The sequence below is a fragment of the Leiobunum rupestre genome, chromosome 7 (assembly GCF_980474605.1).
Source record: "Leiobunum rupestre chromosome 7, qqLeiRupe1.1.hap1, whole genome shotgun sequence".
Taxonomy (NCBI): domain Eukaryota; kingdom Metazoa; phylum Arthropoda; class Arachnida; order Opiliones; family Sclerosomatidae; genus Leiobunum; species Leiobunum rupestre.
Genome location: NC_143390.1, coordinates 59,098,165 through 59,242,343, shown reverse-complemented (window position 1 = coordinate 59,242,343; position 144,179 = coordinate 59,098,165). Strand labels below are relative to the sequence as shown.

General features: G+C 36.7%; 4 protein-coding genes and 2 non-coding genes across 7 annotated transcripts; 1 reads left to right on the top strand and 5 right to left on the bottom strand.

The window, feature by feature from the left end:
- Positions 1–22,998: 22,998 nt before the first annotated feature.
- Positions 22,999–26,194, bottom strand: LOC149937589 (uncharacterized). Its single transcript, XM_090153922.1, has 3 exons — positions 26,132–26,194; positions 24,003–24,499; positions 22,999–23,620 (listed from the first exon to the last, which is right to left on the bottom strand). The coding sequence occupies exon 2, from the start codon at positions 24,481–24,483 to the stop codon at positions 24,103–24,105; it is 381 nt and encodes a 126-aa protein (XP_090010048.1). The 5' UTR covers positions 24,484–24,499; positions 26,132–26,194; the 3' UTR covers positions 22,999–23,620; positions 24,003–24,102.
- A 4,336-nt stretch (positions 26,195–30,530) lies between these two features.
- Positions 30,531–101,806, bottom strand: ath (ATP-dependent RNA helicase DHX33). Its single transcript, XM_090152766.1, has 23 exons — positions 101,777–101,806; positions 100,768–101,238; positions 100,512–100,562; positions 100,317–100,388; positions 98,735–98,788; positions 97,351–97,406; positions 96,631–96,745; positions 93,739–93,837; positions 83,325–83,410; positions 81,695–81,780; positions 79,544–79,626; positions 76,313–76,410; positions 74,476–74,574; positions 73,824–73,898; positions 71,023–71,113; positions 57,439–57,504; positions 53,104–53,198; positions 50,923–50,989; positions 50,359–50,463; positions 50,087–50,220; positions 49,948–50,014; positions 48,807–48,916; positions 30,531–31,223 (listed from the first exon to the last, which is right to left on the bottom strand). Exons 2-23 carry the CDS (start codon positions 101,206–101,208, stop codon positions 31,139–31,141), a joined length of 2,235 nt encoding a protein of 744 aa, XP_090008892.1. The 5' UTR covers positions 101,209–101,238; positions 101,777–101,806; the 3' UTR covers positions 30,531–31,138.
- On the bottom strand, positions 54,822–56,816 carry LOC149937588 (uncharacterized). Of its 2 annotated transcripts, XM_090152768.1 has the most exons (4): positions 56,794–56,816; positions 55,327–55,564; positions 55,104–55,260; positions 54,822–55,046 (listed from the first exon to the last, which is right to left on the bottom strand). In XM_090152768.1, the coding sequence occupies exons 2-4, from the start codon at positions 55,524–55,526 to the stop codon at positions 55,005–55,007; spliced, it is 399 nt and encodes a 132-aa protein (XP_090008894.1). In that variant the 5' UTR covers positions 55,527–55,564; positions 56,794–56,816; the 3' UTR covers positions 54,822–55,004. The 2 variants fall into 2 exon arrangements, with proteins under 2 accessions (XP_090008894.1, XP_090008893.1); XM_090152767.1 differs by having other exon boundaries at positions 54,822–55,260.
- On the bottom strand, positions 85,117–85,189 carry TRNAT-GGU (transfer RNA threonine (anticodon GGU)). Its single transcript has one exon. It is a non-coding gene; the product is annotated as a tRNA-Thr (tRNA).
- Positions 85,458–85,530, bottom strand: TRNAT-GGU (transfer RNA threonine (anticodon GGU)). Its single transcript has one exon. It is a non-coding gene; the product is annotated as a tRNA-Thr (tRNA).
- A 1,474-nt stretch (positions 101,807–103,280) lies between the features above and the next one.
- l(3)72Dn (UTP4 small subunit processome component l(3)72Dn) lies at positions 103,281–137,833 on the top strand. Its single transcript, XM_090181449.1, has 17 exons — positions 103,281–103,437; positions 107,925–107,979; positions 108,985–109,104; positions 111,336–111,404; positions 111,767–112,020; positions 114,291–114,366; positions 114,435–114,482; positions 117,879–118,059; positions 118,128–118,198; positions 118,669–118,768; positions 118,832–118,992; positions 120,633–120,834; positions 120,904–121,007; positions 122,168–122,263; positions 123,247–123,432; positions 136,302–136,397; positions 137,673–137,833. The coding sequence occupies exons 1-17, from the start codon at positions 103,334–103,336 to the stop codon at positions 137,787–137,789; spliced, it is 2,040 nt and encodes a 679-aa protein (XP_090037575.1). The 5' UTR covers positions 103,281–103,333; the 3' UTR covers positions 137,790–137,833.
- The last annotated feature ends 6,346 nt before the right edge of the window (positions 137,834–144,179 follow it).

Below are 144,179 nucleotides of genomic sequence, written 5' to 3'. Positions count from 1 at the left end.
CTTTCATTATCTCAATCCCCCAGGGGTAATCGCAAGATTTTCTCTCTGCTTCCCTCAGAGTTATCACAATCCCCCAGCGGTAACAACAAGATTTTCTCTCTCTGCTTTCCCCCTTTCATTATCTCAATCCCCCAGGGGTAATCGCAAGATTTTCTCTCTGCTTCCCTCAGAGTTATCACAATCCCCCAGCGGTAACAACAAGATTTTCTCTCTCTGCTTTCCCCCTTTCATTATCTCAATCCCCCAGGGGTAATCGCAAGATTTTCTCTCTGCTTCCCTCAGAGTTATCACAATCCCCCAGCGGTAACAACAAGATTTTCTCTCTCTGCTTTCCCCCTTTCATTATCTCAATCCCCCAGGGGTAATCGCAAGATTTTCTCTCTGCTTCCCTCAGAGTTATCACAATCCCCCAGCGGTAACAACAAGATTTTCTCTCTCTGCTTTCCCCCTTTCATTATCTCAATCCCCCAGGGGTAATCGCAAGATTTTCTCTCTGCTTCCCTCAGAGTTATCACAATCCCCCAGCGGTAACAACAAGATTTTCTCTCTCTGCTTTCCCCCTTTCATTATCTCAATCCCCCAGGGGTAATCGCAAGATTTTCTCTCTGCTTCCCTCAGAGTTATCACAATCCCCCAGCGGTAACAACAAGATTTTCTCTCTCTGCTTTCCCCCTTTCATTATCTCAATCCCCCAGGGGTAATCGCAAGATTTTCTCTCTGCTTCCCTCAGAGTTATCACAATCCCCCAGCGGTAACAACAAGATTTTCTCTCTCTGCTTTCCCCCTTTCATTATCTCAATCCCCCAGGGGTAATCGCAAGATTTTCTCTCTGCTTCCCTCAGAGTTATCACAATCCCCCAGCGGTAACAACAAGATTTTCTCTCTCTGCTTTCCCCCTTTCATTATCTCAATCCCCCAGGGGTAATCGCAAGATTTTCTCTCTGCTTCCCTCAGAGTTATCACAATCCCCCAGCGGTAACAACAAGATTTTCTCTCTCTGCTTTCCCCCTTTCATTATCTCAATCCCCCAGGGGTAATCGCAAGATTTTCTCTCTGCTTCCCTCAGAGTTATCACAATCCCCCAGCGGTAACAACAAGATTTTCTCTCTCTGCTTTCCCCCTTTCATTATCTCAATCCCCCAGGGGTAATCGCAAGATTTTCTCTCTGCTTCCCTCAGAGTTATCACAATCCCCCAGCGGTAACAACAAGATTTTCTCTCTCTGCTTTCCCCCTTTCATTATCTCAATCCCCCAGGGGTAATCGCAAGATTTTCTCTCTGCTTCCCTCAGAGTTATCACAATCCCCCAGCGGTAACAACAAGATTTTCTCTCTCTGCTTTCCCCCTTTCATTATCTCAATCCCCCAGGGGTAATCGCAAGATTTTCTCTCTGCTTCCCTCAGAGTTATCACAATCCCCCAGCGGTAACAACAAGATTTTCTCTCTCTGCTTTCCCCCTTTCATTATCTCAATCCCCCAGGGGTAATCGCAAGATTTTCTCTCTGCTTCCCTCAGAGTTATCACAATCCCCCAGCGGTAACAACAAGATTTTCTCTCTCTGCTTTCCCCCTTTCATTATCTCAATCCCCCAGGGGTAATCGCAAGATTTTCTCTCTGCTTCCCTCAGAGTTATCACAATCCCCCAGCGGTAACAACAAGATTTTCTCTCTCTGCTTTCCCCCTTTCATTATCTCAATCCCCCAGGGGTAATCGCAAGATTTTCTCTCTGCTTCCCTCAGAGTTATCACAATCCCCCAGCGGTAACAACAAGATTTTCTCTCTCTGCTTTCCCCCTTTCATTATCTCAATCCCCCAGGGGTAATCGCAAGATTTTCTCTCTGCTTCCCTCAGAGTTATCACAATCCCCCAGCGGTAACAACAAGATTTTCTCTCTCTGCTTTCCCCCTTTCATTATCTCAATCCCCCAGGGGTAATCGCAAGATTTTCTCTCTGCTTCCCTCAGAGTTATCACAATCCCCCAGCGGTAACAACAAGATTTTCTCTCTCTGCTTTCCCCCTTTCATTATCTCAATCCCCCAGGGGTAATCGCAAGATTTTCTCTCTGCTTCCCTCAGAGTTATCACAATCCCCCAGCGGTAACAACAAGATTTTCTCTCTCTGCTTTCCCCCTTTCATTATCTCAATCCCCCAGGGGTAATCGCAAGATTTTCTCTCTGCTTCCCTCAGAGTTATCACAATCCCCCAGCGGTAACAACAAGATTTTCTCTCTCTGCTTTCCCCCTTTCATTATCTCAATCCCCCAGGGGTAATCGCAAGATTTTCTCTCTGCTTCCCTCAGAGTTATCACAATCCCCCAGCGGTAACAACAAGATTTTCTCTCTCTGCTTTCCCCCTTTCATTATCTCAATCCCCCAGGGGTAATCGCAAGATTTTCTCTCTGCTTCCCTCAGAGTTATCACAATCCCCCAGCGGTAACAACAAGATTTTCTCTCTCTGCTTTCCCCCTTTCATTATCTCAATCCCCCAGGGGTAATCGCAAGATTTTCTCTCTGCTTCCCTCAGAGTTATCACAATCCCCCAGCGGTAACAACAAGATTTTCTCTCTCTGCTTTCCCCCTTTCATTATCTCAATCCCCCAGGGGTAATCGCAAGATTTTCTCTCTGCTTCCCTCAGAGTTATCACAATCCCCCAGCGGTAACAACAAGATTTTCTCTCTCTGCTTTCCCCCTTTCATTATCTCAATCCCCCAGGGGTAATCGCAAGATTTTCTCTCTGCTTCCCTCAGAGTTATCACAATCCCCCAGCGGTAACAACAAGATTTTCTCTCTCTGCTTTCCCCCTTTCATTATCTCAATCCCCCAGGGGTAATCGCAAGATTTTCTCTCTGCTTCCCTCAGAGTTATCACAATCCCCCAGCGGTAACAACAAGATTTTCTCTCTCTGCTTTCCCCCTTTCATTATCTCAATCCCCCAGGGGTAATCGCAAGATTTTCTCTCTGCTTCCCTCAGAGTTATCACAATCCCCCAGCGGTAACAACAAGATTTTCTCTCTCTGCTTTCCCCCTTTCATTATCTCAATCCCCCAGGGGTAATCGCAAGATTTTCTCTCTGCTTCCCTCAGAGTTATCACAATCCCCCAGCGGTAACAACAAGATTTTCTCTCTCTGCTTTCCCCCTTTCATTATCTCAATCCCCCAGGGGTAATCGCAAGATTTTCTCTCTGCTTCCCTCAGAGTTATCACAATCCCCCAGCGGTAACAACAAGATTTTCTCTCTCTGCTTTCCCCCTTTCATTATCTCAATCCCCCAGGGGTAATCGCAAGATTTTCTCTCTGCTTCCCTCAGAGTTATCACAATCCCCCAGCGGTAACAACAAGATTTTCTCTCTCTGCTTTCCCCCTTTCATTATCTCAATCCCCCAGGGGTAATCGCAAGATTTTCTCTCTGCTTCCCTCAGAGTTATCACAATCCCCCAGCGGTAACAACAAGATTTTCTCTCTCTGCTTTCCCCCTTTCATTATCTCAATCCCCCAGGGGTAATCGCAAGATTTTCTCTCTGCTTCCCTCAGAGTTATCACAATCCCCCAGCGGTAACAACAAGATTTTCTCTCTCTGCTTTCCCCCTTTCATTATCTCAATCCCCCAGGGGTAATCGCAAGATTTTCTCTCTGCTTCCCTCAGAGTTATCACAATCCCCCAGCGGTAACAACAAGATTTTCTCTCTCTGCTTTCCCCCTTTCATTATCTCAATCCCCCAGGGGTAATCGCAAGATTTTCTCTCTGCTTCCCTCAGAGTTATCACAATCCCCCAGCGGTAACAACAAGATTTTCTCTCTCTGCTTTCCCCCTTTCATTATCTCAATCCCCCAGGGGTAATCGCAAGATTTTCTCTCTGCTTCCCTCAGAGTTATCACAATCCCCCAGCGGTAACAACAAGATTTTCTCTCTCTGCTTTCCCCCTTTCATTATCTCAATCCCCCAGGGGTAATCGCAAGATTTTCTCTCTGCTTCCCTCAGAGTTATCACAATCCCCCAGCGGTAACAACAAGATTTTCTCTCTCTGCTTTCCCCCTTTCATTATCTCAATCCCCCAGGGGTAATCGCAAGATTTTCTCTCTGCTTCCCTCAGAGTTATCACAATCCCCCAGCGGTAACAACAAGATTTTCTCTCTCTGCTTTCCCCCTTTCATTATCTCAATCCCCCAGGGGTAATCGCAAGATTTTCTCTCTGCTTCCCTCAGAGTTATCACAATCCCCCAGCGGTAACAACAAGATTTTCTCTCTCTGCTTTCCCCCTTTCATTATCTCAATCCCCCAGGGGTAATCGCAAGATTTTCTCTCTGCTTCCCTCAGAGTTATCACAATCCCCCAGCGGTAACAACAAGATTTTCTCTCTCTGCTTTCCCCCTTTCATTATCTCAATCCCCCAGGGGTAATCGCAAGATTTTCTCTCTGCTTCCCTCAGAGTTATCACAATCCCCCAGCGGTAACAACAAGATTTTCTCTCTCTGCTTTCCCCCTTTCATTATCTCAATCCCCCAGGGGTAATCGCAAGATTTTCTCTCTGCTTCCCTCAGAGTTATCACAATCCCCCAGCGGTAACAACAAGATTTTCTCTCTCTGCTTTCCCCCTTTCATTATCTCAATCCCCCAGGGGTAATCGCAAGATTTTCTCTCTGCTTCCCTCAGAGTTATCACAATCCCCCAGCGGTAACAACAAGATTTTCTCTCTCTGCTTTCCCCCTTTCATTATCTCAATCCCCCAGGGGTAATCGCAAGATTTTCTCTCTGCTTCCCTCAGAGTTATCACAATCCCCCAGCGGTAACAACAAGATTTTCTCTCTCTGCTTTCCCCCTTTCATTATCTCAATCCCCCAGGGGTAATCGCAAGATTTTCTCTCTGCTTCCCTCAGAGTTATCACAATCCCCCAGCGGTAACAACAAGATTTTCTCTCTCTGCTTTCCCCCTTTCATTATCTCAATCCCCCAGGGGTAATCGCAAGATTTTCTCTCTGCTTCCCTCAGAGTTATCACAATCCCCCAGCGGTAACAACAAGATTTTCTCTCTCTGCTTTCCCCCTTTCATTATCTCAATCCCCCAGGGGTAATCGCAAGATTTTCTCTCTGCTTCCCTCAGAGTTATCACAATCCCCCAGCGGTAACAACAAGATTTTCTCTCTCTGCTTTCCCCCTTTCATTATCTCAATCCCCCAGGGGTAATCGCAAGATTTTCTCTCTGCTTCCCTCAGAGTTATCACAATCCCCCAGCGGTAACAACAAGATTTTCTCTCTCTGCTTTCCCCCTTTCATTATCTCAATCCCCCAGGGGTAATCGCAAGATTTTCTCTCTGCTTCCCTCAGAGTTATCACAATCCCCCAGCGGTAACAACAAGATTTTCTCTCTCTGCTTTCCCCCTTTCATTATCTCAATCCCCCAGGGGTAATCGCAAGATTTTCTCTCTGCTTCCCTCAGAGTTATCACAATCCCCCAGCGGTAACAACAAGATTTTCTCTCTCTGCTTTCCCCCTTTCATTATCTCAATCCCCCAGGGGTAATCGCAAGATTTTCTCTCTGCTTCCCTCAGAGTTATCACAATCCCCCAGCGGTAACAACAAGATTTTCTCTCTCTGCTTTCCCCCTTTCATTATCTCAATCCCCCAGGGGTAATCGCAAGATTTTCTCTCTGCTTCCCTCAGAGTTATCACAATCCCCCAGCGGTAACAACAAGATTTTCTCTCTCTGCTTTCCCCCTTTCATTATCTCAATCCCCCAGGGGTAATCGCAAGATTTTCTCTCTGCTTCCCTCAGAGTTATCACAATCCCCCAGCGGTAACAACAAGATTTTCTCTCTCTGCTTTCCCCCTTTCATTATCTCAATCCCCCAGGGGTAATCGCAAGATTTTCTCTCTGCTTCCCTCAGAGTTATCACAATCCCCCAGCGGTAACAACAAGATTTTCTCTCTCTGCTTTCCCCCTTTCATTATCTCAATCCCCCAGGGGTAATCGCAAGATTTTCTCTCTGCTTCCCTCAGAGTTATCACAATCCCCCAGCGGTAACAACAAGATTTTCTCTCTCTGCTTTCCCCCTTTCATTATCTCAATCCCCCAGGGGTAATCGCAAGATTTTCTCTCTGCTTCCCTCAGAGTTATCACAATCCCCCAGCGGTAACAACAAGATTTTCTCTCTCTGCTTTCCCCCTTTCATTATCTCAATCCCCCAGGGGTAATCGCAAGATTTTCTCTCTGCTTCCCTCAGAGTTATCACAATCCCCCAGCGGTAACAACAAGATTTTCTCTCTCTGCTTTCCCCCTTTCATTATCTCAATCCCCCAGGGGTAATCGCAAGATTTTCTCTCTGCTTCCCTCAGAGTTATCACAATCCCCCAGCGGTAACAACAAGATTTTCTCTCTCTGCTTTCCCCCTTTCATTATCTCAATCCCCCAGGGGTAATCGCAAGATTTTCTCTCTGCTTCCCTCAGAGTTATCACAATCCCCCAGCGGTAACAACAAGATTTTCTCTCTCTGCTTTCCCCCTTTCATTATCTCAATCCCCCAGGGGTAATCGCAAGATTTTCTCTCTGCTTCCCTCAGAGTTATCACAATCCCCCAGCGGTAACAACAAGATTTTCTCTCTCTGCTTTCCCCCTTTCATTATCTCAATCCCCCAGGGGTAATCGCAAGATTTTCTCTCTGCTTCCCTCAGAGTTATCACAATCCCCCAGCGGTAACAACAAGATTTTCTCTCTCTGCTTTCCCCCTTTCATTATCTCAATCCCCCAGGGGTAATCGCAAGATTTTCTCTCTGCTTCCCTCAGAGTTATCACAATCCCCCAGCGGTAACAACAAGATTTTCTCTCTCTGCTTTCCCCCTTTCATTATCTCAATCCCCCAGGGGTAATCGCAAGATTTTCTCTCTGCTTCCCTCAGAGTTATCACAATCCCCCAGCGGTAACAACAAGATTTTCTCTCTCTGCTTTCCCCCTTTCATTATCTCAATCCCCCAGGGGTAATCGCAAGATTTTCTCTCTGCTTCCCTCAGAGTTATCACAATCCCCCAGCGGTAACAACAAGATTTTCTCTCTCTGCTTTCCCCCTTTCATTATCTCAATCCCCCAGGGGTAATCGCAAGATTTTCTCTCTGCTTCCCTCAGAGTTATCACAATCCCCCAGCGGTAACAACAAGATTTTCTCTCTCTGCTTTCCCCCTTTCATTATCTCAATCCCCCAGGGGTAATCGCAAGATTTTCTCTCTGCTTCCCTCAGAGTTATCACAATCCCCCAGCGGTAACAACAAGATTTTCTCTCTCTGCTTTCCCCCTTTCATTATCTCAATCCCCCAGGGGTAATCGCAAGATTTTCTCTCTGCTTCCCTCAGAGTTATCACAATCCCCCAGCGGTAACAACAAGATTTTCTCTCTCTGCTTTCCCCCTTTCATTATCTCAATCCCCCAGGGGTAATCGCAAGATTTTCTCTCTGCTTCCCTCAGAGTTATCACAATCCCCCAGCGGTAACAACAAGATTTTCTCTCTCTGCTTTCCCCCTTTCATTATCTCAATCCCCCAGGGGTAATCGCAAGATTTTCTCTCTGCTTCCCTCAGAGTTATCACAATCCCCCAGCGGTAACAACAAGATTTTCTCTCTCTGCTTTCCCCCTTTCATTATCTCAATCCCCCAGGGGTAATCGCAAGATTTTCTCTCTGCTTCCCTCAGAGTTATCACAATCCCCCAGCGGTAACAACAAGATTTTCTCTCTCTGCTTTCCCCCTTTCATTATCTCAATCCCCCAGGGGTAATCGCAAGATTTTCTCTCTGCTTCCCTCAGAGTTATCACAATCCCCCAGCGGTAACAACAAGATTTTCTCTCTCTGCTTTCCCCCTTTCATTATCTCAATCCCCCAGGGGTAATCGCAAGATTTTCTCTCTGCTTCCCTCAGAGTTATCACAATCCCCCAGCGGTAACAACAAGATTTTCTCTCTCTGCTTTCCCCCTTTCATTATCTCAATCCCCCAGGGGTAATCGCAAGATTTTCTCTCTGCTTCCCTCAGAGTTATCACAATCCCCCAGCGGTAACAACAAGATTTTCTCTCTCTGCTTTCCCCCTTTCATTATCTCAATCCCCCAGGGGTAATCGCAAGATTTTCTCTCTGCTTCCCTCAGAGTTATCACAATCCCCCAGCGGTAACAACAAGATTTTCTCTCTCTGCTTTCCCCCTTTCATTATCTCAATCCCCCAGGGGTAATCGCAAGATTTTCTCTCTGCTTCCCTCAGAGTTATCACAATCCCCCAGCGGTAACAACAAGATTTTCTCTCTCTGCTTTCCCCCTTTCATTATCTCAATCCCCCAGGGGTAATCGCAAGATTTTCTCTCTGCTTCCCTCAGAGTTATCACAATCCCCCAGCGGTAACAACAAGATTTTCTCTCTCTGCTTTCCCCCTTTCATTATCTCAATCCCCCAGGGGTAATCGCAAGATTTTCTCTCTGCTTCCCTCAGAGTTATCACAATCCCCCAGCGGTAACAACAAGATTTTCTCTCTCTGCTTTCCCCCTTTCATTATCTCAATCCCCCAGGGGTAATCGCAAGATTTTCTCTCTGCTTCCCTCAGAGTTATCACAATCCCCCAGCGGTAACAACAAGATTTTCTCTCTCTGCTTTCCCCCTTTCATTATTAGTCTTGGCTATTTACACTTTACGGGTTTTTAGGTCTAGCTTTAATTTTTTACGTATTGGAAAATGTATTACAGCGTATTATTATAAGTAAAAGTTTAGTCTTAACAAAGTCCACCAGTTAGGAAATGATTTATGGATATGAAAATATTTATAAATACTAAAGACAGAGGCAGAAACTAGGAGATCAGAGGAAAAAGAACCAACGCGATCGAAAATAATAAAGCCTTTAAATACGTTTTGCGTTCTTTATTGCATACTATTACCATATTTTAGTTTGGGGTTACTGTATTTAGTACCATGGCGCCATCTAAACTTTGAAATAATCCTGAATTAAATATATTGATAAAAGGGCTCAAGTGATGACACTTCCCCGTTCTTTTAGTTCCTGGACCCCTCGAGAAGAGACACGTAGCACGATTCTTTTATTTTCTATCCAACAATAATCATTTCAGTATATATCTGCAATTGCTAAAATAGTGTATTCTGCCGAGTTAATAAGATTTCCTCTAGTGGGAGCCCCGAAACAGGATTAATTTTTATCAAAGTTGTATCAGAAGTAAATTAGGGCGAAGTAAGCGCAATGTATTTTCAGCTATTCTAATTTGCCTAATTTAACACGTGACGAATTTTTTATCGCCAACCAATGAGAAGTAACCTCTATTTTTGGTTATGTTTTACAATCTCCCGTGACGTCAATTAGTTTCAGCCAATGAGAAATCAGGATTTACTTGTAGTTTCGAGTGTTGTTTGATCTCTAGATATACGACTCAGCGTTCTTTTAGTTCCTGGACCCCCTCGAGAAGAGAGACGTAGATTTTCGAGCTCCGTACGCCGCCCTCTCGACTCTATTTACAGGCATAGGCTTAAGGATTTCCGTAAAAGTAAGTGACTTTATTATTATTTTACTGTAGAGGAAAATTAGGCCTTGTTTAAATTGAAAATGTAGCGTATTTGAAGTAAATAGACTTAGATTCTAGCGAAATAGTCTTAGAGTCTAACCAGAAAATTACGCTTAGCATGTAGGCTTAGTGAGAAATTTAGGCTACGATATAGCGTTAGTGCAAAAATTATACTTAGCAAGTTTCATTTTAAACTATATAAAATATTTTATCTACAGCCACTATGGACATCGAAGCGTTTCGACTTGAAACTTTTCGTTACTGGAGAAACCCTAATGTTACCAAAGAACAGCTCGCAGCCGCTGGATTCTACTATATTCAACAAGACGACGCAGTCAGATGCTACAAATGCCATGGAATCTTAGAACACTGGAAATCAGGAGACGTACCAGAATTGGAACATGCTAGATTCTTTCCAAACTGTCCGTCGAGGGATAATTCACCATCGGAAAAAAAGTATCTCTCGCAAGAATGGGACATTCCCCCGACGCCAAAAGCAACTACTGTCATCGATAAAAGCTTCTCACCTGTACCTGAAGAAGAAGACGACGTTTGTGCTGATAAACACTACAAATACGTGAGTTAGAACTTTTAATTAAATTAAGTTGCAGGAGATCGTTTCACCCCTTTAAATGAAATTGTTTATATCCGTTTCGAATTAATTAATTACGATTTAAACGGATTTTATATAATATCGGATTAGTCATAGAACCAATTTTACGTAATCATGTAATTAAAAGTAAAATAAAATTGGAAATGTATATTTCTGGTTTTTATCGCCTATAGATTAGAAATTAAGGGGTTCGGAAGCGATAGTGGAAATTATAGTTAACTCGGTGGGGTTAAGAGTAGAGAGGGGTAAATTCCATCCTCCAGAAATCTGAACGAGGAAAAATCTTGGCGATTATATTTCGGCGAATGGGGAGAGGAAGCAGAGAGAGAAAATCTTGCTGTTACCTTTGGGGGATTGGGGGATGATGGAAAGGGGGAAAGCAGAGAGATTCTAGGGATTGCTTTTTTGGAGGACGAGATTATATTCTGGAGAATGGGGAGGGAAGCAGAGACTAATATCAGTCGAAAATTGATTTATCAGTATTTAATTGACAGTAATTTAATTAAGACATCAAGTACTTTGATAACAGAAAGACCCAGTGAGTATTTGTTTCATAACATAGATTTCATATAAATTAGGGACACAAATGTTGGATTGAAGTCCTGAAATTAAATTAACTCTCTCTCCGTGAAATAATTAATTTCTACCTTAACAATCATCATTTTTTATTTGTGGATTTAAATCAACCTTTAAATGAGATTAAATCGGGTAAATTAAATCTAAATCTATATTTATATACTAATAAAATTAATATTTCTATTAATCTTTAGATATAACTTCTTTACAAGCGCAGGAGCAGCCCATAAGTACTCATTTTGTTACTCCAAGAAAACAAATGCTCAAGCGAAAGCTTAGAGTTAAATGTGTTCAATTATCAAGGTCTTTCAAAGTTATATCAACTTTGAGACGGAAGAGGTGTTATTCTCGAAAAGAGAAAATAGGTGAACTAGTTTCTTTGGCAAGAGACTTTCTAACAGAGAACCAATTGATTTTTTTTTTGATAATCAGTTAAGATTTTCAAAGAACAGCCATTATGCAAGACGGTGGACTGACTAGGAAAAACAAATGGCACTAACAATATATTATAGAAGTCCAAGCTCAGACAAACTCTTATGTAGATTATTTGCATTCCCAACTCCACGGCTTCTAAGGCAGTGGTTATCAGACGCTAAAATTACATCTGGATTTAGTGGTGTTTTTTTGATGCATTAGCCCAGAAAGTGAAAAATATGAAAATGCAAGATAGGAATTGTACTTTATTACTTGATGGAATGAGCATACGCTCTTCATTATCTTATAATGCGTCCAAAGACAAAGTTAATGGTTTTGTTGAAACTGGTGCCTCATCAGAGAAAATACTTGCGGATCAAGCTGAAGTATTTATGGTGCAAGTAATATATCAGCCCTGGCAGCAAGTTCTAGGCTTCTCTTTTGCTAGGGGTACTACAAGCGCGCAATTGCTTCACAAATTGGTAATTGAAGGAAAATTAAAGCAGAGTCATATTCACCCAACAACCTTCTCGAAAGTGAAAGATGCCGCCCAACTGATGTCTTTTTCAGTTTCAGTTGGAATGTCAGCATATATTTCATTTAGTAGGCAATATCTAGTGACTTATTACTTTCCATATTACAATAGAATTTCCATTTAGGTACTCTGGATTCAGAAGCTATTTATATTACAGAATTCATACATCAATTAGTTGGCCAGCTTTTTGATGCAGTAAATTGTAACAAATATAAGTCAACCAAGCCTTTAAGATCGAAGCTAACACAGTCTTCCAGTCATATAAAAACTCTTAACGAAGCGATTGAAATGCTAGGAAGTGTAAAATTTGAACTTCCCCATAAATAAATTAAAATCCATTGCGTTAATGGTCGGCTTATCTCAATAAGCACCATTAAAAGACTGTGGCAAGACTTAAATTGTGAAGGAGCATCTTTTCTATATACAAGAAGATTATGCCAGGACCCCTTGGGAAATTTCTTTAGCAAGGTGCGCCAAAAAGGCGGAAACAGAGTGAATCCAAATGCCGAACAGTTTCGGGATACATTCAAGTTTATGCTATCAACATCTTTACTCTGCCCAAGCAAGGGTCAAAACTGTGAAGAGGATGTGAATTAAACCCTTTTGAGTTTAAAAAATTTGAAGTCATCTGGAAGTTATGAAAATGAAACATCCAAAGTTTTAAGAAAACATAGAATCACCTGCAAAAAACCACGAGTAAGTGGATTAATCGAAATAAACTCAAAGAAAATGGCTAATGAATTTGGCACTTGTGCGGATTTAAATGCGCTTCCCTATGCAGTGGGAAGTGTTATGAGAAAAGTGAGAAATAATCATAAATATGACCAAGAATTGTGCATATTTATAACTGAAGCCGAAATGCTGGAAGACCATAACCAATTATGTGTGCATTTTAAAGCATATTCAAATAAGAAGGGGGATTTTGGTGGGTTAATTTGTCCAACTAAATCAGTTTTATCATTCATGATAAAAATAGATAAAAACTTTTTCGAAGAATTTTATCCAAACATGCATAAAACCAATATTTTAAACAGGCTCTTAGAAAAAACTAAAAACATTCGAAATTATCAAATGTGTGAAGGCTTTCAGGAAAAACTTGTTAAAACATATTTACGTATTCGAATATACTATGCTATCAAGTTCATGAATGAACAATTAGTTGAAGAGAAAGCGAAGAAAAAGGAAAATCCGTGGGCAAAAAAACCATAAAAGACACAGCTTACTTAAAGTTAATTAAACTTCAAAATGGAAGTTGTTAATTTAGTTATTCCTGAAAGTCATCACAGTTATTTCAAATGGTTTTAGTTATTTTTTAAAATATTTATTCATATGTTTCATAATAAAATTTTAAATTATTTCAGTTTTAAGAAAAACTTAATCATGAGCTCTGTTACATGGCCATAAGTGTGTTCATTATCCTGTTCATTTCCCTCATGTAAAAATTAGATATTGTATCACTTTTATCATTACTCAGTAATTGTAATTTGCCTATGCAAATTTGAATAAATAAATAAAAAAATTAAAATATTGAACCAAAATATAGTTTTGATACAACATTATATTAAAAATTTAATAATAATATAACTTACTAAAATAATATCAAAGATAAACTAAAAATTATAAAAAAATATTAGTTTAAATAAATATAATAAAATAGTAGATGCAAACTGGCAGACTAAGTAAAAGTTTTTAAATTGCTAGCCCGACATATGACGTTTTAAGATTGTTGGTACCCTATCGCGTACGAAAATTGTTAACAATTTTCACTGATAGCTTTCCAGTCTATGTATTGGGTTAGTCTATGGCCTAAGTGCTCCCAGAAATTCGAATCTGGAGAATCAAAGCTGGTGGTGACGTCAGCAAAGGCGAGTTGCGCACTAGGTCCCTACTGAGATCCCCGCGTTTTTTTATCGAGTCAAGCGTTTTCCTCTCCATCTTTAAGTCCTCCCAGCTCCGACGCGAACCCTAAAACAGCTATTGTCATTTTCAATACCAAATTAGTCTTCTTAACGAAGACTATATGACGATCTTAGCTTTAAAGGCGGGGGTTTTATCTTTCATCGTGTTCTCCATGTATATATCTCCTCACCCATCGGAGGTCTTGGATGAACACCTGAACACTATTTCAGACCAAATTAGTAAATTTGCGGGGCGTAAAATAAAATTTGGTCTGGATTTCAATTATCATCATACTCTCTGGCGCTCGAGGGGCAATTGTCCTAGAGGTGCTGCTTGTGTTGACTTTGTGGATTCTTTGTATCTGGTCGTGTTGAATTATCCGACAACAGAAAATGTTTTAAATAATTATAATAATCAGCTAGGCCAATACCCAAAGCACCACCTTACGCCTAGGTCATCAAGCGACTTTTAAAGCCATTAATTGGGATAAGTTATGTTAATCGTTTCGCCATCTACCCAGGGGCGTAGAAACTAGTAATGGGAAGCCGCAAACTATAAAGTATAAATAACTCATATTCCCCCAGTATGGAAAACTACCAGGGGCGTAGCAACGTTTGTATTTCATGGGACTGAACCCGATAAAAACTGCGGTCTGTTCCACCCCATGTACTCTGTAAACGAGGCTTTTTTGAAGACAAGAAGGTCATAGATAAATTCTTAATTCGCTGATAATCTTCATACATTTATTACGAATACCAAAGGTAACGATGTACTCCACAACGTAATTGTTTCTAATTATACAGTAAGTAACGCCTCTATTAACGAAGAGATAACCCACTTGATCTCTCTTGGTCAAGCGACAATCTTAAAATGTTGGGAATTAACCTAACACCTAGTCTCGATTGCCAATCAATGATTTTATTGAAATTTTACAAACTAATCTTTTAGCTAATATAAAACGCATTTCATCGGGCCCTTCTGGGTAATAACAAGTAAACTAAAGTCTGGTACGTCCTACCCAGTATTTATTTACCTGACAATGCAATCCATCGTATCGTATTGTTTCAATCTGCGCGCAATTTTTCTGGAATGATAGTAAACCAAGTAAGGAGGGAGGTATTGGTATCTGTGACCTCTTCGTTCTTATGCGTAAATTTCATCTCTATATGGTTAAGCGCATGTTAAACCGAACTGTTACCAAAATGGGAAACACTTCTTCCTCTATAACGTTAAACAATCAAACCCCTGGAACAATGAACTAGAAACTATAATTTACAAAATCCCCACTAATAAACTGGGAATCCAGATATTGCGTATCTCTATTTACTACATGGACAAACAAAGGCCTCAAAATCCTTCCATCTAGCACTTTTTTGAAGTTTTAAATGAACCTATCCATGAAAACCTATTCTTCCCGGTAAAATTATCATACTCATACTACTGGCAAAAAGAAAATACGTTTTAAAAAGCTTGACGAGATTTTTAAAAATACTGCTCCTAGAATCTACAACAAATTCTTCAATATCACACATATATAAACTACTGCCCTCCTTTAAATAAAAAATTTGTACAAGAGCTATTGAAGCTAAAAACTTTACTGACAGACTATGATCTGAATCAACCAACTCCACTTTGAATCAAAATAGTCTTACTAAAATTGGCTCAAATAAAATTGACCACAGATACGAAATTACAGAAATACTACAACGCTACATTTAACTGGACCAATGGTTGGTCCAACTCCTACAGTACCCAAAAAACCAATTTATTATATCGCTTTATCTTTGACAAAATTCTTTCACCGACGCCGCTATATTCATTGTATTCCTAATTTGTTTCACCATTTTCCTTTTTTGTCTAAACACTAATTGTAATTTGCAACATGTATTTTATGTACAACCGTTTTAGACCTCGTTATTAAATTAAAACATAAAACGATTTAGCCTAGCTGATTATATTTATTTTATTTATTACTAGATTTAATACCCGGGCCGTAATAATAGATAAGGGAAGAAAAGAGGCGAAAGTCCAAAGTTTTGAAAAATAATATTGAATTAGACTAATAACTATGTCAGGTATTTGGAATTAGGCGCGTTTAGTTGAAAAGCAGGCCTTGAACATTGAGTTAAAATGTCAAAGCTCTAGAGCTAACCGTTCTCGAGTTTTTAGGAACATGACATACAAATAAATAAAAGGACAAACTTTAAGACGTATAGTTATAGATTACCACGGCTCAAGCTAAATGAATTCATTGAAGTAGCTTTATTTTTAACTTCTGGTTTAGTTTGAATCCCTTATGAAAAAACAGCTGATTTTACCATACGTTTCCAATGGGTCCAGTGTTAATGGTTGCAACGTCGCATATGTGTTTTGGGACATGTTTCAAGTGGGGTCTTACGGATAAGCCCAGATAGGCATCACTGATTACTAGTGGTGTACTACGGATAAAGCCGGATGGGCATCTAATGGGTATACCTCTGGGTAAAACCAGGGGGTTCTCACTAGGGATGCAACGGATAACCGGAACCGAGAAGAACCGAGTAAATTATAGGAACCGGAACCGAAACCGGAACCGATATTTGTAAAAAAGTGATAACCGAAACCGTAACCGGAACCGATTTTTTCATTGTTTTAAACGGTTTTTAAACGGTTCTATAACTTTATTTACCAACATTTAGCGCATGTTGAAATTTAGTAATTAAACTTCCTAATTTACTATTAGTTTTTCATATAAGCTCATCTTTATCCTATCTCAGATAACTCTATGTGGGTTTCTACGCAACTGTCAACTGACACACCCTTTCGTATTCTCAATTGTAAATGGGCTCGTCTTCCAAATGTTTGCTTTAAAAACGGGCATAATCCGGAAATCCGCGATAGTTTTAGTTTTATTTTTTTCAGTCGGAAAACTCGACCCAATTTCACAAATGTAGCGAAGGCCACAATATCTACTGCTACTAGTGTGCCTTCCGAGCAATTATTTAGTGGGGCAATGGGCAAGCATAATTGTTGATCAACTTCGCAACCGACTTAGAGGAGAAACAGCAGAAAAGCCAGTGGCGTAAATAACGCCCCGGCAGACTCCGCAATGCGGGGGGGGGGCTTCCATCGAGGGGCCCCCAAATTGCCTATGGGACTGTGTACAGTCCAACCACACGAGGCCTCGTCTATTTTTTTCTCTTGTCAGCTCAAATATTTCTTTGTTTCAACAGGCGCGCCCAAAACTTTATAAATACAATAACAATAACCATCGCATAAATATCCAAACAACGTACATAATGAAAGTAACTTACGGAAGTTTGAAAAGTATCGAGACACGTGTTTTATAGCAGATCGTTAAACCTCGTAAATTAATCACTAAGTTGTGTTTCTGAATTTAAAGTTTTAAAAGTAAGGCTAATTCGTTTGCATAATATAATCGCTGGCCTGGGTAGTTTTTGTCTAGAAAATCTTAAATTTCAACTTATGCATTTGCTTACATTTCACAAATGACAATGCTTATTGAACGAAATAATATGGACTCCATTTAGAACGATATACTCAACTGAAATCAAAATGAGTCATAGATATCCCGTCTTTACATTTTTCAATGAAATGAGGCAGGGGCGTAGGAACCAGGGGAGGGGCAATGCCTCTCCGTAGAATTTTGCTTTAAGGGGCAACTAATGTTATTGCCCCTTCATCTTTTTGGTCAGTTGAAATCTTCAACAGCTCAAATTCTCAATTTAAAATCATATAAAGCTTATAGAAGCTCAACTGTGTCTTTTCCCGCCAATTTACATATTAGTCAAACAGTAACACAAACAGAAGATTTCATTTTTACCCTACTTTAATGAATAAACAAATAACGCGCTTACATTAGTTCCCAACGAGAGAATAGTAGCAATACTTTTTTTAAATAATTTTACATTAAGTCATCTAGATCGTGATTCTGGTCGGACTTGGTAGTCTGAACTCCAGACTTCCAAGTTCTACCAGAACCTTTGTTTTTAATGATCCAGACACTAATTGTAGAAGGCGATACATGTTAGCCCTAACTCTAGAAGGCGATAATCGCGACTCGGCCTTAATGATTATAAGGGACCCCAAAAACAGTTTCGCGGGAGGACCCCGAACCCATAGCCACGTCACTGAGAAAGCTACTATTTTTAAAATATAATTGATCAAAAACAAATTTTATATTATAAATAAATAAATATGGTGGATTTTATTTATCTTTAACTTCATTTGAATTGCTTGTGTATTTAATTTTAATTAATACTAAACACACTGGAACCGTTTAGGAACCGGAACCGAGTGGTTCCAAATTTTGAGAACCGGAACCGAAACCGGAACCGATAAATTAAAATTTTAAGAACCGGAACCGTAACCGGAACCGATAAAGCAAAAATTTAGGAACCGGAACCGGATCCGGAACCGAGATAGTCCAAAAAAGTGGAACCGTTGCATCCCTAGTTCCCACAGGTTGTCTAATGGTAAGCTACCAGATGGTTAGTTAAGCCCTACTGGTTTTCTAACGGCTGTGGAAGCTGTTTCCCTTATTGGTTACAAAAGCTTACCATATAGTTTTCGTTGTAAATAGCAAAAAATTTACTAAAAACACCCTTGGCAAAAATATCGGTCTCAACAACTTTACACAAACCCTGGTAACGATCTCAAAGGACATCGCACTTCTTCTATGAGATTTGGCTTTCGACCGATTTTTTTTTAAATTTAAACATGTTGTTGGGCTTGATCAAAGGAGCAAAATTGTCCATTGCCATTTTTTCCTAGCTCCTATAGTTTGACCAGTAGCAGCGGTCAAAAGTGGACGAAACGTAGTGTAGTCTATTCGTTGAAAGAAGTTTCGGCCCATCGCTTAGCGCTCTATGTTTCCGCGTCGCTAGTCCGGGCTCACTATTGATAGAGTTTTCTTGCCGAAATTCCGGGTGCTTCCCAAAACCGAGCGTAGTATTTGTTTTCGTTCTGTTCGTACTACGTTCTGATCGCACGATGAACGAACTCAGTAGATAAATAGTGAAGTATTGAGTCTTAACTGTCGTGTGACCGTGACTTTAACCTTAGACCAAGAAACACAGGGACGTCTCGCTCATAGCATACCCAACGCTTTATTTTTCGGCGGGGCTTTGTTGCGGCTGCGGTAGGGAAAGGGGGGTTAGATGATACAGATAGTCAATAGGCGCCATCCATGAGAGATAAAAATAACGTTTTTTAAAGAACTTGAAAAAAATAGTCAGCTAAGAGTTACATATTTTTTAAATTATTTAATATTTTTTTAATATTTTAGGGACACAAATATTAAAAAACATACCAGAAATTTCGTTAATTGGAGCCACGCTGTTGCAGGCTACGTGCTGATAGATTGTAGGGCTGTGCACGTGACTCAAATAGCCAATAAAAATTGACTCACCTTCGCTACTAGCGACACCGCGCGAGATAAATAGGAAATAGGCAGCCGCAACGAAGCTTCGGGCGCGAAATATCTACCGTGTGACGTCCCTGTGTTTCTTGGTCTAAGCTTTAACCGACTATGTGCTGTATCGATAAATAAGTGTTTGATCTGTTGTTGAGTGACTGTTTCTTACCTATGAGCGAGTGTTGAATGTGGGATTCAACGAAACGGTTAATCATATATATTCTGATTTCTTTAGTATTTCTATTATTTTATTATTGCTCATAAAATATTGAATAATTCCACGTACGAAAATTCATCGAATAATAAGTTGCGAGAAAAGAAATAATGAAGTAGAGGTGTAAAAATCTTGGCAAGAAAACTCTATTGATAGTGAGCCCGGACTAGCGACGCGCGAGCGTAGAGCGTTAACCGATGGGCCATAACTCCTTTTAACAAATAGACTATACTAAGTTTTGTTCACTTTTGACCGCTGCTACTGGCCAAACTATAGGAGCTAGGAAAAAATGGCACTAAAGTCGGCCGATCATCGGTTTTAAGGTCTTATCAAATATTGGGAAAGCGCATTTTGTGGGAAATCAGGCCCTGAACATTGAGTAAAATTTCAAAGCTCTAGAGTTAACCGTTCTCGAGTTTCAAGGAACAAGACATCTAAATAAATTAATAAAAGGACCAACTTTAAGGCTAATAGTTATAGATTATTACTTTTATCCAAATCTTCCATTCATTATTTTCATATTAAAAAAAATTAAATAACTCAAAAGGTTAATATCAATATATACATTTGTGACAAAATATATCTCTAACCTCAAACATAAGAAACTGGTGATATTTCTCGAAATGTAAATACAATGTTTAAATTGATCCTGAATTTGTTCCTACTATTTCAAACTGTAATTGTACCACTTCAACCTAGAAATAAACGACTTCTAACTGTTATTTAGTTATTTTTTATGCGATTGTAACGTGTGGGACCATTCAGTCCACACGTCCATCTGATTAATCAGGGCGAGATATATGTAACGGTCACGCCAACGGGGAGATACGTGGGGACAGGGGTGGGGACACATGTGGCGACACCCGTTACGAAAATATTCCGACCATCTGTTGGGGATTGGTGGTCGTCCTCACATGGCCATCCACATACTCTGCCTCTCAGACGCTTGGGATTACAGGATTACGCCAATACTCCCGGCATACTTCAAATTACGAACAATGTAAATGTGAAACGTTGCTTTTAATATCTAATAAGCGTCGGCCTTACTTAGGTAAGTGGTGCCTCTATTGAGCACTTCAGACATTTAAGCGCGCCAATTTCAAACTGATTACCCACTCAACTTGCGTGGAGTCAAGATAACCTCTAGTGTTAGATCTCATCAAGTGCAGTTTAAAACGGACGGGTTCTTAAATATTCCGCCGTCCGTTGTAAGTCCCTTATTAAAATATAGATGGCGCTTCAAATGGAAGCCCAAAAAGATAAGAGAAAAATACAAAAGTATAAAAGAGGCATGACGATGGGAGAGAACGTTTTGGGTAGTGAGTTGGATTTTGATTAGTGAAGCCGAAGCTAACGATTGTAAGATCAATAAGATTTAATAATTGTTTTAAAAGAAATTGTTCTTTAAGTGATCCCTCACTCACAACAGGGGAAGGCATAGGGGTCACAAAAAAATGGTTTTGAAGCACACTGCAAGTCTGGATTTTATGTTACCCCTCTGCCTCCCCCTGTTGTGAGTGATGGATCCCTTTAAATTACCTCAATAAGAATAAGTGAGAACCAATGGATCTTTTGGTAAGATTGTAACCAATTATTGTATTTATTTTTATTTTTATAATATTAAAAGTTTAATAACGAGAAACGGCTCCTCCATTCAACCCTTAAACAAAGGCTTACTAAATAAAGAATATATATTTATTAACCGAAGGTTATTAAAGTTGTAACGGTGCTGCTCTCAGACTTTATATTACGTAGTGATATTGGGAACGGGAGTATTAACCGTTAAAGGTTTAGCCTAAATGTTTGGTGTTGTATTGTTTGTGATCATTTAGGTGGTCTTTTTTTTCTGCCTAAGTTAAAAGGTCAAACTTACTTACAATTTTGTCAAGATAATTTACCCGAGCTACTCGAAGACGTGCGCCGTTGGAAACGAGAAGGCGCTTGTGGTTTCTGCACGATGGAGCTCCACGGCATTTAAACCGCGACGTAAGAACTCATCTTCCCGTGACTCTTCCTTTAAGGTGGATCGGTCGTGGTGTACCAGGTGTTTCTCCAGCATTATCTCCCGATTTAAACCCATGCGACTTTTTTTCAGAGATTACACATTGAAGTTCGGGACGTTGAAGACCTGCCACCACGCATAATTGACGGCTGTGAAACTATTAACAACGCAGTTGGAATCTTCGAAAGAGTTCGAGAATCGTTTCTACGCCGAGTTCTTACCTGTATTAGAGCAACAGGTGGCCATTCTGAACAATGTTTGAAATAAAACAGCAATTTGTCTAAGTAAGTTTTTTCAAAGGATCGACATAAATGTTATCGACGTGTTATTAAATACAATGCAGGACTAATGACACTTAATTCTGAAGTCTATGGTCTGTATCGTTTTACCTTTAAAAAACAAATGATTACTAAATTTAAGCAATTGTAAGCATTCGAAAGTACCATTACGCGTCTTCAACACTAACAAGTACCATTCCGTGCCTTCAACAGCAAAATTACCATTTCGTACCATTAAATATTTGAGAAATGTATCATAAATATTGGAAATATATCATAAATATGGGAAATATTTAAGAAATTTATGATAAATATTTGCAAAATGTATTTTAGAAATCTATGTGCAATTTTTTGGAAATATTTGCGAAATGAATGAGCAATTTTTTTATAAATATTTGAGAAATGTATAATAAATATTGGGAATATTGTAAATATTGGGAATATTGTAAATATTTAAAATATGTGACATCGGAAATAAGTGGGATATAGTGGAAATATCAGAAATATTTAAAATATTTGACATCGGAAATGTGGGAAATAGTGGAAATATCGGAAATATTTAAAATATTTGACATCGGAAATATGTGGGAAATATTGGAAATATTGGAAATAAACTATCTCAGGAAAACCAAAAATAGAGAAATTTTTGAGAAATGTATTATAAATATTGGAAATATTTTAGAAATTTATGAGAAATATTTGCGAAATGTATTTTAAATAATGGAAGTATTTTAGAAATGTATGAGCAATTTTTGGAAATATTTGCGAAATGTATGAGCAATTTTTTGGAAATATTTGAGAAATCTATGAGCAATTTTTTGGAAATATTTGAGAAATGTATAATAAATATTGGGAATATTTAAATATTTAAAATATGTGACATCGGAAATATGTGGGAAATAGTGGAAATATCAGAAATATTTGACATCGGAAATATGTGGGAAATATTGGAAATATTTGATAGTGGAAATATCGGAAATATTTCACATCGGAAATATGTGGGATATAGTGGAAATATTTGACACCGGAAATATGTGGGATATAGTGGAAATACTTAAAATATTTGACATCGGAAATATGTGGGATATAGTGGAAATATTTAAAATATTTGACATCGGAAATATGTGGGATATAGTGGAGATATTTAAAATATTTGACATCGGAAATATGTGGGAAATAGTGGAAATATCAGAAATATTTGACATCGGAAATATGTGGTAAATAGTAGAAATAAACTATCTTAGGAAAACCAAAAATAGAGAAATGTGATGGAAATATTTGAATATCTTTGATCGCAACTCCATCTAGTGTGTGAACTAGATATCAACATGCATGTCTAAAATAAACATTTATTTCAATTACAAAACTACAATAAATAACGTGTTTTATTTTTAAGCATTTAAGTCTATTTTACATTTTTTTAAACCTCAACAGTAGTTGAAACATCATTTCATGACTTCAAAAAGAGGACGGGCTTTTTTGTACGCGCTTAAAATCTAATCTAAAATAAATATTAACCCGCTCTTGAAAATCGCGAAGAGAAATGTTGCAGCGGAATTGACATAAATTATTTCACTGGAAAGTTTTTCTCAAATGTCTCGAATTGAAAATATTTGGTCACTGAGGAGCAATGAGCGTAGCAATAGAGACTGGCACGACAAGTAATACGTATTAACGGGAACTTACAGACTATAACACTAGGACTATCCGAAGCTCTACGTTCTAAAGGACCATAATTACCTTAAAGCGTTCCTAGTGAGTTATTCTGTAAATTCTCGATATTTTCTAGCAATTCCCATTATGGGAACTACAGTCTGGCAAAACAGGAAAGGCGACAGTGGAAATCACACATCTCTAAACACGGCACATTTGCAAGCGGCAAATGTTACATTCTTATTGAAATAAGCGGTAAATCAATTAAGGCACAATAAACATGGACAGACAACAATTACTAAGAATATTGAACGGACAATGTAACGTGGAGAACGAGCGAAGGAACCATAATTGCACTGCAGCGTTCAGTTCGTTAAAGCTTTTGCGTTGCGAGAAAGCGGAAAAGTGTAGCATTTCGGCGTCCCAAATTGCGCAACAGAACCATATTGAACCATGTTGCTTTAGACGAGCTTTACTTGTACGATTCTGGAAAGGAAAAATTAGTCATTAATTCTGACTAAAGAAACGTTATAACAATTATTAAAATCTGAGTAATTAATTTTAAAATTTAGATTAAAATGATTACATTTATATTTGATTTCATATATTCCCATAAGTTATTTAATTCTGATGGAAGTGATTAAATTCTTATTAAATCAAATATTGATTAAAGCGATTAAATCCCGATTTAAATGATTAAATCATTAATTGATGATTTTTGCCCACAATCTAGAATATAATAGTTCTAAGCAGCACTGCGTATCTCGACAAAGTAGATGGAAAATGCATTTTACACGCACGTAAGACTGTTAATACTAAACTTCTAAAATTTTAGCCTGTCGCAAAAATCGTGTTATTGAACACTTACAAGCATATAAGATTGAGATTAGTTTCCCCACGCGTCGCCTTCCAATTCAGCCAGAGAAACGAGTCAAGGTGAAAGTGGCGGGGTTTCGAACGACGCTGGTTTAGTACTTCTTCTCGACCGCGTCGAGTGCCTTCATGACCTTCTCAAGGACATCGGCGACGCCATCGACGAAGGCCGGGCTGATGCTGGGCAATCCGCGCTTCTGTCCTTCCCTGAAGAAGAAGGCGCTGCCGATCAAGGGCAGGATGACGGCGCCCAAGCCCATCATTAGCACGAACGGAAGGGCCGCCGAGATGACGCCAGGGATGGAGCTTCCGAAGCCACCCAGTCCTAGGAGGCTGGACAGGCCGCCTGTCTGTCTGGTGACTGTCGTGGCGGCGGCGGGGGCGTATGGCACGGCATTTGCGTTAGGTACAACGGCCATGGTCGCGCAGACGAACGCTAGCGTTAAAATGGTGACGAGTTCGATTTGGTTTGTCATCTTAGAGTTTCTTCGCCTAAAATGAAAATAGACAACAAACGGTTCTTTAAATCATCTCGATTACAAGAGCTTAGTTACCGGCATTGGCGTAGCAAGGGGGGGGGGGCACATGCCCCCCCCCAAAACGTATGGTCGTACGTATAAATATTTTTATTTTTTTACTTTTTTTTTCAATGGCGTGCCCCCCCCCCGAAACAAAATCCTGGCTACGCCACTGGTTACCGGTAGGGGGTGATGGTAGGTAATCAAATTATCTTTTATCTTAATGCTTAGAGCAGGCGCCCGCAGCTCGCATAGGAGTACAACGAACCTTATTATTATCAATATATTGCTTCACTCTAAATTCACAGTGTAAGGTGGAAGGTCAAGATAACTTGGCAGTGCTATGCAAAACTTCCGATGGTCTCATTAAGCAATAAACGGGGCTTTGTTTAATTTCCTTATTAACAGCGAACTATTTTTCGCAATTGGAAAACTCTCTTCGGATATTTAATGAATGTTCCGTAATTTAAATTTAAAATTCAATAAGGTTAATTTTCGAAATTATTAAAATTTCAACCATTTTCTCGATGCGTGACGAAATAACGTTATTGATGTGACCCGGAAGTGCCACCGGGTCTATATGACCCCACGGAAGCGCTACCAGATCTATGAGCACACGAAAGCGCCACCAGGTCTTTGAGCACACGGATTTTCTAGGGCTTTGTTTTTGACAAACCATTTGAACTTAATTAACTTTTCTTAACTCGATAGACCTCCATATGCCAAATATTAAAATTTCGAATTTTTTTTAAAAATAGCCCAAGACAGTAAATGTTTTACGATTTAAAAGCTTTTGAATTATTTTTTTAAATAAGTAGATTTAAATTAAAATAGCGAAAATATTCCACTAGGGGTTTCTATCGATTCAAAAACTTCTTTTCGAATAGCCGGATATACGTTTTCATAATTACAAGCAATATCAAAGTTTTAATTTTCCGGATGAAACAATGTATCATTTCATTTTTCTTATAGATATATTATTATTGATTCACACTTATGCTAATAACTTATACATAGCGAAAAGCAGCTTTTACGGAATATTAACCCTGGAATTATAAATCAGTTTATCCCAGTTATTGACCTTTCGCTAAAATAAATGCTAGACAGTCTGTCTGTGAAGTAAAGGTAATTCATTATTACAAACAGTCGTATCTCAGATATTTGCTAATTTTAAAAAGATTGTTTTGCGTAAAATAATTGCTTAAAAGAATTTTAAAATATGTTAAAATTAAGGTATTTAAAATTTCGCCTTCGGAGTATTAGAAAGATTTGACTGAAAAAAATTAAAACTAATATAATATGAAGATATATTTAAAATTTTTGCGTTTAAATTATTGAATATTTTTGATTTTCCAAATGCAAAATATAAAAATAATAATAGCTTAAAATTAGGATATTTAAAGATTTGCCTCCAGATTATTGGAAAGTTTTGACTAAAATATTTCAGATAAATATAATTTACAAATTCGCTTTCGACATTTTATACCCGACCCAAAGCAATTTTATCTAACTTAACTACCTAACTAAAATCTAATTTAATTTCGCCTCAAGAGAATTAGCCATTTTTAACCAAACGCAAGACTATGAAGAAGAAAAAGAAACGTACCTGACGATATGAAACAAAAAGTTGATGAAAACAATTCCAAAATTGAGAATAGACGAGCGGAGTAAATTCAAATACAGGAATGAAGCCTACTGTGGAAACAGGCTTGCTTTTATATCGGCACTAATCTCGGGATGAGCGCGAAAGGAGGCGGCCAAGTTGAGGGGGGCTAAGAATCGGGTACCGGAACCACGCCAAAAGCCGACAAGTGGGTCTAATATTCGCGTAAGTATTCGAGGATTTAGGAAGTGTGTTTTCAATGCCGAAACGCCGGCAGCTAACAATATTTAGGGGAGACCCACGAGAATCGGGGTCACCGAACCAAACGGGAAAGGAACGCTACTTTCTGGGACTGACCTTCTCACCGTCTCTGGAAGCTATCACAATCGCGACTGCTGTGAGTTTGTGTCAAACGGGACAGGGGAACCGTTATATTGTCTCATGAAATCCTAGATTAGTTACATTGTATCAAAAGTTATTCAGTTTCCTTTTTCCAGCCTGGCTGGAGGTTAAGGGTGATAGTGAGTTGGCTCGCGTGGCATGAAGGGTTTGCCACCACCTTCTTACGCATTAAAGGCATTAAAAGTCGCTAGCTGATTTAGGCCTAAGGTTGTGCTTTGAGTATTAACCAAGCTGATTATAGCTGGATCACAGTAAAAATATAAGTTAAACAACATAAAAATGCATCCTTTTTCTCACACCATATATATTATTATTTTCGGATAATACTTTTAAAAAAGTTGATTTAGCATAAAATGAAAAATCATTTTCCTCAATGCTTTTACTATTTATTAATAACAATTCGACAAAATAAAATTTTAACGAAGCAAGTACAAATATTCCTTAACAGTAAGTTGGGATAGCATGGAGTGAACTAAAGGGATTACATTACTGGGTACAGATTTAGCATACCCAAAAGCCATATGTTATTGGTTTGCAGTATTTTAGTCATTACTAGAGAATTTTAATACAAAAAATATATGATGATTTGGCGCAATTAGGTGAATACTATTAGCTTGTTCTGTAACTAAAGGTGTAAATCTTTTTACACCAAATCCAAACATTCGCTTGTTCTGGTGGCGATACTTATTCTGCATCGTGAACTATTGGTTCAGGGTATTGAGTGTACACTTTCGAATCCTCTTCATATGCGAGAGTAAAGATAAGTATTCTCAAAGACATAACTGGAGTACAATGACTACGTCAAAGTGCTACACTATAGCTACCCTACCTCGAAGTGTCCACTTAACATTAAACATATTTTTCTGAAGGGCTTAAAGGACCAACTGCATTCGTATAGAGTTGCCTAAAAAGTGTAGATCTAAAAAATATATGGCTTTCCCCAAACATTCGTTCCAAAAAATAATAATAATAATTTATAATTCTTTTAAGAAATTATAATTTCCCCCCTGATACGAATATCATCCAGATTTTATTGTGATTTCTAATGATTTTAACCATTTTCACTAAGATTTCCACTAATATCATGATTTCACTAAGATTTCCACTAATTTCACTAAACTAAATCCATGGTTTCATTAGGATTTCCACTAATTTCACTAAACTTATTCCATGGTTTCATTATGATTTTCACTAATTTCATTAAGATTTTACAATATTATAAATTAGTAATTAGTGACTTTACTATTCTCGTTATCTATTTCGGCAAAATTTTAACTTGACTAAATTCAATTACATCAAAATTTATCTCAAAAACGAGATATCGTGCGCGGTGAACTTCGAATATAACCGTGGCGTTCTTGTTTTGAACCTGTTTGCCGTTCGCGTTCACCGTCAGCGTTGGCCCGTCACCTCATTTGGCAGAAGCAGCCGCAGATTCTACGCCTCATAAACCGTTCTCGGAGGAGGAACCAGCTCTCTCGTCTTCAAGGTTGCTTCGCCGCCGCCGCCGGGAATGCGGGCAATTCCTCGGCGGCTAATGAAGCGGCACGCCGGGGTGAATCCTGCTAAAACTCAATGACCCCTGCCCAAGATGGGTGTCACGAGGAATACCTTTTCCCCGGAATGTCACCTTTCGCGGCTGCCTCGCGTCTACGCAAAAGGGCGGTCGTAAAAATCATCATTTTACGAGTTAAGTGGGTTCGAACGCTTTTATTTTTTGCTTGTTTAAACCTCGCAAAACTCCAGTGGCAAAACCTATTAAAAGCCATTTTCTTTAAGTTGATTAACATTATTTTTTATGATAACGTATCATCAAACGTTTGTAACGTATCTCCGACGTTAAAAGTATCCATTAAAATTTAACAGGTAATTTAGCGGGTTCCTGGATGTGATAAACCAGATTTTGTCCAAAAATCAATGTCAGGACCCCCACTCAAATCTTAAATTTTCTTATAGGAAAAATAGGATTATTTTACTAAAAATTTAGGACTTTATAGGACTATATATGCTATTTCATTTACTAACTTTATGCATTTAAAAACAAAATCTATATTTAGATAAATAAATCTTTGATTTTCACTTAAAAATAAACAATTTAACCATTTTATCACAATGCAATGTATGACAACTTTCCAAAGGTTTCTAAATTCGTACAAATTCCGTACACACTAAGAAAAATGATTTTAAAAATCTTGAAATCCAATTGAAAATATCGAAATCCATGTGAAAATCCGTTGCGAAACCAGAAAAAGCAACGCGAAAATTGCGCTCTGAAATCTCGAAATCAGTTTCTGATTTCTGAAGTCACTTTGAGATTCAAAAACGACCCTCCGATTTTGGAAAAACCAGCGGGAACACGCGCAGGCACATGTTTCCAGCGAATGAATACTTCAGAAACTACGAACTCCCAATTATCAATGATGGGATAATATTTCACCATTTTTGTAATTATTATTTCAAGAGTCATTGTCACCTCGTTCAAATTTGGCAACCTTAGATACAAAACACAGCCTTTTATTTTTAAAAAGAACATTGATTTACATTAAAATATGTCAAAATGGTTTATTTCTTTATCAATTTAAAGTTAAGCGTAATCTTGATTTTCTAAACTGATTTTTGAATACACTAATATATTTTTTAATTTTAATTTTGAATATATTTAAAGATCTTTAAATTTTTTTATATATTTTTTCAAAAATAATTTTGAATATTTTAAGATTTCTTTAAAATTGGAGTTTAAATATTTCAAAATTGATTTTTTTCAAATAATCTTTTTAATTTCTTCCGTCAAATTAATGTTTGAATCTTTAAATACTTTTCGTCAAATTGATTTTTGAATATTTAAATATTTTTCCTCAAATTTATTTTTGAATATTTCAATATTGAAATTGATTTTTGAACATTGAAATAGATTATTGAATATTTAAATTGATTTTTCTCCAAAAAGCATTAAATAATATTTGGATCCACGATTACATGTTAAATCACTTAGCCATTTAACAGTTATCCTGCAAGTAGGTGCATCGAGGCCGGCGGGCCAAATGACGAACTCGGTTTCTCCGAAAATTGCCGACAAAATTGAAATGACTTGATGGAAAATTTAACTTTTTATCCGGTCGGAATTTGAGGAAAGTTTGTCGTTACGCTTAATCTAACTTTCCGCGCTCGGAAGCGTTTAACGACCATCCAAGTGGCGGTCATCGGGTGCCTTTCGGGACAAAGGTTCAATCGTTTTTGAGATTCTGAAAAAAGAAAAGAGTTTTTTTTCAATCAACAACATTAAATTGGTATTGACTTTACAGATATATTTACCTAATATTGAAATTTTGATCGATCTTTTTATTTCACAGATATTAGTCTAATTGATATTTCAACCGATCTTTTGGTTGTACAGATTTCGATATTAAACTGAAATTGATAGTCCAATCGATCTCGCAATTTTATATTTCAACCTACCTGTATATTTTACAGATATTAAGCTGATATTATTTGTTTCAACTGATATCGATATTCCAAATGATCTCCTGATTTGAAAGATTAAAACGTTGATTAAAACATATCGATGACCTTTAAGATACCCTACCATAGGATATTTTTATAATCAGGGTTGCCACCAAATTTTCAAGTTCAAATTCCCTGACCACTTAAAGAAATTATCCCTAACCTTTTAAGGCAAAAGTTTCATTTTATATGTAACTTTTATCAGAAGTTAAAAATTTGAAATTGATTTATATTTCAATAAAAAGGTTATTGCAATGTTGAAAAAAATTCCCAAACTTTCAACGAAATAAATGATTCTCATAGAATTTGTCATATATCTAGAGTAAAATTACCTTCAAAAAGTGCCAAGATAAAATTTAATTCCCCGTGTATACAAATAATTAAAATTCCCTGATAAATAATTAAGTTCTTGGTACAATTGTAATTCGAAATCTGATAATGGGTTTCATATTTAGATATTTAAAATCAATCTACATTTTGTAAAATAACACCATCTACAAAAAGTAAACACATTTTTTATTATATATAATTTACATGTACATAGTCAACGGTAATAGTTAGTGTAGGCTAGCTGTTGGCTCGCCACCAACCTCCTGCGCTTGTAACCCGGCATTAAAAGTCGCTGGATGATTTGGGCCTTAGGTGGTATTAGCCCAGCGAATTATTATTAATATTATTAATAAATATTTAACGCGCGCACATTAACGTCGGGGTAAAAGGTTTAGTTAGGTTAGGTTAAGCTTTAAGTTAAGATTACCTTTCGATTCAGGTTTATTTTAAATTAAAAAAACTGGAATTCATAGTCAAAAACTAATTATTACAATATTATAATTTTAATAATGTAACACGCAATACAATTACATAAAAATTATTATAATTGAAAAACATTGTGGTCAAATTTTAGATTGATTTAACCGCGGCACTTGATTTTATTTTACAATTATCATTTCTTAAATTCATTATCAGTACGATATTTACAAATGCCTCAAAGCATTATCATTTTGTTAAAGAAGTAACGAGAAATTTTAATTATGGAGATAATTAGCTTCAGAAGGCGGAAAAATGAAATTAAGAAAGTTGATAAAAGTCGAAGCCGGTCGACGATGATCAGGTTTTCACGGAGAGTCTTTTCCGGTGGAAGTATTGGGGAGCAGCTTCCTTCAGCCATTCCGGGTCGACGCACATGACGTTCCTGTAATCAAAATGGTACATTTATTTTTGAGTCAATATTTTTTAGGAAGGTCAGTAGCAAAAATAAATATTACCCAAGTAAATTTTAGGAAAAATACGATTATTATTTGGAATTTATAGGATTATACTAGACTTTTTTATTGTATAGAATAATATATTATAAATTTTAATATAACTTAGAAGTCAAGTACCCTGTCGGAAAGTCAGTGTGTGTCTGAATTTATAGACCGGTGTACCTAGCAACAGGGGCCAAACCACCGGAGGTCTATCATCATAGTGCCCTACGCCAGCGTCCACCTAGCCCGGACAGGTGACAAATCCAGCATGGGTAGTAGTACCCTACTACTGATGGTCGCACCGTCGACACAAGCCACTCAACGCAGCAGAAGGTGCAGCAATTGGTTGACCAATCCCCACTTCGCACACAGAAGTGGGATTAAGAGTGGATGCTTTAGCAACCCCAGCCGACACCCTACCTTCGTAGGTAAAGAGTCAAACCCTTTGGAGAGAGCTCCTAAAGGGGAACGACGGGCACACAGCGGTCGGCAAGGCAAGTCACCGGTCGGCAAGTCAAATAATTTAGACATATATACTAGATAACGTAGTTATATTGGTAAAATTATAATAAATGGATTTAAAACAAGCATTCGCGAGTTCCGCTGCACTAAACGAATATTGTATAGTATAAAATCGTATCGCGTAAACCTGATTTCGGGTCTAACAGTTCGCAATACTAATAAACGCGCAATTCTGAATTTCGCTTTGATATCTCGTAAAAGCTTCAAAATTAGTCGAGGCGTGCGTGCTTGCGATTTACGAAATTTAACACAAAACTATTTAACTGCGCATTAATTACGAAGTTCAATTTGGCAATGGCATATTGCCTTGATATATGCTTATGACAAATAGTTCTTGATGTTCTGTTAAAGTATCGGAATCGGTCTGATATTGGTTTAATAAATTTAAATCGTGATACTATATACCCGCGTTCACACTAGACACTTCGGAACCATTTTTAAATGGTTCCGAAAGATAAAATTGAACAATTTCAGTGTAAACTGTAATAATAGCCATACGATAAATATATTCGACAGCAATATTTAACAATTTGATCTTTTGAAACCGTTTTAAAACGGTTACAGTGTCTAGTGTGAACGCGGCTTATGTTAAGTCCGATTTCGGTTTTATTAGGATGAATACCGGTAAAAATAAAGGTACCATGAAAATCTGTATATCGTTATATACTGCTCATCAAATCATTTAAGATATTTATACCTGTTAATTTACTATAAAGTAATATCGAGAAAAATACTGATATCGTTTGATTAACGGGAAAATTGAAATATCGGTTTAATTCCGGTATACTCGTAAAATCGGTTCAAATTGGGATAAAGGATAATAAATCGGTACAATATCGTTATCGATAAATTGGGATAAAGGATAATAAATCGGTACAATATCGTTATCGATAAATTGGGATAAAGGATAATAAATCGGTACAATATCGTTATCGATAAATTGGGATAAAGGATAATAAATCGGTACAATATCGTTATCGATAAATTGGGATAAAGGATAATAAATCGGTACAATATCGTTATCGATAAATTGGGATAAAGGATAATAAATCGGTACAATATCGTTATCGATAAATTGGGATAAAGGATAATAAATCGGTACAATATCGTTATCGATAAATTGGGATAAAGGATAATAAATCGGTACAATATCGTTATCGATAAATTGGGATAAAGGATAATAAATCGGTACAATATCGTTATCGATAAATTGGGATAAAGGATAATAAATCGGTACAATATCGTTATCGATAAATTGGGATAAAGGATAATAAATCGGTACAATATCGTTATCGATAAATTGGGATAAAGGATAATAAATCGGTACAATATCGTTATCAGTAAATTGCGTAATCGATCCAGATTTCCTCGTGGTTTAACCCAAATATCGCTAAACAGTAAAACAAGAGCAGCTTCTCGGAACTGCCCGCGATGGGCAACACTCGAGAAATCTCGGTCAGCGCTGCAGAGAAACCGCGACGCGAAATGTGGCCGAAAAGAAACCCGCCATGGTCTCGTACATTTGAAAATGAGCGTCAAATGACAATGTTTCGGGGGGTCGCTCTTAACTCCAATTAAAGAAACGCCGTTTTGAGAAAAATAAAAAGTGGAGCGGAATAAAGAAGCGACCGGTTCCGCGAAGACAAAGAAACGCTCTCACGACGACTTAAAAACAAACTCTTCGTGGTTGACTTAAGAAGAGATAACCGCGCTCTTATTTCGGTTTTTATTTCGGAAGGGATAGACATCTTCGTGTTTCTTTGTAGCTATGTTTTGGTATCAGTGAAGAATTTGCTATGTGGCGCGAACCGGGAAAAACTAAATAACATTTCTAGAAATATTTTTATATTTCTACAAACATTTTTGAATGTCTAGAAAAAATTCTAGATTTATTTCTAAATTTCTAGAAATAATAAAAACTTTCTATTAATGTCCAAAACTTCCCATCAATTTTAGTAATTCCTAGAAATATTAACTCTTTATATTTTAAAAGACTTCCTATAGATATTTTAAGAGTTTTTCCTAGTTATTTTGCGGACATAGAATATTTTTCGGCAAAACGCGAGAGAGAACTCAGAGAAAGCAGCGCTCGTAGTTTCCAATTGTCTGGACAATTAATAAACGAGAAGATCACCTGCTATTTCAAACGAATAGGGAGTCCAAATTTACAAACTCGAACGTCTGGAACTGATAAATTTAACCATGAAAATAGTTTAGCAAATAGTTTAAACTTTGTTTCCAAAAGCGCTTGAAATACCGCAAAGGAGCCCATCTAAAGCTCTATGCTTTTCGCTGACCTGTTGAAAACAAACAAAGCGCATTTTTTAAACTTAGCTTAAACACTTTGAATTATTTTAATAAAGTAGGGTACACGAAAACCAGAAAGACGACCAGTAGGTTATACAGTTTCTATCTATAGTTCTGTCCAAACACGGATTTCCATGTCGTGGGTCCTTCTTTACCAAAATATATATAAGTATTACTTTTCGTTTTCAAAAGACTAGATAGCCATAAAAAGTGTCTCTAATAAACGGAACTTTTAAAAGTCAACGCCAACGATCTTTTGAGGATTAAGCGAACTTGTTTAGATTTGGCGAACGTGTCTTCGATTCCAAGAGAGACAATCTTTTATCTCGGCGCCGCGTGAAGATCCCATTTGTTGGGAAATGGGAAACCGGAGCCTTCCGATCCAGGAAACGAGGATCCGCGATGTGGGTCAACGGACTGGCGCGCCGTTCCTGCAGCGCGAGGGGGCGGCTGCGATTCTTTATTATATTTTCATTGCCAAGAAGTGGGTTAGTGTCAAGGTTCTTCGGGAAAAAACCGCATCCGCTTCTTCGGATTGAGATTAACAATTAAGCCGTGTTCACACTTGACACTTTGGAACCGTTTTTAAATGGTTTCGAAAGCTAAGATTTAATATTTTCGGTGTCAACTGTATTAATAGCCATACGATAAATACATTCGACAGTAAAATTTTACAATTTGTACTTTAGAAACCGTTTTAAAACGGTTCCAAAGTGTCTAGTGTGAACGCGGCTTTATTGACGTAATAGCGATTAAACCACGTACTAGAAAACGTCTACGGAGAACGCGTAGATGGTGCCTAAGATTTGACAGTTTATTTTCCCAACCACTTAGCGCCAAAATGTGGTCTCCGCTATTTTGTACAAACCATGGCCAGCTAACACTGCTACCACGGTGGTTTATAAGTAGGTAGTTTGAATAGTATAATGTTATCACGGTTTTTTATATGTAGGTAGTATGAAAAGTATAATGCTCCCACGGTTGTTTATAGATAGTATGAATGGTATAATGCTCCCACGGTTGTTTATAGATAGTATGAATGGTATAATGCTCCCACGGTTGTTTATAGATAGTATGAAAAGTATAATGCTCCCACGGTTGTTTATAGATAGTATGAATGGTATAATGCTCCCACGGTTGTTTATAGATAGTATGAATGGTATAATGCTCCCACGGTTGTTTATAGATAGTATGAATGGTATAATGCTCCCATGGTTGTTTATAGATAGTATGAATGGTATAATGCTCCCACGGTTGTTTTTAGGTGGTATCAAAAGTAACATAAGACCTAAAAGTGTGTCAGATGTACCTTCGCGCCTATTAAAATTTCTAAGGAGACCTAGTCACACTATAGACTACATAACCTACTAGTTGGAATAGTACTAGCAACATTATATTTAGTCTATAATCTTCAACTTACAAGGAGAGTACCCGAGGTGTTTATTACCGATTTTGTTCAAAGTCGGGCGTAATGTAGACCTATATGAAATATGAAATTTCCCAAAAGGAGACGTTGCTCTACCCATTCGATTTGCTATGGCAACCGATAATGTTTTTGATCACTTAAAACAATAAAATCTCCATTTAAAAAAGCATGGGATTTTCTCGGTTTCACAGGGTCCTGTCCTAGCTATGAAAATTTTGAAAAATTTTGAAAATCACAAAATGTGTAATTTGGACCAGATTTAGGTAAATTTCATCAAGTTTGGGTAAATTGAAACATTTTTAGGGTAAATTTGTAACAAATTTTGGGTAAAATAAGGAAAAAATCTTATTTTGGTTGTAAGTGGTCAAAAACATTTTCGGTTGCCATGGCAAATCGAATGGGTAGTGCAACGTCTCCTTTTGGGAAATTTCATATCTCATATAGGTCTACATTACGGCCGACTTTGAACTAAATCGGCAATAAACACCTCGGGTACTCTCCTTGTTAGTGAAATGGAATCGGAATTAGAAATGGTTATAAACAAACCAAGTACTAGTGCTGCATCAGCCAATGCCTCTACATTATCATTAGTTGAAGAATTTAATAGACCAGAAAGTCCTTTAAAGGGAATATAACCTCAGGTATTTGGTGTGGAACACCAACGCTTGCAGCTCTGGCCGCTCTTGCCTTCGGCTTTAAAAATGTTTGGCGCCACTGTACAGGGACATTTGAAAAATTGAAGGGGTCTTCCGTAAAGATTGCTTTGCAGGTTATATTCCCTTTAAGTGATATAACTTATATATTGTCATCAGCATCAAGTTCTGGTACAGGTACAAAAGTTAAAACAAAAAGACAAAAAAGTCAACTGCGAATGGATAACTTAACGCTAAAGACCTCGGATGAGGAAAAGATATATATTGACAGTGCTGTAGCTAACGTTTTTAATGCAAATAATATAGCTTTTAATGTAGCTGAAAGCAAGGAGTACGTCACGATGATGACAGCACTTAGACCAGGCTACAAGCCTCCTAGAGCTGCTCAGATTGGTGGACAACTTCTGGATAATGCAGCGAAAGAAGTCGATGAAAAACTAAAAGAAGATATAAAGAATTCAAGCTTGACTTTAGTTCAAGATGGATGGTCAAATATAAGAAATGATCCCATACTAGCAACGAGTATCTACACCGGTTCAACGCCATTTCTAATAGAAGCAACTGATGCTGGAGCACGGTGGAGCTGTCACTAAAAATGCCGATTACTGCGCTGAACAAGCTGAAATAGCTATAAAAATAGTCGAAGAAAAGTTTGGTAAAAAGATTTTTGCCGTATGCACAGATAATGAGAACAAGATGAATAAAATGCGAGACATTTTAAAGAAGAATAATCTGCAACTTATAACCTACGGGTGCTCAGCACACTTTATGAACCTCGTTGAGAAAGATGTTACACCGAAAACTGTGTTAAAACATGTAGTTGAAGTTCAAAAGTATTTCAGGAATGTACACTTAGCACACGGATGGCTACGGGAAAAGAATGGGGTTATGCCTCAAATACACACGTTGGAACTCTCATCCAGATTGCATTAGAACCATATTTATGTTTCAATCAGGACTGAAAATGAAGAAAGGTTTGACACACAAATAGCCAAAATATTGGACAATAACACTTACAAAAACAACTTACCGCAGTAGCTGTGGCTCTCGATAAACTTCAGGCTGTTTCAACAACAATTTCAGATTCAGTGGAAATATGGATTGATTGCCTTAATAATGAAGACTTAAAGGGCAACGCAAGCTCTGTGACAAAAAAAGAAAAAGGAAACGTGCCTTTTAACCCCCTACACCCCCCTTCGGTACTGGCGAGACCACGCAGAGTTTACCGTAAATTTCGCACTTTGCATACATAGGCACACAAAGGTCAGCTCACTCGCGTTGCCCTTTAAGTCCGTATAAAAATATTTTCAGAAGCGATTTGCCCAGGTCATGACACCATGTCACTTTTTAAGTAATCTGATGGATCCAAAATATAAAGGGCGTAATCTCACTCAAGACCAAAAAGAAGCAGCAGAAAAATGGGTTCAAGAAATTCACCCGGAATTTCTCCCCGCAGTTCTTGCTTTCAAAATTGAGAACGAAATGTATCCAAAATCACTAATGCAGGAAAATGTTATTCAGGCCTTTTCATCGGCAAAATGATGGAAAATGATGGAAGAAATCGAGTAGCGGCGTATTGGGGGACGGTTTTTGTATTTTTATTTGGGGTTTGCATTGCTGTCCTGCAAGTTCAGCATCACTAGAAAGAGTTTTTCATCCTTTGACTTGTGTGGTCGAAACTCAGAAATCGACTTGGAACGGAAAATGCAATGAAACTTGTGAAAGTCTATAGATATTTCCGCGCTGAACCAAAACACTGGTAATAGTCTATTAGCGATTTAGATATAAGGTTGTTTAGATATTATAAGTAATATCTTAATAATCTTACTCTTAGTAAGTTAGTCTTCTTAGATTTTTTAATCTTTTTAAGTTCTTAACACATTGTAAGAATATTTTTGAAATTTCAAACATAATGAACTTCCAAAACTTTTCTACATGTGTTTTTTTAAATTCAAAACTTTGAATGTGGGGTTTTTTTGGGCTGGGTTTTTTAATTCGAACCCTGAAAAAAAACCATTGAAATATTGTAACCGTCGAAAACTGGGTCTAGAGGAATAAAAAGCCAAGGCATCACCTTAAGCCCAAGTCATCTAATGACCTTTAATGCCGTTAAACAGGTGGACAGTGTTTCACGCCAACTTCTCTCTACCATAAGTATTACCGTTAATAGTTAGCCTCAACAAATTTAAAATTTGAAAGGGGAAACCGAGGAACTCCCTTTAACCAGTGAGGAGAGGACTTGCAAACTGTACACAGAAGGACTGGTTCCGAGTTTTCAACTAGGGTTTCCTGAGCCATTTCCGGGGATTTTTCCAACTTATTTTATGTAAAAATTGGGCAATTTTTATCCATTTTATCATAAACGTTATTCTTTACAAGCAAAAATTAATTGACTGACCTTTATCTATACTTGTATATTAATTTTTTATTTTTTAGACCAATTTTCGAATTGCCCGACTTTTAGACCCATTTTCAAATTGCCCGACTATTAGATCCATTTTCAAATTGCCCGACTTTTAGACCCATTTTCAAATTGCCCGACTTTTAGACCCATTTTCAAATTGCCCAACTTTTAGACCCATTTTCAAATTGCCTGACTATTAGATGCATTTTCAAAATGCCCAACTTTTAGACCCATTTTAAAATTTCCCGACTTTTAGATCCATTTTCTAATTGCCCGACTTTTAGACCCATTTTTAAATTTCCCGACTTTTAGACCCATTTTCAAATTTCCCGACTTTTAGATGCATTTTCAAATTTCCCGACTTTTAGACCCATTTTCAAATTGCCCGACTTTTAGAAATTTCGAAATGACTTAATCAAGTGTTTTAAAATAGTAAATTTTGTCTTTCGATTTAACAATTCATCAAATTAAATGTTGTTTTCTTTTCATTTTAAATACCTGGCATTTAAATCACGGAGTTGCCACAGTCCTTAGCCACTTTCTCAGTGACGAAACGGATTATCATACCAACTAATCTTGTCAGAAATATTATTATGTTAATAAACTAAAGTGTTCTTGATTTTTAAAATAGATTTATTTGATTATAACTGGAATATTATCGATTTTTTAAGGTTTTATGTCAGTTACCATTGAAAATGTATTAGCAAGAATCAGAAGAAAATAGGGGAAGTACGTATCTGTAGCTTTGAGCCGTAGAAGTCGTCGTGTGACCCACGAAAATGCCTTTTTACGCATAATAAACCAAACTGAAAAAGTAGTTCCAATTTTGTTTTGATTCAACACGGCTATAAACGACGAAAGCAAATACGCCTTAGCTCAATTAGCAGAGAATGAGAAGTACAATATGTCACAATTGTTCAATTTAAGAAAAATTGATTTTTTAAACGATGTAATCATCCGCGATTTCCCGCCAAACCGTTTTAGCGCGAAAATTCGTGAAAAGTGACGCCTTTCCAAAGCTGACTAGAAGCGTACTTCCCCCTATTTTCTTCTGCAAGAATGTATTTATATATTCTCAGGGAGAATGAATATGTCGAGACGATCGACGGACACGTTGAGGCCCTAACCCCCTCACGCTAAGGGGGGGGGGGGGAGAAAAAGGAGGCGGTCTTATTTTTTGCGTCCTCGCAGCAGCGTTAATCGCGTCGGAAAACGTAATTTTTAAGAACCAATGAGATTGCAGTATTATTTGATTTTATTAAAGCGGAGGAGCATACCGGGGGGCACAACGGGTGGAATTAGAGAAACGCTAAAAATAAACTCAACATATTCATTCTCCCTGAAAATAAATAAATACATTCTTGGTATTAGTAATTCGAGTGCAGCGGATTGTAATATTAAATTATCTTCTTTAAATTTATCTTCTTAAAATTTAAATAAATCTTCATCAAATTAAAATTAATCTTCATGAAATTTAAATAAATCTTTATGAAATTAAAATAAATCTTCATCAAATTAAAATAAATCTTCAGCAAATTAAAATAAATCTTCATCAAATTCAAAATAATCTTCATCAAATTCAAAATTATCTTCATAAATTAAAATTAATCATCATGAAATTAAAATTAATCTTCATGAAATTAAAATTAATCTTCATGAAATTAAAATTAATCTTCATGAAATTGCTAATAATTTAAAAAAAAAGCTACACTGTAATATTGCTTTTAAACCTCTGAACAAATTAACTAATCGTTTCAAATCACTGAAAGACCCGATAAAAACAGAAGATAAATCAGGTATATATATTATTAAATGTGACTGTAATAAAGAATATATAGGCCAGACTGAACGCAGTATAAAAAACGTATAAAAGAACATTACGCTGACGTTAAACATAAGCGATTTGAAAAATCCGCCTTAGCTACCCATGTATCACAAACCAATCATGTAATTAATTTTGAGAATGCCACACTTAAAGGGAATATAACCTGCAAAGCAATCTTTATGGAAGACCCCTTAAATTTTTCAAATTTCGCTGTACAGTGGCGCCAAACATTTTTTAAAGCGAAAGGCAAGAGCGGTCAGAGCTGCAAGCGTTGGTGTTCCACACCAAATACCTGAGGTTATATTTACTTTAAAAAACATTGTAAAAATTCAATAGAATTAGATATTTCAGAAGCTTACTTTATTAAAAAATCGATGAACGAAAATAAATGTTTAAATCGCGATTACGGACCAGGAATTGATAGGTTGAATAATTGGAAAAAATTGTTATCCTAAAAAATCAAAAAACTAGGTTATAAATTAAACGGTACTAATGTAAACGGGTCATACCCCTGATGACGGTGCACTAACGCGACCGAAACTAGTCGGGTCAATTATTTTAAATAAACATTCTTGTGTACTTTTAAAAATCGTTGTTTTTTTCCTATTTTAATAAAATATTGAGTGGTTAATTTTTAATAAAATAAATAAATTTCCCGAAATCGAAAAGCGCGCGTCCGCCGTGACACCTGGTGAGTATAAAAACAACGTAAAAGCGCGCGCTGCTGAAGACGCAAAAAATATGTTTTGAACGCGCGGCGCGTTCCAGTTATAAGAGACCTAAATTGCGCGATTTTAAAAGTTATGATAGTTCGCAAATCGCTCATACGGGGTTAGAGGCGCTGGCGGCAGCCCCTAAGATGGCGGCGAAAATTCGAACCCAAACACCTGGCGTTATTTTTCGTTCAACTTTTTGCGCCTAAAACTATTTTTTCAAGACAAAAAAGGTACTTGTTAGTATATTGATCGTCTTGTTAATCTTTTGATACGGAAATAAGGCCATATTTGGAAAAGCTTGGCCGTTCCCCTTTAAATTTAACGGGCCTATTACCATTGTTTTACTTTTTTTATAAAAATGTTTTTACTTTTTTTTAATATTTAACTTTTTTTCAAAAAATTTGTATATTGTTTCTAGAAATTGTAAAATTGTACCTAAAAATTGGTCAATTGTTCCTAAAAATTGGTCAATTGTTCCTAAAATTTGATAAATGGTTTTCAAAAATTGATAGCTTTTTTGAAATATTTTCCCCGAGGATAGAATACTTTTTTTACAAGAAAACTGTTAGTTTCTTACTAAAATTTCTTGTTGACATTTTCCGAATATTTTTTTTTAAATATTTGTTTTTCGAACATTTTTCGTATTTTATCCTAAAAAATTAATGATCAATTATTTTTGGCAGAAGGCTGAATCCAGATATAAATAATCCGAAATTGAGTAGGATCGAAAATTTAGACGGCAACCGAATAATCGGTTAACCACGAAATCGATTAAACGATACCTATCTCATATTTAATGGTTCCCCGTCATTTATAAGAATCAATAATTTTAACCCGGCACAAAACCGTCAACTTTTGCCTAGAAAGCAAACCGAACAGAATGCCACGCGTTATTCTCGACTTGAAGAAAAGTCCACAGCGGAAAAGTACGAACGTTGAGGTTTCACACGTCGCCAAATGACGATCAATCTTGTGGCGCCTCGAGGGTAAAATATCCCTAATTCCAAAACGCCAAAAAATCACTACCGGGTGAAGGTATTTAATTCAAGAACGGGCCGCGAAAATCCTCTCTCAAACATATTTGAACTTTGTTTCGTGCCCAAAACAAGAGGCTGACATTGTCGGTTTAGAAAGTCTAGTATATTAATTCGGCCGTTCTTCCTTATCACGAAACAGACTTCGGTAGCAAACATACAAATGCTATTATTTACTAGATTTAAATCAATTTTCCAGGATTGTTCGATTTAAATCAACTTTCCAAGATTGTTCGATTTAAATCAATTATCCACGATTGTTCGTTTTAAATCGATTTACAAATCTTCTTTTACTAAAATCGATTTCCAAATCTTGTTTGATTAAAATCGATTTACCAGGATTTTTCGATTTAACTCAATTTTCCAGTACTGTTCGATTTAATCAATTTTCCAGGACTGTTCGATTTAAATCAACTTTCCAAGATTGTTCGATTTAAATCAATTATCCACGATTGTTCGTTTTAAATCGATTTACAAATCTTCTTTTACTAAAATCGATTTCCAAATCTTGTTTGATTAAAATCGATTGACCAGGATTTTTCGATTTAACTCAATTTTCCAGTACTGTTCGATTTAATCAATTTTCCAGTACTGTTCGATTTAAATCAACTTTCCAAGATTGTTCGATTTAAATCAATTATCCACGATTGTTCGTTTTAAATCGACATACAAATCTTCTTTTACTAAAATCGATTTCCAAATCTTGTTTGATTAAAATCGATTTACCAGGATTGTTCGATTTAACTCAATTTTCCAGTACTGTTCGATTTAAATCAATTTTAGCTGGACTGTTCGATTTTATCAATTTTCCAGGACTGTTCGATTTAAATCAACTTTCCAGGATTGTTCGATTTAAATCAATTATCCACGATTGTTCGTTTTAAATCGATTTACAAATCTTCTTTTACTAAAATCGATTTCCAAATCTTGTTTGATTAAAATCGATTTACCAGGATTGTTCGATTTAACTCAATTTTCCAGTACTGTTCGATTTAAATCAATTTTAGCTGGACTGTTCGATTTTATCAATTTTCCAGGACTGTTCGATTTAAATCAACTTTCCAGGACTGTTCGATTTAAATCAATTTAGCAGAGCTGTTTTGTTTCAAACCGTTTTAATAGGCTTCTTTTGATTTAAACCAACTTACCACGGTTGTTTTAATTTAAATAAAGTTTTTTTCTAAGTCATGAAGTAGCAGCTTTTTTAAAATTTAACAATTTATAATAAACCATGGCTAAAAGTTTTAATATTTATAGTTACCAGGGGCAGTTTTATTTCGAAGCGAAGAAACTTAGCAACGGTTCAATTTCATTCATTGCTGATGACGTTATCAAGTTCGCCATTTTTTGAAAATTGGGAACCGCTGCTAGGTCTAGTAGCCCGTGTTTGGATTTAAATCAATTTAATCATAAGACGTTCGTTTCCAGACGATCACTCCGTTCCAAATATAACATTATTTATTAGCGGAAGTGGGAGCAGCGAGGCGTGAACTTCACGGTTCGTTAAATCCTAAAACAATAAACGTAAAATTCCAAATAAAACTGTAGGAATAAACACAGTTGCAGTCCTCGGAAGCCCAGCTCACCATTTTATGATTAATGCACGCTCGAGGAAATGAAGACGCCAATAGAAATGACGACCACAGCCAAGAAAAATGTTGCAGTCCCTTTTCTCGTAGCGTACCGACTATAATTTTGTTATTTCAACGATATTTCGATTCTACCGATATTTCAATCTATAAGTCTATTACATCGATAATTCGATTCTACCGATATTTCGAGCTATAAATATATTACATCGATATTTCAAACTATAAGTCTATTACATCGATATTTCGATTCTATCGATGTTTCAAACTGTCTTTATTTTATCGACATTTCAAGCTATGTCTCCATTACATCGATATTTAGATTCTACTGATATTTCAAGCTGTCTCTATTACATCGATATTCCGATTCTACCGATATTTCAAGCCATATCTCTATTACATAGATATTTCTTTTCTATCGACATTTCAAGCTATGTCTTTATTATACAGATATTTCAAGCTGTCAATTATATAGAAATTTCGATTCTACCGATATTTCAAGCTGTCTATTTTATCAATATTTCGATTCTACCGATATTTCAAGCTGTCTATTTTATCAATATTTCGATTCTACCGATATTTCAAGCTGTCTATTTTATCAATATTTCGATTCTACCGATATTTCAAGCTATATCTCTATTTTATCAATATTTCGATTTTACCGATATTTCAAGCTATATCTCTATTTTATCAATATTTCGATTCTACCCATATTTCAAGCTATATCTCTATTTTATCAATATTTCGATTCTACCGATATTTCAAGCTATATCTCTATTTCATCAATATTTCGATTCTATCCCTATTTTATCGATACTTCAAGCTGTATCTATATTACCGATCCTTTGATTCTACCGATATTTCAAGCTGTATCTATTATATCGATGTTTCGATTTAATCGATATTTCAAGCTATGTCTCTACGGATATTTTAAACGATATCACCTTTCTTCGGTTTCACGGATATTTAAACTGTTTTATCGATTATGACGATATTTAAACCGGTATATCGACGTTAGCAATATTTTGAAGAGATTTCCATTCAATGGACATTTCAATTGATATCTCGATATTACGGAATTTTAACTGTTATATCCATGTGAACGATATTCAACCCGATATATAGATTAAAATGTATTTAACTCGATACATTGATTCAAGCAATATTTAAAACGATATCTCAATTCAACGGTTAATTTCAATCGACATCTCAATTTTAGGACATTTAAATCATTAGCCACGTGACAAGCGTTAAATCGATTATAGATATATCTCGGCTCAAACGATATTTAAAACATATCGATTCTATAGAAATTTCAATAATTTGTTCAGTCCGTGAAATTAAAATTCTGCTGATCAAAACTTCATTTGGCAAGTGACTTGGAAAGATTTTGATACAGTTGGTAAATCAACTTTGCTCTCCCCTCTTCAAATCTCAGTGAACCCAACAGGTTTTCGGCAAATACGACTGTTTCAGAATCCCAAACAAAGTAAATATAAACGATATCGCAACATCTATAAACAGAGTAGCGTAAAAGATTCTCGCATAAATGAAAATATTTCGGGTTTTTTCCTGGGAAAAAGTTTCGTTTCTCGCGTTCATTGGGTCAAAAGTTTAGTCGTCTGCAGACCTCCCCGAAAATATTCTCTTAATTTTCCGACGAAGCCTGCCGCTAATAGCCCCAAGGCGAGACAAACTTCAAAATTAACGGATTTTCTTTTCCTCGAACGCGTTGCGCTTTTTTTAACCTTATCTCCGGGATGGGAGAGTGTTGACTTATTAAATTCACTCTTGATGTAGTTAGTGAACGCAAATAAAGTTTACTTCTTAAAATTTACAATTCTTTTAGCGTTACATGATTTGGAACGTAATAGAGCAATTAACGTTTTCAGTTTAAATAGAGCCGCGTAGCGGTCACCGTGAGAAACTGATAAGCTGTGGGATTTACGTCTGCTAACTTGCTAGGCTTAGTCATTTATCGTTCCGAGCAAGGGTACCAAGTGTAGGAGATTGGAACAACCCTAAAGATGGTATCAACATTGTATTTATTTAAACATGGGGATAATGACTTTCTTGCTAAAGGTATCGACCTAATAGAAATGTTAGTGATTCTCAAATGGGGCTTCATGGAATCACAGGGCTGCATATAAAATGCCAGGGTCTCCACAAGATTTTAGGCTGTGCTGTGATAGAGTTAGTTTCGGCTCCCATTTTGGGTGAAGTTAACTACAGCGGCCCCATTAATTTTTATTTTGTTTGCGTCTGATAGACCTTGTCACGTAGATAGCAAGGGTATTTTTTATTTTGGCCGCAAATTATTATTTAATTAAAAAAATTGCACATTTTTGGGCATTTTCACGTTTTTTGTTGTAATTATTTTCGTCGTGTGTTCGCCGACACCTCAGTTTTGGTTGCCGACACCACGTGTTTTTCAGTCCTAATAATTTCCACGTGATAATCCGGTAGTTTATAAAATAAATTAGAAGTTTTGTTAATTTTTGGAAATTTCTAGGTGTTTTGTATTTTTTGGCCGCAAACGCTTATTTCATTTTTTAATTTAATTTAAAATTTTACACTTTTTTGACCTTTCCACGTTTTTTGTTATTATTTAGGTAAATTAAAATTATATACTTGATGCGTAAGGCTTGGTACTGTCCTCTAGGTCGCGTTATAGATGGCCCATAGTTTTTAGTATGGGGTTGGGGAGGCGCCGCGCGCCTCCAGCGCTCGAGCGAAGTGAGTACGCGGCGCCGTTAGGCGCCAATTAGTGGATTTTAAATTCATTTTGCGCGTGAAAATACGCCGCCATGTTAAGGTATAAAAACAAGTAAATAAGCCTGCTATACCTCATAATGTAAAGGTATTGTCGCGTGCAAAAACGTTATTTTGAAATCGGTCAATACGGGGAATTTTAAAGTTCGTCAGGCGCCAATACGGGGAATTTTAAAGTTTTGTAAATTCTTCGAATTTAGTAACGTCTTTTAAGTGTTTTGGATGTAATTATCTTCGTCGTGTTGTCGCCCACACCGCGGCTTGTTCACTCTTAGTTTCAGTTAGTGTTACTTTTACACTTCTTAGTTTTGAGTTATTTTTTTTTACGATTTCACTAATTACGATGCCACTAGGTACGATTCCAGATGGCCCACCGTTAATTATCAGAATGGGGCTGGGGTGCGCCAAAAATGTGGTGTCGGCGGATACACGACGCAACTATTTTTCAGAAAAACGTTGCTAATCTCCTAAAATTACTCCTTTTTTTAAAATTTAGTTAAACAAATTCTCATTTGCGGCCCAAAAAAAATCACTTCGCAATCTGCGCGTCAAGTGCTACATTCTCCGCCAAAAAAACCCAAAACAATCTCATCTGGCGCAAATTAGTAGATGCACCGATATATTGGCCTATTTATCTAACAGTAGCGGCGCTAAGGGTGGGCTGAAGTGGGCTTTAGCCCCCTGCATTTCTGAGAGGGGCCACATATTTATATTAAAAGGGCCACATATTTATAATTAAGAGGCCACATATTTGAATTTATGAATTTCTTTATCTCTAGAAATTTGTTTTATTGCCAAGAAAAGTTTTTCTGGAAAAAAAACTTTCAAAATCAATTTGTTTACTCAATAAGATAGTAGAAAGGGAATTTAGGAAAATACCCCGGGCATGCAAGTGTCCCCTCCAGGTCGGATACAAGGTCATAGGGGGTCCAGTTAACGCGACGCGAGCCGCAACAATAAAACGTCCTTGCTCTTCTCGCTTCCTGGAAAATTTATAAGGGGTCACTAAAGTTGTAAGGGCCACAAAATTCTTAGGGGCCACAAATAATTAGCCCACCTGTGAAAAAACCTTAGCGCAGCTACTGTTATCTAATATCTGTATCAGTCAATATCGGCTTAATTAACCCGATATTGGCCGATACCAGTATTAGAAAAATACTTTTACACACTTTTAAAAATAAGACAATTCTCGATGAACTAACTAATGATTATTTGATAGGCCGCGCCACGTACGCCAGATTACAGAAGCTAGCTATATCATACTTTTTTAGACAGGGGGGCTACGAGTGAACCAAATAAACAACAATGATACTTGATTTGTGATAGAAAATATGTATCACGTAAAATGAAAAAAAAAGATATGCTCTTGCGAACTTTTTTAACAAAAAATTAGAAAAAAAAATGGTATGGCAGTGTACTGAAGCGCCTTTTACCATGATTTCATCATAAACACTACTGTTACGATAGACAACTTTGTTAATGTCAGCCATGAAAAGCCGACAATATGATGCCATGTTGGGGTATAAAATCAGGTAGATAAGGCTGCCAAAGCTCATGATGTAAAGGTAGTATCGCGCACAACAAAGTAATTATTATATCGTTCAGTTATGTAGCTCCACCACGAAATTTATGAAGGAGTTACAAAAATCGCTGCCTTTTTAGTGCTAAGAAGTACCACTGATTTCTTAAAAATGGGAGTTTGAGGTGTGAAGTCAATTTTTACGGAGAAGGCCACCTTGTTCTCTCAAAGCGGGAGCGGCACCTTAATATGGCTTTGAAGGTGAGGGAATTCATTAACACATTTCATTTTGCCCGGTAGAAAAATCAAGTCACCCGAAAATGTCGGCATAAAGATCGGTAGCCCAGAGCCACAGAAATTAAAACAGGAAAAAGTTTAAAAACTCGTTCCCTGAGATAACGGGTCACTGAAATCAAAATTAAATTCATCACTATTTTTGAATTGGCAAGCATATATAAGGGCGTTGCTTATAGCCTGAACATTTATATCAACTTTTGAAGCGCACACCATCGACATGTAATTAAAGATAGCAAATTATTTCCTTACCAAAATTGAAGCGCCTATCATACGTTAGTAAATATCACATTCAATCGATAACAAAAATTGTTGAAAAAATGTGAGCACATTAGTCATGTAAGAATATTTTTTTTTAAATTAAATTTCCGTTTCTCTCACAGAAAATATATTTCGTAAGTAAAAGATACTAAATATTGAACCAAGCTGTAGTAAGAACTGAAAATAAAACGTATTTGGCACATTACCTCATAAAACATTTTGAAGTTTGAACTAATTCATTGAATAGCAGGTAGCCGGGTTTAGATCTAAAGATACATGATGATGGATGGGTCACGACCTTTTGACGCCGATCAATCTGAAACATAATAATGAAAGAAATTTACAAAAGTTGCATTTTGCAAAAAAAAAAAAAATTGATTGAAAGCAAGTGGAAGCTCCTGTCTAGTTGAATTAATGTTTTACATAAACTTTTCGTGTCGAGGGTAAAATAGACCATGATGCCCGCAGATAGTCTCAACATAGTCAATCTACCTAACTATAAAAAATACATTCTTGCTGCAGCTGTTTAAATTTTCCTAGCATACTTTAACAACGATGAAAAACTATACCAAGTGCAGTCACCTCTCAGTGGATAAATGATCAATTTTTAATTTATCCATTTAACGCTGCTCATTTTAACACTACAGAACTGTCCACAAAACACAAAATGACTTTTTGAAGATAGATAAACTAAATCAGTAACTTTAAAAATTGGTTAGAAATAAGGTTAATACTTAAATTTTGATTAGACTTGTGAAGTACAGTTAATTTTTACATCGTCTAAAGGTTCTGTTTAAATATTGGCCCTTCCCCTTTAAATGTTTTGAAAAATTTAGCTGAAATTTCAGATATCTCGTTCTTTTCCGCCACTTGACTCGGGCATACCTTAGCGCAGCGGTTCCCAATTTTGTTTTGCTATGGAACCCTAAAATATCCACCTAATTCTGGCGGAACCCCAACTCATTTTTAACTTAAAAGAATCTTGATGCAAACAAAAGATGGCCACGTTTTGAATTCTCGGAACCCCTGTGACCTTTCCGCGGAACCCCAGCACCTTTTGGGAACCGCTGCCTTAGCGTTTCAGAAAAGTGATTCTGTAGCAGGCATTTACTTTTTCTTAAAGTAATTCCCAAATTAGGTTCTGGGAATGAAATATTACTTTTAAGTCACAAAACTTATTCCTCATTTGTGAACAGTTCCATAGGCTGTTCGTTTGTAAAAAAAACTTCACTCCTCTAACCTTTTACTACTAATTACTCAAGTACTTTTATGTGCCTGCACATCACTTATTTTATATGAACGCCACAACAACTACTTTAATGCATAATTTAACTAGTATTTACTTACCGTTAAATACTCTTCCCCTTGCTGAAGCTCCGCTACATTCATAAAGAAGCCATATACGAAGCATTTTCTACATAAAATAAAAAATTCAACAGAAGTAAATTTTAAGGAAATAAAGCAAAACAGTTCAATTAATTATTACCTGATATTGCTAAAATCCTTTCCACAGCTCTTTGGTAGAATTCCCGCTTTCACACATAATTCACTTATTTGTTTTCTAATTTGCATAATAACTTGCATATTTCTATAATTTATAAAATTTTCTAGGCACCATTCCTGTAAAAAAGCAACCCAGAAATAGTTTAATAAGCATAACTTCAGACTGGAAAGTCTCAAACGGTCAAAATATTAAACAAATACAATGGAAAAAGATGGTAATCCTAATAAAATTATTGAAAAGTTGAAGCAACTAACCTTAGATTCTTTAGAACCTTTATATCCTTTGTAAATGTTTAACAACATAATATGATCCCCTTCATTTGATTCAAATTTCCTCAGAACAGATTTAGCCAGCTCTTTCTACAATAATTCGAGGAAATAAAGTCATAACAACAAAAAATATATACGTAACTATCTGCTTTAAAGAGAGAGATAAAAATATCTTTAAGGGATAGTCAAACAAAATATTCTTACAGGGATATAGTGCACAGAATATTCTTAAAGGGATAGTGAACTCTTTTTAAGGCATAGCTATGAACCAAAAATGGTTAAAGGGACAGTGAAGTGAAAAATTATGAAAGGGATTGTGAACTCCTAATATTATTAAAAGGATAGTGAATGACAGATTATTAAAAGGATAGTCAAGTACAAAGATAATTAATGGAATAGTGTACTCCAAATATTATTAAATAAGAACAGAAAAAAGGAAAAAGAGATAAAAATAAAATAAGACAAAAATATGTCATTCCTAAATAAAAAAAGATTGACTCAGGTTACTGATTGTAATTTTGCTAAAAACCAAAACAAAATCACTCCCACCTTGCTACTTGGAATGTGAATGATCGACTCAATAGATAACATAGAAATTATAGAAATAACTTCATCCCTATAAATCAAATAAAGAAATAAGCAAAAAGAATAATTGCCTGGTAATCATAAGAACAAGAGCACTCAATAAAAAAATAAGGGCAACAAGTATTGCTACCAAAGAAGAGCTGGTGTAGGGAGGTTGGCCTCGCCATCAATCCTGATAAGACGAACCTAGTTCCCTTCACTTAGAGGAATTTACAGGACTTATTAAACGATAATTCTTTCTTTGGGACCATCTTGGTCAAATCAACTGAAGTACCTCGTTGTCATTCTCGACAGTAACTAAAATGGGAGCCTCATCTGGATATTAATCAAGAAGGCTAAAATGTTATTCTGGAGAGTTCGGGGTACTAAAAGCAAGTCTTAGCCCAAAGGTTGTTTATTTGATCTATACTATGATAGTCAGGCCCATGCTGACATATTTGCAGCAGTGGTTTGGTGGTCAAGGGTAGTGCTTAATTTCGTACAGGCAGAATTACGCACTGTGCAGAGGCTGGCCTGTGTCCGCATTACAGGAGCTATGAGATCTGCCCCAGGCGCTTCTCTAGAGGTGCTCCTGAATATTATTATGCTCTTAAATAGAGGAGGTGGCAATTATGGGTGCCTATCAGTTACTACATAATGGTTGGTGGAGGTATGCTAATTGGGAATGTAGCCACACCAGTCGTTTAGACTGGCCAGTTTTTGGAACCAGAGGTGAAATTGTTTGGTTCGTAGATGACTGGAAGACTCGCTCAGGGGTGCGAGCTGGGGTTTACTGTCAAACTAAGAAGTTTGGCTTTTTAGAGAGCCTTGGTGTTCTTGCCACGGTTTTCAGGCAGAGATTTCTGCCATTTGCTTCTGTGTAGACTTCTGTCAAAAGAAGATTTATTGGAGCAAGACTAAACTTCAGATTTTCTCGGCCAGCCAGGCTGCCCTTCAGGCTCTTAATAAATAATAATTATAATAATTATCAGCTAGGCTAGTATCACTTCTAAACTCATTCTTAGCTATTTGGATCTCCATTCAGAACTTAGCACCCATAAAAGGGTTCCACTCTTTTGGGTGCCTGGTCATAGGGGCATTCATGGTAATGAATGGGCCGACACTCTGGCTAATGAGGGTGTGGACGCTAGGTTCTTGAGTGCTAAACCTGCTATTTCAATACCTAATGGTCGGGTTCGCAGCTATGTGCATGGCACTATGGCTGAAAACAGGTCAAGCTTTGGCTTGCGACAGATGGTCAGAGGCAGGCCAAGGAATTTATCCCTGGGCCTTCTAAGAAAAGAGCAACTGAGCTGCCCTCGCTCTCTAAGAGAAGAGCAGCATCAGGTTGGTTACGGGTCTACTCTTCGGTCATTGCCAGCTAAATTGGCATCTGCATCTGATTGGCATCAGTAGGAGTCCTATGTATAGTGTAACATGCAGAGGAAGAAACTTCCTCTCATGTCCTTTGTGTCTGTTATTTTTTTGTGGTTTAAAAGGTTTGAGCATCTTGTTACTATGCACAGGTTGCAATCGAGAGAGCTTTGTTTCTGAGACTGGGCTGCACAATGAACCACCCAACCTCTACTAATAATAATACCAAACGGCACTTAAAATGCGAATACTAATAAGAATAAGTGTTTTTGTGAATATACGGCACAACCCCATTGTTCTTCATTCTTCAATTTAAAGACAGCAACAGATGAATGTGTAAGAACAAGATTTAATGGCAGAAAATAAAAGTTTTGGCTTATCCCCAACAGTAAGTTTAATAAATACATGGATGTAGGACCAAAATTCGTGAAAACTCTTAAGAAATTAAATTTCTATAAGACCTTCATATAAATGTATATTTTAAATTTAGTGATCTCTTCTTTTAATTAAAACAGGGGCCTAAGCTATAATAATTGAAATAGCAGTGTTAAGTAGCATAAAAAAGACGTCATTACTTAGTCCTTATTCTTTAGTTTTAATATACCCAGTCCAACTTGACTGATATAAATTATTTCTCTAAAAACTCAAACCCTCCAGATTATGAGGTATCAAAATTATACTATCAAACTTGAAATCAAATGCAGATCATTTCAACTTGCAGTTGCAAGTCTCAAATGATAAAATGAAATTTCTTTTTAATTTATCAAATGCTCTTATATTATACTTTCTTACGTGCATTGAAAATCCTTGGACATTAATAACACTTTTGCAAATTTTGGATCTAGAGGAAATGTTGCCATTTTCTTTCCAATGTCATTCAATTTTGTCTAGAATAGAATAGAAATTTCAAAATGAATGAATCATATGAGAACAGTATCATCTTAGAAAAGTTATGTACTAAAATATAATTTACCCTTTAAGTTTCAATTACATTACATTTAATTTTAAAACCAAAACTGGTGGGTAGTAACATAAGTGTATAACATTGTTACATAAGTGTGACATTGCCTATTCTTCACATGCAAAAATTTTACTGACAAGGAGACGACCCGAGGTGGTTCTCACTGATTTTGTTAAACGGGGTGAGAGATTACCATCCTTTAACATAGCTCTCATGGCGTTCAGTGCCGTTCTGTTGTATCTTTCAGCAGTACCATTCGGCTCTGGCGTATAGGGATTCGTACGCTGATGTAGGATACCCATGGTGTTGAGAAAAGATTTCATTTTGTTGCTACAGTATTCCATATCATTGTCACTTCTTAAACAAAACAACTTTCTGGCTTGTTTGTCGCTCCACTTTTGTAATATAGTGACATACTTTATCGAATACTTCCCACTTATGGGTCATGACATCAATTTTGGTCCATCTTGTATGATCATCAACGAAAGAGATGTAATAAATATATCCAGAGCCTGACTTATAGGCCGAAGGACCCCATACATCGGTGTGTACGAGTTGTAACATTTGTTTTGTTCTTATAATTGGATTTGGTTTTCTAGTTAACTTTGTCATTTTCGTTTCTTTGCAAATGTCACACTGCAAACCGTGATACTTTAACTCTAGTAGGGCTCGAACACATTTACTCTTTGACATCTGTACAATTGTACGTCCGCTGTATGACCAAGCCTTTGGTGCCAAAGTGATAAATCCAAGTCTTATAACATTCGCCTCCATTGATGATATTTCTCCTGGATATGGCTTGCCTTGCATACGATATAGACCACATGAACACAAGTATTGTTTCTCCTTTACAGTCTACCATGACCCTCATATTGCTACCTTCCCAATGATGTCCGGCTTTGTCTGTTTGGAACCCGCTAATAAGATTTCTACGTCCATTTGAGGCGTAGCCAACTTTCTTTAAAATTTGGAGACGGGTTTTCCACTAACTAGATGCTCAATTACTGCTTCCCCCATTCCGGTGACTGTAAATGATCCATCACATGATTTCATCTCTATTGGTGATATTGGCTTAAAATTACGTAGCCACTTCTTCTCATTGCATAAGTGCATGCCGGCTACTGAGTCCCAAATGTTAGGATATAAAGTTTAATTAACTTTGACAAATTAATTATAACGATTAACAAACTAATATGATGTTATTTATTCTATAGAAGATATAAGATATTAGGTGTTGCCGGAGTATGGTGGCATGTAATGTTGTTGTAGTAATGTGTATAAACTAATGGACCAATGTAGATAGTAGAGAACAGCTGTGTTAGTTAACGCGCACCCACTGAGGCATGAGCATGTTTAGTTCCCTTCTCCGCATGGAGTGTTTAGCAAGTTTAGCCTAGCATAAGCTAGTTCTTTGAATATGATGTATTTATATTTTTAACTAGTTTTTAATTAAAACAATTAATTAATTCTTAGTCAATCATCTTTTACAATTTCCCCAACACCAAATCCGTTCATCTGAAGAGACATTGCTATCTTCCGCTGTGGACACCGTTGCTACATCATAGCATTGTCTTTTGTAACTGTTGCTCCTCCTCTGATTAGTGGCATCATACCTCTTTGGTTTTCGGCAATGTTTCACTATGTGACCTGTTAATCCACAGTTGCAACAGGTTCTAGTTTCTCTAAATTCCCTTCTTCTCTGGGGGCGATTTCTCGATTCATTATGAACTCTCTACTTTTGGCCTTGCGTAGACATTATGTCTGTCGTTGGTTCCTGATGATAATTCTTAAGTCTCAATCGATTAGCTTCAGCGGTTATTGCGTTCTTCACCTTTGATACGGTTTCGAAGTCGGCATCGGACCACTGATATATATTCAAAGCAACTCCGTTGTATTCCGGCAGTAAATCTTCGATCATTTGATATGATATTCCTCCATCGGGTACAGTAGCTCCCGCTTCTAATAATGTCGCTGCAGCTTCTTCAACTCTATTCAGAAAACATTCAATTATTTCGCCTGATTGTGGAATACATGTGATAAATGCTTTTCGTAACATCGCAAGTCGTGCTCGAGATGAGGGTTCGTATGTTGTCTTTAATAGCTCCCACGCTACTACTGGTTCGGTCGTTGAACTGATTAATCTTATGGTGCGTGATAGTGAGACATAGAAAACCCAAAGTCCTGGTTTTCTTATCGTTGGTGGAGTTGTTGCTGCATTAATATATTTGTCCAATCCTTTTGCTGCCAAGGCCATTTTCACATCCACCTTCCATTCTGCTTAATTAGTTCCATCTGATTTTGGGAAACAAAAAATGTCATCGCCTTTACTCGCCGCCATATTTGTTTCCACGTGTTGTTGCTAACCCTAACCTACACTTACACCTTTGTTAGATTTAATATACATGTGCATACCTTCTTTCTTTACAAATACTTCCATTTATTCTACACTTTATATGACATATGGAATGCTACTAAAATGAGGTGAGGCAAGACAACCATCTCTAAGCGTGTGCGTTTTAAATATTCACACTAAGAAAACCATAATTAAAAAACCATAGCAGTCGACCCTTGATCTTAGAAGGGCCTAAACTAAACAAAATATAACAGGGCTGTAATACGCGAAGCAATACATCCCATAAACTACAAAGTGGGGGGATTTTTAGGCCTAGATTAACAGGAAAAAAGCTAAAGGGAAAAGTTAGGCTGGTCTTCCATTTTGCTATGGCAACCAAAAATGTTTCAGACAACTTAAACTGAAAAAAATTTCAACGTAAAATAACAAGGGAAAATTCAAATTTATTTATCGATTAATCTGAATTTCAATATCTACCCGAGTGAATTAGCCCTATAGGTTTTTCATAATAATCTGACGCAATTTTTAAAAATGGCGGATAGAAATATAACTTATGATGCGATGACTGCCGAAATTATTCGCCGATTAACTCTGACATATAATGCAAACGTAGAAAAATTCAGATTAATTAACAAATAATTACGGAACTAACCGATATCTGCCATTATGCAAAATGGCGTCGGATTTCTATGAAAATCTATAGCACGAATTAGCATGGGCAGATTAAGTAACGTAGAAAATCAGATTAATTGGATACAAATTACCAAACTTTTCACACCATGATTTATATTTATATCTGCCATTTTTTAAAACGGCGTCGTATTTCTATCGAAATCTAAAAGGCTGTTTACATCAATCAGATGATATTATGTAGAAATTTTCAGATTTATTGACGAAAATATATGGCAGTTATCCCAGCGTAAGTTTCACAAATATGTTGTATTTTACCTAAAATTATAACGTATTTATTCAATTTAGCTCAATTTAACCCAAAATAGTTTATTCCCCCTTATTAGTGCAAAGTTATGTAAAATTGTCAATTTTTTCATTTAAACAAAAATTATTTTAACTTTTTAAGTTTCGCACAGGCCCTTAGAATTGATAATTTTCCCATGTTAATTTAAGTTTAATTTTTTATACTTTAAGTTGTCAGAAACATTCCCTTTACCTTTTTTCCATGTTACAATCCCCCAACTTTGAACAAACGCCGTGAGAACCACCTCGGGCCGTCTCCTTGTGAGAACTATTCAAAAGACAGACATGCATTATGGGCTTCGTCACCATTTTGCATCCGTTTGCTCCCGCGTCAAACGTAGTCTTTGATAACGTCTAGCTCGGGGGAGATTATCTTCTTGTGATGACTAGCTATCAGTAAAATATTCCCCAAAGTGACAAACTTATGGAACAATATTATAGACTTATGGTAGAAATTGTGGTGTAATTATATAATTTTGAACCTGGATTATACACTCGGCGAAACTGGCACTGGATAGGAGTTTTTCAAAAATTTACATAGAGAATTTACTATCAGAATCTGTTGAATATATCAATTTCCACTAAACTAGCTGGAAAACATCCTTGGGATAGGTGCACTACATAGTTAAAATACGGGCTCCTATAGACTTTTCGCACTAAAAAACAATCTCCAACATTTTGTATTTCATTGATCCACCATTTAACGTCTTACATTATACTCTTCGTTAACGGAGCAAACCACACAAAATTATTCATTGTATTCTTAAATTCCTTCCCTTCACAGCAAGCCAAGTTTCTCCCATGAATTCTATGTATTTAACCGATTGAATTTATTCACCTTTGGGTTTTGGTTACTGTCAACAGCTCCAAGCAAGTGAAGCTGATCAAGAGCAGATTGTATACTCTACAAAAAAAAGAACAATAAATATTTAATTACTGAATTTCGGGGAAGGAAAATGACAAAACAGAAGAGTAGAAAAAATTGAGAAATAAAAATAATAATAATAATAGTAATAAAATGCTTTTATATTGGATCACCTTTTAAGAAAAATTTCTTATTTACAAAAGGGTCCTAGTCATAATTAAAAAAAATGAACTAGACTTTAAATGAATTACATTAAATTACATTAAACTAGATGGAAATTAGACGCATAACATACTTCAGGCGTAAAATAAATCACCTATGGATTTATGGATCAAGTTGTTTTAAATTAAGAGATATTTCTTTTTTAAACACATTTAGTGACATATTCAATTTATATTTATCTGGCAGTTGATTCCAGAGTTGTATAGTGACAAATTTGACACTTTTCCCACGAAATTCTTTGCACATTTCAACATAGAAGTTATTTTTGCAACCTCTAGTATAAGGTCCATGAACATGTTGTTGAAACCACTTTATAGCATATGGGGGTGCTTTCCCTTGCTTAATTTTATACACAAATATAAAGAGGCTATACATACTTGCTATCTTCTTTACCTCAGTAATAGAAGAATATTTTGTTTTCTTGGCAATTAATTTTACAGCCATGTGTAATACACAATTCAGTTTATCTAGGGTGGTTTTATTGGCTTGTGAGTAAAATAGATTACCATAATCAAATAATGGTTTAGTAAGGGAGGTATACAATAATCTTAAGGTATCAGAATTAACAAAGTTTTGTAAGGGTCTAAGGACCAATATCCAGATTTTGTTGTCTTAAGAAGATAGTCAACATGCGGGATTCAATTTAAGTTTTCATCTATAATAATTCCCAAGTACTTAAAGAAGGAAGTCCTGTTAATCGTATTGTTACAAATCGTCTAAATATTCACGGTTTCTTTTCTTCATTTCTCTATTTGGTGAAAACACCATAAACTTTGTTTTGGATCTATTGAGAGTTTTTTAGCAAGCAAACCACAGTTTAGGCCGACAATGTCGTCTTCAGCCTTGGAGACTAATTCTACTAAATTTTTCTAAACTAAAACGATTCCATCATCTTCAGCATACTCATTAGCAAACCCATTCAGTATACGTCAGCAGTATATATACATTGAAAAGGAGTGGACCCATCACACTGCCTTGTGGAAATCCATGTTTGATTATTAGCTGGTCAGAGGTGTTTCCATTATAGGTGACAATCTGTGATCTATTAGTGAGATATGATTTCATCCAGCATAGTACATTACCACTTAAACCACTTTTCTTCAGAGAGTCAATAAAAATGTCACGTTGTACTGTGTCAAATGCTTTTGACAGATCAACAAAAATGACCATAACATAGAGACCGTTCGATAAGTGAATTATTATTTACATTCTTGTCCCTTACGAAAAAATAAGTTGGTTTTTAGTTGATATTAAGTTTGTTAACACATTTTAGTTGATATTAAGTTGGTTTCAAGTAGGCTCAAGTTGCCAGCATATTTCAAGAAACTAGTTAAAGGGGTAATAAGTTGGTTTTAAGTTGGCTGGAAAATACTTATTTTTTGAAGTAGGTAATTAGTTGGTTTATAGTAGTCAGAAAATTACACATTATTTTTAAGTTGGTTTCAAGTTGGCTTTAAGTTGCCTCCATTAAGCAAAATCAGAGTTGGTTTTAAGTTGGCTTTAAGTTGCACCCATTAAGCGAAATCAGAGTTGGTTTTAAGTCTACTTCTAGTTGGTATTAAGTGGTTTTTAAGTTATTATTTAGTTGGTATTTGTCTCAAATACCAACTAAATACCAACTTAAAACCAAGTTTAAGTAGTTTTTAGACAACTAATTTTTTGGTAAGGGGTACGCTACTCTTTCACAAGAGGTTGAAAAGATTGACAACACTGAAACTGGCCTTAAATTTTCTGGGTCTTCTATGTCCCCAGATTTTGAAACCGGAGTGACTTTTGCCGTCTCCCAGGTCTCTGGGAAAGCAGACTTTGAAAAAGATAACTTAAATAGTACTGCAAGATATTATGAAATGACCGCTGCTAAATTTCTTATTAATTGTGGGGAAAGACCATCAGGTCCCATTGCTTTATTCGGTTTGATTTTCCTTATGACTTCAAAGACTTGCTCCTCCGTATCTTCGTTGAACTCATTTATCGTATTGTCCATTGTTTTATTTATTTGGAATACATTTTCTTCAAAGTCTCTTGATGACTCGTTTAATGGGTCAGCGTCGTTATTCCGAACTACATCCGAATCTACAAGTAGCATATCTGCCACGTTTATAAAGTATTTGTTCAGACAATTAACGATTTGGCTAGAATCTGTGATCACTTCGCCTTGATATTTTAATGTAGAAATTTTCCTGGTGTCCTTTATCTTTACATAAGGTTTTAGAGCTTTCCACATATGCTTACCGCCTTGGCATTTGTCACAATTGTCCTTAAAATAGTTAGTTTTGGCCAGTTTGATGAGATGCGTTACATAATTTACATCTACCCATAAGATCTCCATAATTTAAGGGCAGACTATTAATTCTTGAAATAGGAAGATCATTTTTATAATACAAACAAACTCCACCTCCACTTTTATTCTTTCGGTCTTCTCGCACTAAATTATAGCCAGGAATATAACATGCTCCATCAGAAATCTCTGGAGAGAGCCATGTTTCAGTAAGTCCAATTATATCGAAACCATTTTCTTCAAGAATATGTTCAACCTCAGTAATCTTATACTTAATACTTCTAATATTTAAATGTGCAATCTTCAGACCAGTCGAGTGTAAGTGATTTTTAGAGTTTCAATTATAGTCAAGTCCACTGTGACATGAAGATGACTCTATATATTAGACCTCATTATTCATGAGATATACAGATAAATTTACAGCGTTTTCCATTTGACTGCTTTCAAGATCACCCCAATCAACTAACCATGTTCTCTGATAAATTTTCACACATCCAATTTATTGCTTTTAAGCACTTTAAACCAATCTCCTAATTTAGAAAGATTCACATAACGTGTTAACTCTCAGACCAAGTTTTTGGGTGTTGCAACCTGCTTGATGCATGCGGAGATTTTTAGTGTACTCCTTTTTAGCTTAGCTAATCCCTTCCATAAACTGCAACCTTGTACCTCTTCGTGGTGGAAGGGAGTAACAGGTGGAGGGGAAACCCTTCATGCTGGCCAACTAAGGCTCTGCTTCTTCCTTAAGCAAAGGTGTGAGGTATCGTGCTGAGGGCTGAGTGGTACCGGGGAAGCGTAAATACGGTATCGTGAACGATCCCCTCGGGGCACCAGGCGACACCCCGTTGTATTTTTAGCCTTCCGCCCGGACAGAGGATTAAGGGCGGTGCCTTTTTACTCTCCTCTTTTCTCGTGGGACCAAAATGGAAACAAAAAAACAAAAACCAGGCAAGGGTTCGAAAGAACCCAGCCTTAAGCAAGGGGAGGGTTCGAAAGGACCCAACCCAAAGCAAGGGGAGGGTTCAAAAGGACCCAACCCAAAGCAAGGGGAGGGTTCATCTTCGGGTGTTACCCCCCCCCCTGTTTCTAACCTGGAGGGGGGACTTTCCCCTACAAGAACCCGGCCTAGCCTTCAAGGGTCTGCCTCTGGCAAGACCCAGTCGGTGAAGCAAGGGTTCAAGGGGGATAAACCCCTCAGTGAAACTCAAAAGCGGAATCGACGCCGCAGGGAAAGATTGACGCAGGAGGAGGTCCCTGGTAAGGACGACCCCCCGCCATCACTTTCAAAACGTTCCAGGGAAAATGACTCCCCCGATTCCCAGTCTAGGGTTTCCAAAAAGGTGAAGTCTCACGACCAAACCTATAGCGAAACCTTAAGCTCCACAAAGATGGCCATCGTTAAAGAAGGCTATCCTGTGGAGACCATCTCCGCAGAGGAAATGGGCACCATCCAGCGTGAGGTCCTGAAGCGGATAGATGGGTCACCTTTGGGAGACCCTCTACCTCGTTTTGGGAACTTTCAGCTAGTTGGGGGCGCCATTCACTACCTCTGTAAGGATGCATTTACAGCGGATTGGTTGGTGGGAGGATTTGACCGGAAGGAATTTGTCTCCGGGGGGGTCACGGCTTTCAGTAATGAAGGCCGTCGACCTACCGAAACCTTTCAAGGTAGCCTTCCGCACCAAGGACGTCTACACCAAGGATGGCAATGTCCTCCTTCGTAGACTCAGGACCTACAACAACGCGCTAAATACGCAGTGTTGGAAGGTCGTAAATAAAGCCGATGAGCCGACTGCCATCCGCTGGATCTTCCAGGTGGATGGAGAGTCGGTTAAGGCTATCAAGGAGGCAGGACACCGAGCCTTAACGGGTCTGGACAGTGGTATCTTTAAGATACTTCATGAACCTGACCCGACAGCTCCGGTGGATCCTGTAAAGGAGGGTGGTTCAGTCGAACCCTCTGCCTTGGAGATCTCAAGGATGGAAGATGAGGTAGATGTCAGGGACTCCGGAGAGGACATTCCAATGGAAGATAATCTCGTGGAGGAGCTAAAGGCCTTTGCTTTGTCGGACACCGACGAGATCAAAGATGTTGTACCACTGGAGGGTGCAACAGGGGGGCAGGCTAGGGATGTAAGTCAGACCAGTGGGTATGTTGGGGTTTCCACAAACACAACCACCACTGTGTCTGAATAGACATCTAAGGCCTGCAACCGAGCTCACCTTAAACCAAGATGAGTGTAAAGGTGCTGCAAATTAATTTTCACCACTGCAAGGCAGCCACTGCAGTTCTCTGTAGGAGGTTCGCAAAGGAGAGCTTCGACGTCGCTCTCATACAGGAGCCATGGACTGCCAATGGAAAGATACTTGGTCTCCAAAATGCAGGTAATATATTCTATGATTATAACTCTGCTACACCCAGGGCTTGTGCACTGACACGCAAGGGCATTCAGGCCCTTCCGCTCTCAGTGCACACCTCCAGGGATATTGCCACTATAGCCACTCTTACTCTTGAAGGTTGGGTAACGTGCCTTCGGAGGCCTTAGAGCGAACTATACAATAATTATTCTATTATAATGAGATACTAGTATTTCTTAGATATTCCCACCAAGGGAAGGCAGCCACTGGGGGACCAACTACAAGTGACTAGTGGGCTAGCTGGGAGTTAACCACTCCCATACTATTTCCTGACTGCTTCTAACCACTGACTCTACAGTTCTGCTTGAATGCTTCTTAATGCCTCTCTCCTACCTCCTTTTATACTAACTCCCACACTGGCGCCACCACCGGTGCCCTTGGGAGTTAGGCTTGATAAGATAAGGGGTATTGGCCATTTGGCCTACTAACAAATATGGCTGCCACTGACTAAGTTGGCTACATTCCCCCCCACTTTGCAAGAGTGGATTTATTTTTTCAAAAATAAAACACAATATATGGTAAAAATAGTACAAGAAAAGTTTAAGTTAAGTTAAATGTCAAATTCGAGATCCTTGTCCAAGAATGGACACATCCTTGCTCGGTGCTCACAGCTGGATTTCAGTTGCAATAATTCAACCTCCAAATCTTTCTGCATCGTAGGAAACCAAAAATCGCGACGAAGGTCGGCTAGCTGACCCCGGTTATGGCAAGCGGCTGCATGACATAAATCGTAGAACCGGTGCGTTAGCTTCTTGGGTAGCATGACCTTGAAAACCCCAGGAGATGGTTCGCACATCAGGAAACCTTGACGCAAGGAAAAGCACTCCATACCAGTGATTTTTCCGGACTGTCTAGTGACAAGACGTTCAATGAGGGATTGACACAACTCATCTTGGCGCTGTAGGTCTCTAAATACGGGGAATGGCAAGATTCTATAACAAAGGTGAATATCATTGAAATGCCGATACGGAAAGTCAGCAAGTTCATTAAGGCGCAACAGGGTTGTGGACAGGAAACGATCAGTCACGATATCTGTAGAGTTAATTCGTAATGGTAAGTCTGGTAACAGAACCACACTAGTGTCATCTTGAAGGGGTACAGTCGCGATGGCTGGAGGCTTTGAAACATTTCCATGAACCACAGAAACCTGCCCTGTAGGAGAATCTGATACAGCAGCAACTGACTCCTCTTGTGATGACCCCACTGGCTTGGAAGCAACTTCAGAGCAACTGGACATTTCAGACGCATGTTCATCCTGATGCCTTTGTCGTGAAGCGAAATGACTGACTTGAGTCTGCTTGTCTTTGGGTTGGACAAATGAATTACCCGCTTGTACAGCGATATCGGTCAGCTCAGAATAGCTGGATACAGTCTGAGTTGATGAATTATCGACATCTAATTCTGTCTGACAGGATGACTCTCGGCTGCTAATGATAACTTCTGTCTGACATGATGAATCTTGACTGGTAGCGATAACTTCTGTCTGACATTCATCAGAAGCAACCTTAGCCGGAACTTGGTATGACACCTCGCAAGTATTGACCAAAGGAGAGCAATGAGTGGGATCAAATGACTCTGCGGATGACACTGCGACATCAGTAGTTGAGGGATGACCACACTGAAACGAAACTTGTTGCTTGGACAATACAGAGTTAAATTTATCAAATTCTTTTAGTATACCAGATAGTAACACTATCAGGCTCTCGTCTTTAGAGAACACTGCCTCAGAATGACTAGGTCTGTAATGCATCCGCCTTCCATAGGCATAAATCTCAGCATTCAAGCCACCACGCCCGTAATGCTTCACTCGTTTATTGCCAAATGGCCTGGCATTAGGGCCACCAGCACCATAATGCTTCCACTGCTTGTTAGGACATCTGTTGGCGTAATGACCTTCGGTCGAACAACGCAAACAAATGACGTTTTTCTTCGCTTTATTCAAAGCAAGGGGAACCACATTTTTAACTAACTCATTTCGTTTTTGAACTAAATCATTAATATTTGAAAGCAACGATTCAAAATAAGTGGCACAGCTTACCGCCATGTTGAAAATTACAAACGCGATGTTTTAAGACGCAAATATTAGCCAACTTAGTCAGTGGCAGCCATATTTGTTAGTAGGCCAAATGGCCAATACCCCTTATCTTATCAAGCCTAACTCCCAAGGGCACCGGTGGTGTCGCCAGTGTGGGAGTTAGTATAAAAGGAGGTAGCAGAGAGGCATTAAGAAGCATTCAAGCAGAACTGTAGAGTCAGTGGTTAGAAGCAGTCAGGAAATAGTATGGGAGTGGTTAACTCCCAGCTAGCCCACTAGTCACTTGTAGTTGGTCCCCCAGTGGCTGCCTTCCCTTGGTGGGAATATCTAAGAAATACTAGTATCTCATTATAATAGAATAATTATTGTATAGTTCGCTCTAAGGCCTCCGAAGGCACGTTACCCAACCTTCAAGAGTAAGAGTGGCTATATAATTGGTGGCAACGGAAAACGGAAGCAATGACATGGTGGCTTGCTTCAGAAGGTATTTATAAATTTCATCTGAGTTCTCTGGTGGTGTTCTCAGTAGTCTCCAGTAAGCGGCAAGTTTAGGTGTAACTTGTTAAAGCTGTTTGGGATTTTAGAGATCGTTTTTTTTTACCCAAAATTTTCAACTTTGATATGATGGCTGTCCCAATCCCTAGTTCCCCTATTTTGATTATTTACGGTAATTTACGTTTTCCTTTCACATTGCTTTTCCAAATCACTGATTGTAAATGTTAGGCTTAGCTTTTGAATAGATTATTAATAGCCAGTTTGTGCCAATTGCCCTCGACGTTATTTTCGAAACGTAATTAATTTTTAAAGTTTTACGCATCGCGGATCGGGCGTGATTAGATTTTGGCGTCCACACGTGGCAAAGTTTACATTATTTTCCCGCCAGTTCTTAAAAGGTGTCAAAGCAATGGCGTGATTGGCGTCTGCTAAGTCATAGCCTTCTAAATACTGCTTAGTCGTGTATTTAGTCGCTTTTTAGTAACTGTCCATTTGTCTATTTTTTCACGTCTTAGTTCTAAATTAATAATTAATTTTTATCGTTTTTTTTTTTCGCGTAATTTTTTTTTTTTTAATATTTGCGTCTTAAAACATCGCGTTTGTAATTTTCAACATATATTAATGATTTAGTTCAAAAGCGAAATGAGTTAGTTAAAAATGTGGTTCCCCTTGCTTTGAATAAAGCGAAGAAAAACGTCATTTGTCTGCGTTGTTCGACCGAAGGTCATTACGCCAACAGATGTCCTAACAAGCAGTGGAAGCATTATGGTGCTGGTGGCCCTAATGCCAGGCCATTTGGCAATAAACGAGTGAAGCATTACGGGCGTGGTGGCTTGAATGCTGAGATTTATGCCTATGGAAGGCGGATGCATTACAGACCTAGTCATTCTGAGGCAGTGTTCTCTAAAGACGAGAGCCTGATAGTGTTACTATCTGGTATACTAAAAGAATTTGATAAATTTAACTCTGTATTGTCCAAGCAACAAGTTTCGTTTCAGTGTGGTCATCCCTCAACTACTGATGTCGCAGTGTCATCCGCAGAGTCATTTGATCCCACTCATTGCTCTCCTTTGGTCAATACTTGCGAGGTGTCATACCAAGTTCCGGCTAAGGTTGCTTCTGATGAATGTCAGACAGAAGTTATCGCTACCAGTCAAGATTCATCATGTCAGACAGAAGTTATCATTAGCAGCCGAGAGTCATCCTGTCAGACAGAATTAGATGTCGATAATTCATCAACTCAGACTGTATCCAGCTATTCTGAGCTGACCGATATCGCTGTACAAGCGGGTAATTCATTTGTCCAACCCAAAGACAAGCAGACTCAAGTCAGTCATTTCGCTTCACGACAAAGGCATCAGGATGAACATGCGTCTGAAATGTCCAGTTGCTCTGAAGTTGCTTCCAAGCCAGTGGGGTCATCACAAGAGGAGTCAGTTGCTGCTGTATCAGATTCTCCTACAGGGCAGGTTTCTGTGGTTCATGGAAATGTTTCAAAGCCTCCAGCCATCGCGACTGTACCCCTTCAAGATGACACTAGTGTGGTTCTGTTACCAGACTTACCATTACGAATTAACTCTACAGATATCGTGACTGATCGTTTCCTGTCCACAACCCTGTTGCGCCTTAATGAACTTGCTGACTTTCCGTATCGGCATTTCAATGATATTCACCTTTGTTATAGAATCTTGCCATTCCCCGTATTTAGAGACCTACAGCGCCAAGATGAGTTGTGTCAATCCCTCATTGAACGTCTTGTCACTAGACAGTCCGGAAAAATCACTGGTATGGAGTGCTTTTTCTTGCGTCAAGGTTTCCTGATGTGCGAACCATCTCCTGGGGTTTTCAAGGTCATGCTACCCAAGAAGCTAACGCACCGGTTCTACGATTTATGTCATGCAGCCGCTTGCCATAACCGGGGTCAGCTAGCCGACCTTCGTCGCGATTTTTGGTTCCCTACGATGCAGAAAGATTTGGAGGTTGAATTATTGCAACTGAAATCCAGCTGTGAGCACCGAGCAAGGATGTGTCGATTCTTGGATAAGGATCTCGAATTTGACATTTAACTTAACTTAAACTTTTCTTGTACTATTTTTACCATATATTGTGTTTTATTTTTGAAAAAAATAAATCCACTCTTGCAAAGTGGGGGGGAATGTAGCCAACTTAGTCAGTGGCAGCCATATTTGTTAGTAGGCCAAATGGCCAATACCCCTTATCTTATCAAGCCTAACTCCCAAGGGCACCGGTGGTGGCGCCAGTGTGGGAGTTAGTATAAAAGGAGGTAGGAGAGAGGCATTAAGAGTCATTCAAGCAGAACTGTAGAGTCAGTGGTTAGAAACAGTCAGGAAATAGTAGGGGAGTGGTTAACTCCCAGCTAGCCCACTAGTCACTTGTAGTTGGTCCCCCAGTGGCTGCCTGGTTGCATTCTCTTCCCTTGGTGGGAATATCTAAGAAATACTAGTATCTCATTATAATAGAATAATTATTGTATAGTTCGCTCTAAGGCCTCCGAAGGCACGTTACCCAACCTTCAAGAGTAAGAGTGGCTATATTCCACTTTTACACAACCACCACTGTGTCTGAATAGACATCTAAGGCCTGCAACCGAGCTCACCTTAAACCAAGATGAGTGTAAAGGTGCTGCAAATTAATTTGCACCACTGCAAGGCAGCCACTGCAGTTCTCTGTAGGAGGTTCGCAAAGGAGAGCTTCGACGTCGCTCTCATACAGGAGCCATGGACTGCCAATGGAAAGATACTTGGTCTCCAAAATGCAGGTAATATATTCTATGATTATAACTCTGCTACACCCAGGGCTTGTGCACTGACACGCAAGGGCATTCAGGCCCTTCCGCTCTCAGTGCACACCTCCAGGGATATTGCCACGGTAAAGCTCATCACGGAAGGTGGGGAGGTTACTATGGCATCGGCATACCTACCATACGACGATGCTCTTCCCCCTCCCTCGCAGGGGGTGACCAGATTGGTCAGCTACTGTGAGGGTTCGGGGAGGAGGCTAGTCATCGGTTGCAATGCTAATGCGCACTTCGAAATCTGGGGCAGCTCAGACTGCAACCAGCGCGGTAACGACTTAATGGAATATCTGGTTAGTACAAGACTTCACATTTTGAATAAGAACAAGGTACCAACTTTTGTTACTTCTAACAGAAGTGAGGTCATTGATCTAACACTGTGTACAGTAAATGTCGCAGATAAAATCAAGAACTGGCATGTGTCTAACGAACCGTCTTTGTCGGATCACAGACACATTTGCTTCAATATTCTGGTCAAACCTGTATGGGCTTGTACCACTATTCGTAACCCTAGGGGCACAGATTGGTCCGGTTACAGGGAAGACATAAATTTCTTCCTAAAGGGTGATAGGCCACGGCTGTCATCGGTGTTGGATCATTATCGACCCCTATCACCGCAACTGTCCGGCAAAGCCTGCCAACCGGCCAAGGCTAGTGCCTTGGTGGAACAACGAGATTGGCAGGCTGCACAAGGAAACTCGTAGGCTCTTTAATAGGGCAAAGAAGGGGGGTGATTGGGATGCCTATAAACGCACCCTCACCACCTACCACAAGTCTATCCGCGATGCCAAGAAGGCTTCATGGAGAGAAATCTGTGAGAACATAGCGGATGTTCCCAGTACGGCCAAATTAATGAAAATTTTGGCACACGATAATACTAAGCATCTTGACACCATTAAGTTGAAAGATGGTAGTTTTTCCACGTCCGGTAAGGACACTCTGACACATATGTCAGATGTACACTTTCCGGACTCTAAGCTCACTAGTAATGGTAACACTGACAATCGCCCTTTAAGGATCAATCGAACCAAAAGGGAAGATTGGGCAGTGGCGAATAAGGTCGCCACGCATTCCAGACTTATATGGGCTGTAAAGTCATTTAAACCCTATAAGTCCCCGGGACCGGATGGGATTTTTCCTATCCTCTTACAGGAGGGCATTGATATTCTATGCCCTATGCTGCTGAGAATCTACAGGGCTTGTATTGCTCTAGGGCATTTAACTAGCACCTGGAAGCTTTCTCAAGCGATCTTCATACCTAAGCCTGGTAAATCTGATTACCTGGAAGCTAAGGCATCAAGGCCAATTAGTCTTACCTCTTTTCTCCTAAAAATTCTGGAGAAAATGGTGGACAACTATATTAGAGAGGAGGTTCTTTGCAACTCTCCTCTGTCGGCTGCGCAGCATGCTTACCAGAAGGGCAGGTCTACTGAGACCGCTCTGCATGGTATCAGCAGCTGCCTGGAAAAAGCAATTGAGCACAAGGAAATTGCGTTAGCAGTTTTTCTTGATATTCAGGGAGCCTTTGATAAGGTCTCCAGCGCAGTTATACTTAAGGCTGCGAAAAGGTTTGGTATCAATGACACATTGTGCCTTTGGATCAAATCTATGATAACTGACCGAAAAGTGGTATCCTCCTTGCTGGGTGACTCCCTTATGGTCTCCACCAGTCATGGTTGCCCACAGGGGGGCGTTCTTTCTCCCCTTCTGTGGTGCCTGGTGGTGGATGAACTCGTTCGGAGGTTGAACAGGGGAGGATGCCGCTGTTTCAGTTACGCCGATGATATTGCTATCATCATTACTGGGAAATTCCCGGCAACAGTGAAGGACGTAATGAGGAGGGCCCTAGCATCAGTTGAGAGCTGGTGCAGGGAGGTCAACCTCATGGTTAATCCTAATAAAACTGTCTTGGTTCCTTTTACTCGTAGAAGGATAAAAGGTATGTTTGAGGGTATTTCCTTATTTGGAAAGGACCTAGTGGAGAGCACCGAGGTGAAGTACCTCGGGGTCATCCTGGATAGCAAACTAACATGGAAACCACACCTTGACTACATAGTCAAGAGGGGAAAAATGTTATTTTGGAGAACTAGAAGTGCAGTTAGCAAGACCTGTGTACTGGCTGTACACCATGATCATTAGACCTATCCTGTCTTATGCAGCTGTGGTCTGGTGGCTAAGAGTTACTTTAAGGACTGTGCAGTTTGATCTGCGCAAGCTGCAGAGGCTGGCTTGTGTCGGCATTAGAGGAGCCATGAGAACAGCCCCAAGCACTTCTCTGGAAATACTCCTGAGGTGCGAAGGTTGGGTTCATTGGCCCAGAACCTGCTCTCCCCATCTCCCGGGGACTTGTACGCGGCTTGATCTCCAAGTTTATGTCTGATCGTCAACTCAGACAATGGTCTGAGATTGAGGGTCAAAGGCAGGCCAAAGAATTTACTCTTGGTCCTTCTAGGGAGAGAGCCAGAGAATTACTCTCGCTCTCTAGGTCCAGTATTAGGATTGTTACTGGCCTACTTACAGGTCACTGCCATCTTAACAGACATTTAACGCTTATTGAGGTCAGTGATGACCCGATTTGCAGATCTTGTCTAGCTGAGGAGGAAACTGCCTCACATGTACTCTGTAGCTGCGATTACTATGCAGCCCAGAGGTTTGAGCATTTGGGTATGCATCGGTTGGAGACGTATGACGTCTCTAATATCACGGCCGGGCAGATTTTAAGCTTTATGTCGGCAATAGGACTTATTTAAGTCATCCAGTTTGGGGATGCACAATGGACCTTAGGTCGAAGTGTTTGGCTTGCCACCCCACTCAATAATAATAATAGCTTAAGAATAAAATTGCTCAAGCCTTGAAACCCATTCCATTTCATCCTCAAACAGAGTGAGATCATTTACATCAGAGACGGAAATGGTGCCAATCTCAAGCCATAAAATGGAAAACACCAAGAGGTACATGACTTTTGAAAACAAATTTATAGTAAGAATCTTAGTGTTTTAAGCTGACTCACTACTTAATTTACATTGATTTTAACACATTTTTAGTATATTTCCCTCATTACGCTGGATATAAAACAAAAATTATTTCCTCAATTGGCGATTTTTAAATTTGAATGACGTTTTCCCTCAGTAATGTGTATTTAATATAGCAATATTTTTGGCCTTTCTTAGTGCTGGAAACCAATCTGATGAAACAATTAAATGTCATTTAAACGAATGAATTAGCACTATTTCTGACTATGATTGTATCCCTAACCCCCATGCATAAAAAAAATTAACCAAAACTTTCAATTACTTCTTTAGCAGGCTTGTCCATGAAATCAAACTCTCTAACATTTTCAATTCCAATTGCAAGAATTTGTAGTATTGCACTTGATAAATTACACCTACACATAATTAAACAATATAAAACATTAGGCAAAGTTTACACAAATTTTAATAGGTATGGAAATAGAAATGATTAAATATAAATATTTATCTACAGTGAATTTAGATGAACATTTTACCATCTTGTAATTTTTAAATTTAAAGGATCAGCCTGTTTTGGGTATCTGTTTTCATCGTTAAACAGGTTTAATAATTACTAATTATCTGATTTCAGTCAAACCTAAATAAAAATTAATTTGATCAATATTATAATTAATTCAATATTATACTAAATTAGACAAATTAAATTTTGAATACGTCAAGTTTGGTCAAATCGAGAACACTAATTTAAATGATAAAAAATCCTAATCCAAATTTTATTGAGCTGACAAAAGATCAAATCTAGAGATGAGTCAGGTCACCTATTTTTTAGAAACTTCCTGCCTGACCCGATTTAAAATGAGCACTACCTTTCAACGAAAAAAAAAGCCTGGCCTGACCCGCAAAATATTAAATTTTTCATGCACGGCCTGGCCCGAAACAAGTTTGGGACAGGCTGGGATTAAAAAGCTCGATTAAATAGGGTACCCGGCTCGTCTCTAATCAAATCTGAACTTATACAATTCCCAAAAATTAATAAAATCATTTCGTAATAAGTGAGGGCAATATGGCTTTCAAACGAACCAGGAATTCATGAGGTTCTTGGTATATAATGAGTACTTAATTTATTTCTAAAAGTACTTGGACAGCTCAAGTCAACTACTTAAAATTTGTCAATCTTCAAAGTCAGGCATTGATGCCTGATATAATTATGCATATAAAAACTTATATGAATGCCATTTCCTTATTTTGATTTTTGAACATTATTTAATTTAAGTATGATCTTGCATTCATATAAATTCGAAGACCTGTGTTTAGTTTGTAAAATCTCTCCTTACTGGTTAAAGAGGATTTTCTCCAGAGTTCTTTGGTTTCCCCTTTCCATGAAAAGTTGTAGGGGAAGGGAGGGGACTTTTCGTCCCCTTAGGGATATATAGCCTATGCTTTCATTGCTCCCTTATTCATCTTGCTATCGATTTAACAAATAATTTAACTTTTTTTCAAACAAAATTTTGTTATTTGGATTATTTTTTACGTGTTCTGCGTAGCTGGATGAATACCATTTGTGGTTTTAACATCGTTTTTATGTTCATTTAGGCGGAATTTGAAATTTCGTTTGGTTTGACCTACATATACACTATTGCATGAACAGTCCCGATCAAATGTTTCTGGCGGTTTTCTATTGGCAACCATTTTTTTTTTCAATTTTAGGTAGTGAGCCGAATGAGGGCTTCTATGAAATGAGGGCTTCTATGAAAGAATACCCTCATGAAAATAATATAAAGTTAAAATTAATGCCCTACCACCATTAGGGCGTGAGCAAAGCTGGAAATAGCCAAATACAATTTGTCGTGTCTAGGCTTGTTCGAAGCGTCATAATATTCAGAAACCAAATCTGGTTTCATTACTGAAATCGGATTTGTGGTTGTAAAGTTATTGAAGAAATAGTGATGGTGGGAAACATGAAAATTAGCCCTACTTTATTTGTTAAGTGAAACAAAGCAAGTGTGAAAGTAGTATTTAAAATTATATCGCTGGCGACCATGAAAATTTTTGCTCAGCCCCAAATAGTGGCGTTGAAAGCTCATAGAATTGTGTGTGATAAAAGTTGCACTTCTAATTGATGGAATTAGCCGATGAATGTGAGCTATTGACCGGGTGTCAGTTTGTAATATATATTTAATAGCGAAAACAAAATTGGTGAGATTGTATCGTAACTAAAAAGCTCTTTCAGCCTTCAAGAAATTAAACTGGCTCTTCAGGAATAAGTAAGCTTGTTTCCAGCCTAAACCAAGAAAGAGCAAATTTTTAAAATAGCCATTTTTCACCTTTTTTGCCGAGAAACGTGTAGTCTTAAGAATATTGAATAAAGCTTACGTGATAATTTTATTTCAATGATTTTCTAGACAAAGCATATTCATTCCTCTACCAAGGAGGTGTAATTACACCTGCTAAATACCAAATACTACTTTCATTGGGCATAGATACGACAAATTGTATTTGGCTATTTCCAGCTTTGCTCTCGCCCTAATGGTGGTAGGGCATTAATTTTCACTGCATATTATTTTCGCGAGGGGATTCTTTCATAGATGCCTTCATTCGGATCTCTAACTAAAATAGAAAAAAAATTACTGCCAAGAGAAAACGGCCAGACTTTTGATTGGGACAGTGTATATGTAGGTCTAACGAAACAAAATTTAAAATTTCGCCTAAATGAACACAAAAACGATGTAAAAAACAACAAATATTATTCATCCGACTTAGCAGAAAACGTGAAAAATAATACAAATAACAAAATTTTGTTTGATAAAAGTAAAATTATTTGTAAAATTGATAGCTTTGTAATACTAAATTTAAGAGAATCTCTAGAAATTGTAGATCATAGTAAAATAGATGTCCTAGTTCTTTCATAGCTAATTTTTAGAACACTTAACAGCAATATTAAAAGCTGTAAATGCCCCTCACGACTCAGTACACACCTGCTTATGTTACAGAACGGTAATGAAACTAGTCATGGTCTCGCAATATTTTAATGAATATTTTACTATTCAAAAGTGGTTCTTAACTTATTTCTAGTGAAAGTAGCAACAGATTGAGCACAGGGACCAAGTTATGTTACATAAACCCTACCTTTTAATCTCTGGTAGAGCATGATCTACCATTTTTTCATATTCTTCCATGGTAAAGAGCCTATAACAGAAACCACTGCAAATACAGAAAATAATCAGTGGTAATAATTGTGAGCATTGAGATATAATTTTTGTAACAGCATCCTCTTGTAAAATATCATAAATGCAATGCAGTTTCTAAAGGGATTTAAGGATATTTCAATGCAAATTTTTGCAAAGAATCAGTCACAATAAAGGGTTAATGAATGTTTGAACAAATAATGAAAATATCAGAAAGCTAACAAAACACACCAAAATCATTTATTTAAGAAACAATGTTGATACGGTTAATTCTAGGTTTGACCACATGTGGCGTAGCGGTGCCAAATTTAAATTGTAAGCTCTATAGTACAAATGATGTGACGACGCTTAATGCAGCAGGCCATTCCTAAACAGGCACGCAGAAGGGCAGTGTTGCCATTGTCTATATACTTATAAACTAGTCATTATTAATAATAAACTGTTCAGTTTGTTAACCAGTTGTTTCCATTCAAATTACAATTGAACATTAACAAATGTTATTTTCTACTTTGACTGAATTGCATTGATATTGTTTAAACCATCCAACAGCTGCAGTTAAAAAAGTGGTACTTCAAAACAAATCGTATATTTACTTAGATTCTCTTCCAGCTCTTCCTGCTCTTTGCCAAGCTTGAGCTTTAGAAATTCGCTGCACTTTCAAAAGATCAAGCCCACTTCCTGGATGATATGTCCTATTACAAAAATTTAAAAAAAAAGTTCTTAGAGTGAATACTTAAAGTTGGCAGTTCAGTTAAATTATTTTGACATATTTACAGCATTATAACCATCTAGTCCTGGGAAAGCTTTTCATGGGCACAGCTTATCAAATCAAAGCCTAATGCTAATCATACTAGCTGCGTCAAATTTTATAACACCAAAAAAGCATTCGGTCTTAATTGGTAAATATCATTTCCAGCATATACTAATAACCTCAATATAAAAGCAATTAATTTAAATAACAAATATTAATTGTAATTTGGGTTAACAAATACATGTGTACACTGAAATTAAAATCAATGCTTTAAAAATAAGAAATTTGATTCAGTTTATTTGATTTGAACTAAATGAACCCAAATTATCAGTGAGTTATTTATCCAATTAATGCTAGATGTAATTTCTGTCACCCCCTACACGATCGTCATCCCTAACTGAGTATTTTAGTAGGGTCTAACAATTTTTCACTCAATAAGACAGAAAACTAGTTGAGCCACAGTGTACTAGAGCTTTTTGCATGGTAAGACGAACTATTCGTTTCCTAACCTCTCTCTTTAACATATGGCTCAGCAAAAATATTTCGCACAAATCTGTGTTAACTAATAATTTTTGATAATGTGTTTATGGTAATAGGCTAATATAGCTCGCTCTTTATCTGTAGCAAAAATCTTCATCAAATAAATTCCTTTTAAACCTTAGAGAAAATGAAAACTTTTAGAAAAATTATGCATAGATGCACCATGCAAAATGCACAAACGAAATTAATTTCATACAAAAAAAATGATAAAATATCTGTACAATTAACTTTTAGCAATAAATTACAGAAGTATACACTTGGAATGTCTAGGGTTTCATTGGGACGGTGATAGGAAAGCCCGTTGAGATAAAGACGGGGCTTAACTACGTCAAGTGTAAGACGTAACACGACATTTCAAATTCATTGGCTCGAGGTTTGACGCGAAAAGAATGCGTTGTCATAGTAACAAATAGGTGGTCTTCCCGCGCAAAAAAGGCTTATAAAACAATGGATGTAAAAACTTCAATTTGTTATAATACTTAATATTTTGAAGTAATTATAATGTTCTTCGCGAAAGAAGTGTAGTGATACCTAATTTCAGGTATTTGTATGGTTATAAAAGAGATAATCAGGTAAGCTAATTATATAATAACCATGACTAGGCTTAATGACGAGTTTTCATCGAATTAGGGTAGCGAGGCGCGAGAGTTTTTCTCGTGAGTTTTCCCCCTTTAAGACACACCTGTTTCTACGAGCATCATCACGGCCATAAAAATCTTCCTTAGACATTACCTATATAGTTTCCTGCTTTTAGGGTATACCAATACTATATTTGTGTAATAATTAGCAATCCCTAAGACGACTTGGAATGAGCATTCAGTATACAATTCAGATGCTGGTGTAGTGGGACTTTAATTGTGGGCAAAGGTTAAGACTTTACTAAAATTAATATCTTACATACCTGGATATTCTTCTTATAACTACATTAGTTTATGATCAGCTAGGTAAATAACCCTTTTCCTCCGGGTTCTTCCTCAGAGGAATGCTTGTTCACGTTGTAAATAATTGTATATATATCGTAAACAATATAAAATTACATAGTAAATTTTTAAAAGAACCTTTTAATTCAACAGATACAATATAAATCATTCCAAGTAGCTTTACGGACTCCTCTTAGAATCTATTTTAAACAAACTTACCTTGCTTTAACCATTCCTGTGTCTATAACATACTTCACACCCCTTATGGTAACAGAAGTTTCAGCAATATTCGTCGAAAATATAAATTTCCGATGACCCTTAATTATATATAAAAATATAACATTTTAGTTAAAACAAATTGGTTGGGGTAAGCAGATTTTTGTTCCTCTTAAAAAAGGTCGTACATACTTTAGTTTATTTTAATTATTTAAATTAAATTAACTACTTTCCTACATAAAATACTATTACTGTAGCTTTTGGTGACAAAAGATGTGAGAATGCTTCCTGCTCAAGTTACCACACCATATAGTGACTAAGAAAAATCAGTTCACCATGGGCTGCACTCAAACATGCAACCTTTGGGTTACCTTCCCAATACCATATTGGACTACTGAGGCCATGAATAAATAGGTCTCGGAGATTTAATTTTTAAGGGACTCGGTCCCATTTGATTATTTCCTTCAGGTTACGTATGACACATTGTTGACCATGCCGAAGAAAGTTTATTTTGTAACAGAATGCTTCTTCGGTAGATAAGCAATATTATAATAAAATTAACACGTCTTATAGGAATATTTTGTAGTTAAATATCTCTATAAACAAATGGAATGTTTATCTTACAATACTGCAGAAAGTAAAATACTATTTTTCTTAGTTATGTAGCGTACATCTTAAAGTTCCAATTTGTTTACAAGGAGTCTCATAACTTTAACCAAGAAACTATACAGGGTGTTTTTATGGCTGGAAAAAGTGATTTTGTTCAAAAACTATATTTTTTAGAAAGTTGTACATTATACACTTTCTACCAAAATTGCATCTAAATCAAAAAAAATTCACGTTTTGGAAAATTTAAATTTTAACCACTAGGTGCTATAAGAAAATTGTAGAGCGTCACCAAAAACGTACAAATAGAGTTGGCGCGAAAAAAATAGACCGTCTTTTTCACTAAAAAAATACGACTAAAATAAAATAACTTTTTTTTAATTCTATTGGGAGAGTAGCGTAACTTTATGAAAGGCAGAAATTTGTAAATCTGGTGTTTAATGCAATAAACACCGCTGAAAAATCGAGGAGACAATGGCGAAGAAGGTATTACACGATTTATTTTCGTAGGATGAAAAATGTGAACTTTTTGAAAAAACAAAGAGACTTTTTATTTATCTACTTACAAACAAAATTAATAAGTACGTTTCGAAAATGTTATATGAATATATAGTCTTTGCTATAACAGGTGTTTATAAGCTAATTGTTTAATTGATGGAACAGTTCAGTTCACACTTGACTGAACTGAACTGAACTAGTATGGTTCGTCTGCTGATGGCAGACATTGTGTAACACTTCTCTCCCAGCCTTCATAACAGCAAGCTGTTAATATCTTAATATGTAAATAAACTAACTATGAATTTTACTAGTTTTATTTATTTCATGTAGTCGAGTTAATGAGAATCCACAACAGAAAATACCACCTTCGGCTGCGATGCAGGCTTGGGCGCGAACAATCATATTGTCAAAGGCGGCTTCAATCATTTCCGGGGTTACTTCCCAGCAAGCGATTACAAATCGTTGACGCAGCTCTTCAAGGGTCTCAACCAGAGTGGCGCACCCCTTGTCCTTGACAAAGCCCCAAAGAAAGAAATCCAACGGAGTCAGATCGGGCGACCTTGCTGGCCAGTTGTGGAAATTCGTTGTTTAGGTAATCTCTCACGGCTCTGTGGTAATGAGGCGGGGCACCATCTTGCTTAAACCACAGGCTTGCGCGTTGCGCCAACAGCAGTTCGTCAAGTTGTTGTTCTAGCTCATTTCTCAAGAAATCTAAATAACTCTGGCGATTTAGATTTTGCGTTAAGAGTACTGGACCAATTAACCGGTTTCCAACAAGACCAATTCAAGCATTCAAGTGCCCAAATTGAAATTGGTGACGGTGTTCATATCCCCAGTGTGGATTTGTGTCTTCCCAAACATGATTATTTTGGTGATTGTAAGGGCCGTCTCTTGCAAACGAGGATTAATCCAAGAATAGCATGTTGCGGGTCGTGCACGGAATTTAGCAGCCAGTTGCAAAAATCCAGCCGTTGTTGAGCGTCTCCATCTTGTAAACCGTGGTGAAGCGTTGCTCTGTAAGGATGGTACTTATGCCAATGTAAAATTTCCCAAATGCGAGTTTTACTGCAAGCCAAATTGTATTTCTAAGACTCCAATATTTTTAGAAAGGATAGCTTATGTCTAGCCCTAAGTTGGCCGTACTATTGAACTGGCAGTCTTGTTAGAGTCTTCTGCCAGAAAATGTTACTCCCACTCTTCTCTTTGAGATCGTTAAGACAATGTCTAATTAACTAACTTATTTAACTTTTGTATATAGATTAACGAATTAAATGCTCAATATTAATGATCCAGAACGTATTTATTCAACAGATTTTGTGTTAAGAATACTGGACCAATTAACCGGTTTCCAACAAGACCAATCCAAGCATTCAAGCGCCCAAATTGAAATTGGTGACGGTGTTCATATCCCCAGAATTAGATTAGTGTCCCCAGGATCGTATAATGTACAGTACAAATTTCAACTTTCTAGATAACATAGTTTTTGAAAAAAATCACTTTTTCGAGCAAAAAAAAAACACCTGTATTTGTATACACTTGTTATGTCCATTGGCACCATGCATGCTTTTAATGCGGCTGAAGAAAAAGGAGGGTCTCTAAACCAAGATGACTGTAAGACATTGAATTTAGTTTTAAAATCACTGGGTAGCAACCGTTGTGTGCAAATTTCGGTTGCAAACCCTGCCCATTTCTAGAAGTTTCTATTAACCAAGGAATATTTCTGCGCATGTTTCCATACCCGAAATCGCACCTACGACATTTGGGTTACTGTCCCAACGCCACTACCATTGGACTACCGAGGTGACGAGTGAGCAGGCCTCGGACATCCAATCTATGAATGACTTGATCGGGTTCCTGCGCAATAAATATATATATATATATATATACATAAAAATCTCAATGCTATGTCCATTTCTATGCCGATGATCAGGGCCACCATAGTTTCCCTTAGACATTTGAAGTGTATATATACATAGTTTTTTTCATAATTGAGTGCAAATATCACAATTATATTTCTAACATATCTTGTTAACTTTTATAAAAGCAGATGTACCCTATCCTCACCCCTTGATGAATTTTAGTTTATACCACTAGGTACAAAGAAACTAAAAGAAAATTAAAAATACACACGTTTGGAGCAGATTGAAATGCCTTCATCTGTTTTGAATTTGGAAGAGCAGCATAAAGTGGACAAGGAATAATGCTATCTGTGCCTAAAACCATAAAAATAAAATAAAATTTGTGTTACCAACAACAATAAGAAAAAAACTCAATGTAGTTAATAAATATAGCATGATATCATACAAAATCGAGTTGCTAGGATGTAAATAATACACTATAGTAAAGGGTGCAAACTTTTCAGAGATTGATTCAAGGTAAAAGATGAGCTCCAAACTGCTTAAATACCATGCTGGTATTTCCAACAATATTTACATCAACTTTTGTTGACTATTAGCACATTAGGTATACATATAAACACTTGGGAATGTCTGTTGCCACTGTTGAATCTGCAGAAGTGGGGTTAAAACTATGTTGAATACAAGACTGTGTATTTTTACAATCATTTGCTTGGACACCATTGTGTGACAAAATTTAATCTTTAAACCATATCAGTTTTTAGGAGAATCATCAGGGTCACCGAAGTCTTTAGTGGCATAGCCAGAAAACTGTCAAAAAGGATAGGGCCTGATTATTTAAAAGTTAAGAGTAAGGTCAAGGAGGGGTTAAAATTTAGTACAGGCCAGATTACAGAAACTACACTTAATTTTAAACATAATAATTAAGTTGAGACAGTTAAAGGCATCACCACTGAGAAGTCTTTAACGAATAGGAGCTGCATAAGTTCTTAATGGTGGTCGAGTACTGAGGAATACTCTCAATAAATTAAACCTTCATATTGTGGTCAGAAGGTACTGTTTTTATCGAGGGGCTGATCACTCCACGTAATCGGTGTACAGAGCCGTACCTTTGACTGTACTAATTGGATTACGCGTAATCTTTCAAGTCCCTGCCTTTGGCAGTGGTAATCTAAGCGTAATCCGGTGTCATGTTCCTACTTATTACTTATTGACATAGGCTTAAATTGAACTGAGCTTAGTTAACGAAACTTTAGCAGTCAACGTTAGTGACGTCATGGACGGCATGTTTTGGGTAGACGTCACTTAAAGCGTTTTCCATTGGGAACCTCCGAGTGTGATCCGGATTTGTTTTATGACGTCACTGCTCTCTGTAGGAGGCGCTCGGAGCATCCGCCCTGGTAACTCCCAATGAAATACGAAGCGTTTTCGGAGCACTCTTTTGTTTCCCTCCGACTCTTGAGTTGGGGCAGCTGGGAGCACTCCGGGAGGGAGTCCCTTGGTCAATGGAATACGATCCTCCCTCTCGGAGTTGGCCCTTTTTTCCCAATGGAATACGATTTTGATTTTGGAGCACTCCGGGAGTGCTCGGAGGTTCCCAATGGAAATCGCTATTAGAACACGTCTCTCATGACGTCGTTAAATTATCTTTTTTACTCCTTTTGACTGTATGCCCATAGTGGCTGTATGCCCATAGTGGCTGTATATAAAGGGAGGTTAATAATTAGCTAGGATTGAGGGAAATTGATAGTGATGATGCTGTTGGATTAGGTTGATTATGTAGTTCTTAAAGTATATTATTATAAAGTTGTAAATATAAGTGTATTTTGTTAAATTATTATATGTTAGAAAGAGTTAGTATGTTTTTGACTTGTCATAACCTCACCATTCTTCACTCTTACGGAGCAAGTTAGTAATTATTACTTTATATTAGTGCTATGCTATGTCTGCTGCACAATGGTAACTACGGGTATGATGTTTTGTGTTTTTTTACTCTTTCATCTTAAATTATTATTGTACTTAATTGAAGAAATGTTACTTTCTAATGTTTTGATTATTGATATTGCTACAACTACCTAAATCGCCTCAAATAAATAATGATTGGAACTTCTTAAATTGTAATGCTCTCTCACTCTAACGCACTAACATGGCTAGGGAACAATCGAACTAGGTTGCAACTGGGGAAGATATATCGGTTACAATACTTAAGGATAATTACTACGTTGAGTCAATCTGTGGGCATTGTGTGAATTTTCCCCTGGGGAAAAGAAAAACATCACCGTGCGTACTTCAATCATGTTAGCTGATTTTGAAAGGTGTTTACCTTAAAGCGTGAGTTGGATTGGGAGCAAAGCTATAAATCATCTCAACATAGTATAATTAAATACATTTTTGCTGTGGCTTTTATGAAAGTAAAGGTACTAACCAAATGGTAGAAGGAGACTTGTTTCTTTAACACTTTTAACCATTGATTCAATTTCTTCCTGCCCAGTGCAGAAAATGAGGATATCTCTAAAAACATTACAATGGTAAATCTTACAAGTGCATTTAATATATAAATATATAAAATAAGGGTGCGCAAAATATTTGGTTCGACCAAAAAATTCAATGGAATACCAAATCAAATATTCAATTCGTCAAATTGCATGGTCCTTCAAAATGTACAAGATTTTCCTAATCAAATAATCGAATATTGGAAAATTGGGAGCTTAAAATATTAAATATTTCAAATAGTTGGAAAAACTGGTCAAATAACTGCAGGTTTTTTACCCACTTTAAGTTTCAATGTCATCAAAGGAGAATGCAAAAGAATTTCTGAAACATTTGTTTTATAAGAATTTAACTTTGCTACAGTGACCTGTAGTGTCACAAGGCTATTGCCCAGAAAAGTAACAGTGGAGGCCTGTACGTTTACTCAGTCAGCTGCAGGGCCGTAGCCAGGCTACACGGCTGAACCGTAATTAAGAAGGGGCCAGTAGTATTCAGTGCCGTCTTTATAGATTTAGTTCGAGGAACGCCAGGTCGGGCGAAAAAATTTCCAGTACGGGGCGCCCATACTGGTCCCCCCTGGCTACGGGCCTGGTCAGCTGTTTGGTCGCTTATTTCATGGATCTTTAACCCTTGGCATGTTTTGAAACAATTTTGGAACAGCGAAGTAAAAGAAACCGCAGCTGGTAGAAAGGCTTATTTTGATGATTTTGCTTGTAATTTTAAAGAAATCTAAATGGTTGGTCAGTTTATTAAATTATTAAATTTGAATTTGTGGTTATAAAACCAATTTCACAAAACACTATTTAGAATTTGACGAGTTAACTGGCCCTGTTTTTTCTACCAAAAATATTTGACCCAACTATTTGACGAGCGATTTGTTATTTGACAGGGTTGACTGGTTTAAACCAAGTGGTTATTTTTAACTTGACTACAATTTACTATAAATTTTGCCAATCGAAACTAAAACTAAAACTTCGTTTCTAGAAAGAACGAAAAATTACTCTACAACACCTTTCAAAGTGATACTGCTGTTCCATAGCTGGTCATTGGCTAATAATAATTGATTAGGCACAGAGAAAGCAACTAAACTTGTGTTTTTGTTTTAAGTCTTTAACAAAGATATTAAAGAGAGTCAATGAAGTGTGTATGGGCTTTTAATTTTGGTACTTCAATTTTTTAACTCAAATGAAATTTTAACTAAAAAGAATTAAAACAAGCGAAAACTTTATAGTTTAAACAGTGTTTATAAAAAAATGGTTATTTTGGATTTTTTCCAACCCTAGTATTTGTCTTGCCTTGAAAAAATATTTGACATTCGATTCAATCTGCTAAAAAGGTATTTGCACACCTCTAAAAATAAAAGTTACTTTTAGAACATTTATAATTTATGAAATAAATTATTAGCATACAGAATTTTCAGTGGGTTTTAGTGTAATCATAAGGGATTCATAGAAATGGCAAACCCCTAGGATTTGTCGCGTATGACATTTTAAAATTATTACAATACAATTTTTTGCGTAAATATTAGTAGGACTCTTCCTAAAAAACCATGGCAGAGCATTTACCCTTGTGGTTCTTTCTGGTGAATTTGGAAAGCAGTAACCAAAGCTGAGAAGACATAGTCATTTTGAGGCTTCATAGGATACATAATCTGTAAATAAAACCATATTAGACATAAGCAATAACTTAGGTATAAAATTAAGTAAAATATTTGTAGACTGTGACAAAAAATTTAACATCCGGCATTCATTGGCTTAGATTAATTTCAATAAAAATGTCTATTTGTTCGCTTATATGTTAGCTGGCTCAAATAATCTCACCAATTATAAAACAGATAGTAAATCTATCTTTTTCTTCAGGAGTTTTCCCTTCAGAATGGAAAAAATCCATCATATACTTCTTACTATTCTAGAACGGTATGGTGTAAAGGGAAATGCAAATAACTGGTTTAAATCTTATCTTACTCATAGAAGTCAGGCCATTGCATTGGATGGTTACATATCACCTCCTCTAATTATTCACAGTGGAGTACCCCAAGGAAGTGTGTTGGGACCTTTACTTTTTAACATCTACACTGCAGATATTCATACCTGTCTAGCAACAAGTATCGCGTTTGAATATGCCGATGACAACTCAATATTAAATGAATCAACTAATGTACCATCTTTAATGGATATGATAGAGTCAGATATTACAAATTTTAAGGAAGAACTCTTAGATAGAAAGATGTTACTAAATGTAAAGAAAAAAAATTATGCTGATCGCACCTCGGCTTAAATCGGTATACCCAGATATAAAAGCGTTATCAAATCATAATATTGAAAGAGTCATCTTTTTAATACCTTGTGGGGTGATAATTGATGAAAAGCTCTCGTGGAATGAACACGTAGGCACTACAATTTGGGGCCAATTTTAAATATATTTACTTAAACCATAAGTAACATAATAAACATAAGTATGACACTACCTATTTACCTAATGCATTTTTTTAACAATGGTGTGTTTCGCCATTGACAACGTAAATTATTATGTAGCTAAAGACTAATAACTCTCGGCGAATTGCTCTTAGTCTTTGGAAATCACCGAGTGATACAGCCAAGGCCCATTAAAAATTGAAAGGCTTTCAAAAATATAAATAACGCTTGGACGCTTACTTTGTGTGAAAATATTTATGCATTATTGTATAAGGAGATAAAAATAACTTTTATAAACATTAAACATTAGCTAGTTATTTTAGAATTTAAAACATGTGTTTTCGCTGGTATGAATAACCATCTGAAAGACAAACTATACTACTACTATAACTAACAAAGTTACTTTGGACAAAGATAATTTAAACTCGTACGAGTTTAAATTATCTTTGCTTTGAGGGTGATTCAAAAGTCAGTACAGAAATTTCTGGTGGTTGTAGGGGATGAGCTGAGAAGTATGCAGGTTTTTGTCGCGTTTCTCTGCGACGAGTTTAAAGAGCGCTAGAGGGCTTCAAAGTTTGACCTAATACCCCCTGGAAGTAGGCTGCTGTAAGCACCCACCCACGAAGCAGGAAAAAACTATTTCAGGGCGCCTCATCTACCCATTCGATACTATCACGCCCCTGAAATAGTTTTTTAATAGATCCAGATGGGTTCTTAATTAGAGTCTCTTCCATCTTGCGGTTTCTCCGCTTTTGGAAACCAGACGGGGTTTTTTCTCAAACTCATTTTAAACTAGGTTGTCTCAAAATTTAATCCTACACTAACATAGAGATAATTTTAATTTTATTATTACGCAGGAATTAATATAATTCGAAGTTTCATTTAAATCAAGGAATACTTCTGCGTATTGTTCCATACCAGAGTGACTGAGGAAAAATCATATCACCTCGGGTAGGAATCGAACCTACGACCTTTGGGTTACCGTCCCAACGCCACTACCATTGGACTACCGAGGCCACGAATAATCAGGCCTCGGACATCCAATTTAAGAATGACTCGATCTGGTTCACATTATTGACGGGATATATTTAACCCGTTGTTGACGGTGCCGTAGCATTTAACGTCAACTAATTTATAACAGGACCTTGATAGCCTGTAGTCATAACATAGAGATAATTTTAATTTTATTATTACGCAGGAATTAATATAATTCGAAGTTTCATTTAAATCAAGGAATACTTCTGCGTATTGTTCCATACCAGAGTGACTGAGGAAAAATCATATCACCTCGGGTAGGAATCGAACCTACGACCTTTGGGTTACCGTCCCAACGCCACTACCATTGGACTACCGAGGCCACGAATAATCAGGCCTCGGACATCCAATTTAAGAATGACTCGATCTGGTTCACATTATTGACAGGATATATTTAACCCGTTGTTGACGGTGCCGTAGCATTTAACGTCAACTAATTTATAACAGGACCTTGATAGCCTGTAGTCATAACATAGAGATAATTTTAATTTTATTATTACGCAGGAATTAATATAATTCGAAGTTTCATTTAAATCAAGGAATACTTCTGCGTATTGTTCCATACCAGAGTGACTGAGGAAAAATCATATCACCTCGGGTAGGAATCGAACCTACGACCTTTGGGTTACCGTCCCAACGCCACTACCATAGTCCAATGGTAGTGGCGTTGGGACGGTAACCCAAAGGTCTATCATTATGGACCCTTCCATAAACTGCAACCTTGTACCTCTTCGTGGTGGAAGGGAGTAACAGGTGGAGGGGCAACCCTTCATGCTGGCCAACTAAGGCTCTGCTTCTTCCTTAAGCTAAGGTGGGTGGTATCGTGCTGAGGGCTGAGTGGTACCGGGGAAGCGAAATTACGGTATCGTGAACGATCCCCTCGGGGAACCAGGCGACACCCCGTTGTATTTTAGCCTTCCGCCCGGACAGAGGATTAAGGGCGGTGACCTTCTACTTTCCTCTTTTCTCGTGGGATCTTTTATGAATTCCAACAACAAAAAACAAAACAAAAAACCATCGGGCAAGGGTCTGTCTTTGACAGCACCCTGCTCTAGCCAGGGGAAGGGTGTATCTCAGGATACTACCCTCCCTTCCACAAGTTCAGGTCGTGGGTCTGTCGTGGAGGATACCGAGCCCATGGTGCTAGGGTCTGCCTCTGGCAGTACCCAGCATCAGAAGCCGGAGTCTACCAAAGACAGTACCCCGACGGAGGGAAGCAAGGTAAGTGCTTCTAATGCTCGTACTCGCAAGAGGAACAGGCGTCGTAAGACAAACAAGAAGGTGGCAGACGACTCTCCAAAGGGTAACTCCTCTTCTAACAAGAGAACAAGGGAGTCAGATCAAGACTCTCCTAGCTCTCAACAACAGGCTGCCAAGAAGTCCAAACCACTAACCTTCAGTGAAGCTGTGGGTTCGATGCGGATGGCCATCATTAAAGAAGGCTTTCCCTCGAACGGCTTAACCGAGGCAGAAATGGGTACCATCCAGCGTGGAGTTCTGGAGAGGATTGACGGGATACCTTCGGGTAACCCTCTTCCTCAATTCCTGCAATTCCAGCTGAAAGGAGGTGCCCTGGTTTACCTGTGTAAGGATGACTTCACAGGTAAATGGTTAAGCCAGGAGTTCGACCGCAACGAACAGGTTCTCCAGGGAACGAAGCTTTTGGTAACAAAAGCCAGTGACCTGCCGAAACCTTTTAAGGTCGCTCTCCGTACAAGGGACGTCTGGACGAAGGACCCTAAAGTGCTCCTCAGGCGTCTTCAAGCCTTCAACGGTGCGCTGAACACCAGCCGCTGGAAGGTGCTGGGCAAATCCGAGGAACCGGCTGCCATCCGTTGGATTTTTCTAATGGATGGTGAGTCGGTCAACGCCATCAAAGCGGCAGGATTTGCCGCTCAGACAGGTTTGGATAGGGGTATCTTTAAGATACTCAGTCAACCAAATCAAACCTCAGTCGTAAGTGCTGTAGAGGGTGTGGGTAATCCTACACCTATTAATGATTCCAAGTCTAACGACTCGGTAATTTCAGGACTAGAGGACCTAGAGCCTCTGCTCAGCGATTACTCGGAAGGGGATACGCTGACAGAGGACATCAAGAACCTCAGTGTCTCGGACGGTGAAGAGGTCCAAGGCATGGTGGCTCAGCCAGATGGAGCAGTGGTGGGGGAGACTGGTGGTACTAACCTAACCAGCGGGAGTGGTGTGGTTTCCACACCCCCCACTGGAGGGGGCGGTGTCACTGGTCAACCTCCAATCTAGGCCCGTCGCCATGAGCATTAAGGTGGTGCAGATAAATCTTCATCACTGCAAGGCAGCCTCCGCTGTACTTTGTCGAAGGCTTGCTAAGGAGCAAATTGATGTTGCTCTTATTCAGGAGCCTTGGATTGCCAGGGGTAAAATCCTTGGTCTTAATAGTGCAGGTAATATCTATTATGACCATAATTCCGTTTCTCCTAGAGCTTGTATTTTGGTACGCAAGGACATTCATGCCCTTCCGCTCTCAATCTATCACTCTAGGGACACTGCAGTGGTTAAAATCATTTCCCCTTCTGCTGATGGGAATGATGAACTCACGCTGGCTTCTGCTTACTTTCCCTACGATGATGCTCTGCCCCCACCATCACAGGAGGTGACCAATCTGGTCAACCACTGTGAGCGGTCGGGAAAGAAACTCATTATAGGTTGTGATGCAAATGCTCACCATGTTATCTGGGGCAGCAGTAACTGCAACGATCGTGGTGATAAACTAATGGAATATGTGGTTAGTACGAAACTCCATATTCTTAATAGGAACAATGAACCAACTTTTGTTACTCGTAACAGAAGTGAGGTCATTGATCTCACGCTGTGCACAGAAAATGTCGCAGCTCTTATTAATGACTGGCATGTGTCTAGTGAACCATCACTGTCGGATCACAGACACATTTGCTATACAGTCAGGATGAAAGTGGTTCAGGTTTGTACCGAACTTCGTAATCCCAGGCGAACTAATTGGCCTGGTTTTAGGGATGATCTAAATCTTCATCTGCAGGATGATAAGCCTAGGCTGTCATCGGTGCTGGATTTTGATTTGGCTGTTGATCGCATGCAACATGCCATTATCGACTCCTACCACCGTAACTGTCCGGTGAAGTCTGCCAACCAGCCAAGGCTAGTTCCTTGGTGGAACCTTGAGATTGGCAGGCTTCGCAAAGAGTCTAGGAGGCTCTTTAACAATGCTAAGAGGTCGGGTGACTGGGTTGCCTACAAGCAAACCCTCACTGCGTACCATAAGGCCATCCGCGAGGCCAAGAGGGACTCGTGGAGGAATTTCTGTGAGAATATCTCTGATATTCCTAGTACGGCAAAGTTAATGAAAATTATGGCCAACGATAAGACTAAACATCTTGACACTATCAAGTTGAAAGATGGCAGTCATTCTTCGTCGGGTAAGGAGACACTAACTCATATGTTAGATGTACACTTTCCCGACTCCAGAATTACAAACAGTACTGATTCTGACCCCCTTCCTATTAGGATTGCACGTACCAAAAGGGAGGACTGGGCGGTGGCGAATAAAATTGTCACGCACTCGAGACTTATTTGGGCTATAAAGTCTTTTAAGCCCTATAAGTCTCCGGGGCCGGATGGGATACTTCCCATTCTGTTGCAGGAGGGCATTGACGTTGTCTGCCCAATGCTGAGTAGAATCTATAGGGCTTGTATTGCCCTTGGATATATTCCTAGCACCTGGAAGCTTTCTAGGGTGATCTTTATTCCGAAGCCAGGGAAATCTAACTATCTCGAGGCTAAGGCTTTTAGACCAATCAGTTTGACTTCTTTTTTTCTAAAGATTTTGGAGAAATTGGTAGACAACTATATTAGGGGAGAGGTTATTTCTCATACACCTCTCTCGACGGCTCAGTATGCCTACCAAAAAGGCAAATCTACTGAGACTGCCCTTCATGGCATAACCAATTGCATTGAAAGGGCTATTAACTTTAAGGAAATAGCATTAGCTGTGTTCCTTGATATTGAGGGCGCCTTTGATAAGGTGTCCAGCGCAGTCATCATGAAGGCTGCTAAGCGCTTTGGCATTAATGACACTCTGTGTCTCTGGCTCAAAGCTATGCTGACGAATCGTGTGGTGGTATCCTCCCTGCTCGGTGAATCCCTTATGATCTCCACCAGCCGTGGTTGCCCGCAAGGTGGTGTTCTATCACCTCTGCTGTGGTGCCTGGTTGTGGATGAGCTTTTGGTGAGGCTAGACAGGGATGGGTGCCGCTGCTTCGGCTATGCCGACGATATCGCCATCATCTTTACGGGAAAATTCCCCAACACTACTAGCGATTTAGTGAGAAGGGCTCTTGCATCAGTGGAAAAATGGTGCAGGGAAGTTGGTCTTACGGTTAATCCTAGTAAAACGGTACTTGTTCCTTTTACTCGTAAAAGGCTGCAAAACTCTTTTAATGATATCTCCTTATTTGGGACTATTTTGAGGGAAAGCACGGAGGTGAAGTACCTTGGTGTTATTCTTGACAACAAACTAACGTGGAAGCCTCACCTTGACTGTGTAGTTAAGAAGGCCAAGATGTTACTTTGGAGGACTAGGAGTGCAGTTAGCAGGTCATGGGGTTTAGCCCTAAAGTGGCCTTCTGGCTGTACACCATGATCATCAGACCACTGCTCTCTTATGCTGCAGTGGTCTGGTGGCCAAGAGTCCGAATTAAGACTGTGCAGAGCGATCTGCGCACCCTACAAAGGCTGGCTTGTGTCAGCATCACAGGAGCTATGAGAACAGCCCCAAGTGCTTCTCTAGAAATTCTCCTGAACATTCTTCCTCTTCATCTTTTTATAGAAGAAGCTGCTGCTATGGGAGCCTATAGGCTCAACCAGAATGGTTGGTGGAAGGCGAATACTTGGGAAAATAGCCACACCAAGATCTTTCGGGAAATTTCATGTCAGTTACCTGTATATCTCATGGGTTCTGATTTGATGACTACGAAGCTGCATTTTAGTAAGTCCTTCAATACTTATTTTCCGAGCCGTACAGAGTGGGCCAATCATAGTACCCTCGGGGCCAGAGGAGAAATCGTCTGGTTTATCGATGGGTCTAAGACCCGCTCTGGCTCAGGTTCGGGGATGTATTGCCTTACTAGCAATCTCGGCTTCTTTGAAAGCCTTGGTGTCTATGCTAGTGTTTTCCAGGCGGAAATTGCCGCTATCTGCTTCTGTGTTGATTTTTGTCTTAAGAAGAAGCTTCATGGCAAGGTTATCCAAATTTATTCGGATAGTCAAGCAGCCCTCAAGGCTCTCAACCAGTTTCAGGTCTCTTCAAAACTGGTTTACAGCTGTTTGAACCTCCTCTCGGAGCTAGGCACCAATAATAAAGTTCAGCTCTATTGGGTTCCTGGCCATCGGGGGTACTATGGTAATGAGAGGGCCGATGTCTTAGCCAAGAAGGGGGCAGAGGCTGGGTTCTTTGGTCCTGAACCTGCCGTTCCTATCCCCTCTAGCATAGTTCGCGGCCTTATCTCTAACTCCATGACTGACCGTCAACTCAAGCTTTGGCTTGAGATGGATGGCCAAAGGCAGGCTAAAGAGTTTATCTCGGGCCCCTCTAGGCAGAGAGCTAAGGAGCTGCTCTCGCTTTCCAAATCTAATATCAGGTTGGTCATTGGCCTACTAACAGGTCACTGTCTCCTTAACAGACATCTTCACCTGATTGGAATCAGTGATGATCCAATCTGTAGGGCATGTCAGGCTGAGGAGGAAACCGCCTCTCATGTGCTTTGTAGGTGCGATTACTACGCGGCCCAAAGATTCGAGCATCTTGGTATGCATCAACTGGAAACTTCTGATTTCTATAATATGCCGGCCAAGAGGATTCTCCGTTTTGTGTCGGATATTGGACTTTTTAAGTCTTAAGGTTCGGGTTTTGCACAATGGACCTCTGGTCGACGTGCGCGAAAGGGCATTCCCAAAGCCCTTCACCCCTTCATCAATAATAATAATAATAATCATTATGGAGCTCGGTTTGTAAATAAAGTGACAAGGTTCTGCCCCTATATTGGTACAAAGACTTCAAATTGGCTGCCTTTAGAGAGGATATACTTTCTAGCATTATTGCAATTTATGTATAAAGTTCATAACAATAGTCACCCAGACTATATATTGATATTGTTCCCAAAGGGTAACACAGTTCATAATAATAATACGCGGGGTAGTTTCAATAACTTCTATGGAAACTCAGAAAATTAAAAAAAACTGAATCAAAGAAAATGGGATTAAACTCTGGCATTCTTTACCGAATTAAATTAAGAATTGTGGAAATTTAAAAATATTTAATAGAAGTGTCTTGGATTATTGTTCAAATAATGATTTAAATTAACTAATATTAAATTAATTTAACGTGTCAGACCCTTTTGTAAAGTAGTGTAACTGAAAAGGATATCTGAATAAAAAGCTTTTATTATTATTTTTATTTTCAGTATGTACTCTCGCGGTGGACATCGTTGTAATTTGTGAATTTCAGAAAAATCTTTTTTCACGGTTTTAGAAATTTGGTTTTTGAACGCTAGGTGGTAGACCAAAGGTTACAATGAATAAGTTGTAGAGCATACTCGAAAACCTATAATGGAGTTGGTATGGTCAAAATCGTACATTTTGTCACTGAAATAATAGGTCATGAAAAATAACGAGTTGATACTACCCAAATGTTTTTACGCCTCATGTTATTGTAATGATTGTCTGTGAAAAATTAACATGTTTTGAACCAAATCATTGTTTTACTTTTACAAATAAAGTGTTAGAACAAGTGCAATTATTATAATAAGGAATTACATTAAGTTTTTTACAAATACGGTTCAATAATACCACCATCCGCTATAATACCACCATCCGCTGCAATACAAATCCGTACGCGACCAAGCATATTCTGGAACGAACCATGGACCATATCTGGAGTAACGAGTTGGAACTCTGCAATGATTCTCTGGCACAAGTCGTCTTCGCTAGTGACTGGCGTCTTGTATACTTTCTCCTTGACAAATCCCCACAGATAAAAGTCCAGCGGTGTCAAATCTGGGGACCTAGGAGGCCATCTTCCCAATCCAATGCTCAGGGTATTCGGTGTTGAGGCATTGCACCACAGGTCTTTCCTGGTGGGAAGGTGCACCGTCATGCAAGAACCAAAGGCGTGACAGGTCGACTAAAGGGATATCTTCCAATGCTTCTGCTACTTCATTTCGTAGAAGCGCCAAGTAGCTCACCCCGTTAAACCGATTTGGAAGAAAAAATGTCCCAATGACGCGATCTCCTAGTAGACCTGCCCAGAGGTTTAAGCGGAATTGTACTTGATTGTGGTGTGGAAATCCCCAATGCGGATTTACATCCCTCCACATATGGTTATTCTGGCGGTTAAATGGGCCGTCCCTTCCAAATTACAACCCCTGGAACGCCAGGATGAAACGGAGGAAATATTTGTTGGCATCCACCATGGTACTGAACCAGTTAAGTGCTTGGTAGAGGGTGGCACGAAATGGGTGGAATTTCTGGTGGTTAAGGACACTCCAGACATAATATTTTGATATTTATGCCATTCTTATACTTGCTCGAGGGTAAGCGACAAAGTAGGCGACGACTGTGTCTTTCATATTAGTGTTATGACGTCCAGGGCCGCGTAATCTGGGATTCACATTGCCATCTCCTTCGAAGTCAGTCCTTATAAAATTGCACTTGTTCTAACAGTTAATTTTAAAAGTAAAACAATGATTTGGCTGAAAACATTTTCATTTTTCACACACAATCATTACAATAACATGAGGCTTAAAAACATTTGGGTAGTACCAACTTGTTATTTTTCATGACCTATTATTTCAGTGACAAAATGTACGGCTTTGACCATAACTACTCCATTAGAGGTTTTTGAGTATGCTCTACAACTTGTTGATTGAAAATTTTCATCTACCACCTATCGTTCAAAAACTACAAATTCTAAAACCGTGCAAAATTTCACGATTTTTCTGAAATTCACAAATAACAACGATCGCCACCGAGAGAGTCATACTGAAAATTTCACATTTCTAGAAGGTATAGTTTTTGAGAAAAATGCCTGGGCCAGTAAAATGTATTTTTGTTTAATTTTAAAAGATCAAATCAAATGCAAAATTAAAAAATCTTGTGAATTAATCCCGAATAACACAAACAAGATAGCAAATTTATAAAATTAAATTAATTTTTAAGTGCATCATTGTCATAAAGCATTGAAATTGGTCAAAAGTTGATCGAGTCAGTATAGGAGTTCCAAAACACTATGGAATAAAAGTAAGTTCTTAACACTGCAACCTTATTGCACAATGACTCCCACAATTTTACTGGAAGTGAGGGTCAGCTTATCAGGGATGTACATATTGATAAGATCCAGAAAAGAATCATGCAATGTCCACATTTGCTCCAAACATAATAATAAAATTGAGTACAGAGCCTACAAGAAACATAATCGGGCAAATCGTTTTTGCTGATGAAATGCAATGTTTGTTAACCCACTTACTTGAATTGGATATTGACGGCCTTGTAAAAAAAATACAGGACAATTATTGAAGTAATTAGAAAAGTGGTCCACATTCATTGTCGCTGACATGATTATAACCTAGAAGGTTAAAAATACATTAAAACAAAAGGAACAAGTTGGCAAGCCAAAATATACCTCTCCTCGGAAGAATTGTCCCTAGTGGTATTAATTTATCGAGATAACCCTTAAAGATATATCTCCGCAATTTAGAGTTATTTGTTAAAAATATTAACCCATTTCTATCCCGCCCGGTATAAAATTTTAATTATAATTAAAATAATTGAGACGAAACGACCAATTTTAATTTATTCAGAATATCATAAGTTAAGTAGTTACAACAGTAAGTTAGACGTACTATAACAATGCACAATTGAATTAAACCCTTTTACAGAACAAGTTTATCAGTTAAATATAATACGAAGCAAATTTTAATGAAAGAAATATCTACAGAGGCTTTTTGGAATTACTCTCTTACGAAATACTTGCCGCATCTTTAACGCTCATTTTATTTCAACACTCGCCCTTGATGAAGATACCGTAGATATCTGGTAGTGGACGACTCGTTCACTTCCTGTTGACGTTGTGACGCATACCACATGAAAAAGACCAATGCCGTCCAATTTCCAATATCATATAATGACTCGCACACCCAAGAAATCATTGACTGCGTTAGAAATCGTAGATATCCAAATATCCACACCAAATGTATTTACAAGAAGCAAAAACCTTACCATCAACAAAGCACAGAGAGCCACTTGACGAACCGCCAGCTCTTAAAGCAATTTACGTTAAATTATCTCCTTTGAATTAACAGAACTATATATAGGTCGTTAAAAAAGTGGACCACCCACAGGGTCTACCCTTTAACCCTCTAATCTCGGCTGACTGCGCTAAAACAAGATTTAACCTTTAAAAAATACCAGATTAGACCTTCATAAATTCATTAATAAAAAAGACTTTATTACCTATTATGCTTACGATGCCTGTCTTAATTTCAGTGAATCTAAGGAGCTATCGGTGGTTCTGTGGTAGAGCGCTCGACTGCCAAGCCGAATGGTCTGGGTTCGAAACCTGGGTGGCGCATTTATTTTTAATCAATAGAGAAACGCTAAAGTAGAATTTCTTCGATGCAATAATTTCAATTTCAATTCTATTTCAATTAAACCAAAATTTCGTACTCTATTAAATACGCTTCCGATAAAGCTGAAGGTCTAATTTTCAATAAGGCGTAACAAGTGTCGGTGGTTCTGTGGTAGAACGTCCGCCTGTCAATCAGGAGGTCTCGGGTTCAAATCCCGCCCGATGCGATCGCAAATTGATACTAAGACGAATACCGTGTACAACTGGTGGAAACCCTGCCATTGGACGTTGAGAGGTAGCATTACACTCAGCACTCGGTCCGTCCCAAAGTCATTAAGAAGAAGTTGGAGAGAAAACGCCCATATAAACACAACAGACTCAACATGCACATCCATCAAAACACAAACACAACAAATTCAACACTCACAACCTACGCATAAACATTACAAAAACCGTAATACACCAAACCGTCACGACGGTGAGCGAAAAAACACCATCCAAACCAAACCGCAAATGCATCCGTTAACGCTCACCGTCACACGGTGGTTTTGCCAACCCTTTGAGAAACTGCGTACGCAGTGATTACACTTTGCACCGAAAATGCGAACGCGTTCGCAGTCCTGACAGACAGACACACCCACAGACCCACCCACAGACCCACCCACAGACCCACCCACCCACAGACCCACCCACCCACAGACCCACCCACAGACCCACCCACAGACAGACACGGTCGTTGTATAACCCCTCCTAGGGGACTTTGTCCCCTCGGAGAGGTAAAAATCGCCCCAAATGGTTTGCAAATTAATAGCCACTGTAGAATTTAATGGATCATAGGTGAAACTAACGATGAACACAAAAATGGTGTTGGAAGACTAGGGCATGACATTACTTATGTCCATTATGTTACTTAAAAATAATACATGTTTATAGTTCGAATGCCAAGAACTACATTAGGAAAATGCACCCAGTTTCTGGTAAGGTTGTTTAAATAGCGGGTCATCCCTATTTTTTTTTGTTATGTCTAATATTCAACGTATATTATCATCGCTTGCTATTTGAGTGCATTCGCAGTAAGTAATTGTTATTGTAGGGAGCTGTTCAATTGGCTTGTGTGGTATAAAGGGCTTTCCACCATCTTCTTATGCATTGTAACCCGGCCACCGGATTTAAAGTCATTAAAAGTTGCTAATGACTTGGGCCTTAGGTATTAGCCTATAGCTGATTATTATTATATTTGATTCCTATTTTCCCACACCCAAAAAATATGATAAAATTAGACATTCCAAATGCATACATATATAATTTACAGATTTGTTCAAAATGCTCTTTTTTCAAAATGCAAAATACTTTCTCCATAACTCAAAATGCAAAATACAAATTGCATTTTGAAAAACATCCTTGAAGCGAGCGTGGGAAAATAAAGTGGTGGCAATGTACGAATGTTAGTCTGCTTCAGAGTAACTGAGTATCGCTGTTTATGATTACTTGGAAGTAAATAGCAGATGAACTTTCCCTAAAAGAGCTATGATGATGATACCAGAGTAAAAACATTTTGAATATGTTTGTACACATATCAAACCCACAAAATGTGAAATGCAAAACAGTTTCCTAGAAACACAAAATGAAAAATGCAAAACGGTATTTTGAATTTTGCATTTTGAACAACCCTGATAATATCTTGATGTTACTTATGCTAATTTTAATTTAGTGGGATCGTATAATACTTAAAATATACCTTAGCAATAAACCTTTCAAATATTTTTTATTTTATTTCAGACCAATCAATACCTTTAAAGGGAGCGACATTTTTTTCCTTGCAGCTTGGGCCCCTTTTACAATTCCAAACAAAATGTCAGTATGAATAGTTCTTTCGTGTGCTTCATCCAAAAATATAACTCGGTATCTAAAGTATTACAAAGATGAAAAAAATACCAGATATGAAACATTAAACTTAAATTGCTTTTCAAAAATAAGAATTTATAACCAGAAAATAAAGTATGTCAAATAAACTGAGCTAAACAGTGCTGGAGACCCAGCGAACAAAATTAAATTAGAAACATTAACATTAACACTCTGTAAAATATTTTGTAAATATTTATGTACGCTCCCGCTAATCATTTGAAAGAACCATCGTTCGGGTATTCTATCTGGGTTTTACCAGTGCGTCAGCTCTTTCCCAGACATTGCTACCTATGGTGCAATCGGTCAGAGATACTAGAATTTTACCACTCTGAACACATGACCTCCCTTTTTGTCCATACTTGGTGTTAAAAACTCTTGCTGGAGTGAGATTCAACAGAATTGCGCAAATTGTTACCAACATCAAGATACTTTAAAAAGAGATCCTGTCAGGAGTTTTCGGATGCTATCTCTATTTATTCCAATTTACCACTTTTTAATTCGCTAATCCCCTAAACAAAGCGTATTATTTTTAAAATGTTACATAAAATTAAATTTATTATACCAAATGTTTATTAAAAAAGCATGAATAAAATAAAAAGTATCTACCGGCTTAGGAGTGGATCCAAAATAGATTCTCTCAAAAGCATGCCGTCAGTCAAATACTGCAAAAGTGCAAGAATAATGAACATTTAAAAAACTCAAACAACAGTCTTTGATCGAAAACCAGGTATCTCAAAAAAAAAGAAGAAAAAATTAGACTAAATAAACAATATTTTACATAAATTTTTGTATAAATGGAAGGATGAATTTCCGACTGGGTAGAACGACTATGTTTAGATGATCTACCACCGTTGTTATCAAATCTCCCTCTAGAAAATAAGAGTTAGAATGAAAGTCTAAAGTGTGTGCTTCAATCGGGACGAAAGACGTCAGGTTGTATCCAATGAGATGCAGGGCTGATTGATTTTTTAGAAGGAAAGAGCTTACTCTTGAAGCAAGACGCTAATGGAAGCAGAATTAAAAATTGTCTCAATATAGTCATTCTGGGTAGAAATAAATGATAACACAAAAAAGTGAATATGTACTTGGTAGCGAAAAACAGTTACTTGGGGTGGTTTTTAAGTTCGTTGTTAGGAAACTTATTTAAAACTATTTTCTAATGATATCATTCTTTGAATATAGTAAAATATTACCGACGGGGAACCATATTATTGATGAAGTTTCATCATTACAAGCAGAGCACGATTAATATTCCAAGAAAAGTTAAGTTAAAAGGAAACTGGTTAATTTAATTTAAATGCAACATAATAAACACAACAAAAATTCATATATGATTATGAGAATACAAGAAGACTACAAGTTAACTTTTCAAGTGCGAGTGACTATATAAATACATACACTGTTAAAAATTAAATGTTATCAGTTAAAAAACTCCATTACAATGTAAAAACAATTGAAGCAGGGCGGAAAGGGAGAAAGTCTACATAGCTTTTTTCCAACAGTTCTCCATCTAACGGTTAGACATGTAAATTAATCTTAAGAATAAAATTCCATTTAAAATAGACTTCACTATGAATTGGAAATTTCTCCATTTATACTACGTCATTAATTAAATGTTTAGAAACGATCTTAAGAGAAACTCAGCTATTTCCTATTACAATTATATCGTGAACACCTCAAAATTCCAAAATAGGCCTTTCTATAAAGTAACAATCGCTTTCTTGTTTTGATGTATTGGGCGCGTCACTCGTGACGTAGAAGTGATGTTTCACTATAAAAATTCAACGAGTCACCCTTTTTATAAAGATCTAACCTTCAAAACTGAATTGAAATCCTACATATCTCGTGACGAAAGCGATACATTAAAACAAGTTCGGCAAGCGTAATGACTTTACAGAAAGACCTATTGTGAATAGAAATTAAACATGACCAAAGAATTAGGTCCAGCTTTTCCCTTTTAAAACTTTAATAAAATGGAAGAGGTTGAAACCTTTATTTTTGTTGACTGCGAAGTTAAATCTTCAAAACGCACTGTATATCCAACCTAGAACCAAAAAAATATTGATTAACATTCAACTTTAACTAATTACTAATAATATCATACTATTTATGAAACGGTTCAGGCGACTGAAAATAGATGTCGCCCTTTCCACTGCATAATTCAATTGTTGGTGTTTTGATGACATCACAAACATTAAACAGAATAAAAAGCAAACCGCTATCTTTTAAACCAAGAATAGTTGACCATAAAATTAATTTAGATTGTGACTGAAGCATATTATCATGATCGATCCCAAAGGGATGGGTAACAGTATAGATTTCCTAGTGAGTTATATATTTTTGTAATTGATTACTAAACTAGTGATATTAAATGCACCATTTTCGATGTTAATTTCAACCTAATAACTTGGAAACTGTCGTTTGTTACACTATATACATTTTGAATATCTAATATTTAATGGAATTTATGATAGCATATGTTTTCAAATTCATTCATTGGCTGCCATAGCCAACACTCACTCAATAAATTTATTAACCAAAAAAACAGACAAAAACGTTGTTTAGTTAACACTCGGATAACTGTCAAATGTGTTTCACAACACTGGTCCTTTTCACTTCAAATCGCATAGATGGTTTAAAAAAAACCAAAATATAATCTTTTTTAATCTGAGACAAAGCTTAATGTCAAATCAGAGCAGGGTTTTATATTAGCTTGCCACGTCACAAGTAAAAATTCCAATTGCAAACTACAAATGTTTTTTGCAGAATCATCAGGGCTACCATGGTTATCCTTGGACCTTCCAAGTATATATATATATATATATATATATATATATATATATATATATATATATATATATATATATATATATACCGGGTGTTTTTTTGCTCGATTTTTATTGCATTAAACACCAGATTAACAAATTTCTGACTTTCATAAAGTTACACTACTCTCCCAATGGAATTCAAAAAAAGGTATTTTAGCTTGCCCAATTTGTCACTTTTTCAAGTCGTATTTTTTCAGTGAAAAAGACGTCAATTTTTTTTCGCGCCAACGCTATTTGTACGTTTTCGGTGAAGCTCTACAATTTTCTCATTGACAATTTTCTTATAGCACCTAGCGGTTAAAATTTAAATTTTCAAAAAACGTGAAAATATTTTTCGATTTAGATGCAATTTTGGTAGAAGGTGTCCCCCGGCACGTATAATGTACAGTACAAATTTCAACTTTCTAGATAACACTTTTTCAAGCGAAAAAAAACACCCTGTATAAATTAAGTTTCCTGGTAGTGGGTAATAATAAGAAAGAGAACAGAACCAAAAAGTTACGTTACCAATTGCCTTTGCTCAGTATAGTAAAAATGTAGAAACATCGATAACTCGTAAAATTTTAGTGGTATGCCATAAATAATTTGATGAGACCATTATACTAACATTTCATCTCTACATTAAATATAGACCCATAATGCACATTCAAAAACTGCCTAAGACTTCATAGAGAAATGTATAGAAAGAACTATCAAGACAATTTTCAGGGTTATGTTACATTTGGTTAATTAAAACTAACCCACCGTTTCACCAACTTTACAGTTGACTTCCTCAGCTACCCTATTGGCAATAGTAATTGCAGCTACACGCCGAGGCTAAAAAATAAATAAAAATTAATATTTACATTTTTATGTCCATCAACAAAATGACCATTAGACCAATTTAATTTTATATAAAAATTCACATAAGACACAAACAGAAATATATCGCAAACTCACCTGTGTTATTCCTAAAATTCCAGATTTTGTAATACCATCTTCATACAAATACTAGCAAAGAAATATTTAAAAAAATAAACTAGTTAACTCATGAAACAAATTTAGCTCAAAAAAGTTTGCATAGTGAAATTTAAGCACAAAAAGAAATTCCATTTAAACTAGTATTTTTAGTACAGCAATCAATAGATGGCATTAAGCATTTTAGGAGATCCCTACAAATAGAAGTACACTGCCAGAAATTTAATAGTGTATTTACCTGCGGTATTTGTGTAGTTTTCCCACAGGCTGTCTCTCCGATTAATATCACACAATTATGTTGCTTAATATACTTTAATAATTCTCCTTTGTACTTGAAAATCGGTAAATTTTTCCTCTGTTGCATTACTGAATTATACAAACTACCATTGTGTTTGTTAGATTTAAAAGTTTTGATATTAGGAGACCTATTAATAGAGTTTTTTGAGCAAGAGAGAGATGTGTTATATACAAAATCACACTGCGTAGGTTCTTCGTTAGTTTTACTGGAAGTAGTCGGAATACTAACTCTACTTAAGTTATGTTGAATGCGTAATAAATTAGTGCTTGAATTATTTTTATTTTTTAATTTATTCCCATGGGGCTTGTGAGATGTTACGAGGAATTTCATCTTCTTCCGACGCTTCTTATTATTTAACTTCTTTTTATTTCTTATTTTCATAGTTGAATATTTTGCTAGAAGATGAAAAGCCTGTAAGATTTAAAATTGAAGTAATTAAGAAATAACAAAAACAATATTTCCTTCTCAATTATTATAAGTTTCTACATTTGATATCTCTAAAGCTAAAAATAATTGTTCTTTCAGAAGACCTGGAACTATTACATAATTTCACATTTCACGCAATATTTTCTTAAAAAAATTCCTATCTCTTTGAGATTCCCACCCTACGTAGCAAAAGTAACAAATCTCGAAAAATATTTTCAGCTAGTCAATTAGGTTGAACATCCACCTAACAATTGCGATGTCTATGGTTAGTTTTCCTTTGAAAAGGGAAACTTTCGTACGTCCTAAAGTTGAGATTTACACAATTATGGTCACTAGAGAAAAATAAACATTACACATTTTTTGTGTATGTGTAACATACCTAAACATGTTTTTTCTCTGTTAATTTATTTTAATATTTTTTTTTTGGGCACTTGGATAGTAATTATAGTAGAACCATCTATAATATTTCTAAAATTCCTATACTTTGGACAAGCTGTTTTTTTTTAACTCAGATCTTACTTACACTTTCAATTAGCGATATTACGCTGTTAGGTAGCAATTAAGGGGACATAGCATTTTTGTGTTGTTGACTGTAAAACATCCTTAAGTTTATTAATCCCTGGAAAAGGTAGGTCTGACATGTTAGTGCACACCTGATTAAAAATGGGTTATTATAGCCACAATAAGCATACAATTGTATTTGCCATCGATAAATTGCATTGAACAGGGACCAGCATAAAATAAACTATTATTAATCATTTATAAAATAATATAACCATAATATAACTACTACTAAACTACTTACAATAAACGGACAGGGACACAATTATTGAATATCGAAAAAAACAATTTCAACATACTTCATGATAGTGACACGAGCCGATACAGAAAAAACACGTGGACTATACTTAGCAGACGACGGTCACAGTATTACAAAATTCAAACATGGAAACAGGCTTGCCTGTCTCTCTTTTCAATACTGCCTTTAATTTATAATTTATATGTGTATCACTAAGCCTGTGCTTTTCGTTGGTTAACGTACGACAGTAACGCCATCTCCGCCACGTCTACGGTCTAACTAAAAACTATATCGCGGCTTATCGCCAAAAATACCAAAATAAAATGGCGTCTCAATCTCTTCCCTAGACGCGTTTTATTGAAACCCAAGAAAGTGGAATACATTATTATTTTTGAAAATCAACTGTCATTTGATGTAAACAAAGAAAGGATAGATGGCAATGCAAATTCTGCCCATCTCCGCAAGGAGATACATGTATCTACTGTCCTTGTTCTCCGCTTTCATACATTCGCGGGGTGGGGGGATTAATTTCTCCGTCCAAAAACAGGGGTGCCTTAACGCGGTAATCTTCCCTCTATTTCTTTTCTATCTCTATGGTCGTTTTAGCCAAGAATCTAATCGGTGGTCTGCCGATCCATCATTCACAACAGGGAGAGGCATAGGGGTAACTTAAAATCCAGACTTGCAGTGGGCTTCAAAACCAGTTTTTTGTGACCCATATGCCTTCCCCTGTTGTGAGTGAGGGATTCTTTTAAGCGTTCTAATTTGTTATCCAACTTCTATGGATATTGTAAATAAAAATGGCAGTTAATTTTCTAATCAGTTTACTTGATACTGAAGAAAATAAACATTATGATATTTTGTAGACGAAAATGAATTTTAGAGAAACCGAATGTTAAGTTAATTTATAATGAAATATTTCCTTTTAAATTATAAATAAAATGTTTTCTTTCTTCATATATTGCCGTGAAATCGTGTAAGAATCATATTTATTGTCAAAGGCTTAGATTGCAACATTCGTGGCATTCTTGTAAGCCGCCATCTTTAGAAGAATCTTTTTATATTTGATTCTCATCCTCCTAGATTTGACGCTATTTAGAGAGCTCTCACGGGAAAACAATTCTCAAGAGAAAAATTCCGTCTTAGAAATTTGACGCACCCCTGGCCTTTCTACCCTAGCAGACAGCAGATTTTGGAAACAAGTTTTCGTCTGCTTAACTCTCCACGTGGGTTTGTTGTCAATTGCAGCTTCAGTTGGTTTTATCTTTTTATAAGTGTAAAATGACGAAATACAAATTACATAGATTGAATTTTTACAATTTTGAAGCAAATCCAATAAACTGTTTGACATATAATGAACTTAACAAGAAACTGGCTCTTTCAAGGTAAGAAACCGTCTCAGAAATAACCTCTAGTAAAATGTATATGGTAGACATTCCTGTAAAATAACATTATCAATAGCCTATAAGTATCTATGTATTTTATGTATTATGTTGAAAATTATATTACATTTATGTAAAATTACTTAATGTACTTTTAGTACACTTATGGTATTAATAGTTATGTGTTTAATTGGCTTAGTAACTATCTTCTTTAGCGGTCTCAATGGTTTTGTGTTGGCAACATTTTAAGTGACTCGCTTCCTGTCTCTTGTGGTGTTCCTCTTAGGTCCCGTCTTATTTGTAATTTATATTAATGATATTCCAATGATACTATTTCTGCCTTTCGACTATTCGTGGATGACTTAAAAATGTTTCACCCTGTTGTATATCATGAAGATGTCTAACTATTACAAAACGATTTGAAAACTCTAGAACTAAAGTCTAGTCAAAACAGGCTTATCTTTAACGATTCTAAATCAGTATTACTCTCCATTCAAAATCAAAAATGTGTCTCCCTGAAGTGCCCTCCCCTTATTTCTTATTTGGTCCGAACATCTGAAGAGTTAAGACCTGTGACAAGAGAAGGGGTCTTTTGGCTACCATCAAAGCTATCTTTTCGGGCTTGGCTCCTCCCATGCTAACTATACTCTTTGGCAGTTGCCCTATTCGAGAGTTTGCTTGTCAGATCTGGAGTCTGCATAATGCAAGGAATCTTAAACTGATGTTCAAGCTCTGGCTTCTTGTATTCCATATCAACTACGTAATTTAGCTCTCTCTCAACATCTGGAGAAGCTTATTTGGGGTTCATTGGCAACCAGGTGGACTTACCTTGATCTGACAAGTCTCTTCTAATTGCTATGCAGCCCAGACCAGTTTGCTTCTAGTGACAAGGGTACTCGCGTCCCCTCCAGAAATTTATATTTTAATCAATTTAAAAAGGACACATTGGTCATTCTTTCTTCCGTCGTGTTATTCCAACCTGGAATGCTCTTCCGGAGGAGACAGTCTCCCTTTGAGCCCAGTCCCATTTCAAATGCAAACTGAGACAACATCTAGATCTATAAATTTTTCAAATTTTTGTCTAAAATTTAAAATTTTGATTAATTTAATAATTTATCTCTGACTTACTACCAGAGCTTTAAGGCTTTCAAACCCTAGCTCCCCTAAATATGAAGGGTAATTAAAATGTTGTAAGAAAGTATTTGAATATTGCAATTATAGAACACATATTTGTCACTTGACTTGCTTGGTTGTTGGAATAATGCCGTCAGTCAGTAACTGAGGTAACAAAACTGCTGCATACAAGACTAAACAAATCCTGGTACTCAATTCTCTTAATTTGTTGAGTTCAGGCATTGAACTCCATTTTCAGTCACGTAATTACGTCAATTAATGAGAAAATTTATTGACTTTTAAAAGTCATTTTTCAAGCTCTTAATTTTAACTATTTGATCGGCCCAGGCGATTTTCTCAAAAACTATAGTTGCTAGAAATGTGAAATTATCAGGATATACTCTCTCAGAAAAACCGTGAAATTTTTCACTGTTTTGAAATTTTTATTTTTTGCACGGTAGGTGGTAGACGAAAATTTTCAATCAACAAGTTGTAGAGCGTATTCGAAAACATCTAATGATATTGGTTTGGTGAAAAACGGACAATTTTTCATTGAAATAATACGTCATGAAAAAAACAAGTTAGTACTACCCAAAAAGGTGTAAGTCTCATGAAAAAGAAAGTTAGTAAAATAAAAAGATTCCTCGTCATACCTGTGAACAGCGGTTCAGCATGGTCGAATTATACTACGGAGATGGTCAACGAAATGCACGTGGAAGTGAGTCGATTATTCCAAATGTTGTATCCTGACAGTCGTCCAAAACACCACACTGTTCTCTGTGCTGTCCGTGACTTTGAAAACGAAGGCAATGTGAATCACAGATCCCACGGACCTGGCCATGACAACATCAACATGGAAGACACACTCATCGCCTACTTTGTCGCCTACCCTCGAGCAAGCATAAGAATGGCCAGCTCTGATTTGGACTTGTCAAAGTACTAAGTTTGGAGTGTCCTTGACCGTCATAACTATCACCCATTTCGTGCCACCCTCCACCCAGCACTTTACGATGGTGATCATTGACTTTGGCTGGATTTCTGTAACTGGTGTTGTACTATGGCCGACGGAAACGAAGATTTCCTCAGTTTGATTCTTGTGTCCGACGAGTGCTCCTTTGGCAGAGACGGCCCGTTTAACAGCCAAAATAACCACATGTGGAGTGATGAAAATCCGCACTGGGGATTTCCTAATGGTACAATTCCGTTTAAACATCTGGGCTGGTCTTCTGGGAGATCGCGTTATTGGGCCATTTTTTCTTCCGCGTCGACTCAATGGGGCTGAACTACGTGGCCTTTCTACAAAATGAAGTCGCAGACGAGTTGGAAGGTGTGCCATTAGTCGACGTCCCACGCCTTTGGTTCCAGCATGACGGTGCTCCTGCCCACCAAGAAAGACGCGTCGTGCAGTACCTTAACAACGAGTTCCCTGGGCGATGGATAGGCAAGAACGGTCCAGTACGATGGCCTCTGAGGTCCCCAGATTTCACACCGCCGGACTTTTTGCTGTGGGGATTTGTCAAGGAGGAAGTGTTTAAAACGCCTGTCACCAACGAAGATCTATGGCAATGAATCATCGCAGCCTTCCGACTCGTAACTTCCGAGATGGATTTGTATTGCAGCGGACGGTGGAATTATCGAACCTCATTTAAAATAAGACGCGTTAATTCTGGAATGCTACTATGTAAATTGTATTTTCTCTAAAAAATTATTTAAAATGATTTAGCTTAAAAAACAGTCCCTTTTTTATCTTTACAAACATACGATCATTTCAAATAAGTTAGGTTTCTCTTTCTTTTTCATGAGACTTAAACCTTTTTGGGTAGTACCAACTTGTTTTTTCATGACGTATTATTTCAATGAAAAATTGTCCGTTTTTGACCAAACCAATTTCATTAAAGGTTTTCGAGTAAGCTCTACAACTTGTTGATTGAAAATTTTCGTCTACCACCTATCGTTCAAATAAAAATTTCAAAACTGTGAAAAATTTCACTATTATTCTGAAAAATTCCAAAAGAAAAGGGTCCTCCCCGAGAGAGTATATCTTGATAATTTCTAGCAACTATAGTTTTAGAGAAAAACGCCTGGGCTGATCAAACAGCTGTTGTGTCCTAAACTAATTCCTGAAGAGGCCATAAAATCACTTTCCTATTTTAATATTAATTGTTATACTAAACTTAATATATCTTTATAATGTACTAATATGGTGTTTCCCATGTACATTTGATCACGTTGCTTGATAACACATCTAAATAAAATTAACACATGGTGCATCACTTACATCCGAACCCCACTAGTCAGTGAGCTGCTGACAGTACACTTCAGTATTCCGAAATTGCTATCATTTCATTATAATTTATCTTGAACCCTTTCGGTTTGAGCCTCACCCTTGGTTCTATTGTAGCTTTTGTAGACATGGTTTGCTCTTTAAATACTTAACATTTTAAGAAGAATGTGGTCATTAATTTTTCAGGAGGATGACAATGTTAAGACAATCCGCGGCTTTCATGGCTGAATTTTAACCCAAACTTGCGTTTTAGGGAATGGAAAAGGTTACCAGCTTCACCCTCAATCTCTTTGAAAGATGTCGGTTTTAGGAAACCAATGAGATTGTGGGCTGATTTTTTTTGGGGGGATGGTACTTATTCTCTCAACATAGTAATTTTCCTTAAGTATTAATAAACTTTTGTTTTAAATTCTCCAAAATTCAAGAGAAAGAAGGAATGAATTAATGGTTTTTAAATTTGGTTTTGTAGTACGTTTATTTTGAGATTTTATGTTAAAAACAGCTAGTTCCTAAGTTTTTAATACTGGGGGGAGGGTAATGTAGTTTCAGCATTAACAGTAAAGCGCGATTAGTGATCAAAGACAAGTTAAATGAAAAAGAAACTGGTTTATTTAATTTTAACACCACGTATTAGAACAGAAATTTATATGATGATGATAATACAAAGTGAAGACAGCGAGTGAGCTTTGCGAGTGTGAGTGACTATATATATACATTGTTAAAATTTAAACGTTATCAGTAAATTAAACTTCGTTACAATGTACAAACAATTTAAGCAGGGGGAAACGGAGAAATCTTTATCGGTTTTCCCCAACTGTAAATTGCATGGTCCAACACATTGGTGGGGGATGGAAATTTTTTTCAAGAGTGCACAGACCCTGTTTAATAGCATACAGTACCGCCTAGAACAAAGTTCACTAAGCGAGCGCTCGCTTAAAGCGGCGCTTATGGGGGGGAAACATGAGCTAGGGCTGCTGCCAGACCCCCGCTTCGCTATAAGCGAGCGCTCGCTTAGTGAACTTTGTTCTAGGCGGTACTGTACATGTAATTTTTTGGTTACAGGATTGCAATTATACATGTATTTTAATTTTAGGGAATCTGGATCTATTGAAATTTGGAATTTTTCAGAAACACCTTATTTAGAAAAGGTATGGTTGATTTATACATTCATACAAGAGTGCGTGAGGGGGTTTTAATAAGTAAGTGTTACATAGGAGCATGCTTAAAAGGTTTTTGTCTTGTCTCAAATTGCTCAATCAGGCCATTTTTCTCAAATATTATTTAATCTAAAATCCTGAAATTTTCAGGGTTTTATTAATGGTAAGGGAACTCTTTAATTAGTAAATTTCAGCAAATTTTTTAAAATTTTGGAAGTTTTTAAAAATTTATTTTTTCACCGGTAGGCATCAAACAAAATGTTTCAATGAGTAAGTTTTAGGGCATACTGAAAAATTTAGAAATAGTGTGGCTTCAATAAAAAATGGCCTATTTTCCATTATTTTCAAGGTTATGAAAAAAATTATTATGGGCCTGATTGAGCAATTTGAGACGCCATTGATATGGAAGAGTGCCTGTACAAAACATTTTTTTAAAGTAAAATGTTAAATATTTTTTGTTATGGCATTACAAAAAATATTAAACAATTTGGTAACGGTGCACTAAAAATAATAAAAACGAAAAACTTAAAAAATATATCATAATCAAACTCATTCAAGCTATGTATTTTTAGAAACAAAACCTCATCAGCTAAGAATTATTTGACCAGTTTCAATAATGAAAAATTGATATTATCATACACTTTCATTGTCACTTTTCTATCTATATGAGACCCTTCACGGTGAATATTCTGTATGGAATTTGATTGAAATATTTTGTACACACACTCAGTGGCGTAGCTGAGAACTCAGAGCCCCCCCCCCCGCAAAAATCTCTTATGAGGCCCCCTTTTTAATTTTTTTATGGTTAGCGCCCCCGCACCGCGGGCCCTGCGGACCATCAGCTACGCCGTATTTCACTGATTTTTGTAGCTGATGAAGGTTCATGTTCTAAAAGAACCTACAGATTCAAGTTAAATATCCTTTAAAATTGAACCGAAATATTATGAAAATATTTATTATTACTTAAGTATAGTTTAAATTCATTTTAATTTTTAGGAATTAATTACACATCCAGGAAATTCAGTTGAGGATATTTCATGGTGTGGTTCACGACTATTCAGCACAGGACTTTCTGGTTATGTAATTGAACATGACTTAAATTCCTTAAAACACAAGGTTGGTATTATAATTGAAACCTATTTTCTTCAAATAAACGTTTGATAACTCTTAAGGCCGGTTTGGGGCAGGGTTGGCTTGTTTAAACCACACGGGTTTAAGCCAAAGTGTTTTTCTTGTTTTGTTTTTTTCACTTTAGTACTATTCACTCTAAATTATTGCCAATTATTTGTACATTTTCTTACCAAAACACTACAACACTAAATCAAAAATGTCTTCTTGACCAAAATATTTGTACATAAGCTAAACTTAAACTAAAAAAATCTACAACTACGCATTTTAAAGCGATACTGCAGTGTTCTATAGTTGATTATTGGCTAATAAAAAATAACAATCGACTAAGCACAGATAAATTATCTTAACTTGTGTGTTTGATTAAAGAGAGTCAAATAAGTGTAATCCCTTAAGTATAGTCCCAGAAAAAAGTTAATTTTTTAATCTATGCATATAATTTTGGTACTTCAATTTTTTAACTCAAATTAAATTTAAGTTAATTAAGAACAGTATATACAGTTAAAAAGAATTAACACAAGCGGAAAACAGTTTAAAAGTACTATAATACTATAATAATTGGGTATTAGCCTAGCTGATTATTAAACTAGGTTTTAAAATAACCTGGTTTAAACAAAAAATTAAAGCTTTTTTAGTTTCTTTTAACAAAAAAATTAATAATTTTTTTCAACCCTGGTTTGTGATCTGGCTCCATTACAATGCTGATATAATGTAACTCCATCTAATTTTGTAATTAAAGGGCCACTGAATCATTTTAATAATTCATCCCAAATTTCAGTTAACTTCACATTATGTTCTGCCATTTTTACAGCCCTAGTTCCGAACACTGGAGCCTGAAACTAGTAAAAATCAAGTGTTCTCTGACCCTTTACCAAATAGTATTATTAATATAATAATAATTTATTAATCAGGTATAGAAAGGGAAATACACTTATTGTGCCCTGAGAACGTGACAATATGTCGGAAATAATATTTTAAAAAAGTGCTTCTTTAATTATCCTATATTGTTTGTTACAATTATCTCTCGCTCATACCGTTTCCCTCTGATGTTTTTTACCAAACTGTATATTTGTATATATAGTTAGTGTTGTAAACATTTCTTTAGTGCAGCTGTTCGCTCCTGTTTAGTATGGCTTGTAAATAAATTACTATTATACTTTTAAACTCTTGAGTCGTTCCTATCCCAATGTATACAAAATAATAATTTACAAGAGCGAAAAACAAATAAAAAAAAACACGGTGTAGTAGAGTTATGGGAACAAGATTAAATGCAGGTAATACAGTGAATCTTTGGCACTGAATTAATAGTGGGGAAATTTTTTGGGATGGGGTTAGATTGAGGCAAATGAGGGAAATATATATGTATCCAAAATTTAAAGCTCAACCAATAGCAAATTTCAGTGGTGTAGACAAGGGAAGGGTTTACATGTGTAACTTTGACTGTACTAAAATTTAACCCCCTTCTTGACCCCCTAGCTAGGTATTTTACATAGTTTAAACCCCTCCCTTGAAAGATTTCTGGCTATGCCACTGGAAATTTTAGTGATCCCTTAATTATTAATTAAGCTAAAGAAAAATTAAATCTAAAAATATCTCAAATCCAGTAAATTTATTTTTAATCCTAATGAAATCCACACATTGATAATAATTCAGAAACCTTTTCTTCAAGAACAGATTACTTAAATATTGGTAGAACTATTATTGCCTTTGGCTTAAAAAAAATGCAAAGAAAATTTCATTTTAAAAAATAGAAGACTTACATTGGGATTCCTTATCAATTTAAAAACCCATTTCATTTGACATGATACAGATGGGAATTGTAACTTATAGATAAAGCCTGCACCAATCCCCCTTTCATACCCCTTCTACCTCAAATCCAGGCGTTTTCTTGTTTAGTCCCCCCCCCCCCCCCACGTTTCCATTCCCCCACCATAGGCCCATGGTTAGATGCTATTTTTATCTATAAGATATTGTGCATTCATCCCCCTTGCATCACGACTTGCTTTGCCCTTTAAAATATACATAGAAGCGTTCGAGCTTAAAGCTCTCTATCAACTGACCGCAACAACATGATTAATTATTGTATTGTTTTTAAAATTGAAATGTAATCCATGCGTAAGTCTTCTAATTTTTAAATTAAATTTCGTACACAACAGATTACTTGTTTGATATTTCTTAATGGCTGTAGTTAATTTCTGTGCTAAACATTTTTTTTGCAGCAATCTATTTCTCTAATTGGTGGTGCAGCTTGGTGTATGTCTGAAAACAGTCAAAAAACCATTTTAGCGGTAAATATTTTTCTCAATAGGGGTAATTATCCCAAATTTTGAGCCAGAAAATGACATTATTATTTGGGAATTTCATATCAATATAACTACCCTCCAGCCATTGCAACTCCCTGCCTTAAAATGAGGCTTCATTGGTGTAGTGTTCAATCCACAGTTGTAGAATGGGGAGTCTAGTTATATTGCTAATAGTATTACTTACATTCCCTTAAATCGTGTCATTGCGTTACTAGTTTGAAAGTTTAAAACGTGTGTCATTTATGCATGAAAAGAGAGTGTAAGAAGAGCTCTCATTAATTCATTAATTTATAGTTTTATACTAGGTTCATCAAGCTCTTAATTAAATGTTTGTAAATTTCATATAGGCTGGAACTGAAGAAGGCTACGTGTGTTTGCTTCAAGTTAATGAAGATGGAATTTCGTATCTCCGTAAATTTGATAAGCAAGAGGGAAGAGTGTTATGTTTATCATGGCATTGTGGAGGAAATACTCTGGCCACTGGATCTATAGATGCAATAAGAATTTGGAATGTAGAAACAGGGCATGCTATAACCAGGATTGCTGTAGGCCGTCTAAAGAAATCAGCAGAGACAATCATATGGTCCATCGTTTACTTAAGGTATTTTTATTAATTAAGATTACCTAATTTTCTAGCTTTATTTTGTCGGTGGTTAAACCCAGTTTTGTGTTCCTTTAATTGTAACTAGAACCAGAGTAGAGGTGTGGGTATCTTTGTTGAACCAAGTAAAGTATTAACACTTGTAAATGACTGCTGCTTCAAAAGTAATGAGACATTCTGGTTCACTCAAGTTTCAGATTGCAAGGACTGCTGGAAAATAGATAATAATAATTAATTTTACTAAAAATTTATTTATATTTATCAAGAATGACTATGTTGAGATGTTCTGCAGGCAGAGGGTAGTAAAAATATTATCTGCTTGCGCTTCAATCGCATATGAAGACGTCAGATTTAGGGAACCAATAAGGTACAGCCCCGGACAAAAGTTTCGTGACACTTTTTTTTTTTCAAATATTTTTAAGACTGCTTGTAGTAGAAAGTCAAATGATACCCATTTTTGAAAGGTTAAAAAACGGAGAATAATTTGGCTATTTTCAACTTTTAAAATGTGAGGAAATATTTGACCAAGGCTTAAAAAACTAAAACATCGCCTTTTCAACCAATAGAAAGTCGAGAAATTCATTCGGAATTTTAGGATATTGAAAACAAATAGGATTTCAGTATCCTAAAATTCCGAAAAAACTACGAAGAAATATCGTAAAACACCGTTAAAAACTCAAAAAATCGTATAACCGGGCCGTCGTGCGATTCCTCGCTGCCAACTAAAACTGACATTAATTTGAAATGAATTTCGATTAGGCTTAAAAAACTTGATTTTTGGTTTTGGTTTTTCTTCAATATTGCCGGAACCACTTGTCCGATTTTGAAATCGAAACCGGTTATGGAAAGGGAACAATTCCGTGCGACGATTAGTGTTTGTCACGTGCACGAATTTCTCGAATTTCTATTGGTTGAAAAGGCGATGTTTTAGTTTTTTAAGCCTCGGTCAAATATTTCTTCACGTTTTAAAAAATGAAAATAGCCAAATTATTCTCCGTTTTTTAACCTTTCCAAAAAGGTATCATTCGACTTTCTACTATAAACAGTCCTAAAGATATTTGAAAAACAAAGTGTCCAGAATCTTTTGTCCGTGACTGTACATGGCCGATTTCATATTTTTGGAGGAAAGAGCTTACTAAGGGGAGATGCTTCTCAAACAACCTTGTAAATGGATAAAAGGCTTTATAAAGGCTGCTATTTAATGGAATATTTTCAGAAAAACTATTTACAATTTACAGCAGCTTTTGGTGGTCCTCCTTCATCTGCTAGTTTAAAATTTCCGAATTATTATAATAATTTAAAATTTTTAAACTAGCAGCTGAAGAAGGACCACTGTATTATTATTATAATTATTCAGAATTGTTATTCTAACAGCTGAAGGACCACATTATTATTATTAGTATACTAATTCAGAATTGTTAAACTAGCAGCTGAAGAAGGATCACATTATTATTATTAGTATACTAATTCAGAATTGTTAAACTAGCAGCTGAAGAAGGACCATGGTCCTAAAGCTCATATAAATTATAAATAAACCATTTTTCTAAAAATTATTCAATGAAGTAGCTAGCAGTCTTTTATCAAACCTTTTATCCATTTTTAATAATTGACCATAAATTTTTTTTAAGTTACGATAAGTGACCTTACATTATAATTTTCATATTTATATTGGTAAAAAAAAACGTACAATTTTTCGGATTTATATTGGTAAAAAAGAAACCGTATAAATGTTTTCAGTCTTTTTCTGAAACAAATGTCCTGAATAGTAATACAGTAAAATGAATGAGAAAGAACCATATCTATAATCCAATTTAATCCATCTAACAAATGTGTATTGTATTGTGTAACTCCACACCTATTCTCAGTATGAGATAATAATATAATTTTTATAGTTTCATTTAAATCGAATATAACCTGCAAAGCAACCTTTATGGAAGACCCCGCCAATTTTCCAAATTACCATGTACAGTTGCGCCAAACATTTCTAAAGCCAAAGGCGAGAGTGGCCAGAGCTGCAACCATTGGTGTTCCACACCAAATAAGTGAGGTTATATTCCCTTTAAGCACTTATAAAATGAAGCTATTATAAATTAGTCTGCATTATTCTGTCACGGGGCTTAATAATTATGGTTTACTCTTAGCTTCAGCTCTTTTTTTTTGTTCTCATTTGTTGTTATGGTCTTATGTTAAAACAAGGAGGATTTCAATGATTTATTTATTGAGAGTGCCGAATAAAAGTTATAACATTATTAATTTTATGCCTTTTTTAGTGATTATACTGTGGTTAGTGGTGATTCTTTGGGAAGAACATCGTTTTGGGATGGTCAATATGGAACTTTACTAAGCGTATGGTGACTTTTTTCATATAATATTGTTAACTTTCAGTCCTCCATAATATTTTTTGTCTCGTACAGAACTCAAAAGTACATGGAGCTGATGTTCTTACATTGTGTGTAAACAAGGTGATTTATTTTATATTACATTTTAAATACATACCAATAGGAATATCAATTTGCTGACCCTTTTTGGCTGCGTAAACTATGAACAGGCCCTGACTTGCCAGGTCAGCGATCACCGAGGGGCCCCAAATTGCTTAAAATACATTTTTTAAAGATCCTTTAGACGCGTTTTAAGTTTCAAATTAATGTGCAAGTAGAATCTAGTACACTTTAAACGTTATTTGCTGTCCTATAAATAAGCATTTAGATTTTTACTCCATACCCCCACTCCACTCAGCCGAGAGCCCCCAAAGGAGCCAGCCCAGGCCTGACTATGAATAGGGACAGCCATTCATAGCACCGTTTTCCAAATTACAACATACACCATGTTTACTAAATACACAATATGTCATAAACACCTACATAATTTTATGCGTCAGAGTTGTTCAAGTGTTTCTAATGACCTTTGGGCGTTACTGTTACATCTTACTCTTAGACAACAAGATGCCAATAGAGATCTGTGGTGGAGTAATGCAGACTAATTTCAAAGCTTTAGATGAATATATTTCAACTAGCTAGTTTCTATAATAATAATAATTATCGGTGGACATAACTAATAATTTGTGTGGAGTGATTAAAAATAATTAGGGCTCTTTATATATAGGATGATAAAATTGGCGAATAAGTAGATTTGTCCATTATGAAAAGGGATAAAAAAGCTAAACTCTAAACAAATTTTAAGAAATTTAAAAACTTACAAATAGCTTGTACCAATAGGTACTGGGAAGGCTGGCTTGCGACTATTACACCAAAAAGAGAAACTAAGCCTAAACATTAAAAATTTCATAACAAGTTGCGTAGCAACGGAAATCCAAATAGGGGGAGAGTGGGGGAGAATAGTACATATGAAATGTAACTTTAAAAGGAACCACTTATGGACTTGTAAGGACTAATTTTTACGTAGGCAATTAAAACCAAAATACTATATAATCATAAACTATTTATTAACATTTACTCACGATACGTGTGTCTGGTCCAGAGGTGCTGTTATAAGGGGGGGAGATCTAAGACCCATTTTTGGCTAGAGGCCAAAAAGAACCGCAGGGTGCTAGTGGCGCCCCCACGCGACTTCAATTTAGTGCTAAAGACGGCCTGCCTAAAAAGCTCCTTCCCTCACGTATCCGACAGCGCCTTAGACCAGACCCACGTATCTTTGTGAGTAAATATTAATAAATAGGTTCTGATTAATAGTATTTTGTTTTTAATTGCCTTCGTAAAAATTAGTTCCTTACAGACTGCAATGCAAAGGATGATAAAATTGGCAAATAAGTAGATTAGTCCATTATTTAAAAACTTACAAATAGCTCGTACTGATAGGTCTTCGAGCAAACAAAATGACGCAAAACTCGGACCAAATAGATCTAAGAGCTACTTGTAAGTTTTTAAATTTCTTCAAATTTGTTTACGGTTTAGCTTTTTTATCCCTTTTCATAATGGACTAATCTACTTATTCGCCAATCTTATCATCCTTTGCATTGCAGTCCATAGGCTGTAGCCAACTTGGTCAGTGGCAGCCATATTGTTAGTAGGCCAAACAGGCAAACCCTTATCTTATCCCAAGGGCACCGGTGGTGGCGCCAGTGTGGGAGTTAGTATAAAAGGAGATAGCAGAGAGAGGGAAACAACATTAGTAGCAGTTAGGAATTAGTATGGGTGTGGTTAATTCCCAGCTGGCCTGCTAGTTGGCATAGTATTCCCCCAGTGGCTGCAAGGTAAGATTATCTTCCCTTGGTGGGACTATCTAAGAATTTTCGGCATCTTATTATAATAGGATAATTATTGTGTAGTTCGGTTTAAGGCCTCCGAAGGCACGTTACCCATCCTTCAAGAGTAAGAGGGGCTATAAGGTGGTTCTTTTTAACGTTACATTTCTTTATATATACCGTTTTAACTTCGTTCTACTTAGTCGACAGCTTTATCTGAGTTTTAATCTTGAATATCTGCTGCAACTGTTTTTTCAATTTCTTAAATTGTTTAGACTTAAGGTCAAGTATTTAGTATTCATAATTTTGTAGCCATGTGCCAAAGTTGAATACTGAAGACACAAAAGGGGACTTTTAAACTGCCCTTATGCTAACTAAGTTATGGTTTTGGTTTTAGTTCCATTTTCTACTCCTACAGGTTCTGACTTAACCAATCAGGGAGAAACTACCTTTACCTATTTACCCATTGAATTGGGAATAATACTGCTAGAATTACAATTCCGATTTTAGTTGCCATGGTTAAGCGGGACCTGTTCTGATAAGACTGTACGAAATTCATCTTTATAATTAGGCGGTAGCGCGATCTATATTTTGTAATGTTACATGGCTAAAAATAAATAATCATTAGCTAACTCACCGTAACTTGGGTTAAAAAGGATCGTGTTGACAGAATAAAATTATTTTTAAACAACTTCAAAGGTTTGTTTGTGACGAGTAATCATACATTTCAATTTCGCATCAGATTCGCGAAAAAATTCAATTGCAATATAGTTGTCACCACTAGAGACAGATGCCGCCACGGTAGAACGATAAAGTTCATAAAATCTCCTTATTGAACGAAATTGGTCCTGCGCCAGTCAGATTTAGTTGTACCTCTATTTATTCCCAACTCAATGTATTTATCAATGAAAAGGCTGGGGAGGCTGCACCCTTTTTACGGAAAAATCTCTTTTTTTTTACTATTTTTCGGTTATGAACTTACGAAATGCTTTTAAAACTAACTTTATATTAGAACTCATGAGTCGGGCCTTTGATAAAGTAAAACTAAAAAACTTGAGTACTCGAATTGATAAGCCTAGGGTTTTCTAGTCCAAAATAAGGCATTCTAGCGCTCGAAAACTTAGCCTTGGCTCCAATTTAATCCTTGAAATGGTTTTCGAGTCTCTCAAATAATGCTTATCAAGTCTCGAGCCCGGCGCTCGAAACTGTTTTGTTCTTCGAGTAGAGAGTTGAGTTTCTATATTATATTGAACGTTCAAGCAGTTAAGTTAAGCTCAAAAAAGATATTTAGAGTACTCCAGTAATTTCAAGTATTTGAATAATTAGCTTAAAATCACTTGGCTCCAAAATGTCCTCTTGATAAGATTTCCTTCTAGTAGGTTTGTTTGACCCTATCACAATAATAGAAACTAAGACCAGTTGTAGCTGTACAATTTAAAATTATTCCATCTACCTAAGTAACTAGTAACTAGTGACTAACAAGCCATCAAAAAGTACTGGGAGGGACATTAAGTTATGGTTTTGGGTTTTATTTTAAATTCAATTTGAACATTTACTTGCTTTCAAAACTATGTCCAATCAGGAAGATACAAAGAAATTATTCTGAGTCTTCAACCAATGAAACTTAAGTTTCTATCATTTGATTCCTTAAAAATAGGATGAAACCTCTGTCTACGCAAGTGGAATTGATCCAATTATAGTTCAGTATTGCAAAGTCAATTCCAAATCATCCTCAAGCAAAGAAAATAGACAAATGTGGATGAAATCAATGCAACTTCTTTCTCACTCCCATGATGTTAGAGCTTTGACATTAATTGACGGATTTGTAGTGTCTGGAGGTAATTTTTTATATTCTGTTTACTTCTTAAAAAATATCATTTTGCAATCTGTATATACTGTTTTATAGGTGTGGACTGTCATTTAACATTAAATAAAGGCCCCCCAAAGGTCACTTACAAATATGTTCCAGTCAGTAGTGTAAGTTTTTTTTTCGTTAAGGAAACTTAAGTTAAAGGAATTAATAACGCTACTAGGAATTTTCATTTGCCTGTTAGAGAATGTACAGGGTTGTGGCTATGAAATGTATAACTGATGACTTGGTTTAACCTTTGACTGGTTATTTAAATAGCATAGATTTTCTTGAGCTGTGGCTTCCAATAAATAACGGCATGGAAATGGAATTAAGAAACATCTTGGGGAATTTAAAATTTTGCTGTTTAATCATGTTGTATTATGTGGTTTAAAAAGAGCAATTACGGCATGTAATCTTTTGATTTGTGCAAAGGCATAAAACTTTAACTTTCAAATGGTCCATGTGAGTAATGTTGTAAATCCCATAGATGTATGATACTTTTCGGCATAATGGCTTAGAAAGTATAAAGGTTGATTATTCCAAGTAGGGTTATAGATTCTTCGACAAATCAATAATTATCTTAATATCATTGCAGCAAAAATGTTTTAAGATAGCTTCTTCCGCAAGATGTATTCTTCTTCAATATTCCAGAGGGTTAGAGGTATGGAGTCTTGGAAAAACTACTGACAATAAAGGTATTTCAACATTTATTTTTTTATTTAATTATTTATTCAAACTTTATGGTCTTTCTTTTGTAGATAATGATGGTGATATTTTAAAATTAACTACTCATGAAACAAAGGCCTTACAGCTTCAGTGTAATCAAGACGAACAAATTATGTGTAGTGCAATATCTAGAGATGCTCGGTTAATAGCATATTCATCAGCGGAAAGGATAAAAATCTTTGCATTTGAAATGGTATGAAAGTTTGTCAACTTGATCCTTTAATTGTCAGTGCCAAAAATGGGATTTATGATTTTGAAATTCAATAGTTTTATGGCCAACTAAGTCAGTTGTGGCATCATTTAACAAATTATATTGTCAAATACTAATGATAATCAGCTAAACTAATGCCCAAGGAACCACACAGATCTAAGTCAACTAGTGACTTATCTCATTATTCTATGTTAACATTAGTTGGTTTAAAACATAATTGCAAAAGGCGTGATGTTATTACAAACATCTATTTGCGGAGACTTAACGTTTCGAATCTTAACAAGATTTTTTGTCAAGTGTGAACATTTTGTTCATATCCCGCTTACTTATTAACATTTTGAAAAATATATCCATTTTATTTTTACATTGTTTTTTGTGGAAAAGTATAGAAATTAAGGTGTTATAATAATAAGTTCTATTAACATTCTTTAAACACTGGCCACATTACCTTTTAGGATAAAAAATTATTTACTCTGAAAAACATATATATATAAATGAAAAATAGCTGAAAAAATACTTATCAATAACTTTGGGAAAATAAACATCGACAAAGAAGGTGAACTTTAACCCATTTGGAATATTCAACAACTACTGGATCATATCGTTTCACCGACATAGTTGACCTATTAGACTGATAAATTGTTGTTGAAAAATCTAAAAACCTATCATCATTAAAGCATCTTCTTAATTTGTATACTTTTCCCACAAAAAACTATGTAGAAACGCATTGTCATTAGAAATAAAAATAAAATTGATACATTTTTTAAATATTATTAAATAAGCGTGATGTGACCAAAATGTTTACACTTGACAAAGAACCTCGTTAAGATTCAAAACATTGTCTCCGAAAATAAATGTTTGTTTTAAGATCATGCCTTTTGTAATTATGTTTTAAGCCAATGTATTAAAATTACTTTTAAAACCTCATGAGTTTTCTGTAACTTCCATAAACTGTATTATAGAGCAAATAATAGTTTTCTTCTAACAATTCACATGCAAATTTATTTTCAATAAAAAGGTGCTCTATGCCCAAACTTTATAGTAACCATGTTCAGAGAGCTGTACTAACTAGGAGACAACCTGAGGTGTAACAAACCGATTTCGTTCAAACTTAGGGAACTTAGGGATTTGTTAGACCTTCATGTAACTTGAAAAATCATAAAGGGAAATGTCTCCATAGACAACCATTTTGCCATGGCAACTAAAAATGTTTTTGACAACACAAATTGGAAAGTTTCCCCTTGAAAATAACATGGGAATCTGACCAATTTTTAAATTTTGAGAGAAAATTTAAATTTAATATGAGTAAAATTGTCAAAATATTTTTTATTTTTAGCCAATTTGGTTTATTTTCATACTTTTTGATGAAATTGAACAAAATTAGTGAAATCCTTTACTAAAAATTTACTAAATATATCAAGTTTAATCAATTTATGTCTTATTGGATCTATTTGGATCCAAAAAATTCAATTTTGTCTCCTTGTAAGTTGTCTGATATGTTGTTTTCAAAATGTAGATTTATCGCTCTGGTAACAAGAAAATTTAAAATATGTGTTGTTTAGCACACTCTACTTTAGTTAAAAAAAACAGTATTCTAAACTAGTTATATTTTTCTGTCAAAGCTGGAAGACCCTGTCACTAAAGTTCCTTCTGCTAACGTAAAGAAAATGAAGCCTATTCCAGCAGAAATAGAAGCAGCTACAGTGATGTGTTTTTCAGCATCAGGAAAGTATTTCTTACTCGCAACTGATAAGGGATCCCTGCAAATACTAGAGATGAACTTCATTGAGCCTTGTCATGTACATACATTCTCAAACCAATCAAGTTAGTAATTATTTTAGATAAACTTATTTAAAAATAATGTGTGCTTAATATTTACGGATATAATTTCAGCTGGTGAGCGAATAAATCTTTTGGAAAGCAGCGTGGATGAAAATATATGTGCAACATCAGATCATTTTGGAAATGTTACAATTTTTGACATTGAAAATCAAAAAGTAATTTTTGACTCCTTTTTTAATTTTATTTGAGCTTTAGTTTAGTATATATCATATTTAATTTTTTGAGGTTGGATTATGACCAATAAAGAAATGCTTAGATAATAGAGACTTCCTTTCCTCCCACCTGCATGAAAAAAGGGGATTTTATGATGATTTCTCTACAGCACCCTCTATCTCAGATGAATTTGAGCTTTTGGAAAAATAAGAAATCAATGGTCAGTTAATTATAAAAATAATTTAATAGCAAAATCTACTTACTTTTAAAACTTATAAAATAATTATTTTCAGTAATATTTATTTAAAATTATGGCTATCTTTACTCAATGTAATTAAACTAGATGGTGCACCTGTGCTATAAGAATAAAAAAGGGAATTTGAGAAGTCTGGTAATCCAACCTCCTAAAGTTTAGTGTGAAAGCTTAAAAACACTGTAGAACAGAAAACTTGTAACTCACAAGTCGGTTTATAGAAATATTGATATCCATCCACCAAATCTGGGCCGTGGGTGGTGCCTAGCTGATTATCTTTTTTCTATCTAAACACACTTCTAAAGTACCCTTCTCCCAGCTTCTACTCATTAGCTTAAATCAAACACAATGCAAGTCGCAATGCAATCAGTAGCGCCACTAGGATTTCTTGTGAGCACTGCTCTATTTAGAGGCCCCTCTCCCCAATATTTGCAAGGGAAAATGGCTGTATTTTCTAGGACTGACCATTTCCCGACAGTTCCCCCAAATTCTTATGGCAAAATTAGGTTAAGCTAAAATTAAATAATTTTAACCTTTTTTATTTTAATTTTCATTACTTTCCCAGTTTTAACTAATCTGTACCAGCCCAACCCTCTGGCTACATATTTAAATTTTAAAGTGATTTTAATCAAAGAATCACGCTCTTCGATAAGAGCTCTTCCCAAATTCACTAACAATTATCATTGGATTGTCTTTTAAATAATTCCATAAATCACAATTAATCGACCGTGTAGCTGGGTTGGAAAGTCTGTCCTCTCCCATTTTTGTCTGTAGACGCGTTTCAATTCTATTTTTATAAGGATTAGGAAACGGGAAACAAATTATGTAATGTGGTAAGGTGGTGGAAATTTCTCAATATTTGCTGTTGTTCCGTTTCCATTTTCTCAAATGCTATTCATTTATATTTAGATTTGGTCTTCACTACCAAAGTACAAATACCAAGCTACAGCACTGTCTTTCAATAAGCACAATAAGAATTTATTTGTTGTCTATCAAGATGGAAAGGTGAGACTGCCCTTTACTTGCTTTTACCATAAACTCTTGATTTATAATAAGTTATGATACATATGTATCTCTTTTTCTCCGGTCTCTTGCTTGAATGTAAGAATCTTAAGTTACTGCTGCCATGCAATTATACTTTTGGAAATTGTCAAACAAGGAAATTTTCTTATTCAATGATACAGGTTCAAACCCTTGCCAATAAAAGTGTATATCTAAAATTTGAATTGTGTTCAAAGTTTTTTTAAAACAAAATGAATAACATGTTTTTAAAAATTTAAAACTTAAGTTTAATTAGTGTTGGGCCCAAACCGATATGAAATCGGTATCGGTCGCCGATATCGCGATTTCCCGATTAATCGGTTCGCGTCTAAAATACCGATTTTACCCGATTATAAAAAAAAACCTTTCGATACCGATTTTTTTCCGATTATTTAAAAAAAAATTCTTAAAGTCCTGGTAGATGGCGCCACTAACCTTGACCATTTGAAGTTCAAACTTCAGTTGCGGCATGGAGAAATGACGGTGGAGAGGAAGAGACGCCGTTTTCGTAGATCGAGATTTTTTTAAATCGGTAACATTAGTATTGGACCATTGATAATGAATTGAAAAATCGGGAAAATCGGTATCGGTACCGATTTGCCATATCGGTAAAAAAATCGGTATCGGTATCGGTTGAAACATGAAAAAGGTATCGATATCGGCCAACCCTAAGTTTAATGCTTTTAAAGAATATTTTGTGTTGAAATGAAATACAAACATTTGCAAAAAAAACGTAATAAATTTTAAAATGGATCTCTCAGTAAAAAGAGTATCATTGTTTTGTAACCTCCTAATAGCACTGCATGCGGATTTTATAGTGTTACCATTTTTTGAAGCATAACACCATAAATTCAGCGTTTCCTTGGTTCAAGATTCTTTTGAAAATGAATGTTTTCTTGGTTATAATTATCAATTTTTTGTAAAACATTATTACAATTACCCCCTAGGTTATTGAGTATGATGTAACCAAGAAGTGCTATTCAAAGCGGATCAACGATTTCAACAAAATTTCATGTCATTTCGATAAACAGTATCCAATTCTTCACATATCATTTGATTCAACTGATAAAGAGAAAGTGTTTTTTCACGATGAAAATTCCGTGTATTCCTATACATTCAGTGGTGTAAGGGAGGTAAGAGTAAATCATTTTTTAGGATAAACTTTATATTTGCATGATTTTTACTTGATAAACAATCCAAAATTTGGTAAATTTACTATAATTCTGCTGGGCAATAATTATAATAATTATCATCTAGGCTAATACCCAAAGCACCACCTTAGGCCCAAGTCATCTAGCAACTTATAATGCCTTTTACAATGTGTAGGAGGGTGGTGGGCCAACAACTCCCTACACTAACTATTACTGTTAAGAGGAGTATTTAAAGGGAGTATATCTCTTACTGGGAAGGCCAAGCTTCCGTCAATGCTCATTCATGGGACAACAGTCTAGAAAGTAGTATAAAATTCCTATTTCCTAACCTGCTAGGTATAATAATATTGTTTTTGAGGTATACTTTCATGGCACAATTTAAACAATAATAAATGAAATAAACAATTAAATAATAATCAGGTAAGCTACTACCCAAGGCACCACCTTAGGCCTAAGTCATCAAGCGACTTTTGAAGCCTTTTAATTCAGGTGGCTGGGTTACAATGCGTAGGAGGGTGGTGGCAAGCCCTGCATGCCACACGATCGAGCCAACAGCTCCCTACACTAACTATTACCGTTCTTCTACGTAGTAGACTGTCGCGCCAAGGATCGAACCGAGCCTCGGCCATTTGGAAAACCCTCGGCCTCGGTCCGAGGGTCGTCTAAATAAAGCCGAGGAACCGAGGATTTTTTTGCTCTTATTAAAAACATGAATAACTGAAATTTTGGCCCATTTTCTACCGTAAAATTTATATCTAAGGAGAATGCGCGGAGGAGTCAATACTCGAAATTTCAGTTTTAGTTTTGTAACTTTTGTTTTAGGTTCTTTTTGTGTGAACCGTCGAAAAGCGAAACGTGAGGGGGCGGGGCTGCTTGGAGGGACGAAACATCTACAATATTTGATAATAAAACTTTTATTTTGAAGCTTTATTTATCCATTTGACCATTTAACCGTTGCCTCGGCCCCGGCCCGAGGCAGTTTTTCGATCCTTGTGTCGCGCCACAAATGAGTATTTATGGCAGCTTGGTCTTCCTTGCTACAGCTATACTTATTGTTGGAAGGGAATGACTTAGATAACGTTGCTGTATTTCCCCCAGTCCCAACACCGTCTAGTGGCGATAGCATTGTCAATTATACCTGTAGTAAATACTCATCTGTATAATACCACTTTTTGCAAAACCTTTCTTAAGTGTTCTGGTATAATAAACTAGTTACAATTTAATAATTATTTAAAACAAAAGATCTGCTACTTCATGGTTATTTTCATTTAAAATCACTCGGGAGCTTTCGGACCGAGGTCCTTCTTCAGCCGCGTCTTACAATTGATTAGTTACAATGAAAAAACAAGCTGTCCATAGGGGCCAATAGCCTTCGCATTTTTGTACGTAAACGAAAGAAATCACGTTAAAAGATTAAATTCCTTAAAAAAAGGACATGTAATTTACTAAAACGCCAGTAGGCCTAAAAACGTATCAGTAGGCCAACTACGCACAAAGGTCAAGTTTTCAATTAATATTTCATGTGAAATCAATTTGTTTTCAACCATTCTCTAACGTTTATTGAGTCTAATCAACATGCCACTAAATTATTCTCGTGATCAGAGTGCTTTTATGGTAGAGTTATTTTATTCTGAAGACAATCGAAACGGACATAGGGTTAGTGAATTGTTCACCGTTCGATATCCAGATAGAGGACCAAGCCAAAACACCGTTCTTGGAGCTGTTTGTGACTTTCAGACTTACGGAAACGTCGGGAAACGTCGATCCCAGATTTCGTGGAACAGGTCGTCAAAACATCAACATGGAAGACAACGTTTTAGCCTATTTTGTTGCGTATCCTCGAGCAAGAGTCAGAGGTGCAAGCGACGATCTCGGATTATCGACGAACAACGTGTGGACCACTCTACACAATCACAACTTCCATCCGTATCGACCGACGCTCCACCAAGCTTTGCAAGAAGGAGATATGGAACCTAGGTTTGATTTCTGCAACTGGCTAATAACCATGTCTGATGAGAACCCAAATTTCATCAATCAAATGCTGGTGACCGAAGAGTGTTCATTTAGGAGAGATGGGCCTTTCAACCATCAAAACACCCACATGTGGTGTGACGAAAATCTTCATTGGGGTTTTCCTCACCATCATCACCAACAACAACTCCGACTGAATGTTTGGGCGGGTTTGATCGGGGGTCGAGTTACTGGCCCAATTTTCCTCCCAGCTCGTCTTAATGGACAACGCTACTTGGCGCTTTTGCAGAACAAAATAGAAGACGCTTTAGAAGATATTCTGCTGGAAGCTAACAGACAGATGTGGTACCAACATGGCGGCGCACCACCCCACGTACCTAGATGTGTAGTGACGCATCTTAACAACGAGTTCCCTCAGCGTTGGGTTGGCAGGAACGGTCACGTTCGATGGCCTGCGAGGTCTCCGGACCTAACTCCGATGGACTTTTTCTGGTGGGGGTCAAAGCACAAGTTTCCGTGACGCCCGTTGAGAACATCGAAGATTTGCGTCACCGAATCATTGCAGCCTTCGAACTTGTCACTCCGGATATGATCAGATGCTCGTTTCAAAACATGCTTCATCGTGCCCAAACAAGTATCGCGGCAAACGGAGGTATCATAGAACCTCACTTGTAAAATTCTATGTTTATTCGAATAAAATGTTAATTAAATCTTTCAGACATTTCTTTCATTTACGGACAAAAATGCGAAGGCTATTGGCCCCTATGGACCGCTTTTTTTTCATCAGCTCATATCTTCGTGAAAAGGTGTTATATTCCAATGAAACCAATTTCTTTGAACATTTTCAACAGAACTCTACAACTTTCTCTTTGAAACGTTTTTTCTAGCACCTACCGGTGAAAAAATATTTTTTACAAAAACCCGAAAATAATTCCGATTTTACTGAAATTTAGGATTTAAAGTGATCCCACACTAGAAATAATACCCTGGAAATTTCGCAACTCGATCTCTTGCAGTTTCTGAAAAAAAAGCCCAGTCAGAGCAATTCAAAACACCCTGTATAGTGTTCAGGTATTATTTGTTTAGAATTGGGTTAAACATAGTCTGACACTAACATGGGCTTAATAAATTTAAATAAAAAAATATTAAAATAAAAATATTTAAATAATAAATTTTAAATAAAACAATGACAGTTGAAGGACCACAGAATCATTTAAAAAATTCAAGCCGAATTTCAGGTAGCTACTGCACTTCCGTATGATAATACTATCGTATGGATGAAATTGTAACTATAAATATTTTCTTATTTTACCATGGTTGACTAAATTTAATAATTATTTAAAACAAAAGATCTGCTACTTCATGGTTATTTTCATTTAAAATCACTCGGGAGCTTTCGGACCGAGGTCCTTCTTCAGCCGCGTCTTACAATTGATTAGTTACAATTTTCAGATTTTCCGGAAATTTAGGATTGAAAGCGATCCTACACTAGAAATAATACCCTGAAAATTTCGCAACTCTATCTCTTGCAGTTTCTTGAAAAAATGCCCAGTCAGAGCAATTCAAAACATCCTGTATATGTTTGTAGTAGGTGGTTTCTTTTCGCTTGTTTTCAGAGTAAATGAATACTCTTTGAACCCTAAAACGAACTATTCGGCTGTTCCGGGGCTGAGAATTACTGCTCTTTTTACCGCTTGTGGGAAGGAGGAGTAAAGAGAGTAAATCGTACTTTGTCGTCTGTTAGCCAGAATTGATCTGCTAAAAAGGCCACAGGCAGCCATTTTTTAAAATTATTTAAGGCCGACCTTTTTGCCACAACAGAATCGTAGTAAAATGACGTCATAGGGTTACTATTCTTACCCTACTTTGTAATCCCAGAATAAGCGGGAAAGAACACATACTGATGATCCTCTTATAGCGTTTTCCATTTGACTGCACTCTAGCGCTCTAGATCGCTGTAATCAACATTTTATGTTCCATTTGCCTGCTCGGCTCTGCTCCGATCAAATTTAGCGTGTTCCATTTCCCGCTCTGAGGTGCTCCCGGAGCACTGCTCCGAGATCGCCCAAAATTGATCTGCCGATTTCGACAGATCAACGGTTCGAGATCGGAGAATATTTTGGCGTGTTCCTTTTAGATTTTTTGTGGCAAAATGGCGAGGGGCTAACCACTCTTAGAAAATCTGTACACCGGATTACGCTTAGATTTGCACTGCCAAAGGCAGGGACTTCAAAGATAACGCGTAATCCCATTAGTACAGTCAAAGGTACGGCTCTGTACACCGATTACGCGGAGTGATCAGCCCCTCGCAAAATGGCAATCCAAGACGCGAAAATTCAAATTACTAGCAGACGAGAAACATCAAAAGCGGGAATATGTTCGTGGAATGTTCCATTTGCGGTTTTACTCTAGTCGATCGGGGCGAGATCCAGCAATCAAATGGAAAACGCGAATACAAACGGTTTACAAAGGAGATTTACGGCGTTTTCCATTCGACGTATTTTAGGCCTCCCGTTTCTCGGGGCGCTTTCATCGCACGGTGACAATGGACCAGCGTTGAGAAATATCCGTTTTGTTTTTATCCATCACCGAAAATTATCCGAATAAAAACTTATTTTTTGCATATTAATAATAATATCCATAAATAAATAGTTAACCCACATTTTTATGAATAATCGAAATTTTGGCGGTTAATTTATCTGTTCTGGCGAGATCTACCAGACCATAGACAAATAAAAGATCCTCCAGGACAGCTATCCCATACCTTTCCCTGAACTAAGCTTTTCGCTTCCTCTACTTGGAGGTGACAAGGGGGATGAATTGGATTTTGGTATAATATCCGCTTTATCCTATCGGTATTGGTCGTTTCTGAGCACGCTCTGTTGGAGAATATATTGAACAGTAAAATTGGCTGTAAGCCGCTTAGTGGTGGGTTCTTTTAACATGTTAGTTAAAAAGAGCCGCGTTCACACTAGACACTTTGAAACCGTTTTAAAACGGTTTCGAAAGATCAAACTGTAAAATTTTGCTGTCGAATGTATTTATCGTATGGCTATTAATACAATCGACACCGAAAATGTTCAATTTTATCTTTCGAAACCATTTAAAAACGGTTCCAAAGTGTCTAGTGTGAACGCGGCTAATGTGTAGTAAGATGGGGAAAACTAAATATTGCGTATTTCCTTGCTGTAATAGTGATTATCGGTATTAACACGCACCTAATATGGAAAACATAACATTTGTTTCTTTTCCGCGACTAAAAACCAAACCAATTTTTTGCCGTCAATGGGTTAATTGGTTTTAAAAATACGAGCCCGAATTTTCGGTCAACGATGTTAAATATTCGACGTATTTAGGCTCAAAGCATTTAGGGGATGAGTTTTTTAAACTCAGTCATGGTTGCCTGTTGTACAAAAACCACGCGGTAAGTGGTAATCTTGGATTTCAAATTTAAATTTACACCGAAAGTATTAACATATAAAATAGTTGTTTTAGTAATCCCATTGTTATAGCCTTTATTTCAATTTTGAAACCTCGACAGCCCACTATTAATGAACACTGCACAATAAGGTATATTTTCATGATTGAAGTTCTTTTGAGGGCAAATTGATCATGCCTCGTTCACACTAACCGCTTTTTTTCGGCTGACCTGGTCCACTTGACAAGTCAATCTGACAAGTCAGCCAATATGAACGCTCTACCTGACCTGCTTTTTGTCAAATCAAACATTTGCAATATTTTGGAAAAGGTGTATTTTTTTTGTAGCAACCACTAAATTTAAATAGAAATATTTTGAAAAAATGATATTTTTTGTGCAGGCACTAAGCAATATTGTGTGGCAGGCATTCACTTAGATTGTTAAATTCTAAAACGAAAATTTTTTACGAGGAATTAACATATTTTCTTTGCAAGATCTCATGACAGTTAGAAAACCTCTAGTACCTTTTATGATTTTTTTAATTTGGCAAACAAACGAGAAATTAAGGCATCAGGAAAGGCAAACTCAGTAAGAAAGTTTGTGCAATTTTAATTTTGTAATCTAAACATTGTTAAACTTTTTTCAGCCTGTAAATATGGCGCGCGAACTTAGAAACAAACCCTTAGAAAGTGTATGACATAACCCTTACCCAAAGCTGTGACGAACTTCCGCGTTGGGAGCGCTAGTAGTCGAGGGCTACGTTGAGAAGACTCGTTGTATACTTCGATAATTTCGAGCTAATTTACGCATTTTTTGATAATTTAGCTTGCGCGTACGATAATGTACGATAATTTTTCAAATTGGCTAAAACCAGTTAAAACTGTGACTTTAAAATATTAGTTTTCAATCGGTCGAACTCTAAGTGGTATTAAAAATTTTGATTTCACAAGATTAACATCAATATATTACCTAAAATTCAAACTTTTCAGGCGTACGGTAATGTTTTTCTGAAATCGATATTTTTTTGGCTCTGGAACGATAATATGAGTTTCAGGGACTGGCAACGCTGCATGGGACCCTTAGACATTCCAAGTGTCCTGATATTACTTAGATGTAGACTTTATTTTCGTTGGAAGTAATTTCGAGTATAGTGTACCTCCTCTACTTCGTGAAGTATTTTTTTATCCAAAGGATATCGTTTGGGCCTCAATATCCATCAATGACATAATATTTCTAATCCAGCGACCTGACCCGCTTTCACTGTTATACCCCCATCCTTTACGGCGTCATTTTTGGGGGTCGCGTAAAATGTTACGTTTTTACCAGGACCTATACTTTGATAATTGACGCCGCCGCCGTAGTTGTTCAACATTACGTTAAGGCTGGTTTTCCCTATGGCAAAACGACGCGAGGACGAGCGCGAGGGGTCGGACACTTGCCATTATTTTGTACGGGATTTCGGAATTTCGTAGAGATTTTGGCGATTTTATTATTGCTTTTTGATGTGATCTTGGGATTTCAATGTTAATTTACCATAGAGAGAGTTGAAAGATTTTGCGATTTTAGACAAAGTGTACGGGATTTTGGTAAATATCCGACCCCTTGGCTCGATCTCGTGGCATGCAGGGCTTGCCACCACCCTCCTACGCATTGTAACCCGGCCACCTGAATTAATGGCTTTAAAAGTCGTTTGATGACTTAGGCCTAAGGTGGTGCCTTGGGTATTAGCCTAGCTGATTATTATTAAATACTGCAAATCAAAGAATTAGACCCCTTTTTTGCGTCGAGCAGATGATATGTAAAACACAATAGACGCTTAAATAAAACATCTTCAAGGAATTTGCCAAGAAGTAATATTGCCGAGAACCAGGACCTGCAAGTCACTGTTTGTATAGTGCTTGTTGAAATAATGGAAACATTTCCCTTGTACGGTATGCAAAAAGTGTTTCCTTTTAACCAGGTAGCTTTTTTTGACGTATTAAGGCTTAGCAAAAACACGACGTACTATTTACAAGTGAAAAGCTACCATCATTTTAACCAGCACTGTATAAAGAGTAACTCGCAGGTACTGGCTCTCGGAAAGTCGGAAATATTACTTCTTGGCAGTTTCCTTTAAGATGTTTTATTGAAGCGTATATTAGCTTCCAGAGTTGGGCTTTATTTGGGTATTAAAAGGTCAAAAACACTCAATTTAATTCAAAACGTGAGTCGCCAGTTTCTAAAGAATTATTTGTTCGTGATTTAAGTCAGACTTTCACCAGTGTACCAAAAATTAAACGTGTTTAAAAAAATTGTGCAAATACCTTTGATAAAAACCAATGTTCAAATAAAAGAATTTTGGTAAATAACTGGCAAATAAAATATTTTAAAATCCAAGGAAACAATGGAAAAAGTTAAAAAATCATAAACGTTATTTGCGTAAGTTCTTTAAACTTCATTTGCATTTCAAAAACAGTGTGACGCACAATAAATCATGGACAAACTACCCCAAGGGTTACTTGGTACCAGAAATGTATGAATACTTAAGGATAATGACTTGATAGGTAGCTTATTAGCAGACTGTATTTGCATTTGGCAGGCAGTAGCGTTATTATTTTCATGGAACGTTTATTCAGGGTTACGATGGATGAAGTAGCGCCTATGAGCTAGCGTCTGCTACAGGCAAATTAAAAAGTCATAAGAACGTTTTTTTTTTCATAAACTTACCAAAATATATGCAAACGATACAAAAATAATATTATCAAGGCAAATTTACAAATAACAATGAGGCAAGACTAATAGCGTCTGCTTTAGCCGCTACCTATCTAGGTTTCAATGGCGAACCAAAGGGGGCGTAGCGGTAGTGTAGGGTCGCGAATAAAAGGTTCATATTCGCATTTTATTATAATTTTACGCGTATTGGTTCTGTTACCACAAAACAGAAAAAAACGCGCAATTTTGTCTAATTTGGCAATCATGGTTCGCAAAAGCCCGGTAAAAACAGTTTTTTGCCGGGACTTGTGGGAAAAAGTGGAAACAACTCTTTTGGGGCTAAATTAATCATTGATATATCTATTAAGTGACTAATTTGGTCATTGCAAATAGGAGAGATGAAGAAAAGACCAGAAGAAGAGTGAATAGAATAGAAGAATATACTGCTTTTATTATTTATTTTTTATTGAATTTTGCCACTAGAGGTGGAAAATCCATGGAAGTACGATTTTCCACACGGTTTTTAACAGGAAAATAAAAGGTGGAAAAAATATATTTTTTCCACCTGGTTTTTTACACCCTTGGCAAAATAGCAGACTCTGGAGAAGCGCAACCAGTGTGGCCAAGTATAAAATAAAAACCTCCATACTTGAGAAAAAAATCCTCCTATTTCCTCCTAAACTGATTGAGAAAAACTCCTACGCTATACTTAACGAAAAACTACTAGAAAAACTGGACGCTAGCTAGGGAGGGAACACCGGATTGGTTGGTATTTGAGCATGCGCAGAAACCTATTTTTGGCTATCACTGAGAAACATACAACTAAATTATGATTCCTCATGGAGCACGTGGCGCCATCTATGTAAACTGACCATTATATTTCAGGTTTTGTACGGTGGTCAAAGAGTCTGACTGTATCTGACGTTAAAATTTTGCGACCTCCTATTAAATTTTACGACCTCCTATTTATTTTTTGCTTCCAACTATCGAAACCTCCTATGAGAGTCTACCTCCTGTTTTTTCTCCAACGTTCCTAACTTCCTCCTAGAAATAGGAGGAAACCTCCTAACTTGGCCACACTGAGCGCAACCTAGACATTTAGTTTCCTGGTTTAATTCAGCACATTAATATTTTCAAAAGTCACTGAAATAAAATCAGACAGTCGATTCCGGGCTCCTCCAACTTGTTTCTAATTTCGTTCCGCAGACGACACCTTGTAAAAGCGCCACAATTACCTTGGCCATTAAATTTGACCTATTTCGAAACATTTCCATAATTCGCCGGGGTGCACGTAATATTTCGTAACTGTAAGTCTTTTAGAATAGCGTCGCTTCGATAAACATTCAATAGATGGCGAGAGTGAGTGACGACAGGAGAAACTACGGCGGCCATTAATCCTAAGCCTTTGTGCGCCCGAGAGTCAAAAGAAGCCACTAACATATTGGTTCCCTTTTAATGCACTGGTTTGCGTAACGTCGCTTTTCGTGGCTGGGAAAAGCTAACAAATAGCAGTCGACAGCCACGCGGAATGGCCACCTCGCTTCTTTGTCGCGCTCTCCATTCTTCCGCGGCCAATTGTCCATCGAGATTTTTAAAAAGTTATTTATCAAAAGGGGCACCTTACGTGTACAGAGGGTTCGACGCTTCGTTTTTCACGAATCATTTCCTCCAAAAAGAAGTAGTTGAAAAATATTGCCAGGTCCCCCGGAGGTCCTATAATTCCTATAAAATCCTATATTTTCCAAAATGTTCTATAAACATCCTATATTTTTAGCAAAATCCCCCAAAAGTCCGATAAAATCCTATAATTTTGATATGTTGCCCATTTCAAAACCAACCACTCAGTTAAATTGCTAGATTTAGCTATAGGATAAATTCATATACCAAGTCATTCTAATCTATACTTTTGTTATTGTTAACATGGTTAGCTACTAGTATATTTTTGTGATAGAATGGTTAAATAGTTTCTATTTTTAAGTGAAAATCCAAGATTTATTTATCTAGATATAGATTTGGTTTTTAAATGCATAAAGTTAGTAAATAAAATAGCATATATAGTGCTTTAAAATCCTATAATTTAAAAAAATAGTCCTATAGGAAGTATAATCCTATTTTTCCTATAAAAAAATTTAAGATTTGAGTGGGGGCCCTGTATTACGTTTTAACTAAAAAAAATCCTTGACGGAATTTGTTTTTCTTGTAAAAGATACTTTATCCAGTGATTGATCGTAATATCTTCTTAAAGGGCCACACCGGCGTTTGAAAACTTCGGCCCAAATTTATACGTGGTAGCAGTAAATTCAAACGACGGTGTGGCCCTTTAAGGATAGGCCAAAATTAACAAAAAAATCCTTTCTAATACCCCACAACGATTTTACACTATTTAAAATTCTTTAAAACATTAAAAATCGTAAAAATACACATAATCTCAAAATAAAATTAAAAAAAATTACATCTCACCGATACTACCCAAAACGTTACATATTCTAGAAAATATCCACCAGCGATCCATCAAATAATCTACTAATCCTGTAAGATATATTGACAGGGAAATCTAAAATGTGCCAGATATTTTATTGGATTTCAAGATCTTGCACGAAATCTGGACAAGCGAAAACTAAGTACTAGAAATCGACTAAAATATAGGCGATTCAATAAATCCGATTCAGATAGTTCGCTAGGAAGAATTTATACAAAGAACCTGAACGTACAAGCCACTCTTAATATGGTCCTTGCTGGTTGGGCTTTAAACGGTGCCAGAAATAAGCGCCGGCTTTTAACAGAAACGCCGCGATGCTGATGTTAGGCTTAACGAAGAATTTTTGCGTCGATGCTCGCTCCTAATTGACTTGGTTTCGTTTGATTATGTACCGTGATTCGGTTCTTTGCTAGACAAGCTAATTTGGTAACCGACCGACCGAAAATATTTTGTCCAGTAATGCCTACTTAGCTTCGAAGGGGTAACCTAAGAGAGAGAGGCGGTTTTATCCGGGTTATTCCACTTTAAGGGGGAAGACCACAGTGGCCATTGTCTAACTTTCGCGCTATTTCAAGCTGAACGCTTTTAATTTTGTATATTTAAATTAGTATTTAAGTGTAGAACAGCCTCTTGTTTAGTGACAAATTATTTTGACAATTTTAAAATTAAAAGTAATTAAGTTATTACGTTTTAATTCGGACCCCCGGAGCTAAACAAGTTGGGCAAGCGCCCAAACTAACCTTTAGTAAGGACCTTATATCTCGTTATCTATTAATATTAGAATTATAAAAATTATTGTAAGTACTAGAGGATGCCTAATAAAAAATGTAATTCAATTATGTAATTGTTAAAACAGAAACGTTCAGCTTGAACGAAAAAGAGGCTTTCACTGTATTCTTCCCCCTTAAGTAGGTTCAATAGTTGATGTTATGAAAGAAAAAGTTGTCTTGCCCAACTTGTTAAAATGATGCACAGCTTTATTAGTATATTCTTCGCACGCGCGATTTTCACGCGCGCTAGAAAAACCTATATTCCTCGTGACGGTAGCGCGCGCTCGTAGACTTGTAGAAGTAAAACACTGTGACGTAAGAACATCATTGAAACAAGAAGGCCACGTTACTTTATAAATAGAACTGTTACCACCCAAAATGTATTTATGTATACTTAGGGAGAATTACCATGTTGAGTCTATTCTTAGCGTTGCTAAACACTGCCCCTCGTGCTCGAAGAGTTAGCACGCCGGTGACATTTTTTAACTTGGTAAATAAATATTTCTTTAAAATTATCGCTATCTTTACTCATTGTAATAAACAAAGTTAATAAATCACTTACCTAGACAGCACTGAAAGGTTAGGAGATTTAGTTAAAACAAGTCTGACTTATGAGCGCAATTCGAAAGCTTAGGCAATCCAACCTCCTCAAGTAAAATAACCCTGGTTTTATTGAAAATTTTAAGAAAGAGCTTTTAAAGATCTACGCTGTTTCTTTATATTTCACTTTCACACTACAACACCCTGTACCTGTCTTCTCTATCTTGACTATTCTAGGTGTATCCACCTTTTGGTCGTTTTCGGGGCGTCACTAACCGTCGCTTTATAACTTGGCATATGGTACTTCAAAACCTTTTTCAATTGAAAGCTCTCCGCGCGAGTATTGCGTTATTTTTGGGAGACGCAAAAAAAAATCGACCTCATCTGATGGTACCTCCGCCATTGAATTGCCCGAGATAACATCGTCACGATTAATATTGACTTTAGATGGGCCTATAACTCGTCTTGTTTTTTATGACAAAGTGAAAGTGGTTCACACGCCATTACTCAAGGACTGACGCCTGAATGATTTCACTCTCACGAAACTCCGAGGAACTATAAAATATTTACATCTTACCCGAAGTTTATAATATACTCAAAGATATAAGTATTCATATTTCTCATGGATCCAATTATAGAATTTTCTATTTTAATCAAGCTTCTATAATTGTATTAATTCCCGCGCAATAGAAACTCTTTGAGGTTAACGGTAATAGTGAGTGTATGGAGCTGTTAGCTCGCGTGGCATGAAAGGATAGCCACCACCTTCCTACGCGTTGTAACCCGGCCACCTGAATTAATGGCTTTAAAAGTCGCTTGATGACTTGGTCCGTAGGTGATGCCTGATTGTTAACAGTTTTAGTAAGTTATATTTACAATCTGTTCACCTTCAGCCCTCGTCACCCGAGGCTAATAGAGTTTGCAGTTTTTCAGTTTGTAATTCCCACATGGTTGGTCTTATTCTGTTTATTTCTTCTTTTAGGGTAACGATTATCCGTCGCCCAAGAAATCTAAATCTAAGTCCGTAGAATCATCTGAGAACAGAAGTGGCACCATGGTCGTGTCGAAAAAGTTCAAGGTAATGTATTCAGGAAAAGTTGCCAATACTATTTATTTTTATAAATTTTTATTATAATTGTGATATCACCATTTTGAAAGTCAAAATAGCCATTTGCTATAAACCGCCCTTTGGGCACCACTGTTTTAAAAGATTAAAATGACTCGTTTCGACAAGCTCTCGACACCCTCAAACGTGTTGCCTTCTATAGATTCATTGCTGAACTAATAATCAACAAACTTCGCGGGATTCTAGAAACTGTCGACTGAAAAATAGTGGTTCAGTTGTGAATCTAGAGATCGCGTTAGTATAATTTCAAAATTGCGTCTGCTATGAGAAGAATTTACAGCAGTTTGAATATGTAGTATATTTTTACAAACACATAAATTCGTCCGTGAGTACAGATTGTTCTTGAGATAATATCTGGATAACCTGCAAACTTTGGTTAAATTTATTGATATAGTGCGAACAAAAACTGATTTATCGGTGTCTTTTTAACAAATCGTTGATTATAGTGAAATTGCAATATATCATTAGTTGTTTAACATTTCCATTTATAATATTACAAATTATATTATCCTCACATGCAATTCCTTAGCTATATACAAAAAAATACTTTTTGGATGGCGCTTTAAAAAATATTAGTAAAATGACTGAACGTAAGTATAATGTTTAAGACCAAGGGGTAGTCATAATTGCAAGTATTACTGAATTATATAGCCGTTGTGAAGGGTTTGTCTGGGTTAGCTACAATTTTATATGATGGTTTATTTAGACGAGAACAAGAGCGATTAACTTTTGGATAAATGACTCGAAGGGTTATTTTCGTCTCGATTAAAAAGTAGGGTTGGATCATTTAACTGGGTTTTAGTTAACATACACCATGTTCTGGTATAGATCTACTAAATTTTAAAGGACGTGGCGAAATATATTTTAATGCTGAAATATACTACACTCTGATCTTAGTCCAACTACTCTGATCCAAGTCCAACTACTCTGATCCAAGTTTTTAATATCGAAAAACATTTAATGAAGTCACCAATTTTGATCCATGTACGAAACAAAATATTTTAGTGGTGCCAATCTAAACTTAAGTGTTTTATTTATATTTTTCAAAAAGAGTGTAACAGAATTACACCAAATATTATTCAGTACACAAAATTGTATCAATTGATATATTTCTAAAATTTCAATCTTTTGACCGTTATAGCACAAGACAAAACACAATGCTTATTATTGGGATCGCGTGGCCAGTAATTTATATTTGAACGTTATATTGTTTGTTTTTGTTTCCAGCATTTGTTGGGTTTCTCGAGTTTGTCGGACGATGAGCTGTTGGCTTTGGAACTGACTCCGGACGCCGTCAAACAGAGTTTACCATCGGCCCTCAAGAAGAAGAAATTTGGAACGTAAAGTCATCCGTTGTAAAAGTGTCAATAAAAGATTTACAAATTTAACTTTTTCTTTGCTTTAATCAAGCATATTTCTACTTCGGGACTGTTGAGATAATTTTTAGCGTTGGGCTTAAACCACCTCATGCTTTAACCAATAACCAATTTACGGAAGGGATAACTCGGGACCGGTAGAGGTTCGTTAGGTTTCATATATTATTCAAAATCAGTTCTTCAAACGGAAAAAACGACGTTTACAGGGTTCATATAGACCTGGGAAACCTGGCAATATCAGCGAACTATATTTTTGACAGAAAAATCAAGGAAATTAAGAGTTTTTAGTAAAAATCAGGGAATTTTATGAGGGTTCAGAAACTTTGCCTAAAAGAGTACAAACTTACATCAGTAAGTTTTTCTTATTAAAGATTTGACTTTATTACACCTTTTGTATGATAATGTGGAACCAATTCAGGTGAAATGTTAATCATGCAACTAGTAAGAATGTAAGCCTCTTAGTTTTAAATGAGATTATTTTCACCTAAAAAAATCGGGGAAATACCAGTTTGAAATCTTGAAAATTTCAGGGAAATCGGTTTGCCTATAGTTTATGAACCTTGGTTTTTTTGAAAATTCTACGGCGAAGTTAGATTTGTAAACACTGCAAATGGCTTTCCAATCCCGAAAACATTTCTTGTTTAGCTCAAGCACAATCATGTCAAAAACCAATTGCTGAAAGGAAAATAACATTATTTTACAGATAATTTGAGGAATTTTCGAGTGAAATTTTAATTTCAAAATGCCATTAGTTAACATGAGAAGTTTTGTTAATATTTGATTTCCGCTGTCATTTCTCGTTGATGATTACTGCATGGTGTTATTTGTTGACGATCTCGACGACCATGGCCACGATTTCGAGTATCATCCCTGACAACCACGCCTTGAAAACGGGCGCCAGAAAGTGGAGGGGCTCCTTGGGTTTCTGGCGCCTTCTTAGAAGGAATTCGAGAGTCGTCCTTGTGTAGCAGTGCAGGGACCCCCAACTCACCTTTGATGTCTCTTGGTCGTATCTGTCTTGTCTCCTTGTCACACAAAACTCTGAGACGACAATATCCAAGAAAATAACTAACAGATGATTAGATGTAACTTAACACAATCTCTCAGATTTCACGTACCCTCTATAAAAACCAGGTGAAACATTTTATCTCGTTAAACGAGATTACCTGTAACGATTTCTGTGACAATATTAGAGTTGTTTATTTTCCGGAAAAATTTCCAGAAACTTTTCCAAATTGCGGAAAATTTTATCTTTTTATCGATATAAAATGTATAATAGCAGTAAGCATACTACAAAACATTAATAATTATTGTTAATCAGTTTAAACTAGTCTATAGGTTTAGTTTTACTTTTATATTAGAAAAAATGAGGTGAAAATGCCGCTTTATTGAAATTTGCAAACAATATATTAGACTACTCATGGAATGAAAACGTTTTTATTGGTTTCGGAAAAATTCGGAAAATTTTCCGGAAAAAAGGACTCGGTCAGTTTCCGGAAATTTTCCGACTTACAACACTAGACAATATTGATCTGTTTAAATACCAAGATATTTTAAAGCTTAAAAATTAAAGTGTCAAAATGTATACTTATAACCCAGTTTATTTGTTATAATTTATGAATGTTTAAATATTGTGGTATTGTACCTTATATGAATTTCTAAATATTGTGATATTGTACCTTATATGAATTTCTAAATATTGTGATATTGTACCTTATATGAATTTCTAAATATTGTGATATTGTACCTTATATGAATTTCTAAATATTGTGATATTGTACCTTTTATGAATTTCTAAATATTGTGATATTGTACCTTATATGAATTTCTAAATATTGTGATATTGTACCTTATATGAATTTCTAAATATTGTGATATTGTACCTTATATGAATTTCTAAATATTGTGATATTGTACCTTATATGAATTTCTAAATATTGTGATATTGTACCTTATATGAATTTCTAAATATTGTGATATTGTACCTTATATGAATTTCTAAATATTGTGATATTGTACCTTATATGAATTTCTAAATATTGTGATATTGTACCTTATATGAATTTCTAAATATTGTGATATTGTACCTTATATGAATTTCTAAATATTGTGATATTGTACCTTATATGAATTTCTAAATATTGTGATATTGTACCTTATATGAATTTCTAAATATTGTGATATTGTACCTTTTATGAATTTCTAAATATTGTGATATTGTACCTTATATGAATTTCTAAATATTGTGATATTGTACCTTATATTAATTTCTAAATATTGTGATATTGTACATTATATGAATTTCGAAATATTGCTCATTTTATGTGTATAACCTTGAAGTCTGTACTGTTGATGTGGACATAAAAAAAAATATTATATTCTATAATAACTCATAAATATTCCATAAAGGTATTTCTTTAAATGAATCCTTGCTCACTGGATATGACGTCAATTACGTCATTTTCAAATCCGTGATGAAAACGAATAATTAAACCTGGTTAATTGGATTGTGCAACAGCTCTGAAAATCAGTTCGGTTATAGTTTTCGCTTTTTATCACGCAAAAACCTGCTTCTGTGGCGACCTGGATCCGTAGATCTGTTGAAATCGGCAGATCGGTTCCAAGCGATCTCGAGCGCTCCAGAGCGACAAATGGAATGCTTGAAATTGATCGGAGCAGATCCTAGTACGCAAATATAATAATGTAGATTGGGAGATCTCGAGCGCTCCAGAGCGACAAATGGACAATGTCTAACATTGATTCTCAGACCGCGTATAGGCTAAAGCATTTACTAGCAGCATACAAAATTGCTTGTATGCACTAATTTTCGAATTTTAGCATAATTTCCAAGTTTTCTTATCTATTTATCTAATTATGTTCAACCCTAAACGATAAGTTATCTTCGTAACGGTAGCGTTTGCGGCTCGACCATTACTGGTTTTACTGTTTAAACTTAGTTTAATACTTATGTTTAGTTAAAATTTCCCACTCGGTTGTGTTGGAGCAATTATTTTAAAAATGATAAAAGTACAATTATGTTATATATTTTTTTGTGCAACATGCTTTTAATAATATTCCCCAACAAATTTAAAATGTTTGTTAATTCTATAAGAACTCAGTTGATAAAACTAACTGAATCTCGGTTTATTATAATTGTTCGTATTTTTGTTATGTAGCTATGAATTTTAATGAAGAATTAGACAATTACAGTTTGAACATAGACTTGTTATATGAACCCCATGCCCCCATGGCTACGCCCCGGAGAGAACCTGCTATGAGGGTTGCAGCCATGCTGTCACACGATATTCCCTTTTTTCTACCCTCCACACTCCTTCGAAAAATCTTCCAGGAAGTGATTTGGAATTATTTTACCGTCTAATGACTACTTTGATACGCTCATCGTCGAATATGAGTGAAGGGGTTGGAAGACGTTTGTTTCAGGGAACCAATGATTTCATTGTTTTTAGGGGGAAGGAGCTAACTCTTCAAGCGTGAGGGGGATTGGGAGCAACTTTAAAAGTCATTCTCCCGAAGTAGAAATAAACACATTCTGGTGCAGATTTCAGGCAAAAATATTTTGAGTCTAGCAGCTTGGATATATACTAGTAGTTCCTACCTGGATATATCACTCTAGCGTTCCGCTTGCATTTGCTAAGGGTTTGTTACGGGTTCTGCCTTGTAGAAGGCTACGTGTTAAGGGAGTTTAGGAAATTCTCCGTTAATTTCGCCGAAGCGGCGCTGCTGTCGCAAAAGCCATTTGCTTGTCAGGTATTTTTCTAAGTGATATATATCCAGATAGGAACTACTATTATTAATCCCCGCTAGCAGTAGCCACACATCAAATTACGATGAAATATTCTACAATTAAACTTAATGACAAATAACTAATTCCAACTGATAATACACTGGTTAATACGAACAAAAATGATAATCCTTACCGTATAAACATACAAAGCGGAATGAGCTCTCAACCTCGAGGGGACCTGTCTTTAACCTTTACTCGGACAATATCGAGGGATTACACATTTTTTTCTAAAAAAATTTATCTACGTTTTACTGGCTATTTCAGATTTTGACCCTGGGTATTCTACAAAAGGGGGGGGATGGAAAATTTCTACTCATCACTTGATTTCAATGTCCTCCGCTACGTTGTCGTCTCTCTGCTTACGGAATTTCCCGATACGCGGTCCACAAATAATGCCCGACACACGCACTTCACAGATCGGCAGTCTCGTTACCTGGTGGTAGGCCTGAGGCCCGCGAACATGAAAATGGTTTCATGTGATCGCTGTGAGAAGCTTGCTGGTCTTGTCTTTTGTCCCGCGCATACCTCATGCAGAGACCGTCTATCTAGAAGGACGAGAATCTTAATGGCGGACCCCATGTTATATTTTTTCACATAGAATGTCCAAACATTTTATAAAAAAAAGAAAACAAATTTCAGACGACAGAAGGAAAATCATCCGGTACAATTTAAACAAATAACATGGCCGCTTTATTCGTATCTTTCTCGAAAAGCTGTAACTAAACGATTATTATGGTTCGCGCTACTTTTAAAAATTTTAAATTTTAAAAATTAAGACCTTCAAAAATTATTCTAGAAGTATAAAAAATAAAGATATACGCTTCATATCCTTCCCAAAACCGAAAACAAACATAGAAAAATGCAGGGATTCGGTGGCGAAATGAGAAAGACTTGATGATTTCACTGTTAAAAGGGACTTGGCAGCTGGGGAAAGAAAGGGGGTCGCATAGGTGTGACGTCAATGTATACGTATAGTTTTTCAAAGTGACATCTAACGGGACTTCTACGAATTAACACGGCAGCCATTACGCTAACAGTTTTAACCATTTTAACACTGCACTGAATCATGTTTTCCAATGAAATAAAGCCCTCGGCGGGTAAATCGAGTAAACTCTACTTTGAAAGTGTAATGCCTGATATTAATAAAAGGTATCTTGAGAAAATTTCCATTTTTAAACGGTCGAAAATCAAGATCAAGACACCAATACCAATTTCGAACATCTTCCGCCAATATTGTATCCTGATCTATATACATAATTTAATATCTGTAATTTCTCCTTTTACATATGCGCAACTTAAAAATTATAAAGCTTCGGATGCATATAACCAGTTTGTTTGAGGTTTTCTTCAGCAAGTCGCGCTTAAGGTGTTTGAAAACTCTTAGAATGTCCAAGTTAAGTGTAGAGTAAGTATCCATTTTGGACTTATTTTGGTTGTTTAGGTATAAAAATATCTAATTGTTTTCAAATATCCCAAAGCACATGCATGGCTGGATTGTACGCACATTGGTGCACTTCTATTTTACATCGAGTATGCTGTAAGGGATCGAGAAATAATAACTAACAGAAAAAAGGCGTATTGGAAAGTTCCTACAATGAAAGATGTTACATATGGCCCAGTTGTAAATTTAAATTTAATATCGGCAAGAGCGAAACAAAAGCTTCTTAATGAAACTTTAGAGTCTGTAAAAAATTGGTTCAAATTTAATTCCGTGAGCGCAAAAACCAACATTTAGAAACAGAAAAACATTGCAAAGATGACTTTACCAGAATTCAACGAAAGAAATCTGAAACTATATGAAAAATTTCCCAATGCTGCAATATTTCGTACTCTGCCAAATGTTTTTGAAAATTTCAAGCCGAAGTGTGTTAACGAGATAAATTATCCTTATTTACCAGATCTATATTCTGAAAAAAACACAACCCTTTCTTTCAATGAACTTCTGGTTGAATGTGAAAAAATAAATATCGATCTGACAGATAAGCAAATTATTAGAGCCGAAAGATAAACCAAGTTACAATCCAAAAGCAACGACTCCGAGCAGGAAGGATTTTTAAAAGCGCTTGTCGTACTGACCCAATCATGCCTTCTTTATCATTACTAAAAATTATATGCTATCCAGCCAATCATAGTTTTTCCACTAAAGCAACCAAGTGTAAAATAAAAAATATATGCAGTATCAGGAGAAAATTGATATCGTGAAGTTATTAGAAAACAAATAGAAATGTAGTAAAATTGTAGTATAAACGTTTATTTGTAACATTTGTAAATATAAATAAAAGTCTAGAATATAATGGAATAGAAAAGAGAAAACTGTACATAAATTCAATTGCTTGGAAACCTTCAGTCTAATATTTTCGAATGCAGCGCGTGAAAACTGTACGTGTTTCGTAAAGAAGAGTTTTGTTTTATATTTTATTGTCAGATACGAATTGCTGTAGCTCGAGACAAGACGTTTTAAAATTTGTATCTCGTGATAATTTTTTTCAAAAGGGACTTGTTTTCCGTTAGTAACAACAAAAAAGATTAGAAAAAGCGTTAGTCTGTTCGTCT

Coding starts and splice junctions, on each gene's coding strand:
- LOC149937589 (XM_090153922.1), bottom strand. CDS start 24,483: ATGACAAACCAAATCGAACTCGTCACCATTTTAACGCTAGCGTTCGTC.
- ath (XM_090152766.1), bottom strand. CDS start 101,208: ATGAAAATAAGAAATAAAAAGAAGTTAAATAATAAGAAGCGTCGGAAG. Junction 97,407..98,734: donor CGCAGTCAACAAAAATAAAG/GTTTCAACCTCT, acceptor GCACTTTTGCAG/TATTTGACTGACGGCATGCT. Junction 48,917..49,947: donor AAGGGGAAGAGTATTTAACG/GTAAGTAAATAC, acceptor ATTATGTTTCAG/ATTGATCGGCGTCAAAAGGT.
- LOC149937588 (XM_090152767.1), bottom strand. CDS start 55,526: ATGGCCTTGGCAGCAAAAGGATTGGACAAATATATTAATGCAGCAACA. Junction 55,261..55,326: donor TCTCGAGCACGACTTGCGAT/GTTACGAAAAGC, acceptor TTTTCTGAATAG/AGTTGAAGAAGCTGCAGCGA.